This window comes from Thalassophryne amazonica, chromosome 12 (assembly GCF_902500255.1).
Source record: "Thalassophryne amazonica chromosome 12, fThaAma1.1, whole genome shotgun sequence".
NCBI lineage: Eukaryota > Metazoa > Chordata > Actinopteri > Batrachoidiformes > Batrachoididae > Thalassophryne > Thalassophryne amazonica.
In genome coordinates this window covers 68,924,174-69,068,352 of record NC_047114.1, presented here as the reverse complement: position 1 = coordinate 69,068,352, position 144,179 = coordinate 68,924,174, and the positions used below count along the sequence as shown (strand labels likewise).

Sequence of the window (144,179 nt, the reverse complement as noted above, 5' to 3'; positions counted from 1 at the left end):
TAATAGGAGTGAGTGGGTAAAGAAAATGAATGAATGAATCCCTCCTTTTATTGTCTTTGTGGATTTATGCATTAGACTCTAGTCTAAACCTACAAAGTTATCATTTTTTATATTTTTTTCTTACAAATAATCTTTTAATAATGTAGACTCCCATTTGTAGATTTTAAATTGGTTAACCCCCCCCCCCCCACACACACACAGACACACAAAGATCGTGTTTATACTGAACCAATAAGGTGCTTAAGACTTTTGCACATTTTACTTTTGGGGAGGTGATGGCCTAGTGGTTAAGCGTTGAGCTTGAGACCAGAGGATCCTCGGTTCAAATCCCAGCCTGACCGGAAAATCACTAAGGGCCCTTGGGCAAGGTTCGTAATTCCCTAGTTGCACCCAGTGTGTAGTGAGTACCTTGTATGGAAGCACCCTCACATCGTCATGAATGTGAGGCATTATTGTAAAGCGCTTTGAGCGTCTGATGCAGATGGAAAAGTGCTATATAAATGCAGTCCATTTGCCATCGTATTACTGCTTCAAGTGCTTTATGGTGCAATAGGTCTAACACTTCCACCACCACAAAAAAGCAAACCCCCCTGACACCAATGAAATAACAGTGAAAACACACATACACACACACACACACACACAAATCCTTCTCAATAGTATCTGGCAACAAGCCTGAGATGCCTGTCATGTCCTTTGTTGATGTCTCAGCAGTGCACTGTTCTGCTGCTGTTGCTCACTGCTCAAATTCTACATAATCAACTGCAGGGGCACTCAGCAGAGCTCATATCATTGTCAAGATAGTAACCCATCACTGTGCACCCTGTCTTTCTGGTGTAAAATTGTTTTTACCACGTTATTATTATTATTATTGTTGTTGTTGTTATTATTGTTATTATTTTGTTTGAACATTTCACCTTCAAAAATTGAAAAACTAAAAAGGATCAGATTGATAAGGAAAGACAAGAATGATGATGCTGCCAAAGAATTTGGTCTAATGTTGCATTCAAAACCCTCAGAAGGTTGGCAACTCCGACCTCCAGCTTGGAGGGAAAAAGGCCTTGAACGTTCAGTGGGTGGCAGAATTTTTGCTTGGAAACTTGTGAGGAAACTGAGCAACCCGAAGTATCAGAGTTGATGTCACAGGCAAGGCAGCCACGTTCACGACTGGTTAGACAACAATGCTACTAATGTTGAAAATGCATCTTTAAAATGAAATTTTAGCAATTCATTACTGCTGTATGTAATATATTCAGATTCTACGGACAGTTAGTGACGTTAGCAGCACCACACATCAGCAAAAACACTGTGGCAGTTTTAAAAGGTGAACTTCAACTGACACACTCCCTGAATGCAGCAGCAGACTGGTCCCAATCCAAATGCAGTGGAGGGCACAGTTTAGCTTTGTTGCTTTTCAACTAACTTCGAAAACCATCGATCGGTCAATTAGCTTCCAATAAATTTACTTCCTCAAGCTTTAAGTCGGCTAACATATTTTTTGAATAAGGTTTAACTGTCAAAAACATGTGGAAACCCTAAAATCATGCATTTGTTCCTTTTGGTGCTAATACACACTGCACAGGGGAAATCGAAGAGCAGGAGGTCAAGATTATAAGGTTATTAAAGTTGTTTTCCTTGTGCATTTTTATTTCTTAATATTTCTGATTCACTTAATGCTTTTTTTCTAGTGTGAATAAACTATATATTGAATGTAAACACTACTTCATTTCATTTGTTAATTTAGTAATTTATGTACATCTTGATCATCATCTGGTGGCTTAGTGGTTGGCACTGTTACCTCACAGCAAGAAAGTCATGGCCTGTAGCCTTTTGGTGTGGAGTTTGCATATTTCCCCGTGTTTACTCTGGCTTCCTCCCACTTCCAAAGACATGCAAGTTTGGTGGACTGGAAACTTTAAATTGTCCGTAGGTGTGAGTGGGGGGTGTGAATGTGTTTGGTTGTCTATATGTGGCCCTGCGACAGACTGGCGTCCTTTCCAGCGTGTACCCTGCCTCATGCCCTGTGACTGCTGGATAGGTTCCGGCCACCCCATGACCATTAATTGGAGTAAGCTTTTGAAGATTAGTGACTGAGGTATAGAAAATGGATGGATGGAAAATCAGCATTCTGGATCAAAGTTAATGATGTTGATCTGGATCTGCACCAAAATTGAATCCAAGTCCAACAGGTTTTATGCAATACATTCCATATTTTTCACATAATCCTTCAAACAAACAATGAAACAAATTAACCAGTAAACAGTCACATGATCAATAACCTGCTTTGGGGAAGTAATTAGTGCACGTGAGCCCAAAGAAAATGTCATTATCAGATCTGTTGAACTGGTCTGGGTTTCAAGGATAATTACGCTGTGCACTGGTGAAGCAGCAAAGCTGTGTGTGTGTGTGTGTGTGTGTGTGTGTGTGTGTGTGTGTGTGTGTGTGTGTGTGTGTGTGTGTGTGGTGTGTGTGTGTGTGTGTGTGTGTGTGGTGTGTGTGTGTGTGTGTGTGTGAACAACTCAAACACAACTGGAGGGATTTCCTGCAAGTTTGTTGGGAATAGTATTTGTATAGATGCCTAGAGGTGATGAGATTTTGGAGCAGTTTGGTTAAACATCAGGGTCAACAAAACATGGTCCAAATAAATAAATAAAAATCTCCAAACCACCTTTTTTGTATATCTCAGCAAACAAGAAGCCTTTATGAAAAAATATCTCAACAACCAGGAAGCCTATATGGTTCAAACTTGGTGACAATATTGCTTGAATAGGTGTCTGGAAGTGATTAGATTTTAGAGTAGTCTGGTCAAAAGTCAAAGGCATGGAAAACATGGTATGAAAACATTATTTAAAATATCTCAACCAAGAAGCCTAGATGGATTATTTGAAAGGATATACTGATCACCAAATTATTTATGATTGACTGGCGTGAATGACTATTGAAGTCATACATAGCAAAAACACCACTGCAGACATACATATATTTACGTGGACGTAGACATCGTGGTGTGTAGAGTGGGTGTGAATGTGTTTGTCTATATGTGGCCCTGTGACAGACTGGCGTCCTGTCCAGGGTGACCCCGCCTCATGCCCTATGATTGCTGCGATAGGCTTCACCCCACCGTGACCCTTAATAGGATTAAGTGGTTGATGATCATCTGATCTTAGCATGCTAAACCTTTTGTGGGATCCTCCATGTTTACATTTCAACATATTAGAATTTAATTTCATTATGTCTGTTTTTGTTAGGGTTTTAGAGCCCAAAATACTCTGCCAAAGATTTATTATTTCATTTGTACTTTCAGTGAAATGTGTTTGTTTGTCAGTTGAGTGTTATCACAGTTGACCTTTCAGTCAGTGGATTAGCGGTTATCAAAGCTAACTTTTAAGTTAGCTGTGCCCAGCACTGTCCAAATGGAATTAGCCAGTCTTTTACTGTTTAATCACACATGACCCCCCTGCACATCTATGTACCCTCCACGATCCATGGCCTCTCCAGAACTGGTACCCAACATCGCATGAAATCGGTTCAGTGGTTTTCCAGCAATCCTCACAACAGATAAGCAAACAAACAGAGATGTAGATGTAAACATAACCTCCTTGGTGGAGTTACACTCGGAGACAAATATAACACCTTCTCCCGGTGTTTGTAGGACCTCTGGTACTTTCAGCTAGAACAGCTCTCAAATTCAGGGCAGAGACAATTAGAAACTCCATTAAGCACAGTTGATTCCTCTGAGGTACTTGGACCAAAAGCAGCACACACGCTGGGATCTGAAGGACTCGAACATAAAGGATTGTCAGTCCTGCATCTAGGCACACTGGTTAACGGACCTTATGACCTCAATGCAAACTTTTAATTAGATGTTGACACAAAAGCAAAGTGGGAAATCTGTGTTTGCAGAGTGTAAGTATGAGGAATTTAGAATGTTTTGTCCAATTTGCTAAGGTTTATTTTAGTCATTCATTGAATCATTTTCTGAACACACTTGGCCCTTGTTAAGGGTTACAGAGGAGCTGTCGCTTATACTAGTAGTCATTGGGTGAGAGGTGGGTACACCCTGGACAGGCTGCCAATCTACACTGTAAAAAAACAAACTTGTTTTTACAGGGAAAAAACACTCACATTAAAAAACTGTTAAATCTACAAAAAAAGAGAACCTAGTCTGAGTATCGTATCGCATTAAAATGAAAAACAAGGGATGCAAGGATTATGACTGAACAGAAGTACTTAGACTATAGCGATAATAATTTCTTATAGGCCTACTCTACAAGCTGCAAATAGCCTATAGGCCTACCTGAATTTGCATCGTTTCATCAATCATGTTAAAGTTAGGCTACAGCATAAACTTGTAAGTGACTTACATATAATTCTTGTATTTTAAAAACAACTGACTAAAACTATAGGTTTTACAATGTTTACATATCAATTTACCACAATTGTTTTGTAATGAGTATTACAGTATTTCTCAGTTTTTGTTACAAATAGTTGTAGTTTCAACAAATACATTTGATTAGAATCACATATTGTTGTTGTACATCTAACAAAAACATTCTGTTTAATAGTTTACAAAAGTCTACTGCGATTGAAACAAAAAATATTTGTTTTTGGGTTTACAATACTTTTCTGTGTTTCAGCTGATTTTATGTTGTTTTTATGTAAATTTCACTGCATTTTTTTTTTTACAGTGTATTCCCAGGACTAGTAATATATCAAGTGTCCTGTCCACAGAGTCTGTGGACATGAGTCAGACTCCAACCTGTAGGCTGAGATTTGATTCCAGGTCTGCATCTGTGGACAAGACACTTCAGCCGCACAGTCCCACTCCACCCAGGAGTAAATGGAAACTGGCTTTGTTTTTATATATATATATATATATATATATATATATATACTCAACAAAAATATAAATGCAACACTTTTGGTTTTGCTCCCATTTTGTATGAGATGAACTCAAAGATCTAAAACTTTTTCCACATACACAATATCACCATTTCCCTCAAATATTGTTTCACAAACCAGTCTAAATCTGTGATAGTGAGCACTTCTCCTTTGCTGAGATAATCCATCCCACCTCACAGGTGTGCCATACCAAGATGCTGATTAGACACCATGATTAGTGCACAGATGTGCCTTAGACTGCCCACAATAAAAGGCCACTCTGAAAGGTGCAGTTTTGTTTTATTGGGGGGGATACCAGTCAGTATCTGGTGTGACCATTTGCCTCATGCAGTGCAACACATTGCCTTCGCATAGAGTTGATCAGGTTGTCAATTGTGGCCTGTGGAATGTTGGTCCACTCCTCTTCAATGGCTGTGCGAAGTTGCTGGATATTGGCAGGAACTGGTACACGCTGTCGTATACGCCGGTCCAGAGCATCCCAAACATGCTCAATGGGTGACATGTCCGGTGAGTATGCCGGCATTGCAAGAACTGGGACATTTTCAGCTTCCAAGAATTGTGTACAGATCCTTGCAACATGGGGCCGTGCATTATCCTGCTGCAACATGAGGTGATGTTCTTGGATGTATGGCACAACAATGGGCCTCAGGATCTCGTCACGGTATCTCTGTGCATTCAAAATGCCATCAATAAAATGCACCTGTGTTCTTCGTCCATAACAGACGCCTGCCCGTACCATAACCCCCACCGCCACCATGGGCCACTCGATCCACAACATTGACATCAGAAAAACCGCTCACCCACACGACGCCACACACGCTGTCTGCCATCTGCCATGGACAGTGTGAACCAGGATTCTCCGTGAAGAGAACACCTCTCCAACGTGCCAAACGCCAAGCGAATGTGAGCATTTGCCCACTCAAGTCGGTTACGACGACAAACTGGAGTCAGGTCGAGACCCCGATGAGGACAACGAGCATGCAGATGAGCTTCCCCTGAGACGGTTTTCTGACAGTTTGTGCAGAAATTCTTGGTTATGCAAACCGATTGTTTCAGCAGCTGTCCGAGTGGCTGGTCTCAGACGATCTTGGAGGGTGAACATGCTGGATGTGGAGGTCCTGGGCTGGTGTGGTTACACGTGGTCTGCGGTTGTGAGGCTGGTTGGATGTACTGCCAAATTCTCTGAAAACGCCTTTGGAGACGGCTTATGGTAGAGAAATGAACATTCAATACACGAGCTACAACTCTGGTTGACATTCCTGCTGTCAGCATGCCAATTGCACGCTCCCTCAAATCTTGCGACATCTGGGCATTGTGCTGTGTGATAAAACTGCACCTTTCAGAGTGGCCTTTTATTGTGGGCAGTCTAAGGCACACCTGTGCACTAATCATGGTGTCTAATCAGCATCTTGATATGGCACACCTGTGAGGTGGGATGGATTATCTCAGCAAAGGAGAAGTGCTCACTATCTCAGATTTAGACTGGTTTGTGAACAATATTTGAGGGAAATGGTGATATTGTGTATGTGGAAAAACTTTTAGATCTTTGAGTTCATCTCATACAAAATGGGAGCAAAACCAAAAGTGTTGCGTTTATATTTTTGTTGAGTGTATATATATGCATACACACAATGGAGCTCTTAAAATGGGCTTCAGATTTCAAAAAGTTACAAAAAAAAAAATCTCTTTTTCAACATGACAATATAGGTCACTGGGTGTCCCTGACGACCTGTTTCTGTTCCTGCTGCTTTAAATAGAAAAGAGCTGCACTCCTCTCTGAAGTGAACAGGAGGACTGTAATAGATGAAATAATGAAATTTTCTCAATGAGCAGAAATTACATTAAACTGTATACGTATTCTTATGTGACAGCTCAATTGATGAGTTGTCCATACACTGAAGAATTCAGCTCCTTGATTGAACCCTTAATTACATGTCCCTGAGCAAGACACGGAACCTCAGTATGGGTGAACTTTGGTTACAAAAGCTCCACACACTGATGCCGTGTGACTATGGGAGAAAAGAAGAAAAAGACTCCATGACATATCGGGCCCTATCTTGGCCATCAATGGTTGCACAATGTAAAGTGAATATTGTATGTGCATTTGCATTTTGCCTGTGTCCAGCTACACTTTGGTAATTGCAGTATGTGTACTCTGAGTGCAATGTATGTGCGTGGTGCAAAGGCCTTAGTTAGTCATGGGTGTGTTTTGGAAAGAACCTGAAATGTAAGTCAGATTTTCAAATGTCAGTTGGTGTGCACTGGCACACTGCAGTTTTGACATTGGACTCAAATGAGAGTTGATGGAATTACTAATGCAGTGAATTACTAATGTGAGGTTTTGTGTTTTTTCCATTCATGTTTCCATCTATTCATTTAATTATTGTTGATACCTGTTAAGACCTGCCTGTCGAGGCTGTATCTGAATATTGTCATATAAATAGCAGGAAAGCTCTGTGTCAGGGTTAGTATTTATTTATTTGTGCATGATTACAATGGTCATGATAGCAATGCGCCAACAATGCAAGAACACAAGTAACCTTTTCTTGTGAAGCATTTGTAGTTAAATGTATGAAAAGCAATGCACAATGACTTGTAGGCCTATATAGCCCACATAATCAGAAGCTGTGAATCACATGACTCCCCCCCCCCAAACAGCCCCTCCCACCCCAAGCCTAACCCTAACCCTCGGTTTTGAGCGCTCATTGAGAAAGGCGTGTTAGTTGTGCATGGATATTCTGAAGATGATGCATAAAAATACCATGCATAATTTTCCATAAAATGTCAGGAAGTACTTCATGAGAATGCAGTTTTAAGACCAACATGCCCACAGGTGCACACGTGATTACAAGTTCATGAAAAACATGAGTACTGAGCTTGAAAATAGCTGCATCAATTGGAAACTTGCAATGATACTTGCTGTTGCTGCTTGGTTTATGTTGCAAGATAGGGCCCAGGATGTGCAACAAGAAAGTCCAACCACATTTCATTCCGAATGTAGGTTACAACTTTGTGCAAAAAAATGAACCCTTCAATCAGATTGCATGCAATAGGCAACAAAAGTTATTGTGTTTCTTTGGATTCCTGCCTTTTTTTTTTTTTTTTTTCTTCTGACAAGCAAAACACTTGCGATGCCGGAGTGCAGTGAGGTCCTTGTGCTCCTCGCATTTTGCTTCACTATTTTTTTAATTTAAAGGCAATTACTGTGTTTGTCCATATAGCACTGTGCAAACAGTTGTATCTTTCTATCAGGTTTTGTGTATTAAATATTTCACCAGTCGTGGATGCTCGTGACTCAACATGAGCCGTAAGTATGTGATCTGTGGAGGGAAGCAAGTGTGATATTGGAAGCTGTGAGCCACACCGTCATCCTCACTTGCTCACAATTTGTCACCTTTGTCTCCTGCAGTCTTGGCAATGAATTTGATGACATTTTTGAGCTAAAACGTAGTTTCATCTGTTGTGAGTTAACTCTTGTGCCATTGATCTATAGACAGTGAAGTTGCTCCTGTGCTTTGAGCAGCCATACAGGGTTTTTATAGGTTTGAGTGAATGTGTGGAATTGCTGTGTGAAAAATGGATGCGAAATGTGTATGTACACACGCATGCACGCACAGTTTCAGCTGATCAGATTGTTTTTCCACCAGGTGGCAGCAAGCATAAAGGAATAACTGAACAAAATGGGCACATGCAGAAATTAAAAGTGGTGGTCATGGATGTAACTAATGTTCTCTGAAGGTTGGCAAGAAGGTAAATTTTTCAGAGGTAAAACAATTTTTACTGTAACTCTGGAGGTGGTTTGTCACTGGAAGAGGTTTCAGAGATCATCTTTGGAGAATGCATCATCTTTTACTGACCACAATTCGTGTCTGTGTTGGGGATTGTAAAGCTGGAAGTTTCCCCATTTTTTTGAGAACTGTAAAGCAAAAATTGCCCCTTTTTTTCCCTCCCATCAGAGGTGTCATAGCTCTTGGATGATGAATGTCTTGATATTTACTTTTGCCAACAAAGTTGAAGGAGGTTGTTATTGCCCCTGCTTGTTTGTCTTTTTTTCTGTTCAGCCTGAAGCCTACAATTGTTCATATATCGTTAGGATTTTTTTTACTGAAGATTCATATCCTAATAAGAAAGAAGTGATTCAGCTTTCAAGGTCATAGGTCACAGGGCAAAGTCAAGAAAAATCTTGGAAAATTGGAAAAATCCCTCTCTTTAACATTGAATGAATTTTCAAAATTTCATAACACTGACAAAGAAGATCAAATTTCTGTGTTATGTAGGATGGTGTCCTTTATCAACTGACAAACTTTGATCCACATCTCGTCCAGCTTACATATTTTGTGGCCATCTAAATTTAACATTGAAAACAGCATTTAATGTATATTTTACATTAGATCTTAATCAAATGTGTCCCAATCACTCACAAAGTGAGGTGCAGACTGGCACTCACTATCGCCTGACAAAGTTTGATCTGGATTTAATCCGGATTGTGGATTTAGTGGATATTTGAATTTAATATTGAAAAGCCCCTTTGATGTACATTTTGCATTATAGTGCAATCAAAAGTGCCTCAATCACTCATTTGTGATAATGAGGTGCAAACTGGCAGTCTCAATGAATAGACCAAGTTTGAACCACATCTGATCCATATTGTGGATATAGTGGATATTTGATTCTTTTTAACATTGAAAAGCCTATTTTAGCATATGAAAACTCACTTCTAACAGGACTTTGACGTTGAAAATTTCTTCCAAGGTAAAAAATTTGTGGAATTGGAAACTAGTGTTGGCGGAGGTTTGCTCTCTATTAGCGCGGTGCTCTTTCTTTATGCTATAGCTCATTCTGTCACTCAGTATGTTATATGAGCATAGTGTTTGATTCTCACAGATTGTAACAGTTTTTCCACTTCTTTTTTTTTTTTTTTTTTTACTATCTTTATTCTCCCTGTTGCCTTTTTGTATTCTGACAGTACCTGATTTTATCAGCCTCCTTCACTATCTCTGTCTCAGAGTCTGCTATATACATTCCTGTACAACACACACAAAACCGCAACTATAAGAGGAGACAGCTAGTGGCAGTCAACATATCCTCCTTTCTTTATCTTTCTGCAAATACAGCTTGGAATACAAATATAAAATCACTCACTTTGACAAAAAAAGACTTGTCTTTGTTGTGGTACACTCATGTGTAATGTATGCTTATGTCTGATGAAAACTGGGTCAGAACCCCTCCAGAAATGCACCACACACAGTTGTGGCATAAATTAGGATTTTGAAAGCTTGACACAGCAAACCAGTAGCTTTATAACATTATTTTCTCTTAAAAACCCTTTAAAAGACAAAATGATGCAATTGTTTCAGACAGTGATTCACTGTTTTAATCAATCAATCAATCAATCAATCAATTTTTTTTTTTTTATATAGCGCCAAATCACAACAAACAGTTGCCCCAAGGTGCTATATATTGTAAGGCAAGGCCATACAATAATTATGTAAAACCCCAACGGTCAAAACGACCCCCTGTGAGCAAGCACTTGGCTACAGTGGGAAGGAAAAACTCCCTTTTAACAGGAAGAAACCTCCAGCAGAACCAGGCTTAGGGAGGGGCAGTCTTCTGCTGGGACTGGTTGGGGCTGAGGGAGAGAACCAGGAAAAAGACATGCTGTGGAGGGGAGCAGAGATCGATCACTAATGATTAAATGCAGAGTGGTGCATACAGAGCAAAAGGAGAAAGAAACACTCAGTGCATCATGGGAACCCCCCAGCAGTCTAAGTCTATAGCAGAGAGGAGCCTGAAAGCTGAAGGCTCTGCCTCCCATTCTACTCTTACAAACCCTAGGAACTACAAGTAAGCCTGCAGTCTGAGAGTGAAGCGCTCTATTGGGGTGATATGGTACTACGAGGTCCCTAAGATAAGATGGGACCTGATTATTCAAAACCTTATAAGTAAGAAGAAGAATTTTAAATTCTATTCTAGAATTAACAGGAAGCCAATGAAGAGAGGCCAATATGGGTGAGATATGCTCTCTCCTTCTAGTCCCGTTAGTACTCTAGCTGCAGCATTTTGAATTAACTGAAGACTTTTTAGGGAACTTTTAGGACAACCTGATAATAATGAATTACAATAGTCCAGCCTAGAGGAAATGAATGCATGAATTAGTTTTTCAGCATCACTCTGAGACAAGACCTTTCTAATTTTAGAGATATTGCGTAAATGCAAAAAAGCAGTCCTACATATTTGTTTAATATGCGCTTTGAATTACATATCCTGATCAAAAATGACTCCAAGATTTCTCACAGTATTACTAGAGGTCAGGGTAATGCCATCCAGAGTAATGATCTGGTTAGACACCATGTTTCTAAGATTTGTGGGGCCAAGTACAATAACTTCAGTTTTATCTGAGTTTAAAAGCAGGAAATTAGAGGTCATCCATGTCTTTATGTCTGTAAGACAATCCTGCAGTTTAGCTAATTGGTGTGTGTCCTCTGGCTTCATGGATAGATAAAGCTGGGTATCATCTGCGTAACAATGAAAATTTAAGCAATACCGTCTAATAATACTGCCTAAGGGAAGCATGTATAAAGTGAATAAAATTGGTCCTAGCACAGAACCTTGTGGAACTCCATAATTAACTTTAGTCTGTGAAGAAGATTCCCCATTTACATGAACAAATTGTAATCTATTAGACAAATATGATTCAAACCACCGCAGTGCAGTGCCTTTAATACCTATGGCATGCTCTAATCTCTGTAATAAAATTTTATGGTCAACAGTATCAAAAGCAGCACTGAGGTCTAACAGAACAAGCACAGTGATGAGTCCACTGTCCGAGGCCATAAGATCATTTGTAACCTTCACTAATGCTGTTTCTGTACTATGATGAATTCTAAAACCTGACTGAAACTCTTCAAATAGACCATTCCTCTGCAGATGATCAGTTAGCTGTTTTACAACTACCTTTTCAAGAATTTTTGAGAGAAAAGGAAGGTTGGAGATTGGCCTATAATTAGCTAAGATAGCTGGGTCAAGTGATGGCTTTTTAAGTAATGGTTTAATTACTGCCACCTTAAAAGCCTGTGGTACATAGCCAACTAACAAAGATAGATTGATCATATTTAAGATCGAAGCATTAAATAATGGTAGGGCTTCCGTGAGCAGCCTGGTAGGAATGGGGTCTAATAGACATGTTGATGGTTTGGATGAAGTAACTAATGAAAATAACTCAGACAGAACAATCTGAGAGAAAGAGTCTAACCAAATACTGGCATCACTGAAAGCAGCCAAAGATAACGATACGTCTTTGGGATGGTTATGAGTAATTTTTTCTCTAATAGTTAAAATTTTGTTAGCAAAGAAAGTCATGAAGTCATTCCTAGTTAAAGTTAATGGAATACTCAGCTCAATAGAGCTCTGACTCTTTGTCAGCCTGGCTACAGTGCTGAAAAGAAACCTGGGGTTGTTCTTATTTTCTTCAATTAGTGATGAGTAGAAAGATGTCCTAGCTTTATGGAGGGCTTTTTTATAGAGCAACAGACTCTTTTTCCAGGCTAAGTGAAGGTCTTCTAAATTAGTGAGACGCCATTTCCTCTCCAACTTACGGGTTATCTGCTTTAAGCTACGAGTTTGCGAGTTATACCACGGAGTCAGGCACTTCTGATTTAAAGCTCTCTTTTTCAGAGAAGCTACAGCATCCAAAGTTGTCTTCAATGAGGATGTAAAACTATTGACGAGATACTCTATCTCACTTACAGAGTTTAGGTAGCTACTCTGCACTGTGTTGGTATATGGCATTAGAGAACATAAAGAAGGAATCATATCCTTAAACCTAGTTACAGCACTTTCTGAAAGACTTCTAGTGTAATGAAACTTATTCCCCACTGCTGGGTAGTCCATCAGAGTAAATGTAAATGTTATTAAGAAATGATCAGACAGAAGGGAGTTTTCAGGGAATACTGTTAAGTCTTCTATTTCCATACCATAAGTCAGAACAAGATCTAAGATATGATTAAAGTGGTGGGTGGACTCATTTACATTTTGAGCAAAGCCAATAGAGTCTAATAATAGATTAAATGCAGTGTTGAGGCTGTCATTCTCAGCATCTGTGTGGATGTTAAAATCGCCCACTATAATTATCTTATCTAAGCTAAGCACTAAGTCAGACAAAAGGTCTGAAAATTCACAGAGAAACTCACAGTAACGACCAGGTGGACGATAGATAATAACAAATAAAACTGTTTTTTGGGACTTCCAATTTGGATGGACAAGACTAAGAGTCAAGCTTTCAAATGAATTAAAGCTCTGTCTGGGTTTTTGATTAATTAATAAGCTGGAATGGAAGATTGCTGCTAATCCTCCGCCTCGGCCCATGCTACGAGCATTCTGACAGTTAGTGTGACTCGGGGGTGTTGACTCATTTAAACTAACATATTCATCCTGCTGTAACCAGGTTTCTGTAAGGCAAAATAAATCAATATGTTGATCAATTATTATATCATTTACCAACAGGGACTTAGAAGAGAGAGACCTAATGTTTAATAGACCACATTTAACTGTTTTAGTCTGTGGTGCAGTTGAAGGTGCTATATTATTTTTTCTTTTTGAATTTTTATGCTTAAATAGATTTTTGCTGGTTATTGGTGGTCTGGGAGCAGGGACCGTCTCTACGGGGATGGGGTAATGAGGGGATGGCAGGGGGAGTGAAGCTGCATAGAGGTATGTAAGACTACAACTCTGCTTCCTGGTCCCAACCCTGGATAGTCACGGTTTGGAGGATTTAAGAAAATTGGCCAGATTTCTAGAAATGAGAGCTGCTCCATCCAAAGTGGGATGGATGCCGTCTCTCCTAACAAGACCAGGTTTTCCCCAGAAGCTTTGCCAATTATCTATGAAGCCCACCTCATTTTTTGGACACCACTCAGACAGCCAGCAATTCAAGGAGAACATGCGGCTAAACATGTCACTCCCGGTCCGATTGGGGAGGGGCCCAGAGAAAACTACAGAGTCCGACATTGTTTTTTGCAAAGTTACACACCGATTCAATGTTAATTTTAGTGACCTCCGACTGGCGTAACCGGGTGTCATTACTGCCGACGTGAATTACAATCTTACCAAATTTACGCTTAGCCTTAGCCAGCAGTTTCAAATTTCCTTCAATGTCGCCTGCTCTGCCCCCCGGAAGACAATTGACTATGGTTGCTGGTGTCGCTAACTTCACATTTCTCAAAACAGAGTCGCCAATAACCAGAGTTTGATCCTCGGCGGGTGTGTCGCCGAGTGGGGAAAAACGGTTAGAAATGTAAACGGGTTGGCGGTGTACACGGGGCTTCTATTTAGAACTACGCTTCCTCCTCACAGTCACCCAGTCGGCCTGCTTTCCCGGCTGCACGGGATCTGCCAGAGGGGAACTAACGGCGGCTAAGCTACCTTGGTCCGCACCGACTACAGGGGCCTGCTAGCTGTAGAATTTTCCACGGTGCGGAGCCGAGTCTCCAATTCGCCCAGCCTGGCTCCAAAGCTATGAATAAGCTACACTTATTACAAGTACCATTACTGCTAAAGGAGGCCGAGGAATAACTAAACATTTCACACCCAGAGCAGAAAAGTGCGGGAGAGACAGGAGAAGCCGCCATGCTAAATCGGCTAAGAGCTAGTAGCTGCGCTAAGCCAGCGGATTCCTAAAAACACGCAAGTGAATAATGGTGTAAATAATTTAGAGGTGATTCAGCAGAAGGAGTGCTTTAGTTAAGGCACGTGAAGATTACACTGCGAACAAATCGTTATCTAGATAACTAGATCAATCTAACTGCGCAGATTAAACAGCTAACAGATACAGAAAAACACCGCTGTGCTCCGGAACAGGAAGTGATACAATACCGCAGTGAGAGCCAACCACCTCAGGTCACCAATTTCAGGTCAGTTTGGTGTCAGTTTGGTTTCGACACATTAAATTAACCAGTTGCTTCATAAAATGACTCACTGATTCAAAATTCTTGAAGAGTGAGTGAATACCTCCAGAAAATAATTTGTCATTTCAAACTTCAAAATACCAGCTGGTTTTGAAAATTACTCTGTGTTGAAACATTCAGAGCACCAAATTATCAAATTGTTTATAGTGTCACTTTAAAATACTGGAAACATTAAGAACACTGATTGAATCAGAAATTATTAATTATTGGGAAAAGCTTAAAACTCTAAATGAACCAGTTGCTTCATAAATGATGGCTTGTAAAACTTATTTGCTCTTTCAGAATGTTCAAAACTACTTCAGACAGAGGTCTTCTGTTTCACAATGCTTGACATAATAAATGAATCATTTGCTACAGAAAATGATTCTTTTGAAATGCTCAGAATATTAAAATGAACCATTTACTTCATAAATTGATTCACTGTTTTGAGAGCTTTTAAAGACTAAATGGGTTAATGCTTCAGAAAATAAGTTGCCATTTCAGACCCTTCAAAATGCTCAAGACTTATGAAAATGATACAGTTTGGGATCAAATAAAACACTAAATGAATCAATTGCTTCAGAAAATAATTAATTTTTCAGTATTCCTGAAACATTAAAAAAAACTGCTTCAATAAAATCATTCAGTATTTGAAACAGTCAAAACACTAAATGAACAAGTGCTTCATAAAAAACATGAACTGTTTCAAACCCGTGAAGTACCAAATGAACTGGTTTCTTCAGCAAACAATTTAATTCTTCAAACAGTTCAAACAGATAATGACACAAATGCTACTGAACAAAAACAATAACACGGTTTTGAAATACTTGAAGCACAGAATGAAACGCACCAAACAAATTAATTATTTCACTTATTTCATTTCATTAGTTTGAAATGGACTCTGTGACAGACCGCGTCCTTTCCAGGGGTACCCCTCTTCATGCCCTATGAGGCTGAGATAGCTCCAGTCCCCCGTGATTCTTAATTGGAGTAAGCGGTAATGAATGATGGATAGTTTGAAATGGTCAATCACTAAATTAATAAAGTGCTTCATAACGAAATGCTCAAAATAATAATGAACCAATTTCTTTATAGAAGAAGTCACTGTTTTGAAGCGGTTCGTAACAGCCATGAAAAACTTGCCTCGAAAATGTTATAAACAGTTTAAGGGATACTTTTGGTGTTTTAGCCGTGTGGTAGAAGAAACTGCCAGTTAGCTGCAGGTTCGTCCTGAGCATGATGATGAACCTCTTGCTGCTTCCTCTGGGTCGATAACCGCCATGTATTGATGTTGTCAGCACTGGTTTGGGTGAATGGGAGTAAAGCTTTGACCAGCCGATAGTGCAGTCAGACATTAATCATTATTTCTTTTTCAATTAAAAGGACTTCTGTGCTGTTGTTGTTGAGACGCAGTTTATTGCTGAAATCTATAAGACAGGTTTTTCCAGGCAGTAATTGATGGGCTACTTGTTTCCTTTGGATTCAGTGTAGTACTTTACCAAAAGCTTGGTGATTTATTATTTTAAGCAGTAGGGAAGACCTGGGACCATTGTAACACTGGGCAAGTTGTAACTGGACCTGTTCCACCAATCAGGAATAAAGAGTTGTGTGAACACTTTTACTGTTTGTCTTCATACTTGGAGTATAGCTGCCCTGTAATCAGTATTATTATCACTTATTGTGATGTTGGATGCTGATACTCAATGTCAGCTCACCAAAGGTGGGCCAATAACGAAATGCTAATGAAATGTGATGGTGTTCACAAGATCACAAATGCACTGTATCATCACAACCACCTGATGAAAAGTGGTGTAACCAAGAGAGACCCCTTGGTCTCTATAGAACTATGTTTTTTATGTTAACAAGATATCTTAAAGTGTAATCTGATTTTGATCAAACTTGGCAGGTATATTTGGTCTGTAAATGAGAGAAGTGATTGAGGATTGATGAAAGATCAAATCAATTATCAATGGCTGTAGAGTCTCTAACTTCTTTCTTAGTGAATTTTTTTGTTAATCAGGCATGTGTTTGGGCTCCTACTCTGCACTTGTGTGGATTGGCTGTTGGGTAAAGGGTCATGTGCCTTGTCAACGAGAAAAGGTTTACTGAACTTCACTTTGTGGACAATGTTGTGATCTTTGTGGAATCAATTAATGCCCTGATTGCAGCACTTTAGAAGGTGAGTGAAAGGTCCGAATTTCTGGGTTTGTGATGGTCTTGGGATCAAGACAAAGATCCAGGGAAAATTATTTTATGGACTCAGCCATCAGAGTGGTATCTGTATTCTGAATATTTGCTTATGATGGCAAGTCAAGTCCGTGGGGCCATCTGTCTTTGAGGTCCAGAGATACTTGGGATGACTCTATGAGGCCTCTTAGACAAAGGTGTGTGGTGATACTGACATGTTTGCAAAATGTTGAAGTTCCTTGTCTTTATGATCCTCTCTTAGGCTAGTACAGTGGTGTCCAAACTATTCCAGAAAGGGCCGAGAGGGTGCAGGTTTTCCTTGCAGCCACTGGACTCCAGCAGGTGATTTCACTGATTAACATCCCTTTGAACAGGTGGGGTGAGTTCATCAGTGAAATCACCTGCTGGAGTCAGTGGTTGCAAAGAAAACCTGTACCCTCTCGGCCTTTCTGGAATAGTTGGACACCACTGGGCTAGTATCTCATTGGGGTATGACAGCCTGCGAATAGCATATGCGATTAAATTCCTGCAATTTGGAGGTTTGCAGCCGTTCATTATCCCCTCACCTTAGTTTGGGGCGGTGCCCACTTGTCACTTGATTTTTTTTATTTTTATTTGTATTTTTTTTAAACCAAAAAATTCACCACGATGAACTCAAGTGGGCACCTCGTACCCCTCATCATGTCGTCTCTGTGACTCAGAACGTGTGCAGCATGTGAGATAACTTTGGAGGAGGTGACAACACACTTTGGTTTTTTATATGATCGGAGAGGAACAGCGCTTCTGGGAAGTGACTGAGCACTCCAGTAGCCTGCAGCCTGGCCGGCAACCCACTCGGACGTGCATGCATGTGGTGGGTGGATGCACAGCTGCATGAACCAGATTCATTGCATTTATTTATTTATTTATTTATCTGAGGAAAGAAGTGAAAATTAAGTTTAATGCTCCTGGTCAGCCACAACCCGCTGTGCACATGCGGGAATGGGTTGGACACGTCTTCCTCCGGTCATGGATGACCTGCACAAACCAGATTTATTGTGTTTTGTTTATTAATTGTTCTGTGGACAAAAGTGGATTCAAGTTTAATGCTCCTGGACACGTCCTGTTCGGCAATGCACTTGGTTTCAGTGAAGAAGGTTCTCTCTTCAAATCCTACTCCTGCCACATTTCTCCATGTAATGTGCAGTCACGTCAGGAAAGGCATCCGGTGTAAAACTTGTACCAAATGAAATATGCAGGTCCATCTTAGATTTGCTGTGGCAACCTCAAGTGGGGTGCATTTTATCAGACTTATGGCCTTTGATTACAAATCTAGACTCCATCAGTTTCATGAGTGGGTGCTTGCACTCTGGTATCAATTCCTCTCACATTTTTAGGAGGAATTTTGTTAAACTATTCGTGCAGCCCTTGATATAGGTTGGCATTACGCATATAATCATATTGTTCGAGTTGGGCCCATTTTAACCAGAGTTATGGCCTTTGATTAACAAATCTAGACTCTGTCAGTTTCATGAGTGAGTGCCTGCATTTAAAATGAACTCCTCACACATTTTGGGAGGAATTTTGTGAAACTTGGTACAAGTCCTTGTTATAGGTTGGTATTAACGCATATTATCGTATTGTTGAGTTGGGCCATTTTATTAGAGTTATGGCTTTTGATTAACAAATGTAGACTCTGTCAGCTTCATGAGTGGGGTGCCTGCTTTCTGAAATCAACTCCTCACATTTTAGGAGGAATTTCTGGAAATGTGGTTCAACTTCCTTGAAATGTTATCAGAATGTAGCAAGCACTTATGCCAAAACAGCATTTGCCTGCAGGGGATATTGTGGTCTCAGAACACTCTTGTTGGAATGTACAGTATAACTTTACAGTACACTTAATAAACAAATGTGTGTATTTAAAGATAGAACTTGAGCACTCTAAAGCCCCATTTACACATAGACGGTTTTGTTTTGATAATTGGCAAAGCTTCTGGGGAAAACCTGGTCTTGTTAGGAGAGACGGCATCCATCCCACTTTGGATGGAGCAGCTCTCATTTCTAGAAATCTGGCTAATTTTCTTAAATCCTCCAAACCGTGACTATCCAGGGTTGGGACCAGGAAGCAGAGTTGTAGTCTTACACACCTCTCTGCAGCTTCTCTCCCCCTGCCATCCCCTCATTACCCCATCCCCGTAGAGACGGTGCCTGCTCCCAGACTACCAATAACCAGCAAAAATCTATTTAAGCATAAAAATTCAAAAAGAAAAAAATATATAGCACCTTCTACTGCACCACAGACTAAAACAGTTAAATGTGGTCTATTAACATTAGGTCTCTCTCTTCTAGTCCCTGTTGGTAATGATATAATAATTGATCAACATATGATTTATTCTGCCTAACAGAAACCTGGTTACAGCAGGATGAATATGTTAGTTTAAATGAGTCAACACCCCCGAGTCACACTAACTGTCAAATGCTCGTAGCACGGGCCGGGGCGGTGGATTAGCAGCAATCTTCCATTCCACGTATTATTAATCAAAAACCCAGACAGAGCTTTAATTCATTTGAAAGCTTGTCTCTTAGTCTTGTCCATCCAATTGGAAGTCCCAAAAACCAGTTTTATTTGTTATTATCTATCGTCCACCTGGTCGTTACTGTGAGGTTTCTCTGTGAATTTTCAGACCTTTTGTCTGACTTAGTGCTTAGCTCAGATAAGATAATTATAGTGGGCGATTTTAACATCCACACAGATGCTGAGAATGACAGCCTCAACACTGCATTTAATCTATTATTAGACTCTATTGGCTTTGCTCAAAAAGTAAATGAGTCCACCCACCACTTTAATCATATCTTAGATCTTGTTCTGACTTATGGTATGGAAATAGAAGACTTAACAGTATTCCCTGAAAACTCCCTTCTGTCTGATCATTTTTTAATAACATTTACATTTACTCTGATGGACTACCCAGCAGTAGGGAATAAGTTTCATTACACTAGAAGTCTTTCAGAAAGCGCTGTAACTAGGTTTAAGGATATGATTCCTTCTTTATGTTCTCTAATGCCATATAACAACACAGTGCAGAGTAGCTACCTAAACTCTGTAAGGGAGTTAGAGTATCTCGTCAATAGTTTTACATCCTCATTGAAGACAACTTTGGATGCTGTAGCTCCTCTGAAAAAGAGAGCTTTAAATCAGAAGTGTCTGACCTCCATGGTAAACTCTCAAACTCGTAGCTTAAAGCAGATAACCCGTAAGTTGGAGAGGAAATGGCGTCTCACTAATTTAGAAGATCTTCACTTAGCCTGGAAAAAGAGTCTGTTGCTCTATAAAAAAGCCCTCCGTAAAGCTAGGACATCTTTCTACTCATCACTAATTGAAGAAAATAAGAACAACCCCAGGTTTCTTTTCAGCACTGTAGCCAGGCTGACAAAGAGTCAGAGCTCTATTGAGCTGAGTATTCCATTATCTTTAACTAGTAATGAGTTCATGACTTTCTTTGCTAACAAAATTTTAACTATTAGAGAAAAAATTACTCATAACCATCCCAAAGACGTATCGTTATCTTTGGCTGCTTTCAGTGATGCCGGTATTTGGTTAGACTCTTTCTCTCCGATTGTTCTGTCTGAGTTATTTTCATTAGTTACTTCATCCAAACCATCAACATGTTTATTAGACCCCATTCCTACCAGGCTGCTCAAGGAAGCCCTACCATTATTTAATGCTTCGATCTTAAATATGATCAATCTATCTTTGTTAGTTGGCTATGTACCACAGGCTTTTAAGGTGGCAGTAATTAAACCATTACTTAAAAAGCCATCACTTGACCCAGCTATCTTAGCTAATTATAGGCCAATCTCCAACCTTCCTTTTCTCTCAAAAATTCTTGAAAGGGTAGTTGTAAAACAGCTAACTGATCATCTGCAGAGGAATGGTCTATTTGAAGAGTTTCAGTCAGGTTTTAGAATTCATCATAGTACAGAAACAGCATTAGTGAAGGTTACAAATGATCTTCTTATGGCCTCGGACAGTGGACTCATCTCTGTGCTTGTTCTGTTAGACCTCAGTGCTGCTTTTGATACTGTTGACCATAAAATTTTATTACAGAGATTAGAGCATGCCATAGGTATTAAAGGCACTGCGCTGCGGTGGTTTGAATCATATTTGTCTAATAGATTACAATTTGTTCATGTAAATGGGGAATCTTCTTCACAGACTAAAGTTAATTATGGAGTTCCACAAGGTTCTGTGCTAGGACCAATTTTATTCACTTTATATATGCTTCCCTTAGGCAGTATTATTAGACGGTATTGCTTAAATTTTCATTGTTACGCAGATGATACCCAGCTTTATCTATCCATGAAGCCAGAGGACACACACCAATTAGCTAAACTGCAGGATTGTCTTACAGACATAAAGACATGGATGACCTCTAATTTCCTGCTTTTAAACTCAGATAAAACTGAAGTTATTGTTCTTGGCCCCACAAATCTTAGAAACATGGTGTCTAACCAGATCCTTACTCTGGATGGCATTACCCTGACCTCTAGTAATACTGTGAGAAATCTTGGAGTCATTTTTGATCAGGATATGTCATTCAAAGCGCATATTAAACAAATATGTAGGACTGCTTTTTTGCATTTACGCAATATCTCTAAAATCAGAAAGGTCTTGTCTCAGAGTGATGCTGAAAAACTAATTCATGCATTTATTTCCTCTAGGCTGGACTATTGTAATTCATTATTATCAGGTTGTCCTAAAAGTTCCCTAAAAAGCCTTCAGTTAATTCAAAATGCTGCAGCTAGAGTGCTGACGGGGACTAGAAGGAGAGAGCATATCTCACCCATATTGGCCTCTCTTCATTGGCTTCCTGTTAATTCTAGAATAGAATTTAAAATTCTTCTTCTTACTTATAAGGTTTTGAATAATCAGGTCCCATCTTATCTTAGGGACCTCATAGTACCATATCACCCCAATAGAGCGCTTCGCTCTCAGACTGCAGGCTTACTTGTAGTTCCTAGGGTTTGTAAGAGTAGAATGGGAGGCAGAGCCTTCAGCTTTCAGGCTCCTCTCCTGTGGAACCAGCTCCCAATTCAGATCAGGGAGACAGACACCCTCTCTACTTTTAAGATTAGGCTTAAAACTTTCCTTTTTGCTAAAGCTTATAGTTAGGGCTGGATCAGGTGACCCTGAACCATCCCTTAGTTATGCTGCTATAGACGTAGACTGCTGGGGGGTTCCCATGATGCACTGTTTCTTTCTCTTTTTGCTCTGTATGCACCACTCTGCATTTAATCATTAGTGATCGATCTCTGCTCCCCTCCACAGCATGTCTTTTTCCTGGTTCTCTCCCTCAGCCCCAACCAGTCCCAGCAGAAGACTGCCCCTCCCTGAGCCTGGTTCTGCTGGAGGTTTCTTCCTGTTAAAAGGGAGTTTTTCCTTCCCACTGTAGCCAAGTGCTTGCTCACAGGGGGTCGTTTTGACCGTTGGGGTTTTACATCATTATTGTATGGCCTTGCCTTACAATATAAAGCGCCTTGGGGCAACTGTTTGTTGTGATTTGGCGCTATATAAAAAAAAAATTGATTGATTGATTGATTGATTGTCGGCGGGTAGTACGTAGACTGAAGTTTGCGGTAGTTCCGGCTGTTTTCGCGGTCGAAAGGGGTGGAGCATTTCGCCGGCGTTTTGACCGCTGTATTATCCGCAAATAGGTGGATAAAACGCTGCTAAATCCGCCGAATAAAGCGGCGTTTTGATGCCGTAGCATCCGGCACACGTCAGGCAACGGGGGTTAATACTCAGTTCTATCCTTTACAATCGCAGGTTAAGACACGCGTGAGAATGGCGGTGTTCTCCTGCCGCTGATGATGCCCTGTGTACCGCTGGTTAATACCCAGGTTTTTATCCAGGCAAATCCTGCGTTACTCCAGGATCATTTGCATATAGCTGCTTTGCTACTTAGCTGCCCACGGTGTGCTGTGAGTACCTGAGTTGGTGAAGGAGCAGTCTTTGGTGACAAGGAAGTAAGGTGTTTACCAACCAAGAAGTGATAAGGGGTAAGTGGCTGGGGCCATAAATGCCTCACTATGTACATAAGACAGAGCCGGCTCCTGTGTCATGAAGAGCTGGCTCTGGTGTCATTAACACATCAGCTGGCATGGTGTGTCCAGCGCACAGTGATCCGCTGGTGACCGTGTTGGAAATGTGATATGTGTTTTAATTATTACAATGTGGGGAAATCCTGCAGTTATACGTGCCTCATGGTGGCATCCAGTGTTGCGCTGATGCGGCGGTCAGCTGACAGGCGATATGAGTTTTCATTTATTTCCACGTGAGGACAGCATGCCGACGTCCATGCTTCATGGTGAAGTTATGCAAGGTCTTATTCTACAAGCCACTACAGGTGTTCTCCAGCTGTGACTTCTGAGCACAGATATCTGAACAGCTGCGGGTCACAGGGACATGCCCACCTTTGTCTGCGGACCTCGTCAGCTCACAGAAAAAAAGGCTCACTCTGACACAGTGCATGTTATAAGATGTTGCCCTTTCAAAATCCAGTATTGTTATCCGACTTGAATCAGTGTGTCTCTTACATGAGAATGCATCACCCTTTCCTGACATGACTGAAATAATAGCTCAGAATACTTGTGATTAATTGGTAGTACCCAGGGGCAGTGATGCCGGTAACGTGTTTCTCTAATCTGACTGCTTTTTTTCAGTAACGACTAATCTAATGCATTAATATTTCCAAATTAGTAATCAGATTATAGTTGCTTCTCCAAGTCACTGTGCCTTACTATTATTTTTGTATGTTTATACAGTAAAAATCAGGGGTGCCCAATTCGTCAATTGCAGAGATAGTGTGGGGTGATCGCAGCATTTAAACTGGCTTGTGAGCAGGGGGAGATTGGGGGTTCGGCTGAACTGCCCACTTTGCGTTTGATGCTGTTCATCTGCTGTTTTGTTCAGCAGCTCCAGTTACAAAAAACAGTTGTTGTCTCTCATCTCAGTGTGGTGACAGCAGCACACCTGCACTGAGCTTTACAAATACATTTTTATATTTTTTTTTTCTTTAAAATTCTGTGCCGCTCTGTGAGTGTCCTCACTAAAAACAGTTGAAGATCCGCGACATGTTAATAACAAATGCTAAAGCTTTTTTCCACCCATATACACCTAAAGTCTCTTTCTGAGGATTACACGAGGCAAATAGCACAAATAAAACTTTCTTACCTGTCAATCTGATCATGCTTTCTGCATAAATACACATTATCCATTCTTCCTGCTCAGATGGCAAACTAGGGGTGAATCCAGATGGAAAGGGGGTGTGGGGGAGAGGGACACGACCCCCACAACACCCCTAGATTAAAGGTCCACTTTTGAAGACATTTTTTCATACTACTACTTATAATAATAATAATAATAATAATAATAATTTCAACAAGTAAAATGTTAGAAAAATGTTACAAATAATTTGTTACATTTATGAAGACTGTATGTTAGAAATTGTAAGTTTTAGCGTTACAGTGCTGTCAATAGTTAAGAAAGATGTCTATTTTTTTATAAAACAAATATTTGTGTTCATTGAAGTAAAAAAAGACTGACTTTATTTTGTGTTTTACAAAAACTTTTTTATCAGGAAATAGTATTTAAGTTCAACTTAAAATGTCAGTACACATATTGTTTACATTACTATTAAAAATGCACTTTCAAAAAAGTGAGTACTGGCAAAACGGGTTATTTTCTGTTGAGGTGGCAGAGGTGTTGTTGTCGGCAGCTGCTGAAAGTAACTAATGAAGTACCTAAATAATCTAACTTAGTTACTTTTAACTGTGGCAACACTGTCCAGGGTTGCTGCTGTCTGAAACTAAAATCAGAGTTCTGTAGTCTTTGCCAAACACATAGTAGACCATTTTCATCTGGTTTCAAGTCTTTGATTTTAGAGTCTCTTTTCACATTTTGCTTTGACCTTAGCTGGGATATTTCAGAGCTAAAACAACTTTCTTAAGTAGCCTTTACCCAGTACATTTCAGCTGCAATGAGCTCTTCTGCAGTTAACTCTCCCTGAACCTTCTGACAAGACCTTGTGCTAGTTACAAACTGTTTTACCCATGCAGTGGTTCTTAACACAGTCTTAAGCTTGCTGTACCTTTCTTAAGGTGCATTGACACATGCATGACTTTGATTCACGCACTTGCACGACCTGTGTCGTGCAGGAGAGTAAACCCGTCTTTAACGGGTGTAGACTGAACATGAGAGGGGCGCCCGCACGTGCAATTGTGCAAAGAGAATTTTGAAATATTCAACAAATCCTTAACGCATAAATGTCATGCTACATGGCGCGATCTGCTCCTGAACACGATGTGCAGCTTGTCAAGTGGAGTAAAGAAGTGAACAGAGCGATTGATTGCGTCAGCAGGTCGCATCAGAGCGCAGCTCGTCTCAACGATTATAACAAGATGTTACATCTATCATAAACATACTTTAACAGCTGCAGACAAGAAGGAAAGAAAATGCAACTGTTTTACCAAGCCATGACAATGTAAACTTGACAAATAATTACCTTTTTAGATGGCTCCAAATGCTTTCTCCAGCTCATTCATTGCACGCGCATGCACGAACTGCACTGCTGGAGCAGTCCTCTGTGATTCAGAAAGCAATTACAGCCGTTTTCAACAGACAACTTGCAGAGAAAATGATTAATCCACTACAAAATAATTATTTTATATGCGCAGCGTCCAGCGTAGAGCGTGTGGCAGGCAGTGGAACAAAGCACAGCGTCCAGCTGGGTGGAATCATCACGACGACATGCGTGCAAGTGTGTGAATCAAAGTCATGCACGTGTCAGTGCACCATAAGTTTAACCGAGGTTCAGTTTATTCGGTGCTAGGGAGTTGTACAACCATGCGATACTTAGATTTCAGTTCAGTGTTTACCTCATTCACCACATAGTCATTATTGATGTCCAGTTCCTTTTCAGCTGTCGACAGTGCAGTGAGTCTGCTCTACTACAGGTGGCTTTCAGTAAGGCTCTGTACGTGCTGACCTCGTGTGGGCAAGTTAGCAGGGTTCATTTTGCCAGCACAGTGGGACCATGATTCCGGGTTTGTGAGCTCTTTTATTTCAGTCACTGTGTTGGCCATGAATGGCTTCCACTGCTGGGCTGAGCTGCAGCTCCAGTGAAAAGTACGCATCAAGTCCGTCCACATGTTGAGCTGGTTCTTCTCCATGTTCAGTAGTTTAAGAAGACTGTGTCCTAATCTTGCTCCAATAAGTGCACGCATAAGCTCTAAGCGAGGTAATGTAATTTTATTTAGTGGTGCAACTCGAGACTTAGAGGCCACAAAACTAGTAACAGTCTCTCCTTATTTGTTTTGTCCTTGTAGATATGCCACAGCACTGTAAGCCTTTTCACTTGCATCACAGTAGACATGCAACTTTACAGTGTGTGTGACTCTTGGTGAATCTTGATGTGGTACCATCTGGGAATAGCCACCAGGTGGAGCATTGGTAGCTCCGTACACCACTGTTCCCATTTCTCAGTCAAGTCAGTAGGTAATGGTTCATCCCATCTGAGCCCTCTCGCCCACATTTCTTGGAAAAGGCACTTCACTCTGACAGCAAAGTGAGAGAGTCTGTAGTACACTTCTCTATGTGTTCTCTTTGTCCTTTAAAATGTCCATTAGCCCCTTTTCATCAAACACAAAATCATCTCTCTCTAGTCTCCAAATGAGTCCTATCACCTTGAACACATTTTCACAGGACTCGGTATCTTCAGTGAACTCTACTCCAGTCTCTTTCCACATGGCTTTCAGGTCAGGTGAGTTGGTAACCCATTTGCAGAGGTTCATGCCTGCCTAAGAGAGCATGTCCTTTGCTGCTGTTGTCACATGTAGAGTTTCCTGCACAGAAGGTAATCTCGAAATAGTCATCTACATACAAAGAGTATCTGAAAGTCTGTACTTCCTTTGGTGGTTCTGTTTCTAACGGTTTGAGATGTTTTCTAATGGTGGCAGCGAGCGGGAATGGGTTGGGAGACACTCCAAAACAACTCTGTTCATTCTCAAGACACGTACCTCATTTTTGTAGTCCTTAACTAGAGGTCCATGCACCCATGGGAACCTAACAGTGTCTTTGCCCCTTTCTGCAAGGGAAATCTGAAGAACAGCCTTAGTCAGCAGTAAAGGCAATCATGCAATCTGAACTTACTGAGCACATCTAGGTTTGGGTTTAGGTGTGCAAACACTCATTGAGGGATGGGCTGTCTTCATCATGTGAGGATGTATCAAATACCACTCTGAATTTAGTTGTGGCCTTGTCCTCTCTTACAACAGTGTGATGTGGCATGTAATATTTTACAGTCTCTTTGTTCCCTGCCACTGTTTTGCCCTCTAAAACCTCCTCACAGATCCCTTGCTGCAGGTAGTCCTGTATTATGTTGTTGTACCTGGCAAAAAAGATTGTGTAGTGTTCAGTTTTCTCATAAGGTTCTCAAAGCATCTCTTTGCTACCCTGAAATTGTCTGAAAGCTGGTCTTTGTTGCATCACCATGGTAACTCAACTTGGTAGCGTCCATTTTCAAACATTGTAGTCTGAGTCCTCTGGGCTCACTGCCCGCTTGTTTACTGTGCCCAGGGACTCTACCTCCCAGAATGCATGTAACTGCTTAGAGATCTGGGTGTCTTCAGTCAAACTAATGTGCATGCAAGTGGTTAGTGTAACGCTGGAGGTAGACACTGGTCCTTGTAAAACCCATCAAAAATGCTTTCAATTGCCACTGGTGAATTTGTGACCCTTTGGACTTTTCCAGTAACTGCTCTGCGCCTAGTAACACTGCAACTCCTGGTCATTAGCACCCTCTAGTGGAATGTCTGCAAGGTGCAACCCTCTTTTCTTGATATCTGCTTGAATGGGCTCGCTTGGGACTTTAGTCACAGCAGTATGCACCTGAGGAGTCTCTACAGCTTCTATCTCAAGTCTTTGTTTAGTGTTCCACATATTCTCAAGCTCAGCTCTCACAACATTGCATTTCTCTATTACGGGAGTGGTGGAAGCAAAAACATGGAGGTTTAGAGTCTCTTGCCTTACAACTGGCAGTCCTAAGGCTCCGACAGCGCTTCTGTGAATGAAACCACACTGGCTGCCCCATCTAACAGACGACTTATCTTTCTCCCTTTTGGCCCTACAGTCCATGTCTTCACTGTCTGAAGCAGTACTGTGTTCTGAGTATTTGTCTTAACCTTTACAGGGCTTGTCACTGAAGACAAACCAGCATCTGTATTTCTACTATTATTGGTAGTGTCTATATTTGGCTTTGCTTCAGATTGCTCACAAACTGACAAATGGTGTTAACGGTTGCATAAGGTGTACAAAACCTTCACTCTGCAGTATTTTGCTATGTGTTTTGGACCAAAGCAGACGTAACACCAGCCAAGTTTCCACAGTTTATCCTTGCATGTGCTTACTGTAGGTTTGGGACAGTTCACTGTCACAATACACACAGCGCACGGGGCACAGCGCTGGCTGTGTGCAAAAGTGGTCGTGGATGAGCCGCTCCACTTTCTGGGTTTATCTCAGGTGTAGGATGGCTTACCCACATGCGGGCTGGGGTCCGTCGACCTGTGGCTGGTCTGGTAAGCTGAAGCACCGTTCTCTGCTTTGCACCTCATTTTGCAGAAACTGAATCAACTCTGGCTCCATTCGTTGCTTGAGTTTTAGTTGGTGAGTGTAGGAAGTGCTCTGTCCTCCAGAATGAGCCATGTAGCCATGTAACTGGAACTAGCAGGCAGCCATACATGTCACTCTGGAAACTAGTGTTGGTGGTGGTTTGTGCTCTATGAGCGTGGTGCTCTAGTTGAAAGCATGTGCCTTGGCGACTCTCAAAAATGGGTCTTTGAATGAACTCAATTCAATTATGTGCAGGATTTCAATCTAATAAATATATGTAGCCCCCAACTCAAATAAAGCACAGCCGTGTAAGATAATTTAATTTAATTGGAACTACATATTTTTATTACATAGAATCCAATCCAATGAGTCAGTCTTTTTTGTTTTTCACTTAAACAAATGACTCATTGGATGAACTCAATTCAATTATGGGCAGGAGTTCCATCTAATAAATATGTGTAGTGCCAACTAAATTAAATTATCTTGCATGGATGTGCTTTATTTGAGTTAGGGCTACATATATTTATTATGGAAATGGAAATCCTGAATTGAGTTGAGAGTGGTTTGCAACATTTTTGGTTGTACCTGTGTTCAGATGTTCTTGTACCACAGATGTAGCTACACAGTAGTTTGTTTGATCTGAGTTTTACCCATTCACATCTTTCCTCAATCGAAGCAATCTCAAGTGTGTGCCCAGTACTCAAAGCCTTGATTGGTAACGGTGTTATCAATTAAACAGTCCTCTAATGATGCTGCAGCTGCAAGCGGTACAGTGCCTCTGTTCTTCCCTATTTTATGGATTAAGTCTTCATGAAGAAGTCACAGGCGTGGCAGGTGTCTTTTATGTAGTTTATGAAACTATTCCCAGTACAGGAGCAAGATTTCTCTATTTGAATTCTTTGCAGCTATTTTCCTCTCATATCTTGGGGATGATCGATAAAGTGTTCTCTCTCTCTCTCTCTCTCTCACTCTCACTCTCACACACACTCACTCACTCACTCACATACATACACACACACACACACACACACAGATCTTATTGGCTACTTTATCGTTTTGTGTGCACCCAATCTCTCCTGCTCCCCCTCTCCCCCATCTTAAAATTGCATCTCTGCGGCACATGCGCGCAGCTCGCGTATATGCATTTACCCGATGCGTTCGGTCTCACGGACGCAGAGGCGAGCGGACGACGTGTGCACGCGCACTGAAAAAAAGTGAGTAGCGCGTGTGAGAGCGCGCGTTGGATCGCGCTGGATTTCGGTTGATGCAAAGGAAAGGAAGTCTGTGCTCAGTCAGACGCGGTGCCGCGCACTGGAATACCTGATATGCTCTACCCCTCCCCACCCCCTCTCCTCTCTCTCTTTATCTATATCCTCCTCTCTATATTTCTGTCTCTCTCTCTCTCTCTCTCTCTCTCTCTCTCTCTCTCTCTCTCTATCTCTCTCTCTCTCTCCCTCTCTCTCTCTCTCTCTCTCCAGTCATCAACTCACCAGCACTGTTGCATGTTTTTTTTTTCACCCGTGATATTTTTTTGTTCCTTTGAGGGGGTGGGTGGGGAAGGGGGGCGTGTGTGCTTTAAGGTTTGTCGGGGATCATCCGCAGCTCCGAGCGCAAAGACGCGCAGCAGCTGAAGCATCTCGTCCTTCTCTCCTCCAGAGGATGCTGCTGCCTGAAAGCGCAGTGATGCTCGGCGCTCAGAGGATTCTCCAAAACGGGATAATCAGGATGACATTCGGCTGAAACAGAATCGCAGCCCCATTCTTCTTCTTTTTTATATTATTATTTTTTATTTATTTATTTTATTCTAATTTGCGCGCCAAGAAGCTGCGCCAAAGATCCGACCTCTAGCCTGAAGTGGACTCTGGGTTTTTATATTATATCTATTATTATTATTATTGTTATTATTATTGTCAACTCGGTTCGGGGAGATGGCCGCGATCGCCAGCTCCCTGATCCGTCAGAAGCGACAGGCGAGGGAGTCGAACAGTGACCGGGTCTCTACCTCCAAGCGTCGCCCCAGCCCGAGCAAAGACCCGCGCTCTCTGTGCGAGCGGCATTTCCTGGGGGTCTTCAGCAAAGTGCGCTTCTGCAGCGGCAAGAAAAGACCCGTTCGGCGGCGACCAGGTCAGTAAGATAAGATTATTAAAATAAATAATGTCATTTTTAAAAAAATGCATTTTGAGATGTGCACGCGTGGAAGCGCTCGCCCCAGCATCCCCCTCTCTCCTCTCCGCTCCCCGCCCGTTTTTGGAGCTCCGGTCGGTGCTGCTGCAGTCTGAACCGTTTTCACCGCGATGCAAAAAATCCACCTGTTCCAAGCGCGAGCTCTCCTCTTGTCTGTCACAGCAACCTCCCCCCAACCCGAAAATGTCTGTACGTTATGACGTGAGACATCCGATTCCCCCCCCCCCCCCCCCCCCAATATATTGAAACAGCCAAAACTGGCACAGCTTTTGCTCCATTCCAGACTTTGTTGTTGCACTAAATTCCCCCCCTCCTCCTCCAGACTTTAAAGAAGGGTGGTGGTGGTGGTGGTGGGGGGTCTTTAAATTACCTGATTCAATATTAATGTAGATTGGTGCACAGAGGAGAGATTAGTTGCTCTGCAGTGCACCACGAGGCTCTTTTTTTTTTCCAGATTAAACGTTTTAATGGTTTTATGCTGCAGCGGCGGAATGAAGAGCTTTTCTCTGACTGACAGGCTGCGCGCGTGCTGCATCCCGCCGTGCGTTTTACCATCCGGTCTATAAGTCACCCCCCAATTATGCGAGGAACAGCAGCCAGACAGGTCCGCTGGCAGACAGACGGAGGGGGCGACGCGACAGACACGGTGACATCAGTTTAAGGGAGGAGACGCGCAGACAGACGGACAGACAGAAAAAAGAAGAAGCGACACTTGGATCGCAGCTCAGACAGACAAACTGTTCTAGGGAGGATATATGAGCTATTAAATAAGAAGAAAAAAAGAAGATGCAAAAACATGTTGAATAGATACAACGTCAGAATCACACATAGACAACTTTTTAATTTTAAATGGCACAAAGAAAAAATAATAGGAATAATTAAACAAAGTCACAAATATACTGCAAATATGAAAAAAAAAAATCAAATTTATGAAAGTATTAAGTCTTCATATGAGGAATGCAACTGCCAATTCTTTTCATAATTTCTTATTTTCTTTATTAATTCATTAGTTAAGTCCATAAAATGTCTAAAAGTGTTGATCAATGTTTGCAGAGCCCATGATGTCTTTAATGTTGTTCGCAGTCCAAAAGATATTAAGTTAATGAGAAAATAGTCAAATTTAAGAAGCAGAAATCAGATAATTTGGATATGTTAAAAAAAATTACTCAGAAAGATAGCTGATTATCAAAATAGTCACTGATTAATTTAATAGTCGATTAACAACCGATTTATTGATTAATCATAACAGCTTATATATATATATATATATATATATATATATATATATATATAAAAACACATACAGTACATCCGGACAGTATTCACTTTGCTCCACTTTTTCCACTTTTTCTTATGTTACAGCCTTATTCCAAAATGGAGTACATTTTTTTTTCTAAAAATTCTACTGACAGAACCCCGTAATGACTGTTGTGAAAGTGTAGGAACACGGACCCACAACAGGGGGCGCAAATGAACGGACAATGGAGAAGGTGACTAACAAGGTTTTACTGTTGTGAAACGTGCACAACTAATACAACAATTGACAATGTGGGGGTAAGCCGAATTCCACTGGTGTCGTGTGGGCAGGCTCGAAGGTAGGAGACGTCCGTCCAAGTCGAACCGGAACCACCCGGGTTTCCTCTGCCACCGACCCTGGAAGTACTGGAACCGCCAAGTCCCGAATTCCCAGGTGGCCACTGCCTCCGCTCGTCGGATCCGGTACTGCTGGCAAGAAAACAGTAGACACACAGGTGTGGGTGCGGCTGCACCCAGTAACACAGTGGAGGGGGAGAAGTCGCCTCCACCTCACGTCACAATGCTGCAGGAAGGTGAGTACTTATCTGAAGCTACGGCTTCTTGTAAACAGCTGTCCTGCAATGCTCAACAAGAAGACAATATAATAATGTACGAAGTACAGCAGAGAATGTTACCTTTATCTTAAGGCGATATCTCGGCACGGAGGTGGAGACGCCGTCCTACTGATATACCTCCGTGCTGAGTGGAACAGCTGTGTCCAGTGATGGGTGACAGCTGTCACCCAGGCTGCTCCCATAAGGTGGCAGCGCCCTCTGGTGCCTGGAGCCCGCACTCCAGGCAGGGCGCCCTCTGGTGGTGGTGGGCCAGCAGTACCTCCTCTTCAGCGGCCCACACAACAGGACCCCCCCCTCAACGGGCGCCTCCTGGCGCACGACCGGGCTTGTCCGGATGGCGACGATAGAAGTCGGCCAGGAGGGCCGGGTCCAGGATGAAGCCCTTCTTCACCCAGGAGCGCTCCTCGGGACCGTACCCCTCCCAGTCCACCAGGTACTGAAAACCCCGGCCCATCCGACGGACGTCGAGGAGCCGGCGCACAGTCCAAGCCGGTTCCCCGTCGATGATCCGGGCAGGAGGTGGTGCCGGACCCGGGGTGCAGAGGGGTGAGGTGTGATGGGGTTTATCCGGGAAACATGAAATACTGGATGGATCCGCAGCGAGGCCGGAAGCTGGAGCCTCACTGCGGCGGGGTTGATGACTTTGAGGATTTTGAAAGGTCCGATGTATCGTTCCTGGAGTTTTGGGGAGTCCACCTGCAGAGGAATGTCCTTGGTGGACAACCATACCTCCTGCCCAGGACGATACTTGGGGGCCGGGGCCCGCCGCCGGTCTGCATGTTTCTTCGCCCTCGTCCGGGCCTTCAATAAAGCAGAGCGGGGCGGCACGCCACACCCGACGGCACTTCCGTAGGTGGGCCTGGACCGAGGGCACACCGACCTCTCCCTCAACCACCGGAAACAGGGGGGCTGATACCCCAAGCACACCTCAAAAGGGGAGAGGGCCGGTGGCTGACGACACTTGACTGTTGTGGGCGTACTCGATCCAGGCCAGGTGGGTACTCCAGGCCGTCGGGTGCGCGGCTGTCACACAGCGTAGTGTCTGCTCCAGTTCCTGATTGGCCCGCTCTGCCTGCCCGTTGGTCTGGGGGTGGGTACCCGGACGAGAGGCTGACCGTGGCCCCCAGTTCCCGGCAGAAGCTCCTCCAGACGTGCGAGGTGAACTGGGGACCGCGATCGGAGACGATGTCTGATGGTATCCCATGCAGACGGACGACGTGGTGGACCAAGAGGTCCGCAGTCTCCTGGGCCGTTGGTAGCTTCGGGAGGGCCACGAAGTGAGCCGCCTTGGAGAAACGGTCCACTACCGTGAAGACGACGGTGTTTCCCTGGGACGGGGGGGAGGCCCGTGACAAAGTCCAGGCCGATGTGGGACCAGGGGCGATGTGGGACGGGCAGCGGCTGTAGCAACCCTGAGGTCTTTTGGTGGTTGGCCTTGCCCCTGGCGCAGGTGGTACAGGCCTGGACGTAGTCCCGGACATCGGCCTCCAAGGACGCCCACCAGAAGCGCTGCCGGACGACTGCCACGGTCCTTTGCACCCCAGGGTGACAGGAGAGCTTAGAACCGTGACAGAAGTCCAGTACTGCAGCTCTGGCTTCCGGTGGGACGTAGAGTCTGTTCTTTGGTCCGGTTCCGGGGTCCGGGTCACGGGTCAGGGCCTCCCGGACGGTCTTCTCCAACGTCCCAGGTGAGGGCGGCCACGATAGCGGACTCCGGGATGATGGGATCCGGGGGATCCGACGGTTCCGTTTTGACTTCGTCTTCGTGTACCCGGGACAATGCATCCGATCTTTGATTCTTGGTCCCGGGACGGTAGGTAATCCGGAAGTCAAAACGGCCAAAGAACAGTGACCAGCGGGCTTGCCTGGGGTTCAGCCGCTTGGCGGTCCTGATGTACTCCAGGTTCCGATGGTCAGTGAAAACCGTGAATGGCACGGCTGTTCCCTCCAACAGATGTCTCCACTCTTCGAGGGCCTCTTTCACCGCAAGGAGTTCCCGATTGCCGACGTCATAGTTCCGTTCAGCGGGGGTCAACCTGCGGGAAAAATAGGCACACGGGTGAAGGACCTTATCGGTCCTTCCCGCTCTGGGAGAGCACCGCTCCTATCCCTGAGTCCGAGGCATCCACTTCAACCACTAACTGGCGGCTAGGATCGGGCTGCACCAGAACTGGTGCAGACGAAAAGCGCCGTTTCAACTCCTTGAACGCGGCTTCGCACCGATCCGACCAGGTGAAGGGGATTTTTGGTGAGGTCAGGGCTGTCAGGGGGCTAACTACCTGACTGTAGCCCTTAATGACCTCCTGTAGAATTAGCAAAGCCGAGGAACTGTTGCAGCTTCCTACGGCTTGTGGGTTGGGGCCAATCTCTCACCGCCGCAACCTTGGCCGGATCAGGGGCGACGGAGTTAGAGGAGATGATAAACCCCAAGAAGGACAAAGAAGTGCGGTGGAACTCACACTTCTCGCCCTTCACAAACAGGCGGTTCTCCAACAACCGCTGTAGGACCTGACGGACATGCCGGACATGAGTCTCAGGATCCGGGGAAAAGATGAGTATATCGTCTAGATACACGAAGACGAACCGGTGCAGGAAGTCCCGCAAGACATCGTTTACCAATGCTTGGAAAGTCGCGGGAGCATTAGTGAGACCGAACGGCATGACCAGGTACTCGAAATGACCTAACGGGGTGTTAAATGCCGTCTTCCATTCGTCTCCCTTCCGGATCCGAACCAAATGATACGCATTCCTAAGATCAAGCTTGGTGAAGATTTTGGCTCCATGCAAGGGGGTGAACACTGAATCCAACAAGGGCAACGGGTATCGGTTGCGAACCGTGATTTCGTTCAACCCCCTGTAATCAATGCATGGACGAAGCCCGCCATCTTTTTTACCCACAAAAAAGAAACCCGCACCCATCGGAGAGGTGGAATTCCGGATCAACCCGGCAGCTAATGAGTCCCGGATGTAGGTCTCCATTGATTCGCGTTCCGGCCGTGAGAGGTTGTACAGCCTACTGGACGGGAACTCACTGCCTGGAACCAAATCAATGGCACAATCATACGGGCGGTGGGGAGGAAGCGTGAGAGCCAGATCCTTGCTGAACACGTCAGCGAGGTCATGGTACTCCGCCGGCACCGCCTTCAGATTGGGCGGGACTCGGACCTCCTCCTTAGCGTGGGAGCCGGGAGGAACCGAGGAACCTAGACACTCCCGATGGCAGGTCTCGCTCCACTGTACCACTACCCCGGACGGCCAATCGATCCGGGGATTGTGCTTTAGCATCCAGGGAAAACCCAGAACCACACGGGAGGTGGCCTGAGTCACAAAGAACTCGATCACCTCCCGGTGGTTACCTGACACCATCAGAGTTACTGGAGGTGTCTTATGTGTGATCGGTGGGAGTAGGGAGCCATCTAGTGCCCGAACCTGTACAGGCGAGGTAAGAGCCACCAGAGGGAGCCCTATCTCCCTGGCCCATCTGCTGTCTAGCAGATTCGCTTCAGAGCCCGTGTCCACCAGTGCTGGGGCCTTCAGGGTTGAATCCTCATACAGGATTGTGACTGGGAGTCGTGTGGCAATGTGGGTGTGTCCCACGTGAATGTTTTGGCCCACCCCTGGCCCAGTCTCTAGGGGCGGGCGTTGGTAGTTTAACCGCTCGGGGCAGTCGTTTGCAAGATGCTCACTCGAGCCACAAACGAAACAAGCTCCATAGGCCCGCCTCCTTTGTGCTCCAGGTGCCCTAAATGTTGCCCTGCTCGTGTCCATAGCTTCGTCAGCAGGGGGAGCCGTAGGCGCATGGAGCGCAGGAACAGAGGAGCGTGGGGAGGGCGGAGCTCGGTCGGAACCGGAAGGGAGAGGGACGACGCGTGCCTGGCCACGCCCTTCGCCTCGTTCCCGACGGCGTTCTTCTAACCGGTTGTCGAGTCGTATGACCAGATCGATGAGCCCATCTAAGTCCCGCGGTTCGTCCTTCGCCACCAGATGCTCTTTTAGGACCAGTGACAGTCCGTTTACAAAGGCGGCACGGAGGGCAGTGCTATTCCAGCCGGATCTCGCCGCCGCGATGCGGAAGGCGACTGCATAGGCAGCTGCGCTCCGACGCCCGTCTCATTGACAGTAGCGCGGTTGAAGCGGTCTCTCCTCTATTGGGGTGGTCGAACACTGTTCTGAGCTCCCGCACAAACCCATCGTACGTATGAAGGAGCCGTGAGTTCTGCTCCCAGAGCGCTGTAGCCCAAGCGCGTGCCTCCCCGCGAAGCAGGTTTATCACATAAGCTACTTTGCTAGCATCAGTCGCGTACATCACGGGACGCTGTGCGAAGACGAGCGAACACTGCATCAGAAAATCCGCGCACGTCTCCACACAGCCTCCGTACGGTTCTGGAGGGCTTATGTAAGCTTCTGGGGACGGAGGAAGGGACCGTTGAACGACCAGTGGGACGTCACTATCACGCGCAGGGTCCTCGGGAGGGAGAGCCGCAGCGGCGCCCGGAGGGCGCACTTCCACTTGTGCGACGAGAGCCTCCACCCTGCGGTTTAGGAGAACGTGCTGCTCGGTCATTAAATCGATCCGAGTGGTGAAAGCGGTGAGGATCCGCTGCAACTCACCGATTACCCCTCCCGAAGACGCCGACGCGCCCTGTTCTTCCATTGGCCGTTCAACAGCCGGTTGACGCCCCTCGGGATCCATGACGCTGGCCGAGATATCCTGTTGTGAAAGTGTAGGAACACGGACCCACAACAGGGGGCGCAAATGAACGGACAATGGAGAAGGTGACTAACAAGGTTTTACTGTTGTGAAACGTGCACAACTAATACAACAATTGACAATGTGGGGGTAAGCCGAATTCCACTGGTGTCGTGTGGGCAGGCTCGAAGGTAGGAGACGTCCGTCCAAGTCGAACCGGAACCACCCGGGTTTCCTCTGCCACCGAACCCTGGAAGTACTGGAACCGCCAAGTCCCGAATTCCCAGGTGGCCACTGCCTCCGCTCGTCGGATCCGGTACTGCTGGCAAGAAAACAGTAGACACACAGGTGTGGGTGCGGCTGCACCCAGTAACGCAGAGGAGGGGAGAAGTCGCCTCCACCTCACGTCACAATGCTGCAGGAAGGTGAGTACTTATCTGAAGCTACGGCTTCTTGTAAACAGCTGTCCTGCAATGCTCAACAAGAAAGACAATATAATAATGTACGAAGTACAGCAGAGAATGTTACCTTTATCTTAAGGCGATATCTCGGCACTGAGGTGGAGACGCCGTCCTACTGATATACCTCCGTGCTGAGTGGAACAGCTGTGTCCAGTGATGGTGACAGCTGTCACCCAGGCTGCTCCCATAAGGTGGCAGCGCCCTCTGGTGCCTGGAGCCCGCACTCCAGGCAGGGCGCCCTCTGGTGGTGGTGGGCCAGCAGTACCTCCTCTTCAGCGGCCCACACAACAATGACAACATGAAAACTTTTATTTATTTTTGCAAATTTACTAAAAATAAAAAATTGCACCCAGTCTAATCTGTGTAAGCCTGATCCTGTCAGATCTCAGAAGCTAAACAGTGCAGGATCTGGTTAGTACTTGGATGGGAGATCTCTTTGGCGCACCAGTGGCTGTGTGTGTTTCTCCATGTAAATCTGGAGTTGCGCCAGGAAGGGCATCCAGCATAAAATTTCTGCCAAGTACCATTGCGGATATGGCTGTATCCCCCCCCCCGCAAAAAAAAAAAAAACGGGAACAGCCAAATGGACAACAGGTAGAAATAAAAAAAAACTATGAAATCTCATGTACATAAGTATTCACACCTTTTGTTCAGTACTTTGTTGATGTACCTATCTTTGGGCAGTTTTGCCCATTCCTCTTTATAGCACCTCTCAAGCTCCATCAGGTTGGATGGGGAGTGTCAGTGCACAACCATTTTCAGATCTCTCCAGAGATGTTCAGTCAAATTCAGGTCTGGGCTCTGACTGGACCACTCAAGGACATTCACAGAGTTGTCCTGAAGCCACTCCTTTGATATCTTGGCTGTGTGCTTAGAGTCATTGTCCTGCTGAAAGATGAATCATAGCATCAGTCTGAGGTCAAGAGCGCTCTGGAGCAGGTTTTCATCCAGGATGACTCTGTACGTTGCTGCATTCATCTTTCCCTCAATCCTGAGTAGTTTCTCAGTTCCTGCCACTGAAAAACATCCCCAGAGCATGATGCTGCTACCACCATGCTTCACTGTAGGGATGGTGCCTGGTTTCTGCCCAACATGATACCTGGCATTCACACCAACGATTTCATTCTTTGTCCAAGATATATTCAGGGGCAGTTTTACCATCAGAGAGCCTTGTCCACAACTACTGCAAAAGACTCAGAGCTGTCAGTGATGTTAAAGGGTGCAACACACAATATTAAGAACAGGCCTGTGTAAACTTTTGATCAGGGTTATTTGGGTAGTTTCTGTTGCCATTCTGATTTAAAAAGAGGAAACACAGTTGTTTGACAATAAATGGCTTTACCCAACTACTCACCATGAGTGAAAAATGTATTTGTGTTTTCATTCATATTTTCTGAAAAATAGCCAAAAAACCCCAAACAAACAAAAATTCTGCCAGGGTATGTAAACTTTTGAGCACAACTGTATGTACATGTGATTTCTTAGTTCTTTGTTTGTTTTATTTTTAATAAATTTGCAAAAATCTCCAAAAATGTTTTTTACATCTTCATTATGTGTAGAATTTTGAGAACAAAAAAATGAATTTCATCCATTTTGGAAAAAGGCTGTAACATAACAAAATTTGGAACAACTGTGAATACTTTGGGGATGCACTGTGTGTGTGTGTGTGTGGTGTGTGTGTGTGTGTGTGTGTGTGTGTGTGTGTGTGTGTGTGTGTGTGTGTGTGTGTGTGTGTGTGTGTGTGTGTGTGTGTGTGTGTGTGCTCAAAAGTATGTAAACCTTGAGCTGTTGGTTTGAAGTTTCTAAAAAAAAAATAAATAAATAAATAAATAAATAAATATATATATATATATATATATATATATATATATATATATAATATATAACAATTCAGGGTTCTTAATATTAAAATTTCTAAAATAATGTCCTTTAAACTCACTGTGGAAAGTTGCCTCTACAACATGACAGAAATAAAATAAAATTGATAAAGTCAAAATAATAGATTCATGAACATTTCCAAGTCACTGAATATGTCTTGGGCTTCGTGTACATCAATCTTTAAGAAATACACTCAGTATGGTCGTGTATAGCAAATCTGTATAGAGGAGGCAGTTCCTAAAAACTGAGCAACTCTGCGAGGAGACTAGTGAGGGAAGCCACCAAGACGCCACTCATGACTTTGTGTTGCAGTGCAGCAAACAGGATTTTCATACTACAGAACAGATCAAGTCAAGGCTTTCATCTCCCATGTGCCTTCTGGAAAATTGTAGCTGAGATTTCATATCTTCTTTTGAATAATATCATTCTCTGTGACAGGCCATCATGAAGCTGTATAACTGGTGATGCAGCAGTTAAAAATTACATATATATAAAATTCTTATTAAAAATCAGCATTTGGAAATTACACGTTTGCTCATTTACTGACAAATTTATGAAGGCTATCACTTCCCCTGAACCATGCCAAAAAGCTCCAATTCCAGAGAAGTACTGTTGGGTGCCTAAGACTTTTGCACAGTACTGCAGACTATCGGATAGAACGGCCAACACGCTAATGCTATATGTTCCTTCTTATACATTTCACTGTTGCCTTACCATATATTGCATATAAACAGGTGAAATATGAATTCTGCCAGTTAAAAGCTTCTTGTTTTCCTTCTATCCTCAACCCCTTCGTAAGATGCACCCTCCAAACCTCCACAGGTGTCCCATAAGGGCTGCAGGCTAGGTCAGTAGCTCAGCCTCCATCCGTGTGTGCTGTGTTTCTTCTCGTCTTCACCCCATCTCGAGCCCATGTCGAACCCCACTCGGCCAGGGATGGAGGGAGGGGGGAGGGGGAGGACAGGAGGGACTCTGGCCTTCAGCATCTGTCTGATGGCCGAAGCCTTTGTTGATTGATTGGTTTATTATTTTTTCCGTTCATCTTTCTGTTTGGCTTTGTTTAAAGTTTAAACAGTTCCCCCCCTCTTTCTTCCTCTATGTTTTTGGCTCTCTTCATGTTTAGTCAGTCTCAGTTCTCGCACCTATGTCATGTGTTGAGTACTCTTGTGTAAATGTAACTGAGATTCCACTTGGTGTGTCTCCCCCTCCATGGTCATGACATCATCTGTCAGTGTACCTCAGTGTTTTTTGTTCTGTATTGAAGTATATACCGTACGTATGCTGATGTTCTCACGGCTCGTCCAGCCGTCATGCTGCACACAGACGAGATCATGTTCTGTTTGCTGCCACTGACAGGCATGTGTCATGTGCAAACACAGGCTGTAAATCTGTTGTTGTGCCGTATGTGTGTGTGTTTCTGCAGGTGTCTTAATACATGCCAGGTGCACATGCACACTGCAAATAATAAGCCTTTAGCAGTTTATGAAGACCTGAATTTATGGAATTATGACAGTCATCCTGTGTGCTTTCACACACATACAGTGGGGTAAAAAAAAGTATTTAGTCAGTCCCTGATTGTGCAAGTTCTCCTACTTAGAAAGATGAGAGAGGTCTGTAGGCACACTTCAACTATGAGAGACAAAATGAGGGGAAAAAAAAAAATCCAGGAAATCACATTTTAGGATTAAAAAAAAATACAGACCACTCTCATCTTTCTAAGTAGGGGAACTTGCACAATCAGGGACTGACTAAATACTTTTTTTTACCCCACTGTACACACACATACATGCACACATGCGCAGTAATGGATGATGGATGGCCCGTTCCAGAAACTGATGGTCCACACCATAGGTAGGTGAGTTGGAGACTGATTGCCAGTATGAGATTTTTGGGATCATTAAAAGATTCCAAACACTCAAACTTCCTAATTAAAGGGGGTCAGCTGTTTACAGAGTTGGTTTTTATCTACCTCTTACAGATGGCTATGGTAGGGATTTCAAGTCAACCATCTCCAAAGTCCCATGGTTCTACACCTGCTCGGCTATAAGCAAGATTCAGGACTGAAATAATTTGTTTTAGACTTTTGTGACATATGTTGCAGAAGTCCATATATGGACTCGTGCGTGATCTGTGAAATGTCAGCGCGCTCTGTGATACGCCCACACAGCCTTTAATTCCGAGGTATTGGGAAGCCTCCTTGCGAAAGGCAAAAGGGGCATGGCATAGTACAGTCCCTTTGCATTTAAAGCAACAGGCACAATAACAGGTCACTTTTTCAGCGCTTTCTTTTTAGAAACGTTTTGTGCAAATGTAGCATCTGAGTTTGAGAAACTTGGTGAAAATATATGAAATGAACCCTTTAAGATCACTGCTGCACACACTAGTGCTTGTACACTGCTAATTATTACTGTGGATGCTAAAGAACTGGGAAAAACACAAGTGACTTCATTACTGACAGCAAATTGAAATATTTTGGAAACAGATTGAGCTGCAACAGCCTGCAAGGACTCTAACTTTTTTCATGATCTTGGTGGACATTTGAGCTCTCATTCGTTCTTTTTTCATGGACTTAAAATGAAAAGGAATGGCATCAAGAATTTTCTTCTGCAAAAATAACAAAAGCATGGGCAACAAACATCGGTGGCCACAGTGGCCTCCATATTTGGGTTTTGGAAAGGAAATGCACTAAGAAAACCATATTTCAAGGTACACATGACTTCAACCATACCTACTCTTTACATATTCCCATCATGCTTATGATGATCAGATTATTTCCTGCAGTAAGTCCGGAGAAGTCCTGCAAGTGGCAGACTGATATATTGTATGAGATTATTCCTTTGAGCAAGCTCAGACCTGTCCAGCAGGTGGTAGTGTTCGACAGGTGGCAGACAAATCTACATATCACATATTATAAAAGCAAAGCAAATTTGATTTATCTTTTGATCCAATGCATCAAAATTAACCATACTCGAAACAGTTTTTCCTCATTATATGGCCACTGTAATTTGATGAGATAAAAAAATTATAGCTTTTTAAAATTAAGAGTTGTAGTATTAACAGACCTGGAGAGGTTGGACTCAATGATGATTTGGCTATTCAGGTCACTCATTACATTTAACAGGGTTTGGTATTCCTAGGCTTTGGAAAATTAAAGTGTTTTAAACCCTTCAAATCTGAGTGGCCCGTTTCTTTTAGCAACTTAAAATATAGTTTCCTCCAGTCTTGAAGATGGCACTTCTTGGAGGGCTTTACATTTTAAAGTCCTTCACTGTCCTTTAGTAATAAACTATCAGATTGAAGGGCCAGGGTTCCAGTTGGATTTTGTTTTGCCATGGCAACAGGCACAGTTTCCCACATCTAAAATATGCATACAAGGACAGGTCTGTTTGAGGGACAAACATCTGTGTAGAAGTGGAAGCAAAGATGAAGACAAAGAACTTTGTTGCAATGTGCAAATAATGGTGTTAATTTGCACTTGTGCATGTAAACATTTGTTTTGGCACAAAATGGGCATGCCACATGTTTTTATTTTCTTCCAGTTTGCTCAGCAATTATCATTCAAGCTTAAATAGTGACATCAAAAATGTTATTCCAAGGGACCAGCTTGTTGGGTTCTTGAAATAACCCTCTTGCAAAGTTATAACTTGCGTTTTTATTGTAATTTTTCAAACATAGTTTTGAACTTGTTGCCAACTGATTTTCCTGAGATTTTAACAGGTTTTCTGCCACAGAAAATCATTATTTTATTACATGTTGAGTAATAAGCCTTTAACCTTGATACCCAAGGTTCTTTTGGTGGAAATGACTAAAACAACCTCATGGTCTTAAAGGGTCAACCATGTCTGAATGTTGCCACAATATCTGCTGGACTAAACAAAGATCAGTAACACTGTATGTTTGCCATTGAGAAAAAAAAAAAATTATTTTATCACCTTTATCTCAGTTACTGCCAAGAGGTTTTCTTTGTCTTGAAGTAATCTGTCTGTCCACTTGCTCTCCTGGAGTGTTGAACACTACAGCGGCACCCTGGCCAGACACCAGATGTCACAGACTCAGAGTTAAAGGTCAGGTCAAGGTTATTACAGTGACAAACTCTGGGTAACTTTCTATTAGGTCAAGGAACAAGACAAAAATGACCGAGGATAGCTCACTTTCATTTAAACAAGTCAAGTCAATTCTGGGACCATGTGCTGGTACCACGCTTTGCTACATCCACAACACCACAGAATCACCTTAGGTTCTGGATGGCAACCACCCAGGCAGAGATTTAAACACTCCTTATTCATATACAGGAGCATCATACCAAATCAAGAATTCATGCCAGTGTGCCTTACTGTGTGATGTCATTTTGAAAGGCTTAATAATATAAATAAAAGATGAACATCATTGATTTTGAATGACATACAATAATACAACAAATAAATAAATAAAAATATTAGAAGGTTCAGTTTCTTCTGATGCTGTATTGTCAAAAAAGCACTTGAGTCAAAGAGCTTTTTAACCCACTTTTTGGGTTACAGCACTGTACAAAGGCTTTAGAGACATTTAACATCTTTGTGTTGCATTTTGAATTCAAAAAGTGAAGCTTCCAAATTTATAATTGATTAGTTTCTTTATTGAGATAGAAAGCTAAATCTCCCATTTGATTTTTACTGTAATTAGAATGCTTGGGCCATTCATTGAATGGGGGTGGTGGGGGATAAACATACATTTTTTTCTTAAATTCATTGTGTGCCTTTTTGTATAATACTGTAAATGCCCAAAGAAATGGGTCTCTACAAACTGCCCATTGTATTCTTCATTGACAGGGAACAGCTAATATGAAATACATTTTAGTAGGGCAATTCCATGGTCATGGAATCACCATATGTCATTACAATGCTAGCAAAATCTAACCATATTTGAGCTGACCATTATAAATTTGCTCCAATTATAATTTCGGTACCATAGAATTACTCATTACAGCAAGTTCAGCATCTTTTGACTCATTCAAAGAATTATTGCCTTTTTATTTTTAAGTGGATAAATATCTTTATAAATACATTTGAAAACAACAAACACTTCATGAACTGAATCAGTGTTTTTGCAGCACACATGCATACATCGGTTAAAATGTAAATTACTGGCAAAAAAATGTACTTGAAAATTGTCTTTTATTATTAACACTTGACTCATTCTGCTTAAATTATATTTTTTTGTGAGGTATTTTTGTGTTTAGCGATATAATGTTAGCAGATGGATTAATTTGGTTTTCAGAAGAATGTTATTCTGACATGTTCTTCTTGGGTTTGGGGCTGTGGCTTGGCCGGTGGTTGGTGTGTGCGCGTGTGTGGGTTTCAGAGCCGCAGCTGAAAGGCATTGTGACACGACTGTTCAGCCAGCAGGGTTTCTACCTGCAGATGCAGCCGGATGGAACCATTGACGGCAGCAAGGACGAGAACAGTGACAACAGTGAGTGGAGCATCGTGGAATAATACATAAGCACGGACTCACTTGGTTATGTAATGTGTTCACAATATATGCATTCTGTGCATGATCATTTCTTATATAACTTATTGCTGAAAGCACAAACAAGTCCCCATTGTTAAGTTTGTGTGTTTAAAGCAGTGGAGCAATTCTAAAACACCCAATCACCAAGTTCCACCATGCAGAATGGCCTCTTTTCTGCATGTGGTTATGCAATAGATTGCATAAAATATATAGGCATTTGAGATGGTTTCGTAATGCTAGCGTATCTTTATACAGTCAGAAAATTGATATTGATAAAATATTTTCTAGCGCAATTCGTAAATGCAGGAATGACACTATATCCGCTTTTGCTTGACTAGCCACTTTTGTACACAGTATGATTGTAAGTGCCAGATTGTACAATTGATTCTGCTCTGAAGCTTGTATAATTATTACCAAAGAGTTTCCATCCTGCACAAAGCAAGTGCCTGAAACAACTGCACCTTGCAACCTCCCATCCAGATGAAATACTTGTCACAAAGATCTCCCCCCGAGCCACCTTTTTGCAATAATTCACCAACAGTCGACTTTAGGTAGTGGGTCGCTGGTGGATAAATAGTCTCTCCACTGTGTGACCCCCTGAAGCTATCGGGAACAGTGCGGGATGAAAATCTGTAGAGTCTGTAGACAGTCGTCAGTGTTGAACCATAGAGACGTCGTGAGCATTTTCTGAGGAAGTGAATGTCCAAGGAAGAGATATACGTCCGTGAAGAATGGTTGTCAAAGGGATAATGATGGCACTCTCTGTTTGGAATGGATCCAGGCAGGAAACCAATCATGCTCTTTCTTCCCTAAAATACTTTTCCAATCTTAAAGAAGGCTGCAGCCAGTGCTGCAGTGAAAGGAAATTTCTGTCACCGATTAATTTATTGCTTTATAAGGACACAATTCTTCACAGCAAGTATTAAAATTGGACAATGGGCAAGTGAAAAAGGTCAAATGAATAAAATCTGCCTAATGTGTGCACTTTGTTGCTTTCATTGTGCTCCGAGACTATTGGCCGAGCAGGTTTTCATCATATGTGAGGGTTTTCCCACTGTTAGGTAATCCTCGTAACTAGTTCTGCTGGCCCAGGCAGGCAGGAATGCAGTGAATAATTCAGTCTCAGGAAACTAAAAATATTACCGCCTTGGTTTATATCCAATGAATAATTCTCTGTATGAGATGCTTCAAGCTCAGGCTGATGGAAGACCCAGAAAGAAGCAACGCGGTACAGATGCAGGAATGTGAAGTAATCGAAGCGGATGTTAGCGACACAGTAAAAGGAAAATGGAAAATGAGACGTAAAATGGTGCTATGAATCGACCAGACACAAACAGACAAGGAAGATTTTCGATTCAAGTCTTGCACTATTGACTTCCTGGCGGGATTAATAGAATAATAAATTAAGGCCACCCTTGAATCATGCCACAGTCTGACCTGCGGCATCCACAGCAGCAGCACAAGATGGAAAACTGGAATTTTTTTTCAGGGACGCGCTCAGTGCAACAGATGGAATGGAGGATTGTGATGCTGCCTGCAAACGAGCATTGCTTCAATTTCATTTGCAATTTTTTTTTTAGACAATGTTCCTGAGGCCATTGACAGGAGTGGAGACAGAAGTGAACAACATTGTTCTGTTTTAATGAAATCATAGGGTTTTAAATCTCAGTGGTAACATTTTTCATCCTATTAATATTCATCAAGTTGTAGGAGAATAGCATACCAAAAAGGAACACAATGGAAATACAGAAACAGACCAAGAACAGGAAATTAAGTCTGATAATATTGGATGAAGCATGTGAATACAGAATAAAAGTCTAAGAATGAATCAAAGAGGAGTATATAGAATTTAAAATAACATCACATGAAATCTTTTGCACATAATGTAATATGTCATATTTGCATGTCTCATTCTGTATTCTCAAGTCATTTCATGCATTCGTGTTTTTAATGCAGCATCATTGTGAGTCCTTAGAAATTAATGTATTTCAACCCTGCATATTAAGTAAACTTCAGGTCATAGACTCAACTTTCATTCTGTATTCTCATGTTATAATCTGTATGTATTTGTATTTATCTCTATGTTGTCATTTTAAATATCTTTTTTTTTTATCCTGTCAAGATTCAAACCAAATTTGCAAGCTTCAAGTCATATTGTCATGTTTCATGCCACACAGAAAATGCCTACGATATAAATTAAGATGTTTTTAGTGCATATTGTCATACACTTGAAATGCAGTTTTAACATAGAATAATAAACATGAGGCATATTTCTTAGTCAGACATAAATGAAATGGATAAGAATGAGATTTATGTAATATTACAAATAAAACTGGGTTTTCAATACATAATAACCAGGTTTATGTTTTTGTAATAAATAAATGAATACAATTTATTTCAAATTCATACAAATCAATTTATCTAACAGATATACCTCATATTACGTATATTAGTTTGTTTATGCAATTAAAATACACAAATCATAGTCATAAGACTAAGTGTTTTTCTAGTGTATATTTCAAAAGTTAAATGGACTGCATTTATATAGCACTTTTCCATCTGCATCAGATGCTCAAAGCACTTTACAGTAATGCCTCACATTCACCCCAGTGTCAGGGTGCTGCCATACATGGCGCTCACTACACATCGAGAGCAACTCTGGGATTAAGGACCTTGCCCAAGGGCCCTTAGTGATTCTCTGGTCAGGCTGGGATTTGAACCAAGGATCCTCTGATCTCAAGCCCAATGCTTAACCACTAGACCATCGCCTCCCCCATTCATTTCATATTCTCAATATACACAGACATATACATATATTCAGATTCTGTTTTCTCATATACTCAAATTATATTCTGTAGTGTCACATTTGAACTTGTAATTTTTTTTCATTGTTTCTTTCATGTTTTATTCCACATTCCCATGTTTTAGCACATTCATTCAAAATCTCTTGCTTTATCCCATATTCTCGATTCATGCCATATTCTCCACTTTTATTCTATATTCACATACTAAATTCTGTATTATCATGCTGTATTCCATATTTTCAAGCCTCATGTTATATTCCCATATATTCTCATATGCCATTGTCTCACATTTCATGCCATAATACTCATTTTTCTACAGTGTATTCTGAATTGTTATGTCATACAAGTATTTTCTCATTTCTCTCCACATGGTCATTTTTCATTAAATATTATTATGTTTCACCACATATTCTCATTTCTCACTTTGTTCTGAAGATACATGCCATATTCCATGTACTACCTTTTTAATTTTTATTTTTATAGTCTCATGTCTCATTGCATCTTTTCAAGCTTCTACCAAATTTCTCATATTTCAATCTGTAGTGTCATGTGTCATTATTATTAGACTTTGATGTTACGATCTCTTCCTGTTCTCATGTATTAGTGAAACCTCCCAGATTGTCCTTCACGTTCTTGTTGATGACTTAGTGAATGAACTATAATCAGTGGCCTCCCAGCAATAATTTTCCCATACACAACTCCATTGCTGGCTATACAGGACATCCAATCTCAGGAGTTTATAACCCATTGTTTCTCAAATGCCTCAGTTATGGATTAAATTAAAACAGTGATACAGATAAATTATTCACAAGTACTGTCATTAACTGAGGCATGAGTGTGCAAAAGTCAAATTAATGATGCTATTATATGTTGCACATTGTGTGCATATGCACATTGTAACATCATGCAGACTCATTGCAATCTGATGAATTTTGGAAGGTGCCCTTCTGCAGTTGACGTTTTCTAAAACTTGTAAACCTTCCTGCAGGCTTTATTTACCAATGTCCCAGTATTCATCCATCACATGTACTGTGTTAACCCACTTACTGGATTTGCTTGTAGCCAATACCTGCTCCCTTCCTAATAGCCAGTTACTTCCAGATGTCCCTGCAGATGCTTGTAGCATTTGTTTTTTTTTTGTTTTTTTTCCCTGCTCGTTGTCTGATGTGTGAGAATAAATGGCTCTGAAACTCCCTGTATAGGCACCATACCAGTTTTTCATGTCCATGCAATATTGATACTGGAAACTTCGTATCTGCTGATACATGATACTATTTGTTCTGTTGTAAAAACACTACTGCAGTTTTTGGACTATAAATTGTTGATGTCGGATTTTTTTTATATAATTTTGTTTCTCAAAATCTAATCCAGTAAATTGGGCCAAGAGTGGACTAATACTGATCCTAAATATCAGATTATAGAGATAATATTGAGATTATCAATTAGTTCCCAGGTACTCTACCAAAGTCAATGCATCTGTAGATACAGAGACTGTCACCTTCTGAAAATAGTTATTGTCATTCAGAGCGGTCCACTGAATGACAGTTCCTTTCAACTGTTTAACTTCTTTTTTCTTCTTACAGCAAATGAATGCAGTGATGGGAGATGGTAATTAGAGCAAAGTCCAGAAAGTCCAGAATACCTTATGTCTCTGTACCTCTCGGTTTTCAGGAAGGCAATTATACCAGTCTTTTTTAGGATCCTATTCAGGTGTGATGTGGAGGACTGCTCAGTGACAGCCGGAATACTTTTTTCTAGTGGATGTGCTCTGGGCCAAAATACAACTGTTTTTCAGAGATATATGACAGACCTGTGGATGACACCACTGAAAAACACAGTGCCAGTCACTGAAGCAACAGAAACAGCAGGCCTTGAAAGGCAAAGCGAGAAAGGGAACAGACAAAAAAATGTAATTGAAAAACATTAAAATAAGAAAACTGAGAATTGGCCAGTAGTGCAAAAAGGTAACTTATCATCTGCCTTTTACTGGACCTCAAAGGGTATAGAGGTCCAGTAAGCAGCATGAGAGCAGATTTAAACAATTGGCAGGTGAAAGTACCACAATGATATTTATTGAGTGAAATTGAATCCGCCCTGAGGACAGACACATGTTGGCACATCTCCTGTCATCCGTGCCAGCTTTATCTGATAGTCCCTGTTTGACACCTGCAGTACAATCATTCCAGCAATTCAACAAAACCTGCAGTATATGAAAAATACTCCAAATCCAAATCCCATGAAAGTCATAATCTAGTTCTCACCTTCACATAAAGGCATTTCACACCAAATGTGAACTAGAGCATGTACTGTCCTTATGCCAAGGCACAATCTCACATAAATAAAATGTCCTGGCTTTGTTCGTTCATCTGAATGTACCCCTGAAAATCACTCACTCCTACTCACATCACTCACCTTCCAAACCGCTTACTCCAATTAAAGGTCCCTGTGACGCCCTGAAATCAGTGGTATAGATTCCAGCTAAGGTACAACCCTTTCACTATGTCTTAAGAAAACCAGTTAATTACATTTAGGTACCCTTCTACAAAACCAATCAACCAACCCACAAACTAGAGAGTGAATACTCTGAGAGGCAATATTGCACACATGTCTCTGTAACTATTAGAGATAATTGTTAGCAAGATTATGCAAAAACTTGTTAACCAATTTTCTTGATACTTGGCAGTGGTGGTCATTGGGGTTGGGGGTGGTTATGGGCCACGGAAGAACCTATTAACATTTAGGGCAGGTCAAATTAAGGGGACAGTGAATAATTTTATTCCTCACCTTTCCTTACATTACAGGATTTGGACATTTTTCTAAATTTTCATGAATTTCTCAAGATAAATGCACAGAACCTTATTAAAAAAATCAGTAATGATAATGTTGGTGTTTACACGCTACCTGGCCAGATATTTTCCCGACTACTTGTGTATTATATCTTGAGAAATTCATGAAAATTCAGAAAAAAATATGAAAGAAGTTAAAAACAAGAAACTATCTTGGATTGCCCCCTTATTGGAACTGCTCCAAATGGTTAGTGGTTTTTTCCTTGGCCTGTACCCCACCTTTTCACAAAGCTTCAAGAAAATCAGTTTAGTAGTTTTTGCGTAATCTCGCCAAATGTCAAACAAACAACACTGTAAACACAACACCTTGATGGGGGTAACATCAAAATTATTTCAGTGGCAGTGGTAATAATATCTAAAATGATTTATTCTAAAAACCATGTAACTGTTAGAATGGCCTAAGCAGTGGGTCACGCCCTCTGAGTCTGGTCCGCTTGAGGTTTCTTCCTCATATCACTAGAGGGAGTTTTTCTGTACCACTGTCACCTGTGTGCTTGCTCTGGGGGTTGGTAAGGTTAGACATTGCTTGTGTGAAGCGCCTTGAGGCAACTTTATTGTGATTTGGCGCTATATACAATTAAATTGAAATTTTAGTCAATTGATGGCGGAGTTGTGGCTGACAGATTCACAAAGCCTCGAGGATGAGGTGCACTACAGCTCCAGAGAACAAATGGCAGTTTGACTTAGCTGTATAGACATTCTAGGACCTGACAAGAGATGGTCTCCTCCCAGCAAACAGGGTGAGACTTCAAATCCAGTGGCTGGCTGTAGGTGTCAATGTGAGAGTGGCTGGCTGTAGGTGTCATGTGAGAGTGAAAAACTCTGTGTGATCTCTTAGACATGTGATGAGTGAACGCCACCAGTTCCCCTGCACCTCAACAGGATCACTAGATCTCGATAATGGGTAGAGGATCTACTGGATGGACCATCATCATATCCTCTTTTTCAGCAGTATTTCAGCCACAGCTTTGTGATATATAGAGTCTGTTGTTGTCACTGCTCTTTTCCAATCTCTCTCTTGTCTCTTCTTTGTCTGCCTCCCCTTTTCTTCCCCTGCCTGGCTCCCACCACCCTCACCCCTCTCGTCGCCCCCTGCGCTCTGCAGCACTGTTTAATCTTATTCCTGTGGGACTGAGAGTAGTAGCCATTCAAGGGGTGAAGAGCGGCTTCTACATTGCCATGAACGGCGAGGGCATGCTGTACAGCTCGGTAAGATCAAAGTCCCTCCACCACCTTTGTGTGATGCCGTTGCGTTACAGCACGTGTTGTGTTGTGTTCTGTTTGCTGTCTCCTGTAATGCCCACTGCAACAAAGCCTTTTCAAGCCCTTTCATCTTTGCTCTGCTGTGTTCCAGCAGCATTTATTTTCTCTTTCTTGATGCAGCAGCAGAGTACATGTTTTACATTTAATTTGACACCAAGTTCATTGCTCAGCCCTTTTTAAAAGGCTACTAGAGGTGTGTTCTGGAGCAACCACAAGCAGCAGATTAATCCAACTGAATTTTATTATTATTTTTTAATGGTGATGGTGTTCTTGTGTCTATCCTCAGATTTTTTTTAAATTTTTTTTACGGTCATGAAAATATGTATTATTGCAACAAATACTCTGCTTAATTAATAGCATTTGGGTTGTGGATCTAAAAAGTGAAATTACTTTTCAAAGGATATTGCCTAATTTGTGACCGCAACAGCTATCAGAGAACAAGACATTTTCTCCAAAGTTTTTATGTGTTTTCATAGCGAGACCACAATATTCCTTAACTTTGCCCATCTTTAAAAATTAAAGAATGAATGAAAATGTCCAAAGCGTGGAATGCATCAGTATTTTGGCTTCAATGCAATTTTTGCTAAATTGCAATATTTTCTTAAATGAAAAAAATAGCAGTTCCAAATAGGGTGTGTGCGATATGGACAGAAAAGAATATGATAATTAGATGGTATTCTTCAAAAATGTGTTTAAGTATTTGTAGGTATTAATTGGGCAGTGCCGTCTCGTTTGAGAGTCGGTGCTAAAGGATTAAAATATGACACACATGATGCAATAATCCTACATCTGTGGACAGCCCTCGTATGTCCCCATCAGAAACATGGCACTTTCTGAGTTTTTGGCAAATTACATGGCAAACAAAGTGAAAATACAAAGAAAAAGTAACGGTGCAGTGGAATCAGATCAATTTTATTTATATAGCGCCAAATCACAACAAACAGTTGCCCCAAGGCGCTTTATATTGTAAGGCAAAGCCATACAATACAATGGAAAGCGGACATGTGTTGAGGTTTGTTTATGACCCAGAGCTCAAACATGTCGAGGCGGTTGTGCAGGCTAGAGACCGCAGCTACTCTGGCTAGTTGTGTAGACTAACACTTACCAACACGACCTCTCCCATTTGCCTCGTCTTCCCTTTTCCACTTGAAACCGAAAAAACTGCACTTTTTGCAACTGCTTCGGTGATTACATCCAAAAACAAAACAGTACACCATTTTTCCATTAGAAGTGACACTGTGTTTTATTGTACTGCAATATCACGCAGGGGTTCAAACGAGACTGCACTACCCTATTGTTGCTTAAAGGACATTAATGGACACAACGTTTAAGGAAAAAGGCTTTATTTGTTTCCTTAAAACTTAAGCATTAAAGTAAAAACAACAGCAAAACATGAATCAGAAGTGCTAATACAGTACTTACTTAGCTCAAATAGAGTTTGCTGAGTGTGTTGTGCAGGCACCTTTTCTTGGACAGCTGAACTTTTCATATTCTTTATATTCCTTGCTGTGGGTAGTTTGCAGGTGGTGAAACAAGTTCAATGTCAAGCTGATTTTACAGCAACAGGTTATTGACATATTTGCACATTGTTGTCTTTTGTGAAACATCCCTCTTTTTCAAATCCAAACCACCTCCACACTAGTGAGATTGAAGCACATCTAGCAAATAAATCTTCTGAGTTAGGTCGCAAAGTTAGAGGTGCTTGCATGTTGTCTCCTTTTTTTGCTTGTTTTCTGAGACAGTCCTGCTAAGAGCCAACCTGTGTTGCACTGATGCTGCCAGTGAGAGATCATGTGACTATGAAGCTCTGTTCTGCTGCAGTACTGCCAGATACAGCTGATGATTTCCAGTCCAAAGGCCGTTCAATAAAGATGCCGCCTTTTGCTGTGTGTGCTGCTTTGAGTTAGTGAATGTGTAGACTTTCAATGCATGCATTCATTTAAATATTCGATCACGTCAGATTGCACGCCATTACAACAATCGCAATATTATTGTAAGTGATAAACATCGCACACTCCTAGTGCCAAGAGTGCAGACATGTTCTCGATGAGGTGGTAGATCATATAATTGTGACTGCATGATCCAGTGCAAGATTCAAGAGTGGTGCTCACCACTGAATTAGGCTCTGATAAGAAGGAGGAACAAAATTACTGACTTCTTACTGGAATCAGGGATAAACAGTTTTCTGTGGATTGATGACCTACTTCTCTCTCACTATATGTGGTAAAGGATTAAAGCTGACTCTGTACATGAAAGGCTATTATCCCACTGACATTCTTGAATGTGGCATGCAGCAATGCTACAATAGTATAGCCCGTATAGGCTGTGCGGAATATGGGTAACGTCTCTGACTTAATCCCAGTGATTTCAGGTTTCTACTCTGTTCTGTGCTTGCATGGACTGGGTGTTGGGTAGGGTTGTGGACAACAGTAGTGTGGGCGCCTCTGTTGGTGGGAAAGGTTTACTGACCTTAGCTTCATGGATGATGCTATGATCTTTGTGGGATCAATGGATACCATGATTGTAGCACTTAACAAGCTTAATGATGAATAGGAGCATCTGTTTTGAAATTGCCTTGGATGAAGTCCAAGAGCCAGGGTTTCAATGACTTTCTGGTCTTGGCCATCAGGACTCTATCTGCAGTGAAAGTGTTATACTTGTAGGAAGATTCACTTATCATGGCATTGGCATTTATGTCTCTGGGTCCAAGAGCTTATGTCATGACTTGGTGCTTCCTGTGTTATGGCTGTGAGATGTGGATGGCAACCAGTTCTCCAAAGTGATGACTGAATGAATACCTTTGGTGCTAGGTCTCCTTGGCGAATCCTTGGGTACAGATGGAATAACTTTGTGTCATATGAATGCTTGCTTAGTGAGATTCAGCTGAGGCATATCACTTGCACAGTGAAGGAAGGTCAGCTAGGACATGATGTGCATTTTTGTGGGCATGAGCCACCACAGAAGTGTCTTAGTGTTGAGTACCCAACCAACTATCAAAGTGCAATGGCACACCCACATTTCCCCTGGCTGTGACAAATAGTTGGCTACTTTCAAGATGTTGGGATCAAAGTGTCTAGCTGGATGATTGCCTGTGAGGGACAAAGCAAGTTCTATTGTGTGGTGGATGCGGTGCGACCTGCTGACAATTGCTTTCAAGACTGAGTGGGGGTGTAAATAGATTTAGCAGGCAATGAGCTAGAGGAAAATAGTCCTTGTTGACTCATTATATAACTTCTAGTCTCATGATCCCTGTCTGATTGAAGGTATTGCAAAAATGAAAAAAAGTTTTGTGAAGACTCTGTCCCACACAAATGTGTACAGTGGGATTTGGGATGCTCTTATTGGCCTGTCCGTAATGATGCTGACAGCAGTTGGAACTCCCTAAATGCTCGTCAAACTATTTCTCTCCAATGTTAAGCCAATACCTGTTGTATTACATCCCGTTTATTGAGTGGGGAGCAGCTTTACGGTGTGGGAGGACATTTAGAGAGAGGACATTTTGGTATAAACCAGGTAAATGGTGTGCTCGAAGGTAAAATTAGTGGCATTCGTTCAGCCACACAAACATTTCTTGGCATCACGGCGAGCAAACCCAAGCCCAACTCATAACAGCATCCGATGATTGAGCACTCGCACAGAGTCAGAGCAGTGTGTGCGATCCTTGTGCACGCTGCTATGAATAATCCAGGTATATTCATTCATAACTACAGGCTCATAAACAAACCTGCAGTTCACAGTGCTACCACGAGTATATAAAGTAAACCTCCACCCACTTATTGACTTGTAATCGGAGCATAACTGCGCTCAAAGAGAAATCTTTTAATTTATTAAAGTGACTCTGACTCACTCTTTCTGAGATCATCATAATGTTATTATTAAATTTCGCTGGCTCAGATACTCAAAGTCAAAAGACAGCTTCAGTTTGACCGATGTAACAATTGTAATAGCCCGGGGGAGCAAATCTTTGACCTTTACATCTCACAGAGACGGGAATGTGGTTTGTAAGGAGAATTGTTTCAGTAACAGTTCAAAGTCATTTTTAATTAGACGTATAACCTCAGTGTACTTTATGGCCGTATGAAACTGCCCCATCTCTCAAATGTGAAGCAGGGAAGCAAGCAGAATGCAGATGGTGGGTTTATAAGACTCAGAGAGATACGAATGCCCATAAAGTTAACATGAAACTATGGGAAGGAAACAAAACAGATCCCTCACTTCCTCTGATTCACATTATTCAGCAGTTTAAATGACCATCACTGATAATGTGACTGTAAGTTTGTAACTTTGATTTTTTTTTATTCCTGATTCATGAGCCTAATAATAATAATAATAATAATAATAATAATAATAATGCATATTATATACACAACATATTTAATATATATTACAAACACAACCCCCCACATCATATGCTTAAGGGGCTTGTGTGTTTGTTCGGATGGGGGGAGGGGGGTGTTGCTGCATACATATGCTACGGTCATTATCGTGAGATTATTATGACAATTATTATTATTATTACCTCTGTGGAACAGGATTTAGACTACGAACTATAGGTGGGGAAGTGCTTCCAAGTGTTTTTACCTCAGGCTACCTGTCTGCGTCCTGAGACAAAGCCGGTAATCTGCGTCGTCCAAGTCCACTAAAATGGAAATGTGTAGCAGTGTTGCAGACCGAACAGTCCCCACCTAAAAATTAGTCCACCCTGCCTCCATTGCGCATGCGTCATTTCGGAGCTCAGAAGCTTGTCTGAGACGGAGTCTCTTCACCCAAATCGATCAAATGGATTAATGTGATTATTAACCATCAGATGACAAGGTAAAACCTCTGAAATCATCTAAAGTCAGTTTTAAGCAGAAACGAGGCCATTTTAAGCAGAAATGAGGTGATACTAGGTGACACTTTGAAATGACCAATGTGCAGTGAACGCACCAGCTAGCAGCTCGTGTAGCTGCGGTGCTCTGATCGCTTCCTCTATGAAATGAAATAAAATAATGCTGAATTTATGTAGAAATGATTGCTTCAGATATCTGTCTCTGAGATAGATCATGACTGGAGTGCAGTTTTAAGCAGAAATGACTTGATAATCTGCGGCTAATGAGGCATGCGCAATGAAGGCAGGATAGGTCGATTTTTAGGGGGGACCATTGGGTCGGTGAAACCGGCCTTGGCTGGGGAGTAACTTATAATGGAATGGTATCTGATACAGACGGGACTGTGTACTCTCATATGCTTCAAGTTGCTCTATCCCAGCCTAAACACTGGCCCAATGAGCCCCAGGCCTTGTACTTACTATCTCTTACACCTTTTTTATTGGTCTCTTTTTCATCTCTAAATGGTTATGGTTTTGTCTGCTTTGTCTCCATGCTATCTGGGAGCAGATGCACTCTGTTCGCAGCCCACTGGGAGCTAATTACTGAGGGATATCCTCCTATACTGTCTTCCTTTGTTCCTCCTTTCTCCATCTCTGAGCTGCCTTATTAGTGAAGAAATGCAACAAGCTTAATGGAGTGGCTGAAGTTAAAGCAGTGCATTCTTTGTCTCATTATTGACTGCCGGCATCAACCACGAAGGCGTTTATTTACCAGTCAGTGCTGAGACACTTTGTCACGGAGTTCCTACTCCTCGCACATATTAAGAACATGTAACGGGAAACAACACTTCTGTCAGTGCTCTTGCTTGCATTGCAGATTTTGCTTCTTGAGGCTGGTGCTGATTAAAGCATGATGCCGTCACAGGTGAACGGTGCCATAATGTTTGTGTGGGATGTTTAGTGTAGAAGTGTGCGGGGGCTGAACATCTACAATAAGGAGTTTGTCTCCATTATTTATAGCTCTTCTCAAAATGACCTAGTTTACAGCACACTTCTGTATAGCTGTCTGTCTGATTTTTCTTGAGTTACATCATTTCTGTCGGTCTGATTTTTCTTGAGTTACATTGTCTGTCTGATTTTTCTTGAGTTACATTGTCTCTGTCTGATTTTTCTTGAGTTACATTGTCTGTCTCTCTCTCTCTTTCCCATCTCGACCAGACTTGCATATCAGCTCTTTAAAATTTCCTGCTCTTTCTTTCAATCTGCCATTAATGTTACTACGTATTTATGTCACAGTAAAAAGGAAATGCATTGAAGTAAAAGCTTGACAACAGTCCTTGCAGGAAGGAAAGAAGAGAGACAGAAGGAGGACGAGGGTGTCTCAAAGAGTCAGGGAAAACATCCGATGTGCTCTTTCTCTCTCTCTCACTATCTCAAGAAAAGTGGTTATTTTATTTAAATGGTTACTTGACAGTTTCTGCACATGTGTCGGTGTTGTCACAGTTATATGTGTTGACAGAGCTCCTGAAATAAAATAGATTGTCAGTGCTCAGTGGAGAGAACAAAAGAAAGAAGGGAAAAGACAGAGAGAAGGGGAAATAGGTGGATGACAGATTGGGGGAATAGAGTTGTTGTTGTCCATTCGGCTGCTCCTGTTTTGTGTTCGGGGTCGCCAGATCCCCACATCGGTAGATGGCACAAGTTTTATGCCAGATGCCCTTCCTGACACAACTCCAATTTTACCTGGAGAAACACACACAGCCGCTGGTGTTCCAAAGAGGTCTCCTAACCAAGTACTAACCAGGTCCTGCACTGCTTAGCTTCTGAGATCTGATGGGATCAGGCTTACATAGAGCAGGTCGGCTGCATTGGGGGAATCAAGTATAACGATTATTATTTTTTCTACATTAGCACCGTTGCATGTATGTGTTTGTTGTTGTGCTGTTACGACTGAAATATGTTGCTGTGCTATCCTTCCAAAGTCCTTTGAAATAACTGATTTTCAAAGTTGAAGAAGCAAACATTGGGAGGGAGGGACTTTTATCAGGAAATTTTCCAGTTTAAGTCATGTCTAGACTCCCTGACTTGAATCTCTCTTAGAATAGTAATGAGCTTGGAGGGAGTTCCATGGTAGGATTTCCAAACAAGATCTGACAAATACACTCACCAAGGTCTACCTGTAAGAAGAGGTCCTCTGTGTAGCCTTCATATCGTCCTCATCCACTTTTCAAAAGATCCCTGTCTGTCCCTTGGATGAAGCCTGATTTGGATTCAGAATGCGTTCAACCCAGTTTGATATTCATTACGTCTTACTCTCTTTATTTCATTTTTCCACATTGCCAGGTGGAATTTTTGCCATTGTTTGACATTGTCAGTAATGTGATGCCTTCACAGCTCTAGTAAGTAAGTCCTATATACAGTAGTGTTCAGAATAATAGCAGTGCTATGTGACTAAAAAGATTAGTCCAGGTTTTGAGTATATTTCTTATTGTTACATGGGAAACAAGGTACCAGTAGATTCAGTAGAGTCTCACAAATCCAACAAGACCAAGCATTCATGATATGCACACTCTTAAGGCTATGAAATTGGGCTATTAGCAAAAAAAAAAGTAGAAAAGGGGGTGTTCACAATAATAGTAGTGTGGCATTCAGTCAGTGAGTTCGTCAATTTGTGGAACAAACAGGTGTGAATCAGGTGTCCCCTATTTAAGGATGAAGCCAGCACCTGTTGAACATGCTTTTCTCTTTGAAAGCCTGAGGAAAATGGGACGTTCAAAACATTGTTCAGAACATTGTTCAGAACAGTGTAATTTGATTAAAAAGTTGATTGGAAAGGGGAAAACTTATACACAGGTGCAAAAAATTATAGGCTGTTCATCTACAATGGAGATCATTGTAGATGAACAGCCTATAATTTTTTGCTTTAAAATGGACAAAAAAAAAAAAAAAAGAGACGCGTGGAAGAAAATGGGAAAACAACCATCAAAATGGATAGAAGAATAACCAGAATGGCAAAGGCTCACCCATTGATCAGCTCCAGGATGATCAAAGACAGTCTGGAGTTACCTGTAAGTGCTGTGACAGTTAGAAGACGCCTGTGTGAAGCTAATTTATTTGCAAGAATCCCCCACAAAGTCCCTGTGTTAAATAAAAGACGTGCAGAAGAGGTTACAATTTGCCAAAGAACACATCAGCTGGCCTAAAGAGAAATGGAGGAATATTTTGTGGACTGATGAGAGTAAAATTGTTCTTTTTGGGTCCAAGGGCCGCAGACAGTTTGTGAGACGACCCTCAAACTCTGAATTCAAGCCACTGTTCACAGTGAAGACAGTGAAGCATGGTGGTGCAAGCATCATGATATGGGCATGTTTCTTCTACTATGGTGTTGGGCCTATGTATCGCACACCAGGTATCATGGATCGGTTTGGATATGTCAAAATACTTGAAGAGGTCATGTTGCCTTATGCTGAAGAGGACATGCCCTTGAAATGGGTGTTTCAACAAGACAATGACCCCAAGCACACTAGTAAACGAGCAAAATATTGGTTCCAAACCAATAAAATTAATGCCTCGCAGATGTGAAGAAATCATGAAAAACTGTGGTTATACAACTAAATACTAGTTTAGTGATTCACAGGAGTACTAAAAAAGCAGTTTGAACATAATAGTTTTGAGTTTGTAGCATCAACAGCAGATGCTACTATTATTGTGAACACCCCCTTTTCTACTTTTTTTTTTTTTTTTGCTAATAGCCCAATTTCATAGCCTTAAGAGTGTGCATATCATGAATGCTTGGTCTTGTTGGAGTTGTGTGAATCTATTGGTACCTTGTTTCCCATGTAACAATAAAAAATATACTCAAAACCTGAATTAATCTTTTTAGTCACATAGCTCTACCATTATTCTGAACACTACTGTAGGCCCTGAGTGCGTACAGATGATAGAGTGCGACTCACCCTGGACTGGATGCCAATCTATCGCTGATTACGTCCCCAGCTTTTGCGGCAATGTGGACTGGGACAATGCAGATAAAGGATGCTTTCACATGTACCTTTTTTTTTTTTTTTTTTTAACTGGACCGGCAGACATTTCAGTTTGGTCTGAAGTAGAATTTGGTCAGACCAAAAGAGACAGTCTCGGTCTGGATCAAAGTGAACTGTGGGTCCAGAGTGTTTGCAGTGTGAAAACCAGCAAAGTCTCACACCCCCAAGTCCTCACATTGTGATGCAAATGGATTATTTTGACCCAACGTCCATCTGTGACCAGTCAAGTACCTCTGTTAGGCCACTGTGTGATGTACGAGCAAACATTAACCCTAATGAAAACCTTAACTATGACCATAACCAAAACATAGATGAATGATTCCTGATTATGTGGAAGTGCAGCACATAACCATGGACAGTCAGAGAGAAGTGTTGCAGCTGTCAAAAAAAAAAAAGTCTCCCTACAGTCACTAAATAATGCAACATGTCTAGTTAAGTCATCAAATAGTGACAGGAAGGGGCACGGACAAAGCATAAAAATGGGACTAGTTGGTTGTAAGAATGTATTATGAAAAATACTTTTTGGACAGTTGGGGCTTTTGGACTAATTACAGGAAGTTGACGCAGGTCATTGTCACCCACTAACAGTAGAAGAAAATAAAGGGACAATAATTTCACTAATTTTCCTGATTAAAAGCGGGTGACTTTCTGCACTGCTGCCTGTATTTTCTCCTCATTAAAGATAAAACAAGTCGTTTTATTGGCAGATGGGAAAAGTTGAACCTTTACAGTGGCACTGGTAAACATACCATAACAGTAATAGTGCAGTTGCAATAAAAGGAATCCATTCATTTTGCCTCTTGTCCAAAGAAACTACCCACCAAATTGACAACAAGCCAAGGTGATAACAGCAGGAAGTACATCATTAAAGATTTCTGTTGTGCCAACACAACATTGTAATATTAAAATAAACTAACTGGATGCAAACCTATACAAATGTGAACCTTTGTCTGGACCTTGTTCTGTACTTTCCCCTGAGAAAACATCCTTTGCGTGTTGTCCATGGGCACAGACAGCTAGTCTATACAACTCCTAACCCACACAACTCCAAAAAATAAATATTAAATCTCATAAATAGGATTGCAGAGAAGGTGTAACACATGACCTGCCCTTTTAGGATCTGCAGCCACGTCTGGCAAACTTTTTTTTCATACTATGTATCCATCACTTCTCAGGTGAATGTCTATTTATTTAACGTTAGATCCGGATTGAAACCTCTCCTGGGCTCAGTTTTACTAACAATTCATTTCTCCTTCAAGTGGCTTCAGAATATAACTCAGCATCCTTATAACATGTTTACTATCTCTAAGCACAGCCTGTTATCACTGAGACGAGCATGGCATCTTCTTCTTTCTCTGCTTTTTTAATTTACCCTGTTTTGCAGCTAAATTTGCCTGATTATGTGTTCTTTGCAGAAGCAGAAGAAGAATAGACAGAATGTCCCTACTGGTGGGCATGCTAATGCAAAAGATGAGTTTGGACGTGCATGTCTGCATATTGATGTTTGTCAGTATTTTTGTACATTGCCATGCCACACACATGTATGGGTCATGCGTGTCTCCTAAAGCAATCACATTAATCACGAGAGACGTCGACTCTGTCTCGTCACCTTATATTTCCACTCAGGCATCTGCAAACAAGCTGCTCTGTGAGAGACTTCAAAGTCACTTACAGCCCACCTCTATCATTCTCTCCCGTGCACAGTCAAAGTGCTCCAGATCTTTTCACTGACAGTAACTGAATGGTGTGCCCTTGTATCAAAAGTCAGAGGGGATTTTAAAGTGCATTGGTGTCCAGCCCAGCAATGTTGGATAGGATAGCATTGTGCACTTGTGTGTTTTTGTGTGTGTGCCTGTTCTGATTTGCTGAACAGATGAAGTAGGGACAATGCCTGCTGTTATGTAATGCATCACTGTCCTCCCCACCACCCGTTCAAACCCGTGTGCACATAGCGGCCAGACTGTTTACGATGTGACCCCCCCCTCCCCAGTGCCCGGTGTTTGACAGTATGTCGACAGGACTAGATAAACTCCTCCCCACTGCTGACTAGTGAAAAGATTTCAGTGATATGTGACCTCACCTTTCCCAAATACTCTTCACAGCCTGCAGCATTACTGCTACATTTTATAAACAAGCACGATAAGATTTGTTAAGATTTTATCAATATTGTTGCCATTATTGATTTTACTTATTGAGAATACTAGTAAAACAAGATCACATCATCATAATTTATTTATTTATTTTTTTTAAATGTGACTGTGAGCTTACAGTATTCTTAGTGTCTGATATTTGCCATAATGGTGAATGAATCAGTGTGTGTGTGGTGAAATACCTGCTGTGGTGGCTGCCTTTGAAACATTCTTCAATTCGGATGTTAACTTGTCCTTTTCAAGCTTCTACCAGAGGGAGGGATCAGACGTTCAGCCGTTGCTCACTCATCATGTTCCATGCCTGTGCAGTGAGTATAAAGAGGTTCAGGTGGTAGAATCAGTGCTCACAAGCATGAGAGCTAATGCTGCAACCAACACTCTCTCAGTCATCTAAAATGGAAGAAATGAGAGCGTATTTGCATGACATTCATCTTCATTTAGCCTTCCCTAGTCAAAGCACAAACGTGCTACATGAGCATTGTGCTAATCCTACGTGTAAAGCACCATGCACGATTTGTTTATGCTGTATGTATACTGGACAAACCCTGTGTGACGTCACCTAAGGAGACCTGGAAGAGCCGATATGAAGCCCATATCTGGATGTCACCATGTTGGTAGGATAGAGAGGTGGAGCATCAGTGGTTTAGTGTCTGAAGCCTGAACATGCCCCTGCCTTTGAGTCTGAGCCACCTAAGCTAACAGGCTAACCTCCGTCCGGGTGTTTGAGCATTAAAAGTTCTGAGCTGCTTATTTTCTCAGTAACCGTGCATTAACAGATCAGACTACTGATAGCTGCTAAAAGGGCTGTTAGCATCCAACATTGAATAAGATGAGAATTTCACTCAATGCAAATATTGCAGCAGGGTCTACAAACGCAATACTTGATTGCCCCCCCCCCCCCCCCCCCCCCCCAAAAAAAAAGAAACAAAAAACACCACAGTGTCCATGTGGCCTCATCACCCACAGGGAGTGTGTAAATGGTCTGGTGCACTGTTCTACGAGCAATGGACTGGGGAAAATGCACACAGGGACGGATGAATCTCATTTTGAGTTGAAAGATGTTTCAGTATGTTTTTTTCACCCGTACTTGATATTATTTTGCAAACATTACACATAGCACTGTTATCATATTTATTTGTGAATTATAGCCATGCTTTAGAACCCGAGCACATCTTCCCCTCTGAGTCTTTTCTAACCGCATCAATACGTGCACATTGATGATGTCGTCAATTGTGCCAGCGACTGCTAACATTGTTAAGGGCCCCTTCACACATAACACGAAAGCCGCAGAAACCGGAAGAAAATCCGCAAACCAAACACAAAATGGGGAAGCACAAACTATTGTGCACGTGCATGAACACAGTGTGAGCAGCTGCACCACATGGCACCGCTGATGTGGAGAAAAATAAAATAAAAAACAGCTGTATAATTAGTGAATATCACTGGGTTGTTATAAATAATAAATAAAAGGGATGCAATACAGAACCCTGCAGTTAAATAACCCTGGTTAAATAAAAAATAAATGCTACTCACGGGATTCGAATTTGCAATGTACTTCCACTGCACGACAATCACGGTCTTACAAGAGGATCGTAAAACGGCTAAAATCGACAAGAAAATAAACTTTAAAAAAAAAGAGAGAAAAAGAGCACCATAATAACTGACAAAACGGTGTTTGTTACGGCATATTTTTGGTGATACGTGACTGAAACTGGCGTATTTGTTGCACTGTTGGCTTCTCACCTGTGGCACGCCACTCACACAACACGTGTGTTGGGCCAAGCCTGCACGTATGTCCGGCCCGACACGCGTGTCCTGTCAGACAGACGTGACATTCAGATTGCCTGCTGCATGTCCACATGAACTGACGTCCATTTCAGCTGGGACAGCCTGTCAGTATGTGCGTTGTGTGCGCTCTCCAGCCTGTCGCAAAGGGGATATACAGTGAGGAAAATAAGTATTTGAACACCCTGCGATTTTTCAAGTTCTCCCACTTAGAAATCATGGAGGGGTCTGAAATTTTCATCTTAGGTGCATGTCCACTGTGAGCAACATAATCTAAAAAAAAGTCCGGAAATCACAATGTATGATTTTTTTAATAATTTATTTGTATGTTACTGCTGCAAATAAGTATTTGAACCCCTACCAACCAGCAAGAATTCTGGCTCACACAGACCTGTTAATTTTTCTTTAAGAAGCCCTCTTATTCTGCACTCTTTACCTGTATTAATTGCACCTGTTTGAACTTGTTACCTGTATAAAAGACACCTGTTCACACACTCAATCAATCACACTCCAACCTGTCAAGCATAGCCAAGACCAAAGAGCTGTCTAAGGACTCCAGGGACAAAACTGTAGACCTGCACAAGGCTGGGATGGACTACAGGACAATAGGCAAGCAGCTTGGTAGAAGAGAACAATTGTTAGGATTATTTATTAGAAAGTGGAAGAAACACAAGATGACTGTCAATCTCCCTCGATCTGGGAATCCATGCAAGATCTCACTTTGTGGTGTAAGGATGATTCTGAGAAAGCTCAGAACTACACAGGAGAACCTGGTCAATGACCTGAAGAGAGCTGGGACCACAGACACAAAGATTACATTAGTAACACATGATGCTGTCATGGTTTAAAATCCTGCAGGGCAGCAAGGTCCCCCTGCTCAAGCCAGCACATGTCCAGGCCCATTTGAAGTTCACCAGTGACCATCTGGATGATCCAGAGGAGACATGGGAGAAGGTCATGTGGTCAGATGAGACCAGAATAGAGCTTTTTGGAATCAACTCCACTTACCATGTTTAGAGGATGAGAACAACCCCAAGAACAAGCTTGGGACTCCGACGAGGACGGTCGCATCTCCTCCACTCTTCCTTATCTCTGTTCTCTGCTTTTAACCTTCAAGTCCCTACTTCACCAGACTGTGAATTCCTCAAATTATATTGGATTCTGGATCTATTGGACTACTATTGGATTAACCATGGAATTGATCAGCTGGTCTCTGAACGCTATTGACACCATTTTTTCTACAAGAAGGTCAGGACCGGGGGGTCCTACCTGCCCAGATGGAACATATCCTGCGGGCTATGTTCTCGACTCCTGGAGTTCCTGGCGTGTGGAATGCTTGGCGCCTTTCTCCGTTGAGGACATCGAGGATTTATTCATTTTTGGTCTTATGGTAGCAGGGCTGGTACTTTTTGGCTTATGTGCTGCCCTGAACTACCAGAAAATTGGCAACATGGCGGCATCAAGAACCACGGCCCCTCGCTTGTCTGTCATGATTAACGAAGTTGGCAAGGCAGTGCATTCTCAGACTGCAATGACTCTTGAACTCAGACGCAAATTGGATGACATCTTGGAGCAGATGCGTGCCTTGCAGTTGAAGTTGAAGATTTCAGAGGCTGGTGAATATTCTTAATTCATAATTGGGAATATTCTTAATTCATAATTGGTATTTGGTTGTGCAAGTGGAACTGTTAAAAAGTGTTTATCACTGCTCAAACCATAACATTACAGGCTTATCAAGCCTGAAGGTCAAATTGCCTGACTGTTTTCCTCCAGAGGAATTTTTTGGCCTGGGGAACATTGGCTGTTTCTTATCTCAACTCACAAAGATGATAACCTGCTTTTCACAGGACTGAAGCATGCTCCATTCCCTCCCCCCGCCCGCCTCCTATCCCCCATGAACACTCCCCTCTCCAGCGCCTGCTAACGGCACTCCTTTCCCCTTCGGCGGGGGCAGTGCAGTTTTAGCTGCAGCTCCCGTTCTTCCCACCTCGTCCACAATTTCTTGGATAGTCACACGACTGAAAAGCCACCGAAAGCCATCTGAATCTTCCGAATGGTGGAAGAGCTGGGCATGTCCCAGCATGTCCTGTGAGGCTTCAACACGGAGGCGCTTGCTGCGCCATCAGCTTTGTGCCGATTAATTTCGCTGCAGCTCTTTTCATGGCAAAATCTTCTGTCACAGTGGAATGTGCCGAAAAAGTGCTGATGTCCACTTCTTCCGCAATTTCTCAGATAGTCACACGACGGTCCCACATCATCACAGCGTTCACTTTGGAAATGATCCAGTCGTTTCAGCATGTTGATGGCCACCCGGAGCGTGGCGCGCTCTCCACCGTTGTGCGACCGTCTTTAAACCGGTTGTACCGCTCCTTAATCTGTGTGATGCCCATAGGATCGTCACCGAAAGCCGTCTGAATAATCCGAATGGTTTACACCTGGCTGTCGCCCAGTTTCTGACAAACTTTGATGCAGTCGCGCTGCTCCAGTTGTTCCACCATTTCCTTGCAAAGAAAAAATGACGAGAGATTCTACCCATCCTCACACAAAGGCTGCTTACAAGTAAATGACGTAACTGACAGGCGTGAAAAGAATCAGGCATGTGCATGAAGGTTCAAGGTTGGCTCATGCAAGCACACTTGATTCAAATCCATCAGGTTTTTGAAAAAAATAAAAAGGTTGGATACTTTTCTAACAGACCTCGTATATCTCATCTCAAGAAAACCATCCCAACCGTGAAGCATGGGGGTGGAAACATCAAACTCTGGGGGTGCTCTTCTGCAAAGGGGACAGGACGACTGCACCCTATTGAAGGGGGGATGGATGGGGTCATGTATTGCAAGATTTTGGCAAACAACCTCCTTCCCTCAGTAAGAGCATTGAAGATGGGTCATGACTGGGTCTTCCAGCATGACAATGACCCCAAACACACAGCCAGAGCAACTAAGGAGGGGCTCCGTAAGAAGCATTTCAAGGTCCTGGAGTGGCCTGGCCAGTCTCCAGACCTGAACTCAATAGCAAATCTTTGAAGGGAGCTGAAACTCAGACCTGAAAGATTTGGAGAAGATCTGTATAGAGGAGTGGACCAAAATCCCTGCTGCAGTGTGTGCAAACCTGGTGAAAAACTACAGGAAACATTTGACCTCTGTAACTGCAAACAATGGCTACTGTACCAAATATTAACACTGATTTTCACAGGTGTTGAAATACTTATTTGCAGCAGTAACATACAAATAAATTATTAAAAAAATCATACATTGTGATTTCCGGATTTTTATTTTTTAGATTATGTCTCTCACAGTAGACATGCACCTAAGATGAAAATTTCAGACAGATTTCTAAGTGGGAGAACTTGCAAAATCGCAGGGTGTTCAAATACTTATTTTCCTCACTGTATGTTTTTATGTATTTCCATGTGAGGACAGCAAGCATACACACACGGTGGACAGTTGTAAGGTCCTGTCCGTCAAAACACTGTACGTGTTTTGTAGCTGTGACATCCAGGACCAGAGATCTCAACAGATGCTGCTGTTGGCAGCCAGCCATGCCCCCTGCCCGTTCAGTGCACAGACCAAGGTGTCACTCTTTGATCAGATGAGAGGTGCCTCTCCTGTGGGGGCGGTGGGGGCATGACCACGCGCATGCCACATGGTGGGAGAGGGGAGCAAGACGGGGTGCACAAAACACATGCACACGTGTTGTGGGGGGGCCGATAGTCGGGCACGCCACATGTGTACTTGGCAACGGCATAGTCATGGGGACATTTCCACCAATTTCACAGCCAGCTCGAAAGTGGTGGCCTGCTCAGTACTTTTGCGCTGACAGCGTAAATAGCCACAAATTTCCTCAGTGCCCTGCGAGCATGATTAGATGGTCGTGTGTGTCACCTGGAATTTGGCCGACACCTGCTGCAAGAGGGATCGAATGGGCTCTCAACGGGGCACACTCTGTCTTCTGGCTGCTTGTGTGCACAAATAGTTGTAGCAATACGTGTACGAGGCTGTTGGAGGAGCAGCTCAGATTTTTCACGACTGGCATGCAATTCCGCCTTCGTGCGCTAGTCAACTTCAATCGTGTTATCCCAAAAGGATCAATAAGCGCAGAGGCACAAGATTCTAAAGCTTTTGAAAAATTGGAACCAGTTCTCAAGTGGATGGTGTTTTCGATTCCCATCCCTAACTCTAGCGGACTGACTCCTCCTAGTTTCAGATGCGTGGCCGAACTAGAGGTCTTCGTGTTTTAAAAGCTCAGAGCAAAGCAGAAATGGACCAATACGACTTCAATGTGATCTCAAATGTGCATAGATTAATTTAGAAAAACACATACCCTGTCTGAAAGTAACCTGAGGTTAAGACCATGTCTGTAATTGCCAGAAGCTAAATGTACTCAATTTAAAATGCTGTGCACCAGAGCACCACCAGAATGATGGGAGACCTACACACACAGTGCAGGGTACCGAGACAGTCGTAATGATTTTCATGGGTTCATGCAGATAAATGTATATGAAGAAGACATTCACATATGTGCAGTGTCCTGCAGACTGCATTCTTTTATCTCCTCCTCCTCTGACAGAAGCCCACACATAGTATTCCTCGTATCTTCAGACACCGACACAGAGAATTAATACATCCTCTCCATATGGTCTCGATGATCTGACTAAACATTTAATCTTGAAAGTTTTATGCACATATCACAACTTATTGATAGCTGCAAAGGGAGGAATGAGTCACATTTTTAAAAAAAAGGTCTGCTTCATGAGTGATGATTTACTTTACAACATTTGGCAAAGTGAATTAAATACTGGGCTGGGTGGGTGAGGTTTTGTGTGTAGTTGATGCTTCTCCTTTTTTGTTTTTTGTTTTTTGCCCTGTCTGCATATATAGTAATATTAAGTGCCACACTGGCAGAACCATTTATGAACATTAATACACATATATGCAATCTTTTCTTGCCAGACAGAAGGCATGTAGTGCGTGAGTGACTGTGGTGTGTGTGTGTATGTGTGTATGTGGAGACCCCCATCCGTATTCCTGATCAGGAAGGGCCGTCCACCAAAAACAACACGAAGACAGACACGAACGAACGAACGACAAGTGGTGAAGGCAATAACTGTGAAGTGAGACACAGAGGAGACAGGGCCTACAACCTACCAGGACAAACAACCACACATGAACTAACAGTGACAGAAACAGTCTTTGTCTAATTAGTGAGTTTCTATACCCAATCTAGGACACCAGAGTGTTAATCCCCTTGAGAGCACCCAAAAACCGAATTGTGGTGACGGCCACAAACATGCACCCATCCACACACAGAGACACAGATCACAGCTAAAATCCCATCACTACTGTGGCTGGTGTGTTGGGCCAAGACTAAAGTACAGAACCTTACCATATGACATGGACCACTCTGGCGCATCGAAGCCATATGGCCGGCCGCGAGCGATGACGGCAACAGGCCCAGGACGCGGGGCCCCAGGAGAAAAGGCAGCGGAAGGGCACAGGGGCCAGGAAGGGCAGCCCGCAGAGCCACCGGGGCAGATGACGAACCAACAGGGGAGCGGCCTGGCGACGCCGGAACGCACCCCAACAATCCCCCCCATGGAGGCACGGGGAGCAGCCCCATGCCCAAGGGAAGCACACAGGGCGCCCGCAGAGCCCACCAATAGGGGGGGACCCAGAACCATACCTCCAGGGCCACGGCCCCCGATGACGGGAGCAAGCCGTGGCAAGGATGGGGGGGCAAAGGAGCCACCGCAACCGAATCCTAAACACGGGCAAGGACCACCGAGCCATACGAGGGCGGGGCCAGGCCCCCAGACAAGAGGCGAGGCCCAACCCCCTGGGCCAGGAAGAACGCGGCACCCAGGACACCCAAGCCCCCCCAGCACAGCGAGCAGGACCCTCCCACTCCTCCCCCAGCCCCCCAAACCACCCCCCACTCCAGGCCCCACAAAAACCCAAGACCGGGAGACCGCCCGAGCGAAAGCGGGGCACCATCCAATGGAGACCACGGCCCCCAACTCCCCAGCAGCCGTCACCACCCAGCGCATCCCCCATGGGCCTCGGGCCCCACAGCCCCAGAGCAGGACCCGGGGACCACTGCAGACCCCCACCCCCAGAGCCCCAGACATCCCAGCCATTCGGGGCCAATCCACATGCCACAGTCACCATAGTTGCTATAATTAAGTTCCCCTTGCTGTGTTTGACCCCCTAAGTGAGCCAAAGATAAAGTGTTTGCATTAAAAACAGGGCAGGAGACGGCAGGTGGCAGACTGCCGTGGGAGGCCGCGGCACACCACTGCACCACAGCCAGCCCTAGCAAACCCACTACCGTCTAGTGACCCTGACTGTAAGTTAGTGAAGGTGTTTACTAAATGTGTAGAAAGAAAGTGTGTGCATTAAAATTGCAGGGCAGGAGTGGCGGATGGAGATCGCAGTGGAAGGCTGCAGCACACAGCTGCGCCACAGACTGCCCTACATACCCATCCCCAACACCCGCCACAAAATCTATGAACCCTATAATGTGCTACTTACAACCAATATGATGTGCGTGCAGGTACTAACCTGGTGAAGGTGCATTAAAAGGGTATGACATGTGAGGCCCAACCCCAAGCAGCAGGCAGAAGGAGAGGCGCGGCACAGGGAGCGGAGCCACATACACCAGCCCCACCAGGCCCCCAGCCCAACCCCAAGATCCGGCGGAGGTGCCAGGGAAACCACGAGACGGGGGTAGGCGGGGCAGCCCCGGAGGAGCACCGGAGGCCCAGGGGAGGAGCAAACCAACAGGGGGGACAGGGGGCCATGGAGCCGCAGATGGACGGGCCACCCCGCCCGGAGGTCCACGAACCAGGGAAGGCGCGAGATGGGACCCCGGAGCGGCAGGGGGCAGCCAAGTAGCCAAAGGGAGACAGGCGGGCCCCACAAACCCGGAGGGAGAGGCCGGGACAGGGGGGGCCACATACACCCGAGCCCCGGGGAGGCACCCCCCCCTCCCAGGTACTGGACCCCAACCCACCAACGCAGAGCAGACAGACCTCAACTGAAAAGGAACGTTGGCTGCCCGATTCTTCTCCCCCCCTGCCGCCCCCACTGCCAATAGGACCAAAGCCCCACGCGATGGCATCAGGGCTCCCACCGGCGGGCCAGCCATCTGTCCAGTCCTTCCCAGGCACAGAGGTGTGCCCATGCCCCGCAAGGGAGAAGCCGAAGGGAGCGTGGGCCTCAACCGACCCAACCCCTGGAAGCCCGCAGAGCCAACAGGCGCACCAAAGATAAACCCCCAACCCTAAATCCCCCAGCAAATCCAGGACCCCACACCCGGACACCAGACCATCCCCAACACGCCCTGGCCGCACAACCCCGCCATACCCGAAGGGCCAACCACTCTAAAAGACACAACTCTCTCCTCCACCAATTCATCATTTTCAGAGAGAAACACACACACACACAGTATCATGCTTCTCCTTTTGTGAGTTTGAGCCTCATGCCATCAATCCAAATCCACACCTCAACTCTTCGCTATAATCTTTCCCTCTTGCTGCACCCACCACGACTGGAACATATGGGATATTGTTTTCAGTCCCTGTGGTGTGACCAAAATAACTCAGAGTGTCAACTTAATGGTTGACCATTCAGACCAGGTCTCAAATTCTCAGACGCACATGGAATCAGGAAGACCTTTTGGCTGAACAACTGAATCTTTTGACCTTTGTCTTCATGTTTTGAGTTGTGGTGACATGATTATATCATCATTACAGACTTACAAGATTTTGCATGTTTGGGTGCTGTGTTATATGGCCACTTGCATTTGGCAGGTTGTTTGTTTTAGACAGACCTGCTGTTTAGACCTGCTGTTTGTTCTGAGGGTTGGGAAGAATCCTCCATGTGGTTGATCTTTTGCATTTTGTGCTGTGGAACAAACTGTCAGCTGGGATTAGGCATGTTAACCCCCAGAACATGAATCAGCTGCAAATTATGAATTATCTGCAAACCATTAATTGCAAAACGTGAATGCTGGAAAAAATCTCCCAAACGTCAACACGGGTCTCACAAAATGTGAACGCGGGTCTCGCAAAACGTGAATATCATTCATTATGTATATATACTTTTTTTTCAGTTTAAGGAGTTTATGGATTTGTTTACGGGGTCAGTTACTGCTGGCAATCTTGATGCGCAAATCCTATCACCGCAAAACTGAGTGCTGCAGTATGTCACCAAATTCACTGCACACATTAGTGTGCAGTGAATTTATTGAATATTTAATATTGAATATTTAATATTGAATACCTGAATTTATTGAATATTTTTCTTGGGTCTTGTTTTGCACTTTGTAGATGGCCCCTAAGCTGCCATTTCTCAGTCGTCTGCTCGTTCAGATCAATATAATTTTTCCAGCTCAGAAGACGGATAATATGGAGTAATAATAAGGCTGCAGCTCGTTGTCTACCTTCCTGAGGTTAGAAACTAGTATTGTTTGTTTTTTCAACTACGTTTCTCTTGAGATTATTGAGCTATTTACCGGAGGAGGGAGGTTTCTGTCCTCTGTGAGTTTGGAAAGTCCAGTCAAACCCTTCAGGGTGAGGATATATATATATATACACGAGGTCTGTGAGGAAAAGTATCCGACCTTTTTATTTTTTTTAAAAACCATATGGATTTGAATCACGTGTGATTACATCAGCCAAGCTTGAACCCTCGTGGGCATGCGAGAGTTTTTTCATGCCTGTCGGTGATGTCATTCGCCTGTGAGCATGCCTTGTGGAAGGGGTGGTCCAGCCCCCTCGTCAGAATTCCTTGTCTGAGAAGTTGCTGAGAGACTGGCGCTGTGCTTGATCAAATTTTTTTCAAAAACTGTGAGGGCACATCTGAGTGGACACCATTCGAGAAATTCAGCTGGTTTTCGGTGAAAATTTTAATGGCTGATGAGAGATTTTGGATTGTTTCTATCGCTGTAAGGACTTCCCAAGGAGCAGGACGTCGCACAGCGCTCTGACGCGATGTCGTCATCCTGTTTCAAGCTGAAAACCTCCAAATTGAAGCCTCTGTTGACCCAGGACGTCGTGAGAGAACAGAGAACTTTCAGAAGAGGTTGGAATCAGCAGTTTATCCGGACATTCCACTGTTAAAGGAGATTTCTTTTAATGAAGACGTGCGGACAGATTGGGCGCGGCGCGCCCAGCCACAGGAAAAACACCTCCGTGGAAGCCTTAAAGACAAGTTGGAACATGCCCTGCTGTTAAACAATTTCTCAGATACTCACTCAACTGAAAGCCACCAAAGCCACCTGGATGTTACAAATGGTTATCAACACGGCTATCTCGCTTTCAGTGCTTACCAGTCCAGTAAGTATCAGAGAAATTGTGGAGAGCTAGACATGTCCAAACTTGTCCACTGACACGCTGAAACGGAGGCGTTCTTTGTCTCGCTCATCACGCGAATCGGTCGTGTATGCGCCGAAGCCTCCGCGCGGGCGTTCCACGACAAAATCTCTGGTTAAAAGTGAAATCTGCCGGAAAATGGGTGATGTCCAGCTCTTGTGATTACCAGAGAAAGAGCACACGACATCTCGTATCCACAGAGCCATCAGCTTAGAAATTATCCAGTGGTTTTGTGCCGCGTCATTGCAGCTCGGAGCGCGGTGCGCCGACCGTGCCTTAAAGGGGTCCTTAAAGGGGTCCTTAAAGCGACAGTTAACAGTCCTTATTCCTGTGACGCCCCGCAAAAAATTTCACAGAAAGCCAGATAAATTTTAGAATGGTTTCCAGGTGCCAGTTTTCTAACAGCTTCTGAAAAAAAATCTGATGGAAAAAAGTCCTTTTCATTCCGCCATTTCCAGACAATGAAATTCCGACGAGGGTGCGGGACCACTCCTTCCCAAGGCGTGCTCACAGGCGAATGACGTCACCGACAGGCGTGGAAAAGAACTCACGCATGCGCACCAAGGGTTCAAACTTGCCTGACGTAAAACATATGAATGAAATCCATATAGTTTTTAAAAAAAATTAAAAGGACCGATACTTTACGGACAGCCCACGTATGGATTAAATGACGTTCGATTACACCAATCATGCTTGAACTCTCGTGCGCATGCGTGAGTTTTTCACGCGTGTCGGTGACGTCCATTTCCCTGTCACGTCAATTTAGTAGATTTTTGTGATGTATCAAAAAAAATTACACACCCTGTAGTTTTGTGCTAGCATAATGATGATGATGATGATGATGATGATGATTATAATAATATGATTATTATTATTATTATGTGTTTTTCTTCTTCGTTTACATTGCAACTAGGCATACCTCATATTGTGAGACTCTCACCAACATGTACACACCGGTAAACATCACCTTCAGCAGAATGCAGAATTTGCAGTCATGAACAACCTTCAAAGGACATGAAACCCTGCTACAGATTTTAATAAATTAATTGAAGCTTCAGTGCACCCTGCCTATGCTCTCATGCACAGTGCCAAGTCCTGACAGAAGACGGACACCTCAACACCACCCCCTGACCAGTGGTTCCACATCACCAAAGTACATTCTAGAGACACATAACTTCTGTGCCCTTCAAACATCCATTTAGGCTCTGAGTCATAAGAATACAGAAGCAAGAAGGGATGAGCAGTGACTTTGGTATCCTTCTTGTCAGCAGATGGTAGTCGGTTCAGCGACAGTGCATTCACTTTTTCCACATTTTGTTATGTTCCAGCCTTATTCCAAATCACATGTACATAAGTTACTCAGCCTTTAACCAGGAAGCCTAAAATTGAGCTCAGATGGATTCTGTTTCTAGCTGCTCATGCCTTGAGATGATTCTGCAGCTAAATTAGAGTCCACCTTAGTAGAGAAGCTTGAATCTTTGACTGGACTGGGTTGCTTGACGCGAGTCGAAGATTCAAGCTTCTGTACTATGGAAACCACCTGGACAACTGAGAGCCTACACAGAAACAGTCCACCTTAGGTGAATTCAGTGTGATTGGACATGAAATGGAAAAACATACACCTGTCTACATACAGTAGTGTTCAAAATAATAGTAGTGCTATGTGACTAAAAAGATTAATCCAGGTTTTGAGTATATTTCTTATTGTTACATGGGAAACAAGGTACCAGTAGATTCTCACAAATCCAACAAGACCAAGCATTCATGATATGCACACTCTTAAGGCTATGAAATTGGACTATTAGTAAAAAAAAAAAAAAGTAGAAAAGGGGTGTTCACAATAATATTAGTGTGGCATTCAGTCAGTGAGTTTGTCAGTTTTGTGGAACAAACAGATGAAACCAGCACCTGTTGAACATGGTTTTCTCTTTAAAAGCCTGAGGAAAATGGGACGTTCAAGACATTGTTCAGAAGAACAGCGTAGTTTGATTAAAAAGTTGATTGGAGAGGGAGAACTTATACGCAGGTGCAAAAAGTATAGGCTGTTCATCTACAATGATATCCATGCTTTAAAATGGTCAAAAAAACAAACGCGTGGAAGAAAATGGGAAAACAACCATCAAAATGGATAGAAGAATAACTAGAATGGCAAAGGCTCAACCATTGATCAGCTCCAGAATGATCAAAGCCAGTCTGGAGTTACCTGTAAGTGCTGTGACAGTTAGAAGATGCCTGTGTGAAGCTAATTTATTTACAAGAATCCCCCGCAAAGTCCCCTCTGTTAAATAAAGACGTGCAGAAGAGGTTACAATTTGCCAAAGAACACATCAACTGGCCTAAAGAGAAATGGAGGAATATTTTGTGGACTGATGAGAGTAAAATTGTTCTTTTTGGGTCCAAGGGCCGCAGACAGTTTGGTGGTGCAAGCATAATGATATGGGCATGTTTCTCCTACTATGGTGTTGGGCCTATATATCGCATACCAGGTATCATGGATCAGTATGGATATGTCAAAATACTTGAATAGGTCATGTTGCCTTATGCTGAAGAGGACATGCCCTTGAAATGGATGTTTCAACAAGACAATTAACCCAAGCACACTAGTAAATGAGCAAAATCTTGGTTCCAAACCAACAAAATTAATGCCTCACAGATGTGAAGAAATCATGAAAAACTGTGGTTATACAACTACATACTAGTTTAGTGATTCACAGGATTGCTAAAAAAGCAGTTTGAACATAATAGTTTTGAGTTTGTAGCGTCAACAGCAGATGCTACAATTATTGTGAACACCCCCTTTTCTACTTTTTTTTTTTTACTAATAGCCCAATTTCATAGCCTTAAGAGTGTGCATATCATGAATGCTTGGTCTTGTTGGATTTGTGAGAATATACTGAATCTACTGGTACCTTGTTTCCCATGTAACAATAAGAAATATACTCAAAACCTGGATTAATCTTTTTAGTCACATAGCACTACTATTATTCTGAACACTACTGTATAAGGTCCCACAGTTGACAATGCATGTCAGAGAACAAACCAAGCATGAAGTCAAAGGAATTGTCTGTGGACCTTGAGGATTGTCTCGAGGCAGAAATCTGGGGAAGGGTACAGAAACATTTCTGTTACTTTAAAGGTCTCAATGAGCACTGTGGCCTCCATCATCTGTGAATGGAAGAAGTTCAGATTCACCAGAACCCTTCCTAGAGCTGGCCGCCCGTCTATACTGAGCAATCAGGGAGAATGGCCTTAAACCCCTGTCACACCTTGACAATTTAGCCAGAGTATGCCGACAGTATTAAAAACTCTGGCATACGCAAGTGTATGTCTAATAAGCAGGGTTGGGAGGGTTACTTTAAAAATGTATTCCGATACAGTTACTAGTTAGCTGTTGAAAAATGTAATCACGAACGTAATCCAAGTACCATAACATTAAAGTAATGTAATTTGATTACTTTCAGTTACTTCTGGATTACTCCAATATCGAATATGCTAATACAAACAAAAGAAAATAATATAAATAGTCTTGACTTCATAGTACAGTTTATTAAGCAAAAATAAAACTGCTTCTTTTACATGGCATGCTCTGTTATCATATCAGTCAACATATCAGTCCACTTATTGAACTTTCAAAATAAGAACAAAAGCATAATGAAAACCATTAAGTAAATACTGTCAGTAAGGAGGGGTGGTCACTATTTTAATTCCGGGCAAGTTAATGATTTGCTTGCATAGAACTTCAAGAAACAGGTGGAATATGATGGAAAGCTGCACATGTTGCCAAAGCCACAAACGGAGGAACAACAGAGAGCAATATTTCCTTCCATAAGTAAGTGGTTTTGGTTCTTTTTGTCACTTTGTCCGTGATATTTGGATGATAAACAGCTGTATGTCTCCTGCCGTGTTGCATATTAACACGTATTTTGCGAGCATTTTTCTGAGTGTGTTCAGTCACGAATCTCCATTGAAAATGCAATTAACATCTGTGTACTTCATCAATATTTTGCCCAGTTAGGAGACGTCATGTCACTGTTCATGAAGGGACGTTTCATTTCAAAGAAAAAAAAATATTATATACAGATAATATCATAAAATGCATTAAAATTGTAATCCTGCGAACTAATCCCCATTTTACTAAATACCTGTAATCTGAATGTCTTTTTCTGTAACTGTAGCGGAATACAGCTCCTTTTTTTTGTATCCTAATTACGTAACGCCGTTACATGTATTCCGTTACTCCCCAAGCCTGCTAATAAGTTATGGGTAAGTTTTGTATAAGTTAAGAACACATTTAAGCACGCTGATATACATCATAATACAGCGCGTACATCCAAAAAATTTTGGGCATGCACAATATTTTCAGGCTGTATGCCAGCATATGGCTATATGTCTCAAAATCACGGGCCATAAGTTGTAGATAAGTTATGCAATTGTTAACACACGTTTCTTGTAAGTTACTCATAAGTCAAAATATGTCCATTGATTGGCTCAACAACTGAAGCTGCAGTCATGCAAACAGTTCAGACTGTTACAATATTAAAAACCATTCACACATGGAGTAAATATAAAGTCTTAGTCTTATCTGTTCATTTCATCATTGGATGCTTTTGGAAAACAACATCTGGAAAATACTTTAGTTCCTTGTTGTGGCTGAAGAAACGTGGTGCTTTCAAAGATATCTCTGTGTTTGTATGTTTCTCAGCCTGACCAGAGGACGCCGGCGCTTTGTGCCACAAGAAATTTAACTTATTTTAAAAGTTGAAAGAGTCAGAGCATCTCAGTCATTCATGTCTGTGTTTACCACAGGCATCAGTCGATTCTTCAGCATTCTGCACATGATGAAAATAAATCCCCTGATCTACCAAGACAAAAATAAAATAAAAAAAAAATTTAAAAGATGTTAAATTACTCTGTTTTCCCTGAAGGGTTCTGCTGGCAGTGGAAACGCAAACCAAGCCAGAATTAACCTTTCTGACGCGTAACATACGATGCCGTGCTGTATGGTAAACGTTGGCGTGAATGCCAAGCATCATGTTTGGAGGATACCAGGCACCATCCCTACAGTGAAGCGTGGTGGTAGCATCATGCTGTGGGAATGTTTTTCAGTGGCAGGAACAGGGAAACTAGTCTGGATTGAGGGAAAGATGAATCCAGCAATGTACAGAGTCATCCTGAATGAAAACCTGCTCCAGAGTGCTCTTGACCTCAGACTAGGCCGATGGTTCATCTTTTAGCAGGACAATGATCCTAAGCACACAATCAAGATATCAGAGGAGTGGCTTCAGGACAACTCTGTGAATGTCCTTGAGTGGTCCAGCCAGATCCCAGACCTGAATCTGATTGAACATCTCTGGAGAGATCTGAAAATGGCTGTGCACCAACACTCCCCATCCAACCTGATGGAGCTTGAGAGGTGCTGTAAAGAGGAATGGGCAAAACTGCCCAAAGATAGGTGCACCAAGCTTGTGGCATCATATTCAAGAAGACTTGAGTGTGTAATTGCTGCAAAGGTACATCAACAAAGTATTGAACAGAGGGTGTGAATATTTATGTACGTGATTTTTTTTTAATTATTATTATTTTTTTATATTTAATAAATTTGCAAAAAAAATCCCCCCCCCCCCCCAAAAAAAAAAAAAAAACAAAACAAAAAAAACTTTTTCATGTTGTTATTATGGGCTGTTGTGAGTATAATCTTAAGGGGAAAAAAATAATTTACTCCATTTTGGAAGAAGGCTGCATTATAACAAAATGTGGAAAAGGTGAAGCACTGTGAATACTTTCCAAATGCACTGGATTAATCATAGATTTGGCTGGGAAACTTAAGAACTAAAGGTTTTTTGTCTCTTTAAAGGTTAGCGCTATAGTAAATTTCATTACATCTATAGCTTGTCTGAGCAACTGCAGCTTAGATTTATAGATTCGAGAATCAAGGCTGTTATTCTGTGTATTGCATTGTCATCGTAATAATCTGGCACACTATTCTGTATTCTGTCCTAGCAGTGCATCCAGTATCTGATTATTTAATTTGTTTCCTGTCATTCCTCTGCACCTCCAGCATGTCACCTTGACTTTCTGCTTTGATAATGAATCTAGGATTTTGTAATCTTTCATTGTGATTACTATAAAATTATTGTTCAAAATTGGATATCAAGAATGGGTATCTATAGTATGTTTACTGACCAAGGCATCATACTGTACACGTTAGCTGTGAGAAAACACACATTCAGTTTATTCAGTCACCTAATTATCCCTTGTTGTACTTGAAGCAAACACCATCAGTCAACTGACAATTTTCTAGCATTTGCATTCCAAGATGGCACTGGAGAATCCATAAAACCATTTTTCTTTCTACTCACCCCAGATTGAGAGCCATGTATCATATTTTTTATCTACAGCTAAAGTAGTTTAACCGTAGATGATTTTCATATTATCCGACACTGTTACCTAGCAGAGCAACTTGGGAACCCGCTTTCCTGTGGATGGTGTGGAGGCATACCTGGGTTGAGATGAGCTGTGGGAAACATCCTGCTTCAGTGACTGATTTGGCATTGATACGGACACTTATCTATGAAAGCACTCTATTGTGTTGGGACTCTAATCCTCACCTTAGTGTTGTTTTTTTTTTTTTGTTATCCTGTCACTGCGAACACTGGACTATATTATGTGGTTTTACTGAAACAATATTATTCTTGTGTTATGATTTTTGTTAGTATGGCCACAGCAGATGGTCACCCCACTGAGTCTGGTCTGCTTGAGGTTTCTTCCTGTAATCAAAAGACCCCCAACAGCCATATTGCCTCTTTGTTCATTTGCAGGAGATGTTCACACCAGAGTGCAAGTTCAAAGAATCAGTTTTGAGAACTACTACGTGATCTACTCATCAACTGTGTACCGGCAGCAAGAGTCAGGACGGGCGTGGTTTCTAGGTCTCACCAAGGAAGGACAAGTCATGAAGGGAAATAGGGTCAAGAAGACAAAGCCGTCTTCACACTTTGTGCCCAGGCCCATTGAAGGTATGTGAGAGTTGGTAGAAAGAAGGTTGAAGTCATTCTTCACAAAGTTTGGTTACTAAACTTGCTGTGGTTAAACATACTACATTTCATGCTCTTTAAACTGTGCTCATGAAAGCGTCGAAAACACGAGTTGCACGGCCTCATCTCTTACCATGGAACATTCGTGGAAATCTGCACATCAGGTATGAGTCCATATCAAAAACAGTGGGCACTTGTGGTGTAACTTTATATTATTTTATTTAAACATAAGTTTACCCATGCACAAAAGACAGACAAGGCATTTACCAAAAAGTGAGATTTATGAAACTGTGGACAGACTGTGGTGGCTGATATGGGCCACAGCACTTCCAAATTAAGAGCAGCAAAAGTAAAAAACATGCACGCAGGCGTACACACATTCAACAAAAGGTAATTTCATCAAAAAATGTCTTGCAAATTGAAAAAAAAAAAAATTGCAAACAGAGAACACAAATATAACCTACAACACACGTAACAGTTTAATTTCATAGCCTTTGATGCAAATTCACACAACATACCCAAAAGCAGAAATGCTTTGGAAAGCTTCACAACACAATTGAAGTACTAACAACAACCTGGAGGGCTTTAACTGACAGACTGTTAAGTGCATTGCAGTGCTCCACTCTTTATCTCTACCTAGTTAGAAGAGGTGAGTAAATGTGTTTATTTATTTATTTGTTGATTGATTGATTTTCCATTGCTATATTTTCATGTTTTTTATGTTATTTGTAATGCACTGAAGAGCAGAAGTCAGTCAAAGTCCACCGGGCAGGACGGTCTGTTTGTCTTGTGAGTAGTTCTGTTGTGTTGTGAAACTTTGACGTGTTTCTATGTTTTGTGTAGTAGACATGTTATCAAATCCAACTGTTAGACATGTTGTGGGTTATGTTTGTCTTCTCTGGTTTGCAAGTGTTGTGGCCCCTACACTCCACCATAGAAGACTATTTCTCAAAACTTCCATGATTGGCCACGAAATACAGCATTATACCACCTGACGATGTCTTTTGACACCAGATAAACTCCACATCTTAATTTCACTCAAATTAATTGAGACACACAGCCAGGGTGGCTTAGTGGTTAGCACGGTTGCCTCACAGCAAGAAGGTCATGGGATCGATTCCCACCTGTGGCCTTTCTGTGTGGAGTTTGCATGTTCTCCCCATGTATCCATGGGTTCCCCCTGGGTGCTACTGCTTCCTCTCACATCCAAAGACCTACAGGTTAGGTGGATTGGAAACTTTAAATTGTCCATAGGTGTGTGTGAATGTGTTTGTCTGTCTGTATGTGGCCCTGTGACAGACTGGCATCCGTGTCCAGGGTGTACCTGACCCCCACGGCCTATGTCTGCTGGGATAGGCTCCAGCCCCCTCCCCAGTGACCCTTAATTGGAGTAAACTGTTGAAGATGAGTGAGTGAGTGAACTTAGTACAATTTTCTCAGACCATGTTTTTTTCAATATTTAGCATGAATTCTTCAATAAATCAGTCATACTTAAGCTGTGGATCTAAATCTTTGTCACAACGGTAGTGAAATTCAAATTTTTGAGCTATTCTGTAATCGCAAAAAGGTCTATCATTTGACCCAGTGAAATAAATGTTATAAGAAAAGTTTAATACCCCGATTCATTTCACTTTAGCTCTGCAAAGATGATAAACTGTAGCTATGTGACTGAGGTATCTGCAGTTGGCTTGGGAGATTGCGCTGATAAAATGTGCAAACAAATGATTTTCTGTAGGCAAGGATAGGAAATGGTGTCGCCTCTGATCTAGTTCAATTACTTGTTGGCACAAGCTGAGTTTAATTTCCAGACTCAGTTATAGGAAAAGATATCAGGAAAACTCAGCTAACGTATTGCACATAGCACTTAGTATATTGTGAAATATCACTGCTGTCATCAGCAGGGCTAACGTCTGCTTTTTATAAGATATTGCTTCATTGATCCCATGAAAGCACTTCACTCTTTGTCCATGTACTGTACAACAGAATATAGTAAAGTGACAGTTATGACACTGTAATATGTATTGTTTTGTAATTTTGTAAGTTATCTGTAGTTTAGTATTTATTTAAGATCAAATTGTACATATAGTGTACATATGCTGAATGACTACTCTTAGATCCTGCAAGAAGTATAGCAATATTTTGTGTGTGTGTGTGTCCATGTGTGTTTCCATACATACATGGCCTTTGCCGTGTGATTATTCAACAACAAATTGTTGCAGATTCAAGAAATTTGGTATATGAATTCATCTTACAACCCTCTTTTGTGAGTCCAGAAGGACGTCACCACAACCCATTTTGTGTAGGTCAAATCAAGCAGGAATCAAATATCCAATCCTTGTCCCTACTAGGTGGAAGCTACTTGTTCTTCAGGACAGATTTCTTGTATAATATCAGATGTTGTATCATAACTGTGAGAGTTGATGCAATAAACCTGCGTGGAAAGTAATAAAATAGAGAACGGTTATCCAGCTAGCAGTCATTAACCAATGATAAGTTCACAAATATGCTTACAAAATATTGCCACAATTGCCTGGAAATCATATATCAGGAGAGCAGATGTTTTGAAACCAGATTTCAGGCCAGCCTAAGGCACACTTGTGCACTAATCATGGTGTCTAATCAGCATCTTGATATGCCACACCTGTGAGGTGGGATGGATTATCTCGGCAAAGGAGAAGTGCTCACTAACACAGATTTAGACAGATTTGTGAACAATATTTGAGAGAAATAGGTCTTTTGTGTATTTATAAATTGTTTTAATTCATTGAGTTCAGCTCATGAAAAGTGGGAGCAAAACAAAAGTGTTGCATATATTTTTGTTCAGTGCATATATAGTTATTGGCTGGGCTATTGATCAGAAAACTCACTGTTTTGGTAAATTAATAAATAAAAAAAATATTTGTGGCACTGTGTATCATTGGAAGCACCGCTAATATTTCTGAATGTAAATTTGTGGTGTTTTATCGATGAGAATTCTATATGAAATGACAAATAATTAAAAGACAGGAGGCAGAGCTGGACATGGCAGAACTGAAGATGTTGCATTTCTGTTTGGGAGTGACCAGAATGGACACGATTAGGAATGAACACATCAGAGGGACAGCTCCGGTGGTACGGTTTGGAGACAAAGTCAGAGAGGTGAGATTGAGATGGTTTGAACATGTGCAGAGGAGGGACTCAGGGTATATAGGGAGAAGGATGCTGAGGATGCAGCCACCAGACAGGAGGAGAAGAGGGAGGCCAAAGAGGAGGTTTATGGATGTGCTGAGGGAGGACATGCAGGTGGTTGGTGTGACAGAGGAAGATACAGAGGACAGGGTGAGCTGGAAACTGATCTGCTGTGGCGACCCCTAATGGAAGCAGCCGATAGAAGAAGAAGAATTCTATATGAATTAAATGGGTTCTTCAAAGTGAATGCAAAGTTCTTGTGATGGTTTCGCAAATATTTTACAAAGTATTACACTTCCACATCAAAGCTGGTTGTAGTTTAATTTTTAATCAGGTAAAAAAACAAAACAACAAAAAAAAAACTCATTCTGAGAATCTGTGATGTGAGAAACTGCTATGAACATGAACATTAGGTGATCTTGTTGCAGTTAAAGCTCTAACCTTCATCCAGATTTTATTTAAAGAATTTGGCTTCAATGTTTGCTGCCTTTTCCCACAAATATGACCTCAGCCTGTCTGGATACACAAGATTTGATCTCTTTTCTATCATAATCCAGCATCATGAATTATGTAACTGATATTCTGACATGTGGGGAAGTTAATGTAATAAATAAAAAAGTGGTGTTCTCTAAAGTATTTCTGAACCAAAGAGAATGAGCACGACAGCATCTACAGAAATGAGTCTGACTGAAGTGTAACGAAGCAACCTCCAAGTCCACAAAGAAAACACTTCAATCTGTGGATATTTCTGTGAAAATAAATGTTTCACTGGGAAATAAACCCCCCCCAACTTACCTGAAGGTTCTCTGCCTTCATTTTGTGTTTTTCATATTTGTCTAAAAACTAGAAAATTACACAAAATGCTGATACGTTTACTTTTTCCTTCCACCCTTGGCTTCCAATCTCAAAGTACATCCTGTCGTGTACATAAGCACATTGCGATCACTGTATAGGCCATAATTAAGTGAAGGGAGTGTATTTATATGATTAAACATTAAGGACTAGTGACCACCACTTTGGACATGGTTTGACTTATCTTCTTGTCAACTTGTGGCACCTACAGTAAGGCACGTAGTGTAAATAGTGTCCAACAAATTTGTGTACTTACCCCAAATGAGGTGATGCATAATGCAGGGATGTAGTATTGAGAAGGAACGCAGGTCACAGGTTGAGATACAGTCAACGATGTTGTCTGTCCAAGGGACTGTGGGTAATTCAAGGGACCCCTGTTACTGGCTTAGTCTCCATTCATACATCTAATTTGATGGATTTTAGGTACAACTTATTGCACAGAACACACTGGTTGCTCCCTATTGTTAGAGGTGACACATTAACAGCTAAAACATGGAGCAACCCGAGGAAACCATCTGCTCCGATTATTTTAGGACTCAGTGCTCAGCATGTGCGATGTATATGGCTCAAACAGGTATAGTGACAGCACTTTCAGACACTAACTTTGAGAAATTGTGTGCCAAGAGATGAAGGGCCCTATCTTGATGATCTGTAGTGCACAGTCTAAAGCAGGGGTTCACAACCTTTTCTAATTTAGACTCACTTTTTCATACTATTAAAAGAAGAGCCCCAATTATTTTGGCAAATCTATTACTTTCTAATAATCTGTTGTAAAGTGTATTAATGGAATGCAACATCACTCCTTCTTACAGATTGGAGCCCAGGAATTGAATGAATAACACTTTTGCTTTGGTGTGGACATTAAACATTATGACCTGTTTATTTCCTGTGTAATTGTGGATTAACCTGACACAGCATCCTCAAACTGCCAGTAGCTGAGGCCATTAGCATCTCACTGACAAGCTTAGCTAACAGGCTAACTTCAGTTCAGGTTTTTATTAGATTATATTTTTGTGTGGGCTGAGTGGTGGTTCTCACAACAGTTTTGCTTTGGTGTGGACATAACAAATTATGACCCTTTTATTTCCTCAATAATCGTGGGTTAACAGAACCGAATGTCATGAAGCTACCAATAGCTGCAACAAATGCTAACACAGTTAGCATCCAAAATTATAGCACAGGATAGTTTCGTTCTACACAAATACCAGAACAAACATGTCTTAGATTATCTGTTCGGACAATTAACCACACGACAAGTTGTATTAATATAATGTTATCACTGCATCTGTATTTATTTTTTCATCGCTTGCCTTATATGTGATGACCAGCAGGTATTTCTGCTAGTGACATAAAAACATCTGGCCTGGTATAATTGCACACCTGCCTCTTCAGTCATATCTCATTTTCCTTTTTTGAACTCTTCCTTCCTTTGCCCTCTCCCTAACCTTTCTCCTACTTCCTCCCCCCTTTTTCCTCTTCAGTTTGTATGTACAGGGAGCCGTCGCTGCACGAGATAGAGGACAAGCACCGCTCCAGGAAGAGCTCAGGGACTCCCACCATGAATGGAGGGAAAGCAGTCAATCAGGACTCCACATAACAGCGGGGGAGAGGCTTGCAACAAAGGAGGGGAGGCGTGACTTCGGGCTAATTTGGGGAAGTGGGAGGAGAAAAGGGGGCCCAAAGGAAAAACATGCAGCCCTTTTAAATACTCACCACCGTACCCTCGGAAGGAGGCAGGGATTTGTCTTGACAGCTTGGAACTCTGACTGTACGCCAATAAAAACTGAACTCTTGCCTGTGAAAACCTTTTAGATGACTTAATACAAATCAAGAGGATATCTATATCTATATATATATCTATATAAACATTTTCAATCAGAACTTGACCAACATTTTATGCAAAAACAAGAGAAAAAGCTGTGATGAACAGAGAAACGGTGGTCTCTCTTCACACATACACATACATACATACATATATCGACCATTTCTAATTCACGCTGTGAAAACAGAACAAAACAAGCTTTAATACACCTTCACGTTTCATACACTGATCCCCCCTGAAATGCTGTTACACTCTTGTAGGCTTTATTGCGTTACAGTTGCCATTGTTACAAATTAAGTCACTTTATCCCAGTAGTATCAAAGTTCCCAACTCTTTCCAAGTTATTTTTTTTTTCCTCGTAGTTTGAGCTTGATTGCACTGTCACACTACCTGCTCTGGTGTGGCAACAGGACTGAATGTATTTTGGGATTTGTCGAGAAAAACAGAGGGCTGAAAGGTTGGATGTAAGTTACTCAGGTGTTGCACTGTAAGTACAACTCATGTGACCGCAGGCCGGATATGGCTGTTTGAAATGTTCTCTCACGAGCTCTCCTACCTGATAATCTCTGCAAAGTCAAGGAACGATCGAAGCAATATAACAAAGTATTCTATTATGTCTCCAGCTACTTGTGACAAGAACCTGGCAACACACTTCTTTTGTTGTTGTCCAGCAAAGATCGCACATGAAAGTTGAATAAGTTGGGAAACATGTAAGTGAAGGGAAATGTGTCAGCTTTTGGTATTTTCCTGAGCCTCGGAAGTGTAATGAGGTATTTATTTATTAAATTGGGAAGTGAAATTTGTTAAAAAAAAAAAAAAAAAAAGACAAACTCATATTCTCTTCAAAAGCTGAGAGGACGATCGCGACCAGCATGAGCATTATGAGCCGAAAAAGTGGTCACTTCACACTTGCACCTTAAGAAACACAGCCCAGTTATAATAAATATATAAACCCAATATTTTAATATCACCTTATTTGTGCTTTTGAGCTGGTGGGCACATCATAAAAAAAAACTGGATGGAAATCCTGTTGGCAGACCTGGAAGTAATGACGTTTGTTGAATAGTTTCCAGAGATTCATCTGTGTCACTGGCGGACTGGGTACATGACTGTTTAAATAAATAATTTATTTATCACGTTGATATTTTAAATGTGGAAAAAATAAATTTCCATCGTAATAGAAGCAGAATTTCCCATTGAGTAAGCAGATAATGTCTACCCAGATGGATGATACTGATGAGCATTTGTGTTCTCTGACATAATAATATACAATCTGTACCTTTCCTAGTTTTGTAGGCTATAAAATTTACTACAATGTGGTGAGAAACTACGGAGCCCCTAAAGGTACATGGGATAAATTATCCACTACAAAAACAAACTGGTGTGCATGATATTGTGCACTAGGTAATATCTAGTATGCATCATCTGAACTATATTCTCGATAGTGTAGGGTTTCTACAAGATACTATCATGTGTACACTATTGCATAAAAGAATGCTTGCAGAAGATACTAACTGGTGCACACTAGGTGTTTGCACAATATGTAGATAATGTCTGGTGCACATCATGTACTTTCTTCTGTGGACTACACATTGTGTACTGCTAATAGAATGGATAATACTAGGGTGTACCAGATACAGCTTTGAGCAGCAGATAATATCTGGTGTACACTACATGCTGTGAAATGCAGAAGATAATATACGATGGGAAACACAAGTCATCCAGTGCATAGTCGATACAAAACATGTAGTGCACATATGCCTGTATTTGACATCATCAACTGCACTAGCTAATATTTGGTGCACATCCAGTATTCTCTCACAACAGTTTTGCTTTAGTGTGGGCATTAGAAATTATGACCCGCTTATTTTCTCAATAATCATGGAGCAATACAAAAATTAGCAATACAAAATATTTACTGTGCAGAAGATATTATGTGATGTGCCCCCGATATTATCTGGGTAGAAACCAGATGCTATCTTGTGCGCCCTAGATAAAATCTTCTGCATACTTGAAACCATCTGTGGCTCATGCCAGATACTGTCTAGTGTACACTAGAAATAATCTGTTTTATTCTTGATAATACCTGTTAGATTATTCTGTGCACACTAGATATTTTATATTGCTAAGGTACTGGATAATATCTGCTCAACCTCAGTTAGGGCATGTACGGTAATAGCTGGTGCACATCAGATGATGTCTTGTGTATACTAGATAAGATTTGTTGCATTCTCAATGGCTTAAACTGTTTATACATTTTTTTTTTTTTTTATTGCTAGTGCACTGCATATGTGGTGAACTTCAAATTGGGCCTGCTATCTGGTGTACAAGACTGTAGGCTGATGTGCACCAAATGCTATCTTATGTACACCAGACATTTTCAATTGCAAGTGCACTCGGCAATATCTAGTGCATACCACGTGGTATCTTGTGCATACTAGATGAGATATTTTGCATTTTCTGCAGTATATATTGCTTGCACAAATTACTGCCCTGTGCACACTGGGTACTGTAAGATGGCCTACTATCTTGTGCATTTCATAGTAGCTGGTGTACACCAGATAGTATCTGGAGTACAGCACATATTTTCAGTTGTTAGCACACTGGATAATATCCTGTGCACACCAGTTCTTTACTTGTGTACTAGGCAATGTTGACTTCAAACCAAATGCTATTTTATGCACACTAGATATGCTCTGTTGTATAGCACATAGTATCTAATGTGCTCTGGATGACACCCAGTTTGCACTAGATACTATATTGTGTGCACCAGATATTCCTATTGTACACTGTGCATATATAAGAAACATGGACAAAGAAATATTTTGTACTGATGTACTTAGTAGAAAACCCTTTCTTTCTAAACCAACATACTTTTAGGGCTGTTTAAATAAGGTGAATTGCTTCATACATTTTATATGCGCTCCATATCGCACTCATAAACCTTGTGTCTTTGTCTTTCTCAGGAAGTTTTACAATTGTCCATTGAATGGGACAGTATATAAAGGGTGGTCGCTCATTATCAAGCACCGGATGCACACAGTTTTTGTTTAGAATGTGTACAGTGATGTTATTTTTAAAAAGGAAGGGGGAAAAAAAAAAAGAATATTGGATTAGAGATTTTTTTTTGAGGTGAAATGTGATTTTGGGAACAGAAGATCCATAATTTTTTATGCAATGTTTTTCTCCAACTTCTGGTTACGCATCATATGATTAATTGGTGGTGCGACAAACAGAAGGCAACTGTACAGGCGAGAATTTTTTTGAGGCATACACCCAGCCTGTTACAAATGACCTGCAAGGGACAGCAGTAGATTATTTCAACTTGTGGTGTGCAGTGATTCATACATATTGTTTATTAGATAAATCACTGATAGCGGACATGCAAGACCAGCCCGTATATCTTTCATAAAGGTTTATATTGGTGCAAATGAGATACATGTGGTCTTAAAACTGTGCATGAAATTGGATGTACTTACTGGATGTCAAGTATTGACAGCAGAATAAGGATTTGAGGAAAGTACGACGGTAAAAATAGCTGATGTGCAAAAGCGTAAAGTACAGCAGTTTAAGAAGTGAACGTGTGAGCAAATGCTTCGGTTTGTATGTGACATTAGGTATAATTTATTTTATGTTTGCAGATGATTTCACCGCATTGGAACATGCTCATATATGCATTATGAAATGTGAGATGAAACACAAATTGTGCATTAATTATGAAAATCTGAATGAAGTTAGTAATTGTTTAAGAATAAAGAGTATGTTCTACAAAAAACAACTTTCACTTCTTTCACAAGTCCAACAAGACCATGCATTCATGATATGCACACTGTTAAGGCTATGAAATTGGGCTATTAGTAAAAAAAAAAGTAGAAAAGGGGGTGTTCACAATAATAGTAGTGTGGCATTGTCAGTGAGTTTGTCAATTTTGTGGAACAAACAGGTGTGAATCAGGTGTCCCCTATTTAAGGATGAAGCCAGCACCTGTTGAACATGCTTTTCTTTTTGAAAGCCTGAGGAAAATGGGACGTTCAAGACATTGTTCAGAAGAACAGCGTAGTTTGATTAAAAAGTTGATTGGAGAGGGGAAAACTTATACGCAGGTGCAAAACATTATAGGCTGTTATAGTTATAGTAAAATTGTTCTTTTTGGGTCCAAGGGCCGCAGTTTGTGAGACGACCCCCAAACTCTGAATTCAAGCCACAGTTCACACTGAAGACAGTGAAGCATGGTGGCGCAAGCATCATGATATGGGCATGTTTCTCCTGCTATGGTGTTGGGCCTTTATATCACATACCAGGTATCATGGATCAGTTTGGATATGTCAAAATACTTGAAGAGCTCATGCCCTTGAAATGGGTGTTTCAACAAGACAATGACCCCAAGCACACTAGTAAACGAGCAAAATCTTGGTTCCAAACCAACAAAATTAATGCCTCGCAAATGTGAAGAAATCATGAAAAACTGTGGTTATACAACTAAATACTAGTTTGGTGATTCACAGGATTGCTAAAAAAGCAGTTTGAACATAACAGTTTTGAATTTGTAGTGTCAACAGCAGATGCTACTATTATTGTGAACACCCCCCTTTCTACTTTTTTTTTTTACTAATACCCCAATTTCATAGCCTTAAGAGTGTGCATATCATGAATGCTTGGTCTTTTTGGATTTGTGAGAATCTACTGAATCTACTGGTACCTTGTTTCCCATGTAACAATAAGAAATATACTCAAAACCTGGATTAATCTTTTTAATCACATAGCACTACTATTATTCTGAACACTACTGTATGGCTCAAATTCTGAAAATCCAATCCGTTTCCTCTATCAATTCACCAGATGTGATTTATCTCCCACTAGAACCCCTAAATCCAATGTGTCATTTTGGGATGGTGCTCCTTCACCCTTAATTCACTCGTAGTCATGGAAACAGACCTTCCTTGTCATCTGCAAGGCGATAGAGGAGGAAGCGGATAATGAAGGCCCCCCTGACTTTCAGGACGTGGCTTGTCTCCTGCGTGATGGCTGCGGCACGAAGAACGACAGAGCTGCTGGGACGGGAGGACAGGAGAGTGCTTCCCCCCCCCCCCCTGTTTTTGTCTATTTTTGTGAAGACCTGAAATCTGAAAAAAACAATATATAGTATGAGAGAGATCAAAAAGCTGAAAATAAACAAATGTGACAGAATGATGCGGCAAAAATAAAACAACAAAGATTGATGATCATATTTCATAAATGGATTGCATTTATATAGCGCTTTTCCATCTGCATCAGACACACAAAGTGCTATTTCATCTCCCAATAAATTATTTCTCTGTTGGTTTTCATCCTTGTCTGTATAGATTACTCTAGGGGGAGTCACAGCTGGTTCACACCATTAACAATATATGAAATTTAGAATACTGCAACAAATTATTGCAGCTTTTTCATCACCAAAACATCAAACAGTCATGCTTGAGGGAGTTTTTCCTTGCCAGTGTTACTAGTGTGCTTGCTTAGGGGTAGGTAAGTTTAGAGCTGATTATTGTGAAGCACCTTTGTGTGGCAAATGTTATGATTTGGTTTTATACAAATATACTGAATTGAAAAAGTGATCAAAAATGAAATATAAATAAACCCAGTCACAAAATCAGCAAACATATATATATATGTGATAGCCATAGAAGTCTTCGGAGTTTGAAGGTACGTTTAAATATTGTCTGTCCAGGGTAAAGTCAGGCAGCAGCCCAGGGCACCACATAGCCATGCTGTCGAGACAATCAGCTATCTGAAAACCAATTTTGCTTAGAGGGCAGAAGATGCAAGGATGACTGGCTGTGCCTGTGCCCATTACATTGCATAGGGGGATGGGTGCCACAGACCCCTGCTCAAAGACACTCTCCGCCACCCAACCACATCAACATAAGTCTCAGGATTCCTTGTCAAGCCATCATGACCATGGATAGAGCAGAGTACAAATACACCCTACTACACTGCTGCAGACCTCACCCAGTCTAATACAAGTTATTTAGGCATTGATTTTATTGACTAGAGGATCAGTGGGGTATATGCAACAACAAGGGGAAGACCCCCTCCCCATATCCCTCCCTTCATAGCCACAACTCAAAGATTACCCTGTTGATGTGTGACTGTAAATATTTAATTACCTATGAGGTGTTCATCCAAACTATAGCAAAATTGTGATGCAAGTAGAAGCAAAGGCATCTGCGTGGAGAGTTGTGGAATGCTAGACAACACTTGCATCCCCTGGTTTCCCACATATCCGAGCATGCACCTGCATCCCAAGCCCTACGAGTCTCTCATGCAATTAAAATGCAAATAAGTAAAATGTGCCAATACCTATACTCAACAAAATATAACGCAACACTTTTGGTTTTGCTCCCATTTTGTATGAGATGAACTCAAAGATCTAAAACTTTTCCCACATACACACTATCACCATTTCCCTCAAATATTGTTCACAAACCAGTCTAAATCTGTGATAGTGAGCACTTCTCCTTTGCTGAGATAATCCATCCCACCTCACAGGTGTGCCATACCAAGATGCAGATTAGACACCATGATTAGTGCACAGGTGTGCCTTAGACTGCCCACAATAAAAGGCCACTCTGAAAGGTGCAGTTTTGTTTTATTGGGGGGGGGGGGGATACCAGTTAGTATCTGGTGTGACCACCATTTGCCTCATGCAGTGCAACACATCTCCTTCGCATCATCCGTGAAGAGAACACCTCTCCAACGTGCCAAACACCAGCGAATGTGAGCATTTGCCCACTCAAGTCGGTTACGACGACGAACTGGAGTCAGGTCGAGACCCCGATGAGGACGACGAGCATGCAGATGAGCTTCCCCGAGACGGTTTCTGACAGTTTGCACAGAAATTCTTTGGTTATGCAAACCGATTGTTCCAGCAGCTGCCCGAGTGGCTGGTCTCAGACGATCTTGGAGGTGAACATGCTGGATGTGGAGATCCTGGGCTGGTGTGGTTACACGCGGTCTGCCTTTATTAACATTATGGACAGTTCTCTCAGTTCTGAACTTCTTCACAATTCTCCAAACAGTTAATCTATCAGGGGCATTCCTTACATTGAAATGATAACAATATGCCTGTCTCATTTTAAGTTTATTTTGTCTCAATGTAGAATTTCACCAGTTTCCCTCTTTGTTCTGTGGTAAGCGGCATCGTGGTTCAAACCACTTGTAACATGCATCAAACAAATTCCCTGGATCTCTTCTTTAATGCCTAATAAAGAAAAAGTTTCTGTTAAAGATGAAATTTTAGGATTTTTTTTGGCCCTCCTTTGTGTGTGTGTGTGTATACATATATATATATATATATATATATATATATATATATATATATATATATATACACACACACACACACAAGCCAGCCGGCCCCACGCATATGCCCAGCCGACCCCGCATGTCCAGCGAGCAGCGTGCCGAAGGACTCTGCGTCATGTGGACCATAGCTGACGTGGGTGACGTGACATTCGGATTGCTAGCTGAGTGTACACATGATCAGACAGTCATTTTCCCCTGGCTCCAGCCTCTTGCAAAGGTGATATATATTTTATGTATTTCCATGTGAGGACAGCATGCACATGCACACATGTGCCTCACGGTTGAGAGTTGTAAGGTCATGTCCATCATAACATGGTACGTGTTCACACTTGCATGACATATGTGTTGCTTGGTAATGGCACACTCGTGGGGCACTTAGACATTTGCACAGCACAGCTCAAATGTGGTCAGCTGCCCTCTACTCTCGTGCTGGCTGCGGGAGTAGCCCTGCCTTTTCTAAGTGCCCTGTGAGTGGTGTTGGATGTTTGTGGGTGGCACCTGGACTCCGGCCAACAGCTGTCGAGAGGGGGTTGAATGGGTACTCTCAGGGCATTCGCTGTCTTTCGCCCGCTGGTGTGTGTGAATGGTTGTGGTGACAGCTGTACGAGGCATTCCAGGCGGCTCTGATTTTTCACTAGTGGCATGCGATTCCTCCTCCTCCAGTCAGCTTCAATTGTGTTATGTGTGAAAGGGCCCTAACATTGAAAACCACAAAAAAACTGAAAAGAAAAACAATGGAGTAGTGTTTAATTGACAGCAATAATTTGTAAAATGTGGAACAAAACTGAACTGGGAATCTAACAGCACAAATATGTTAAAATAATCATATACCTATCATATACATTAGTTTAATCACAGAAAAATCATAATACTAAAAACTGTACAATACAGTTAAAATTACACCACCATTAAAATGTTTTTTTCTGTTAATTTGAATTTTACTATTGTTTTAGACTTTAAAGATAAGAATTTTCTCAAATAAAGTAAAATACTATCAATTAAGCATTTGATAAAAGAGGTGATGTGTCTGTTTAAATGACATTTTGAGGATATTTAAACATAAGGTGACCCTTTCATCTCTTCTACATAGACAATATCTGTTCCATACATTTGCATTGTAACAATTAGCATGCAAAAATAAGGGCCCCTTCACACATAGTTCGAATAAGTACAAATCAGGGCGAATCACGGCGGAACAGCTCGTATGAGCGAACCACAAAAACACTGAGCCATCGGGCAGGTGTGTATGTGTGTCGTGCGAGCAGGAACACAGTGTGAGCAGCTGGGACGTGTTGCACCACATCGCGCCACTGATGTGGAGAACAATAAAATAAAAAACAGCTGTATAATTAGTGAATATCACTGGGTTGATATAAATAATAAATAAAAGGGGACACAATACAGAACCCTGCGGTTAAATAACCCTGGTTAATTAAAAAAATAAATGACACACAGGATTCGAACCTGCAATTTACAAAAGCTCTGATTACCAGATGGAAACTTTACCACTGTACTACAATCACTGTCTTATAACAGGAGCATGAAATGGCTAAAATCAGCAAGCAGATAAATGTATTTTTTTAAGTAGAAAAAGCGCCATGATAACTGACCAAACGGCGTGTGTTACGACGTACTTCTGCTGATATGTGACTGAAAGTGGTGTATGTGTCACACTGTTGGCTTGTCATATAGTCCTGCGCCACTCACAGGACACGCGTATTCTGCCAGACAGATGTGACATTCAGATCGCCTGCTGCATGTCCACATGAACTGACAGTCTGTTTCTCCAGCCTCATCGCAAAAGCAATATATGTTTTTATGTACGTGTTCTGCAGCTGTGTTGTCGTGGACCACAGATGTCTCAACAGACCAAGGTGCCACTCTGTGATCAGATGAGAGATGCCTCACCTGTGTGTGTGTGTGTGTGTGGGGGGGGGGGGGGGGTGCTTGGCAACTTCACAGTCGTGGGGGCAATTTGTCAAATTTCACCGCCAGCTTGAAAGTGATCGTCTGCTGACTGTTGTGCTAATACCGCGAATGACCACACATTTTCTAAGTGCCAAGTGAAAGTTGTAGATGTTCGTGTGTCTCACCTGGAATTTGGCTGATACCTGCCATGAGAGGGATCAAATGGGCTCTCACAGCACACACTCTGTCTTTCAGCTCCTGGTGTGTGACTTTACACATATTGCATATGATTTCTGCTTCATGCTCAATTCGACCACATTCCTGCGATGTGTGAAGGGGCCCTAAAGAACAAATTAATTTTGCATTGTAGTAATTATTAATCAGTCAGATACAGCCGTTAGTGCACTTGATTTCAGTGCTGAAGGTTCCCTGTTCAACCCCACCTCTGCCACATTTCTCCACGTAATGTGACGTTGCGTCTGGAAGGGCATCTGGTGTAAACTTGTGCCAAATCAACATGCAGACCCACCTTGGTTCTGTTGTGATGACCCTCAGTGAAAACAAGGGAGCAGCTGAAGGGACTTAATATATGTGTAAATATTAAAAAAAAGAAAAAAGTTTGGCAATGATAATTCAATAGGAAATGACCACTAAAATTACAGTTTTTTTTTTTTTTTTTTTTGTAAATTATAGGTTTAAACTGTAAAAATTACATATTTTATGTAAAACCATTTACATATACCCTGTAATATAGGATTCCCCTGGCAACCACAGCTGCCAGATTTTTTCTGTAAAACCAGATTTTTTTTACAGTATATATATATATCAGGTGTCCCCTATTTAAGGATGAAGCCAGCACCTGTTGAACATGCTTTTCTCTTTGAAAGCCTGAGGAAATTGGGATGTTCAAGACATTGTTCAGAAGAACAGCGTAGTTTGATTAAAACGTTGATTGGAGAGGGGAAAACTTATACACAGGTGCAAAAAGTATAGGCTGTTCATCTACAGTGATCTCCAATGCTTTAAAATGGACAAAAAAAAAACAGAGACACGTGGAAGAAAACGGAAAACAACCATCAAAATGGATAGAGGAATAACCAGAATGGCAAAGGCTCACCCATTGATCAGCTCCAGGATGATCAAAGACAGTCTGGAGTTACCTGTAAGTGCTATGACAGTTAGAAGACACCTGTGTGAAGCTAATTTATTTGCAAGAATCCCCCGCAAAGTCCCTCTGTTAAATAAAAGACATGTGCAGAAGAGGTTACAATTTGCCAAAGAACACATCAACTGGCCTAAAGAGAAATGGAGGAATATTTTGTGGATTGATGAGAGTAAAATTGTTCTTTTTGGGTCCAAGGGCCGCAGACAGTTTGTGAGATGACCTCCAAACTCTGAATTCATTGTCATTGTCTTCACTGTGAACCCACAGTTCACAGTGAAGACAATGAATCATGGTGGTGCAAGCATCATGATATGGGCATGTTTCTCCTACTATGGTGTTGGGCCTATATATCACATACCAGGTATCATGGATCAGTTTGGATATGTCAAAACACTTGAAGAGGTCATGTTGCCTTGGTTATACAACTAAATACTAGATTAGTGATTCACAGGATTCCTACAAAAGCAGCTTGAACATAACAGTTTTGAGTTTACAGTGTCAACAGCAGATGCTGCTATTATTGTGAACACCCCTTTTTTTTTTTTTTTTTACTAATAGCCCAATTTCATAGCCTTAAGAGTGTGCATATCATGAATGGTCTTGTTGTCCTGGTGGCATGATGGCACATGGGTGTTTGGCTTGTCCTCTGTTGGCGCAGATTTTGTTTTTGGCAATTATATCAGTTTTTTACAGTAAAAATCAGTCCTTTACTGGTCGATGATCACCAAGCGCTATTGGATCTTCGACCTTTACGACATTTGGCAAATTTTGATTATGGAGGATATAGCAATTCTTGTCCACCTTTCCTGTCAGAAGTGCCAGATTTCCTCTGCCATGTGTTGGCTCCACCTGTGCGCAGCGCGCGCCGAAGGCTCCGCAGAAAACACAGCGGAAGGCTGGTGAAGCTAAATGCCGGTTTACTGCCTGCTACATTTGGCAGCTGTGTTTTTACCTCGGGTCATTGTGTAGAGTTGATCAGTTACCTGGTCCCAGTGGCCGGGTTGGATGCTGGAAGATTTTGGATCCAGCGCATTCCTGTTGCCCATCTCCAACAGTGCAGAGTGAATTTCTAAAATCTACAGCCGGTAGCATGGGAAACCGGCAATGCTCGTGTGAAGGCAACCACTGAGACCCCAGCAAGGATAGCGCTGGTAAACACTCGATCGCTGGCAAATAAAACCTTTGTTACTAAGGACTTTATCCTGTCTCATGGACTGGATTTCCTCTGCATCACTGAGACCTGGGTTGGTGCTGGTGAGTCGAGCGCCTTTTCTGAACTTTTGCCTGCTGGCTTTACTTATTTTTCTGGGTCACAGAAGTGGTGTAGCAACTGTTTACAGAGAAAGTTTTAAGTGTAAACAGTTTGCGTCAACATTTACAGCATCAAGCTTTGAGCTAAACGCATTTGTTTTGACTGCTGATCCTCTCGTGTTGTGTGCTGTTGTTTACAGGCCACCTAAATACAACAAAGACTTCTTAAATGACTTTTCTAACTTCTTGGCCAAAATCATGCCTCAGTCTGATCGTATATTGATTGTGGGTGATTTTAATGTTCATGTATGTTGTGCTGATAATCCTATGGCCAAAGACTTTTTGGAGCTTATTTACTCTTTTAACTTTGTGCAGTGTGTTTCTGGACCCACACAAGTACACGGACATACACTGGACCTTGTTTTAACTTATTGTATTTCCGTGTGTAATTTAGAAGACTGTGATGCTGTGTTTTCTGATCATGCACCAATTCTTTTTAACGTGCCTTATCTATGCAACACTGTCAAACCGTGCGCTCCTGCGCGTCACTGTTGTGTAATTAATTCAACCACTGCTGCCCAGTTCTCTTTGGCTTTTAACGATTCCCCGTTGGTTAGGGACCATTCTTATTTTGATTGTGATGTTGAACAGTTTTTCATACGCTTTGACTCTACCTGTGAGTCTACTCTCGATCGTGTGGCTCCATTTAAAATGAGACACCCCAAACCCAGATCTGAGCCCTGGCTAAATGAATCTACTTGTGCTGCAAGACGAGAGTGCAGGAGAGCTGAGCGAAAATGGAAGGATAAGCTGCAAAGTTCCTTTCAAATGTTAAAGGACTGTTGGTTCAGCTATCAGAAATGTGTAAAATCTGCTAAAGCTCTGTATTTTGCTGATATGGTTACAGCTAATAGACACAATCCTCGTGTTCTTTTTAACATGGTGAATATGGCTCTTAATGTTCCCCAGCCTGAGAGCATTGAAGCCTCACCTGTGGCGTGTGAAAACTTCGTAAAATTTTTTCATCAACAAGGTTATGTCAACTCGGGCCCTTATTAGCCCTCCATCTGTTGATGTGTTTGATTCTGTCACTTGTAAAGCCGTGTTGTATCAGTTTGAGCCTGTGACACTCTCCTGTTTAGAAAAAGTGGTGTGTCAGGTGAAGCCTGCTGGCTCACCCAATGATCCTATTCCTCCGCGTCTTTTCAAAGAAGTGTTTCCCACAATGGCTTCCTCTGTCCTACACTGTGTCAATGGAAGCTTGATAAATGGGGTAGTGCCTGCTTGCCTGAAGCATGCGGTTGTTCAACCGTTAATAAAGAAGGCTGGTCTTGATCCTAGTGATCTATCCAACTTTCGCCCTATTTCTAAATTACCATTTTTGTCAAAGTGTTGGAGAAAATTGCTTTAAATCAGTTGAAAGCTTTTTTAGATGAGCATGAGATCCCCAAGGTCTTTCAATCAGGTTTTAAGAATTTTCACAGTACTGAGTCAGCTTTGATGGGTTTTTAATGACATGTTGGTGTCCACTGATTCTGGTCACACTGTTGTTTTGGTGTTGTTGGATCTGACCGCTGCGTTCGATACAGTGGATCATGAGATCCTCCTGGATCGCCTTAAGAATGTGGTCGGCATTCAGGGCTATGCTTGAGAATGGTTCAGATCCTACTTAATGGATAGGAGTTTTTGTGTAAGACTTGGAGATTTTGTTTCCTCCACAGCTCCTCTGTCATGTGGTGTCCCACAAGGGTCCATTCTTGGGCCACTTCTTTTTTCATTGTATTTGCTTCCGCTGGGATCAGTTTTTCGTAGATTTGGGGTGTCATTTCACCTTTATGCTGATGACAGTCAAATCTATGTGCCCCTAAAGCGTGAGAATGCTCTTGGTGCCAGTCAACTTCTAGAGTGCACTGAGAACATTAAAGACTGGATATCTGCAAACTTCCTACTCTTTAATGAAAAGAAAACTGAAGTTCTTCTGGTCGGGCCAAGTAAAGCAGGTAGTTGTGGTTCAATAAACCTTGGACCATTGACACAATGTATTAAATCTACTGTTTGCAACCTTGGTGTGAGAATGGATGATGATTTTAGGCTTGATAAACAAATTAGTGCTGTTGTGAAGGCAAGTTTCTTTCATTTGAGGCAGCTAGCTAAGATTAAGCCCTCACTTTCAAGGCATCACTTGGAGATTTTAATCCATGCTTTTGTTATGACTCGGCTGGATTATTGTAATGCACTGTATGCTGGTATTAGCCAGGCCTCACTTGCACGGCTGTAGCTGGTCCAGAATGCTGCAGCCCGTCTTTTGACTGGATCCCGAAGGTGTGACCATGTTTCGCCCGTTCTTTTTTCCCCTCACTGGCTGCCTGTTCGCTATCGTATTGATTAAAAAATTTTATTGTTTTTAAATGTCTTAATGATCTTGCTCCACGGTATCTGTCTGACCTGCTCGTGTCTTATTCCCCTTCACGTTCTCTTAGGTCATGAGACCAAGCTCTGCTTGTAGTTCGTCAGACCAAGCTCAAACGTAGAGGTGATAGAGGTTTTTCTGTTGTTGGTTCCAGATTGTGGAATGACCTGTCTCTCTGTATCAGGCAGGCAGAGTCACCTCTAGTTTTTAAATCTCGTCTTAAAACATACTTGTTTTCTTTGGCTTTTGACTAGAGGGTTGATGATTTTACTGTTTTAAAAAACTTTTATTGTTGCCACTGTTATTTATCATGTGATTATTTATTTATTTATTTGTGATTTATTTTTTTTATGTCTTTGTACAGTGCTTTGGTCAACTTTGTTGTTTTTAAATGTGCTCTATAAATAAACTGGATTGGATTGGATTGTGAGAATCTACTGAATCTACTGGTACCTTCTTTCCCATGTAACAATAAGAAATATACTCAAAACCTGGATTAATCGTTTTAGTCGCATAGCACTACTATTATTCTGAACACTACTATATATATATATAATATATACTGCTGGATTTACTCATTTAGAATGTAATTTTTCTGTAAATTACAACATCTTTACACTGTAAAATTTACAGATTCTGTAAAGGTATTTATGTATTTTTACTGTATTTTTAAAAAGAACCATAACTGTTTCTAACTGTAATAACAATCTGCAATGTCAGTATAACTCCTCTGCTGCCCATTTATGGATTTCAAATCAAACTTCACACAATTGTAGGCCACCATATGAAGATCTGCATGAATGAAAATAATTCTGATATGTCTGATGTCTTAATTCTGTCTGACATCTACAAGGGGAAATAGCTGGACTTTTATATATATATATATATATATTACACACGAGAGTAGGCTGAAAAGTTCTAAGGCTCACTATGATACAGTTAATGCATTAACTGCATCAGAGAACTGCATCTTAGAACTGTTCAACCTACCCTCGTATACATATAAAACATAATTATCAACTACAGATTGAATTTGACGATGTCATTAATTCAGATATTTCATCACAAAAGATTTACAGCATTGCTGGTAATGCTGTTTACCTTTACTTGTTTTCCCAAGAATTTGGATACTCCATCTCAGATGTGGGCCATTCTGTTGTACTCATTAAAAATAACTGGTCTCTGTCCAATTAAGACTGACGCTCCTTTGATCTAGCTGGCTTAGTTTTTATTCTTTTAAATGCATATCAGCCATTCCAGATGAGCCAAACTATGTTGGAACCACTTTTAATATGCTTATTTTGAGAAGAGGTCAAAGGTCAGGTGAGCTGCTGAGGAGTTAATCGTGCTTTTGGTTAAACTGCCCTCTGATAGATTCTCAAAGCTCCAAGTTGCTGCTGCAGCACCTTCTGAGACGATGCACCACCCCATTATAACAAGCATTTTGCCTTCGCGATTGCACCTCTTTGCATGCGGGAGGGATGCACATACCGCATAGAAGCACGCTCACTAACACTCAAGAGACAAGCACAAGTTCATACACTGTGCACAAATGCACCCACGCGCACTGTGAATCCACTCAGCCAGCCACCCGCCCACTCACACTTTCTTACTATACTGAAGAAGCTCTGCAGTGTGAGCATGTAAATGTTCTGGCAGTGAGTCGTGTTCCAGCGGAAAGTTGTTCTGTGCCATCCCAACAGCCCAGAGATGGAAGGGATGCTCAGCCAACCCGTGACTGCAGCTACGCCTTAATGCTTTGTCCAGTTTGATAAATGTTACTTAGTCAATTCAAACTTCACATACACTCTGTTTCCATAATTTAATTATTATTTCCATATATGGCGACCTGTTCAAGGTTGATTAATTCACGGTTGCAGGATGAAGAGAAATTTATTTTGCAGGCTGCTTTTTAACTGAAATTGTAGTGTTGTCGAGAAAAAAAATAGGCATATTTAACTGGCCTGAAAATCCTGTGAATATCTAATATTTTACAAATAAATACTGTATATAGAAGCAAGCCACTGTTTACATTAAAAAAAAAATACACACAAATGTAAATATTGTAACTCCCCTGATCATTTCTGTCCTGTTCCAAATAGAGTCTGGATTCAGTCTATTCCTCGGGTTAAATTTATTTAGAGTTGGTGAGATCAACAGGCCTGGGTTCTAGGACATGTATGTCACACAGGAGAACATGTGATCTGAACCACGAACAAAGACAGAGAAGAGTTTTTATAAAATACAGTATTCAATATTTCAGTCTTTAACAGTTATGTTGTAATTTGGAGGGGTGCAATGGTACTTTGTCATCCTTTGCTACACTATAGAATCTATTCTGGATCATCAATTTTTCAAACTAACTGCCGCACAATAATAATAAAAGTACTGAACCCCACCATTGCATCATCACTGTTTATTAGTAAAGAACTGGTGCTACTTTGATGGTAGAATGCTTTATTATGAAGCACATTCCAGAAGAGATGATTTTTCAGCAGTTGTTTTACACATTTCGCTTACTGTCAGCAGCAGTAACGTAGTGAATGGCAGAATGGCAGTCATGACAAAGGAGCAGCACAGAAAAGGAGGTAAAAATACAGTAACGGCTTGCACAGACATAAATACATGACATGAGATTTTTTTTTTTATTCAGACTTTTTTTTATTTAGTTTTAATTTTTGCTTTTCAGTTTATTTAAGGATACAAAATAACTTGCAAAGTTATAGCAATGGAGCATAGTTCCGTCAATTTTGCTGATTTTTCTGCAGGACTCAGTGTGTAACTACAGTTTCAGGGCGAGACAGATTTTTCAACTTTCACCATTCATTTAGCTGATTTCTCTCTATTTTCTTTTATAGCTATGATGATTTTATATACATATTTTCATAACCTTAAATGCTGCACATCTTTATTTTTCCATTTAATTTTACATTTAATTCATCATGAAGTTAACAAGCAGTCCAGGACTTCCAGAAGAAAACCCGACAGCCTGCTTTGCGAATCCGGGAAGCCATTTCTGTATCCAGTCCAGTGTCACTTTGAATCTTCCGCTTAGCATTCTCTTTTGACCCCTGGATGATAATTCTGTTGTGTGACTGGAAGAGTTTGTAAAGCAGTCGTGCTAAGTTCTGCTCCAGTATAAATTCCTGTGAAAGCAAATAATGACAGAAATAATGTTAGGGAGGGGTGTTATTTCAAAAAATTTGGAAATCTATAAATGTTTGCATGGACTATGGAAATATACACAGAATAAACCATAGCAGGATAAATTTTGGGTCATTTGGTTCCAAAAACCCATATGGACGGAGCCAGTGAAGATATCAGGTTCAAAAATCGCCAAAAATATTGACGAAAATGTCATATCTTGAGAACCACTGCACCTAGAGACTTGAAATTTGGCTCCAAATGTTGCTTGACCCCAAGTTTATATTCAACTTCTATAGTAACAATAAGCCTATCTGGTGTTTTTTTAAGAGTAATTGATGAAAAAAACAAAACTAATTTCAATACATATGTTATGATCAATTGTAACAAACAAAATCTATGTAGTTTTTATTTCAGGAACATCAGCTGAGTATAATCATCACATGTAAAGAATGACATGGCCACAGTGAACTAAATATAAGCAACAGAGTAGTTTTCTACATCAACAGCACATATACGACACACACGTTACTTGAAATTTTCAAATGCTCTGTCCATATGGGTTTTTGGAACCAAATGACCCAAAATTGATCCTGCTATGGTTTATTCTGTGTATATTTCCATATTCCATGCAAATATTTATAGATTTCCAAATTTTTTGAAATAACACCCCTCCCTAATATTGTAAGGATGAATGAATAATTAAATGTACAAATGATCTGCAAATGGTGTAGATGTTAAATATTAAATCAAATTTAAGATTCACTTTGACAGAAAATAAATGAATAAATAATTGTGTCATTTAATGCATAATGCAGCAGAAATTCTGCATTTTTTTTTTTTTTTTTTACCCATAATTGTTAAGCAAAATGAGCTAGTACATAAATTTGTAATTTCTGAAAAGTGCAGCTCTGACAAAAATCAAATGACAGATTAACTCTGAGAGCAAGATGGATGGTTTGGTGAATTTGTTATTATTATTATTATTATTATTATTATTCAAAAACATGCATAGAAAAGCACTCATACAGGTGCATTTAATTTTAGAGATGCAAATTAGTTTAAACCAACAGCAATAACACAATGAGTATGGGATGAAACAGACACACATCCTACCTGGTTGTCCTGTAATTTCTCGAGCCATGACAGCGAGTCATAATTGAGTTTCTGCTCTTCAAATTCCTGTGCAGTTTCAGCATTTTGCACCACACAGAATGCAAAACAGATAAGAGGTAAAATGCACGAGATAGGGGCCATTTGTATGGTTCTCTTCTTGGTAACAAGTTACAACATCCACTGCTGATGTGCAACATTAAGGATAAAGCCCAGTGAACGGTGTGTCTGTGTGTTTTTAAAGGAGGAGGAGTGCACAGGATTTCTTCATCAATTCCGTTTGTGCTCACCAGTGCACTGAAGCATGGAGATTAGAATTTACAGCAGTCATTACAAGTGAGACCAAAGGTCTAAATAAGGACATTTTCACTATCACGGTCTTTCTGCTTGACAAAATTTATTTGAAAACTCTAACGTAGGCCGTCCTGATGCTGTCACGACCCTAAATCCTAAAAGTGAAATGTCACCTCTGCTTTAAAGGAAATCCCTGTGAACACAGCTGAGTGCATAAGTATTTGGACAGTGACACAACCTTTCTCATTTTGCCTCTGTATGCCATTGCAATGGACTCAAAGTAAAGCATCAGTATCTGTTAGTGTAGACTTTCAGCTTTAATTCAAGGGGTTCAGCATTTTTTGGGGATAACCATTTAGGAATTACAGTCATTTAAAGATTTATTCAAGGACTGTTAGAGCAACTGGATGTGTTTAGTTCCTTAGAGACGTTTCACCTTTCACCAAGAAAAGAAGCGTTTCTGGTCTCACTCAGTCTGCTTGAATACTGTGAGCTGAACGACTGTGAATCTCCACTGGCATGTTAAGACATAGTGGCTGTGTATTGATTCAGGGGCTGCATCCTTCCAAGGCTGCATGAGGCTGATTAATGCAGCCTTCTTTCCCCTGAAGATGAAGGAAACATCCGGTGAATTGATGGTCCAAACAATCCCAAGAGTCAATATGTGATTTTTTTTTCCATCCAAGACAAAATGGCAAATTAAAAACAAAATGAGGTGGGCTTCATAGATAATTGGCAAAGCTTCTGGGGAAAACCTGGTCTTGTTAGGAGAGACGGCATCCATCCCACTTTGGATGGAGCAGCTCTCATTTCTAGAAATCTGGCCAATTTTCTTAAATCCTCCAAACCGTGACTATCCAGGGTTGGGTCCAGGAAGCAGAGTTGTAGTCTTACACACCTCTCTGCAGCTTCTCCCCCCCTGCCATCCCCTCATTACCCCATCCCCGTAGAGACGGTGCCTGCTCCCAGACCACCAATAACCAGCAAAAATCTATTTAAGCATAAAAATTCAAAAAGAAAAAATAATATAGCACCTTCAACTCCACCACAGACTAAAACAGTTAAATGTGGTCTATTAAACATTAGATCTCTCTCTTCTAAGTCCCTGTTAGTAAATGATATAATAATTGATCAACATATTGATTTATTCTGCCTAACAGAAACCCGGTTACAGCAGGATGAATATGTTAGTTTAAATGAGTCAACACCCCCGAGTCACACTAACTGTCAGAACGCTCGTAGCACGGGCCGAGGCGGAGGATTAGCAGCAATCTTCCATTCCAGCTTATTAATTAATCAAAAACCCAGACAGAGCTTTAATTCATTTGAAAGCTTGACTCTTAGTCTTGTCCATCCAAATTGGAAGTCCCAAAAACCAGTTTTATTTGTTGTTATCTATCGTCCACCTGGTCGTTACTGTGAGTTTCTCTGTGAATTTTCGGACCTTTTGTCTGACTTAGTGCTTAGCTCAGATAAGATAATTATAGTGGGCGATTTTAACATCCACACAGATGCTGAGAATGACAGCCTCAACACTGCATTTAATCTATTGTTAGACTCGATTGACTTTGCTCAAAATGTAAATGAGTCCATCCACCACTTTAATCATACCTTAGATCTTGTTCTGACTTATGGTATGGAAATTGAAGACTTAACAGTATTCCCTGAAAACCCCCTTCTGTCTGATCATTTCTTAATAACATTTACATTTACTCTGATGGACTACCCAGCAGTGGGGAATAAGTTTCATTACAGTAGAAGTCTTTCAGAAAGCGCTGTAACTAGGTTTAAGGATATGATTCCTTTTTTATGTTCTCCAAAGCCATATACCAACACAGTGCAGAGTAGCTACCTAAACTCTGTGAGTGAGATAGATTATCTCGTCAATAGTTTTATATCCTCTTTGAGGACAACTTTGGATGCTGTAGCTCCTCTGAAAAAGACAACCTTAAATCAGAAGTGCCTGACTCCGTGGTATAACTCACAAGCTCGCAGCTTAAAGCGGATAACCCGTAAGTTGGAGAGGAAATGGCGTCTCACTAACTTGCTGAAAATGCTGAAAAACTAATTCATGCATTTATTTCCTCTAGGCTGGACTATTGTAATTCATTATTATCAGGTTGTCCTAAAAGTTCCCTGAAAAGCCTTCAGTTAATTCAAAATGCTGCAGCTAGAGTACTGACAGGGACTGGAAGGAGAGAGCATATTTCACCCATATTGGCTTCTCTTCATTGGCTTCCTGTTAATTCTAGAATAGAATTTAAAATTCTTCTTCTTACTTATAAGGTTTTGAATAATCAGGTCCCATCTTATCTTAGGGACCTCATAGTACCATATCACCCCAATAGAGCGCTTCGCTCTCAGACTGCAGGCTTACTTGTAGTTCCTAGGGTTTGTAAGAGTAGAATGGGAGGCAGAGCCTTCAGCTTTCAGGCTCCTCTCCTGTGGAACCAGCTCCCAATTCAGATCAGGGAGACAGACACCCTCTCTACTTTTAAGATTAGGCTTAAAACTTTCCTTTTTGCTAAAGCTTATAGTTAGGGCTGGATCAGGTGACCCTGAACCATCCCTTAGTTATGCTGCTATAGACTTAGACTGCTGGGGGGTTCCCATGATGCACTGAGTGTTTCTTTCTCTTTTTGCTCTGTATGCACCACTCTGCATTTAATCATTAGTGATTGATCTCTGCTCCCCTCCACAGCATGTCTTTTTCCTGATTCTCTCCCTCAGCCCCAACCAGTCCCAGCAGAAGACTCCCCCTCCCTGAGCCTGGTTCTGCTGGAGGTTTCTTCCTGTTAAAAGGGAGTTTTTCCTTCCCACTGTCGCCAAGTGCTTGCTCACAGGGGGTCATTTTGACCGTTGGGGTTTTTACGTAATTATTGTATGGCTTTGCCTTGCAATATAAAGCGTCTTGGGGCAACTGTTTGTTGTGATTTGGCGCTATATAAATAAAATTGATTTGATTTGATTACATGGAGAAATGTGGCAGCGCGGGAAGGGGGATTTGAACCAGTAACCTTCTGCACTGAAATCAAGCACACTAACCACTTGGGCACCACCACTACCCTCCATATGCAGCATTGCAAATAAGTAATACTTATAAGTGAAGTACATAAATAAGTATTGAAATGATTACTAAAATACAGGTCATGCCCACTATGCTAACTTGTCACGTGGAGCTGTCAAGGTTGCTAGGCAACAAAGGGGTAGGGTTGGGCTAACCTAATGATGCAATCACATCACCAGAGCTTGGTTGAATGCAGCCTTTGAAGGATGCATCCCCTGCAGTGAGATGCAACCAGTGTTTTCGCTTACAGAGGTCAAAAGTAATTGGGCAATTGACTGATAAGCCGTTTTGATGACCCATGATTGCTGTGCCAGATTTGCAACGAATCACATCATCAAATTCGCTGATGACACAACAGTGGCGGGCCTCATCAGAGATGACGACGACTCAGCATACAGAGAGGTACACCAACTCATCAGCTGGTGTGAGAGGAACAACCTGCTACTCAACATCAACAAAACAAAAGAAATAACTGTGGACTTAAGGAAAGAACAACCAACACACATCCCACTCATCATCAATGGCAGTGCTGTGGAGTCTGTGAAAAGCACAAAGTTCCTTGGAGTGCACATCACAGATGACCTCACATGGACCACAAAAACCACCTCCCTGGTCAAAAAAGCACAGACAGGACTCCACTTCCTGCGGAGGATGAGAAGAGCTGACCTCCCTACATCTGCAGTCACCACCTTCTACAGCCTGTCTGTCTGTCACGGCAGCTGTTTAGCTGCAGACAAGAAGGCACTACAGAGGGTGGTGAGGACTGCAGAAAAGATCATCAGATCACCCCTACCAGGCATTCAGGACCTGTACACTTCACACTGTTCCAAGAGAGCAATGAACGTCATCAAAGACCCCACTCACCCAGCACACAAACTGTTCTCTCTACTACCATCAGGGAAGCGTTACCGCAGCATGCGGTGCCACACAAGCAGACTGGGAAACAGCTTCTTTCCACAAGCCATCAGACTCATTAACACACTGAAGAAAACTACATGAACATTTCAAAGACACTGAAGAACATTCCATGAACACATCATTTCACCATGTCACTTGCACTTTACTCTTCGCACCTTACACACTGCATCTACACTATTGCACGTAACCTGTATGTCCGATGATTGTACTTCTGCTGCTGTGTGATTTTGTGTGTGTGTGTGTATTTATTGTACATGTCTATATCAGTATGTGAGTCTTTTTTACTGCACATGTGTGTGTGTGGTTGTGAGTGAAATGTGTCAGAGAGAGAAATATAAATTCATGTATCAGTATGTTAGTTTTTACTGCACATTGTGTGTGTGTGATTATTGTCAATGTCTTATCTATATGTTTAGTTTAACTGCACATTGGATGCTGGTCAAACACAATTTCAATCTTCTGTGCTAACCCTTTAACATGGATTTTTGACAATAAAGTACACTTTGACTTTGTTTTGTGGATGTGTGGTTTGTTCTGTCATTATTCTATGGCAGATTAAGGAGATAAAAGGTTTGGAGTTGACTCTAAGGATTGAAACTGCATTTGGTAGCTGCTCATTGCTCAAAGAGCTGTAGATGAACGTGAAGCAGGCCATAATTAATCTGAAAAATTAAAAAACCCAAGCAATGTGAATTTATGCATAGCGCAAGTAGCTAAATGGCTAACGAGCTGGTCTGCCAATATGTAGACCTGGGTTCAAATCCTGCTCCAGCTACCCATGTCTCTTCTCGAACCAGACCCATAGTCTATGTTGTCTAAGTCCACACAGTTGTACAACCCCAATTCCAATGAAGTTGGGTTGTTGTGTAAAATGTAAATAAAAACAGAATACAATGATTTGCAAATCCTCTTCAACCTATATTCAATTGAATACACCACAAAGACAAGATATTTAAGTGTCAAACTGATAAACTTAATTGTTTTTGTGTAAATATTTGCTCATTTTGAAATGGATGCCTGCAACACATTTCAAAAAAGCTGGGACAGTGGTATGTTTACCACTGTGTTACATCACCTTTCCTTCTAACAACACTCAATAAGTGTTTGGGAACTGAGGACACTAATTGTTGAAGCTTTGTAGGTGGAATTATTTCCCATTCTTGCTTGATGTACGACTTCAGTTGTTCAATAGTCTGGGGTCTCCGTTGTCGTATTTTGTGTTTCATAATGCACCACACATTTTTAGTGGGTGACAGGTCTGGACTGCAGGCAGGCCAGTCTAGTACCTGCACTCTTCTACTATGAAGCCACGCTGTTGTAACACGTGCGGAATGTGGCTTGGCATTGTCTTGCTGAAATAAGCAGGGACGTCCCTGAAAAAGACGTTGCTTGGATGGCAGCATGTGTTGCTCCAAAACTTGGATGTACCTTTCAGCATTGATGGTGCCATCACAGATGTGTAAGTTGCCCATGCCATGGGCACTAACACACCCCCATACCATCACAGATGCTGGCTTTTGAACTTTACGTTGGTAACAATCTGGATGGTCTTTGTCCCCTTTTGTCCTGAGGACACGATGTCCATGATTTCCAAAAACAATTTGAAATATGGACTCTTCAGACCACAGCACGCTTTTCCACTTCGCGTCTGTCCATTTCAAATGAGCTCGTGTGCAGAGAAGACGGTGGCGTTTCTGGATGTTGTTACCTGCGCCAAGGAGATTATGTTTTTGGTCGCGTTTGTTTGTTTGTCTGTCTGTCAGCAGGATAACTCAAAAAGTTTTGAATGGATTTTGATGACATTTTGTGGAGTGGTTGGAAATGACAAGAGGAACAAGTGATTACATTTTAGTGGTGATCTGGATCACGATCTGGATCCAGGAATTTTTTAAAGGATTCTTCACCATTGCAGGATAGGGGGAATTTTGACATAAGTTTCTAACTCCACAAAAACAAGGCAGAAAGGCTTGAAAAAAATTAGGGTGTAACATAGTCAAATGTTCTATCAAACAACAAAGTCTGATGATGATCGGATCCGGATTCCGGATCTGGTGATCCAGAATATGCAAAAATATAGGGAAGAAAAATAGAAAATGTGCCAGTGTGAGGTGACAAATGAAGCTAGAGATGCACAACTAACACCAAATTGTAGCTAAATCTGTACTGATTCAGTAAGGTGTCATCAGATTTGATGTAGCTTCAAATGTTATGGAGCTAGATCCAGATGAAAACCGCCATTACCGAAAAATTGTTTTTATACAATAACTTTTCAACTAATAAAGACATAAAAGTGATTCCAAGTTCTAGTGGTATGTTTTCATGGTCAAGGATGTCAAATATACAGGAAAGAAAAGTGTATGTATCATAGTTTTGGTTGTAACACTGAATTGTTGAATAGATCACTGTGCCAAGGAGGGAATCTCTTTAGGGTCAGTGACCCTATGGCCTTGGCGGAGGTTTGCACTCTCTGAGTGCTTCTAGTTGATGTATGGCTTTCACTTTGCATGGTAGAGTTTTAACTTGTACGTGTAGATGTTGCGACGAACTGTGTTAACTGACAATGGTTTTCTGAAGTGTTCTTGAGCTCACATGATAAGATACTTTACACAATGACGTTGGTTTTTAATGCATTGCTGCCTGAGGAATCAAAGGTCACGGGCATTCAATGTTTGTTTTTGGCCTTGCTACCTACATATAGAAAATTCTCCAGATTCTCTGAATTTTCTGATTATATTATGGACTGTAGATGATAGAATACCTAAATTCCTTCCAACTGAACTTTGAGAAACATTGTTCTGAAGCTGTTGGTCTATTTTTTCACACAGTTGTTCACAAAGTGGTGATCTTCACACCATCTTTGCTTGTGAACAGCTGTTCCTTTTGGGGATGCTCCTTTTATACCCAATCATGACACTCACCTGTTTCAATTAACCTGTTCACCTGTGGAATTTTCCAAACACGTGTTCTTTGAGCATTGTTGCCCCTGTCCCAGCTATTTTGAAATGTGTTGCAGGTGTCCTTTTCAAAATGAGCAAATATTTGCACAAAAACAATAAAGTTGATCAGTTTGAACATTAAATATCTTGTCTTTGTGGTGTATTCAATTGAATATAGGTTGAAGAGAATTTGCAAATCATTGTATTGTTTTTATTTACTTTTCACACAACGTCCCAACTTCATTGGAATTGGGGTTGTAAATGGGCACAGGTGTCAGTTGGGGAAATAACCTCCACCAGATTGGTATCCCATCCAGAAGGACTCGTGGACTCTGTAATCCAGAGATAGTCTAGGGAGAGAGTCCAGAGATGATAATCCAGAGATGATACGTATGAGGTCTGTTAGAATAGTATCCGACCTTATTATTTTTTTCAAAAACCATATGGATTTGAATCACGTGTGATTACATCAGACATGCTTGAACCCTCGTGGGCATGCGAGAGTTTTTTCACACCTGTCAGTTACGTCATTCGCCTGTGGGCGTCTTTGAGTGAGGAGTCGCCCACCCTCTCGTCGATTTTTCATTGTTTAGGAATGGCTCAGAGACTGCTGCTTTGTTTGATAAAAATTTTTTCAAAAACTGTAAGGCACAACTGAGTGGACATCATTCAATAAATTCAGCTGGTTTTCGGTAAAAATTTTAACGGGTGATGAGAGATTTTGGTCTGGTAGTGTCGCTTTAAGGACGGTCCACGGCGCCTGACGGCGATCTGCGCTTCGAGGCGGCAGCATCTCGCCGTTTCAAGTTGAAAACTTCCACATTTCAGGCTCTGTTGACCCAGTAAGTCGCCAGAGAACAGAGAACTTTCAGAAGAAGTCGGCATGAGGAGTTTATTCGGACATTCCATTGTTAATGGACATTTTGTAATGAAAGAACGTGCAGGCAAAGTCGCATGTCGGGCCGGACCCGACCGCGGGGGGTCGCGACAGGAAAAACACCTCCGTTGGAAACCTTAATGGACAAGTTGGAACATGCCCAAGCTGTTAAACAATTTCTCAGTTACTCACTTGTTGAAAGCCATAAAAAGCCGCCTGAATTTTACAAATGGTTTTCAACACGGAGGTGTTTTTCCTGTCGCGGCGCACACAGATTTGCCGAGTCGTCACGGAAACGACTCGGCGAATTTGCGCGCACGTCTTTCATTAAAAAATGTCCTTAAACAGTGGAATGTCCGCATAAAGTCCTCATGCCGGCCTCTTCTGAATCTTCTCTGTTCTCTCACAACGTCCTGGGTGAATTAAGCCTTAAATTAGGATGTTTTCAGCTCGAAACAGGCCGATGACGGCGTCTGGAAGCGCTGCGCGACGTCCCGCTCCGTGGGAAGTCCTTACAGCGACAGAAACACCCCATAATCTCTCAGCAGCTGTTAAACTTTTCACGGAAAACCAGCTTAATTTCTCGAATAGTGTCCACTCGGATATTCCTCACAGGTCCAGAAAAAATTTTAATAAAGCAACGCGCGCCGTCTCGACCAGCGTGTGAAACAAAGGAATTCAGCCGAGAGGGCGGGACCACATCTCATTCAAGGCCTGCCCACAGGGAAATGACGTCACCGACACGCGTGAAAAAACTCACGCATGCGCACGAGGGTTCAAGCATGATTGGTGTAATCGCACGTCATTCAAATCCATATAGTTAAAAAAAATAAATAGAAGTGTTCCGGTTTCTTATCTGATACACCTCGTACAGCATCCATCCGATGGAGCTTCTCAGAGCAGATGGATAATCCCCTAAAACACACTACCAAAAGCCACACACAGGAGCTTCTCAAGGCAGTGAAAGGCACTATTCTTCAATGATCACAAAAGTCACCTGACCTAAACTCAGTAGAAGAGCTTTTCACTTGCTGAAATCAAAACTGAGGGCAGAAAGTCTCAAAAACAAGCAATGAAGGAGTCTGCAGTAAAACTCTGCTGATGCATCTCGTAGTTCCACCACATTACAGATTCAATGACTGCAAAGTATTGTCATCTATGTATTAATACGAAGCCTTAATACGGGCGTCAGTCACAGTCAGTCAGAGCTGCGTGTCGTCAGATCGAGCTGCAAAAAGTTTGTACCTGAGTTTTCAGAGGTGGTGTTTGTAGTTGCCATCTGCCACGCCGGTGTTTGCCAACCCGGACAGTGGGAATACCACCTCAACCGGCAACTTAGCCCCGCGACTGGACAGCAACAACGTCCGAGGCCCGCTCAACGTGGTGAATTCACTGAGGCCGCGCGTTGCGTCATTAGAGCCGCGCGTCACGAGTGCCGCTTCCCCGAGGCCTCGTGCAGCCACCGCGGATCCATCAGCGCGGAAACACCGAGGCCGCGCGGCACCAGCGCAGTGCAGATCCATCCCGGTGACAAACAACGCAGGCTGTTAACATCGGCGATCGACAAGCTGCTCATAAGCCGACCATGGGGCCTAAGAAGGTTCTGACAGCGGAGGAAGGTGACGATATTAAAAAATCTCTGGACTTTCTATCAGAGGAGATTTCTGTTGTGAAGCAGCAACAGAAATCAATCATGGATCTGGTGGAGGAGGTGAAGGCATTACGGCTCCAGAACGCCGAGAAAGACCGGCGTCTGGTGCAGCTGGAAAATAGAGTGGCTGAATTGGAGCAGTACACCAGAATTAACGACGTCATCATCACAGGTCTTCACATCAAACCACGGTCCTACGCACGGGCGGTAACAGATGAGAGCAGAGGGGAGCCCAGTGAACAGGAGGTCAGCTCTGTGGAAAAAACAGGTTGCTGATTTCCTCCTATCTAAAGGTATAGAAATGGATTTAAATAACATTGAAGCGTGCCACCCTCTGCCCCGGAGAAATGACGGTGATAAACGAACCGTCATCATGAGATTCATCAACAGAAAACACAAAACAGCACTGTTAAAAACAAGGAAGAAAACTGAAAGGGACAAACGTATTCATCAATGAACATCTCACCAAACGGAATGCCGACATCGCCAGGAAAGCACGCTTCTTGAAGAAACAGGGAAAAATCCAGCACACATGGACTTCAAACTGTAAATATTCATCAAACTGAACGGATCACCAGAACAAGCAAAAGTCATGGCAATAAGGAACATCGAGGAGCTGGACAAATATGAACAATAGTGTTTCTTAAAGCGAGGATCTGGACAAATATGACCAATAAGGTATGAGGACACAAACACATCACAACACCATGACACAGACCAGAGGAACCTATTCATCTACTACCTATTCATCTACATCTGGAGACAAGAAGGATATAACTCAAAGGATTGCTGATCATGGAAAAGTAGAACTGAGAACATTTAAATACACAGACCACAATGTACTGGACTTGGAGCACGATATAGACCCGTTCAATAATTTCTTCTCAAATATCAATGACAGTTGTTGCTATTATACAGATGAACAGTTTAATCAGATCATTAGAACGGATAACAAATTATCAATAATCCATTTCAACAGCAGAAGTCTATATGCAAACTTTAACAACATTAAAGAATATTTAAGTCAGTTTAAAAAAATATTTAACATAATTGCTATATCAGAAACATGGATCAATGAAGATAAAGGAATGGATTTTGAACTGGATAGATATGAATTTAATTGTGTAAACAGAAAAAATAAGAGTGGAGGAGGAGTGGCTGTGTATGTGGATAAGAACATGGATTATAAAATAGTAGACAATATGACAACTGTGATTGATAACTTATTAGAATGTATAACTATTGAAATATGTGAAGAAAAAAGCAAAATGTATTAGTCAGCTGTATAAATAGAGCACCAGGATCTAGTATTGAAACATTCACTGACTGTATGGGAAAAATGTTCTCAAAAACTAATCAAAAAACTGTGTTCATTTGTGGTGACTTAAATATTGATCTGCTCAATCCAAATAAGCATAAAATAACAGATGAATTTATCAGTATAATGTACAGTATGAGTTTATATCCAAAAATCACCAGGCCAAGCAGAATTACATCCCATAGTGCCACCTTAATTGATAATATATTCAGCAATGATATTGAGAATAACACTGTGAGTGGATTATTAATCAATGACATTAGTGATTATCTACCAGTTTTCATCGTTTATAATAGAAACCATCGGCGGAATCAGCCAGAGGAGAAAATAAAATACAGGCGAGTGCGGACAGAGGAAAACATGAACACACTAAAGAAGGATTTACAGGAGCAAAACTGGGAAACGGTATACAGTGAAAGTGATGTTGATAGTGCATATGAAACTTTTTTACAAATATTGACATCATTATATGATAAAAATTGTCCAATTAAACAAGACTACAGAAAACAAAAAATCCAAGCTCGACCATGGATGACGAAAGGGTTACGAAATGCATGTAATAAGAAAAATACACTGTATAGAGAATTCATAAAACTAAAGAATTCATAAAACTAAAGACTAAAGAGGCAGAAAATAGATATAAGAAATACAAAAATAGATTAACTAATATTATACGGGTATGTAGGAAGGAATATTATAGTAACATATTATATAATAACAAAAACAATATTAAAGGAATATGGGATATATTAAATAGCATTATCAAAAATGGTAATAAAAAACAGAGTTACCCTCAGTATTTCATTGATAATAATGTCAAGAAGGAAAATAAGGATGAGGTAGTCAACGGTTTTAATAATTTTTTTGTAAATATTGGACCAAGCTTGGCAGAAAAAATTCCCGATTCCCAATCTGAGGATTGGGATAATAATCTTATAGAAAGAAATCCCTGTTCAATGTTCCTCACAGCAGTGGATGGAAATGAAATTATAGACATTGTGAATAATTGTAAATATAAAACATCTACCGATTTAAATGAAATTGATATGGTGGTGGTAAAACAGGTCATTGAATGGATTGTAGAACCATTAACATACATCTGTAACTTATCATTTCAAACCGGTAAATTTCCCAATCAAATGAAAATAGCTAAGGTTGTGCCGCTGTATAAGACTGGGGATAGACACCACTTCACAAATTATAGACCTGTTTCTTTGCTTCCACAATTTTCCAAATTATTAGAAAAAGTTATTCAATAATAGATTAGACAAATTCATAAATAAACATAAATTACTTACTGATAGTCAATATGGATTCAGAGCACATAGTTCAACATCACTTGCATTAATAGAATCAGTTGAGGAGATTACAAACGCCATAGACCACAAATTACATTCAGTTGGAATATTTATAGACCTTAAAAAGGCTTTTGATACAATCAATCATGACATATTAATCAATAAACTTGAACAGTATGGGATTAGGGGGTTGGTGTTGCACTGGGTGAGAAGCTACTTAAGTAACAGAAACAGTTTGTGAAGTTGGGGGAATATACATCATCATGCTTGGACAGTGCTTGTGGCGTCCCACAGGGGTCAGTATTGGGTCCAAAACTGTTTCTAATTTATATAAATGATATTGTCAATGTTTCCAAAATATTAAAATTAGTATTATTTGCAGATGACACAAGCATTTTTTGTTCAGGGGGGGATTTGCAGGAGTTACTGAGGAGGATCAGTATAGAAATGGGAAAATTGAAAATATGGTTTGACAGAAACAAATTATCATTAAACTTAAGTAAAACAAAATACATGTTATTTGGCTATTGTAATACAGACATACAGGTTCAGTTACAAGTCGAGGGGGTAGATATTGAAAGGGTACATGAAAATAAGTTTCTGGGGGTGATAATAGATGATAAGATAAACTGGAAGACTCATATAAAACATATACAAAGTAAACTGTCAAGAAGCATTTCAGTTCTAAACAAAGCGAAACACATTCTGGACCACAACTCACTCCGCATTCTTTACTGCTCACTGGTTTTACCATATTTACAGTACTGTGCAGAGGTATGGGGTGATACTTATAAAGGTACAACACAATCACTATCAGTAATGCAGAAAACAGCTATAAGAATTATTCATAATACTGGCTATAGAGATCATACAAATCCACTATTTTTACAATCCAAATTCTTAAAATTCACAGACTTGGTTCATTTTCAAACAGTACAAATTGTGTATAAAGCAATAAACAATTTACTTCCAGCAAATATTAAAAATATGTTTTTTAACAGATCAGGGGATTACAGTCTGAGGGGGAAATTTAATTTAAAGCATCAGTGGGCACGAACAACATTAAAAGGTTTCTGTATTTCTGTCTGTGGGGTGAGGATGTGGAACAGATTGGGAGTGGGGCTCAAGCAATGTCCAAGCATGAACCAGTTCAAACAGCGGTACAAAAATATGTTTTTTTCTGGGTATAGGGAGGAGGAAGGGTAATGAGGGTTAGGGTGTTTTTGTTTTTTGCTTCGGCTTGTAAATATATAGTATTTTGTATGTAAGTAGGTATGTGTAGGTGTATATTTATGTTTGTGTATATATATGTGTATATATGTATATGTGTATATATGTGTATGTATATGTATATATATATATATATATTGATATCGGTTTAGGTGTGTAGGAATCTATGTGTATATGTGGCAAAGGGTATTACTGGTTGTGGGGAAGAAGGGGTAGGGATAAATAAGCTGATGCTTCACCCTACCCCTTTTAGGACATGTTGGGTACACAGTAGGAACTTTTTTGTTGTTGTCTTTACTGATCTATCTTGTAATTGTTGTTGTATCAAATGTTCGAAATAAACAGTTTTCATTCATTCATTCATTCATTCAAAGCCTTATACTTATACAGTTCTTCAATGCTTAATTTAATATTTTTGTTAAATGCTTTGAATTAAAGCTATCATATATTTTGACTGCATCAGTATAATCCCATTGTTGTGGTGGGCACAGTTCCACTAATCCACTAACTGCTAACTGCTAATTAGCAAAGCTAACATTTTCGCTAGCAGATTAGCTTTTCAGCTAACTTCGAAAGCCATCAGTGGATCAATTCGCTTCCGCAAAATTTAGTTCCACTAACTTTCAGTCCACTAAGTAACTTTCAGACCACTCTGGAAAAGTGAGTAAATTTAACAATCAAAAACATTTGTAAACCCTAAAATCATACATGTTAGTTCCTGTTTATGAACGCAGAGAGCTAGTTAACACTTCTGGTTCACAGGTCAAAGCACACAAGCACTGCTATTGTTGCAACATTCATAGCACTGGTACCACAGTCTCTTACAAAGAGACTGGTAGCGTGTTTTTGAAAACATGTCTGTGATTGGTCCATCTGCTATGTCGGCCGCTATTGGCTATCATGCCACGCTCTGTAATTGGCTGTGGCGTAACCGCCTAAAATGTAAATTGGTTCCACTGTGCTGCATTGTAAACAAAGGCTGCAGCCAATCAGCAAGATGTCAGAATCCTGACTAAAAGTCACGTGACCAAATAAACCGATACCGACAATGACAGAGAATGTGGATCGTCAATCATACACAAGGTGACGTGTGGGTAGGCTTGAAGATAGAAGACGTCTGGCAAGAGAAGAGCCGGATCCCACACAGTTTCGACCGCCAACGGATCTGAAGAACACCGGAGCCGCCAAGCCCTGCGCCCCAGGTGGCCACTGTCTTCAGCAGTCAGACCCGGTACTGCTGGCAGAAACAAAAACAGTTAATGGTGGGTGTGTGTATATAGACCCAGCAATCTTACAGAACTTAATTCCTCCAGGAGGGAAAACCTCCACCTCCAGACACAGAATCACCCGTGCAGCTCCTGTCAATCACTTCCCTGGAAGGAGTGAGAGGCGAAGACGTCGCGCTCACACTATCCGTCAATCCAGCTTCAGACTGTCACCACAGGAAAAACGGCTGCACACAGAACAATATTCAGTCTCAGAAAAATCACAGCAGAGAAGGTTACCTGAATGGTAGCTGATTTCTCGGCGGGGAGGTGGAGTTGCAGTCCGGCTTTTATGGACGATGTGGTTGATGAGTGACAGCTGGTGTTGATGATGTGTGACAGCTGTCACTCCCAGTAGGTCCGACGCCCTCTCGTGCTTGGAGCCCGCACTCCAAGCAGGGCGCCATCTGGTGGTGGTGGGCCAGCAGTACCTCCTCTTCAGTGGCCCACACAACAGGACCCCCCCTCAACGGGCGCCTCCTGGCGCCCGACCAGGCTTGTCCAGGTGCCGGGCGTAGAAGTCGGCCAGGAGGGCCGGGTCCAGGATGAAGTTCCTCTTCACCCAGGAGCATTCTTCAGGTCCATACCCCTCCCAGTCCACCAGATACTGGAACCCCCGACCCTTACGACGGACGTCCAGGAGCCGACGCACGGTCCATGCCGGCTCCCCGTCGATGATCCGGGCAGGAGGCGGTGCAGGTCCAGGGGTGCAGAGTGGTGAGGTGTGATGAGGTTTGAGATGTGACACATGAAAAACTGGGTGGATCCGCAGTGAAGCTGGCAGCTTTAGTTTCACTGCGGCCGGACTGAGGACCTTGAGGATGGGAAATGGTCCAATAAACCGGTCCTTGAGTTTTTGTGACTCCACTTGAAGCGGGATGTCCTTGGTCGACAACCACACCTCCTGCCCGGGCTGGTATGCAGGGGCCGGGGAACGCCGGCGGTCTGCATGGGCCTTGGCCCTCGTCCGGGCCTTCAACAGGTCAGAACGGGCGTCCTGAGGTGGGCCTGGACCGAGGGCACACCGACCTCTCCCTCCACGAGCGGGAACAATGGGGGCTGGTACCTCAAACACAACTCAAACGGGGAGAGGCCGGTGGCAGATGACACTTGGCTGTTGTGGGCGTACTCGATCCAGGCCAGATGGTTGCTCCAGGCCGTCGGGTGCGCGGAGGTCACGCAGCGGAGGGCCTGCTCCAGCTCCTGGTTAGCCCGCTCTGCCTGTCCGTTTGTCTGAGGGTGATACCCGGACGAGAGACTCACGGTGGCCCCCCAGTTCCCTGCAGAAACTCCTCCAGACTTGGGAAGAGAACTGAGGACCACGATCCGAGACGATGTCCGATGGTATCCCATCCAGACGCACGACGTGGTGGACCAGGAGGTCTGCCGTCTCCTGGGCCGTCGGGAGCTTTGGGAGGGCCACGAAGTGGGCTGCCTTGGAGAACCGGTCCACTATCGTGAGGATGGTGGTGTTGCCCTGGGACGGCGGGAGGCCCGTGATGAAGTCCAGGCCGATGTGGGACCAGGGGCGATGAGGCACCGGTAGAGGCTGGAGGAGGCCCGAAGTCCTTTTGTAGTCAGCCTTGCCCCTGGTACAGGTGGTACAGGCCTGGACGTAATCCCGGACGTCGGCTTCCATAGATGCCCACCAGAAGTACTGCTGGACCACTGCCACGGTTCTGCGCACCCCCGGATGACAGGAGAGCTTGGAACCATGACAGAAGTCCAAAACCGCAGCTCTGGCCTCTGGTGGGACGTACAGTTTGTTCCTTGGGCCGGTCCCCGGGCCCGGGTTCTGTGCCAGGGCCTCCCCGACGGTCTTCTCCACATCCCAGGTGAGGGTGGCCATGACAGTGGACTCGGGGATGATGGTCTCTGTTGGGTCTGACAACTCGGCCTTGACCTCCTCTTCGTGCACCCAGGACAGGGCATCCGATCGTTGGTTCTTGGTCCCGGGGCGATATGTGATCTGGAAGTCAAAGCGCCCGAAGAACAGTGACCAGCAGGCTTGCCTGGGGTTCAGCCGCTTGGCGGTCCGGATGTACTCCAGGTTCAGATGGTCCGTGAAAACCATGAAGGGCACCGTCGCTCCCTCCAACAGGTGTCTCCACTCCTCAAGAGCCTCCTTCACCGCCAGGAGTTCCCGGTTGCCGACGTCATAATTCCTTTCAGCCGGGGTCAACCTGCGGGAAAAATAGGCACAAGGGTGGACTCCTTGCTCTGGGAAAGCACAGCTCCTATCCCTGAGTCAGAGGCATCCACTTCAACTATGAACTGGCGATTAGGATCAGGCTGCACCAGAACTGGCGCAGTCAAGAACCGGCGTTTCAACTCCCTAAACGCGGCTAAGCACCGATCCGACCAGGTGAAGGGGACTTTAGTGGAGGTCAGGGCAGTCAGAGGGCTAACCACCTGACTGTAGCCCTTAATGAACCTCCAACAGAAATTTGCAAAGCAGAGGAACTGTTGTAGTTTCCTACAGCTTGTTGGTTGGGGCCAATCTCTCACCGCCGCAACCTTGGCCGGGTCAGGGGCGACGGAGTTGGAGGAGATGATGAACCCCAGGAAGGACAAAGAAGTACGGTGGAACTCGCACTTCTCGCCCTTCACAAACAGCCGGTTCTCCAACAACCACTGCAGGACCTGACGTACATGCTGGACATGAGTCTCAGGGTCCGGAGAAAAGATGAGTATATCGTCTAAATATACGAAGACAAACCGATGCAGGAAGTCCCGCAAGACATCATTAACCAATGCTTGGAACATCGCGGGGGCATTTGTGAGGCCGAACGGCATGACCAGGTACTCAAAGTGACCTAAGGGGGTGTTAAATGCCGTCTTCCATTCGTCTGCCTTCCGGATCCGAACCAGGTGGCACGCATTTCTAAGATCCAGTTTTGTGAAAATTTGGGCTCCATGCAGGGGCATGAACACTGAATCTAACAGGGGCAGAGGGTATCGGTTGCGAACCGTGATCTCGTTCAGCCCCCTGTAATCAATGCATGGACGGAGTCCGCCGTCTTTCTTGCCCACAAAAAAGAAACCAGCACCCATCGGGGAGGTGGAGTTCCGGATCAGCCCGGCAGCTAATGAGTCCCGGATGTAGGTCTCCATTGATTCGCGTTCCGGACGTGAGAGGTTGTACAGCCTGCTGGATGGGTACTCAGCGCCCGGGATCAAATCGATGGCGCAATCGTACGGTCGGTGCGGGGGAAGAGTGAGTGCCAGATCTTTGCTGAAGACGTCAGCAAGATCGTGGTACTCCTCCAGCACCGCCGTCAGATTGGGGGGGACTTTGACCTCATTAGCTGTCACACGTGTGGAACCGAGGATCCTAAACATTCCCGGTGGCAGGTTTCGCTCCACTGCATCACAACCCCAGATGGCCAATCAATCCGGGGATTGTGCTTCACCATCCATGGAAACCCTAAAATCACTCGGGAGGTAGAAGGTGTTACATAAAACACAATCTCCTCCCTGTGATTCCCGGACACAACCAATGTCACGGGCTGTGTCTGGTGTGTGATTAATGGAAGAAGGGTGCCATCTAGTGCCTGCACCTTCAAAGGTGAAGGCAGAGCCACCAGAGGGAGCCCTACTTCCTTTGCCCATCTGCTGTCCAGCAGATTCCCTTCTGACCCCGTGTCTACTAGTGCTGGGGCGTGAAGGGTTAAATCCTCACTTAGGATCGTGACTGGGATTCGTGCGGATTTACGGGGCTTCCCCGCGTGCGTGTTATGGCCCACCCTTAGCCCAGTATCTAAGGACGGGCGTTGTAGTTTGACCGTTTGGGGCAGTTCCTCTGTATATGATCACTAGAGCCACAGAAAAAACACTCCCCGCGGGTCAGCCTCCTTTGTCTGTCATTTGATTTCACTTTGGCCCTGCTCGTGTCCATAGCTTCGTCAGCAGGGAGTGTGGCTGCCACACGGAGCCCTCTGGCTGTGGAGCGTGGGGACGATGGCACCCTTTCAGACCCGGAAGGAAGAGGGACGGCTTGTGCCCGGCCACGCCCCCCGCCCTGCTCCTGATGGTGTTCCTCTAAGCGGTTGTCTAAGCGTATAACCAGGTCGACAAGCCCATTAAAAATCCCGCGGTTCCTCCTTAGCCAGCAGATGCTCCTTCAGGACCGGAGACAGTCCGTTTATGAAGGCGGCGTGGAGTGCAACGTTATTCCAGCCGGACCTCGCAGCCGCGATGCGGAAGTCGACTGCATACTCGGCTGCACTCCGGCGCCCCTGTCTCATTGACAGTAGCACGCTCGAAGCAGTCTCGCCTCTGTTGGGATGATCAAAAACCTGTTTGAACTCCCTTACAAACCCATTGTATGACGTTAGGAGCCGGGAGTTCTGCTCCCAGAACGCCATAGCCGAGGCGCGTGCCTCTCCTCGAAGCAAATTGATGACATAAGCCACCCAGCTAGCGTCTGACGCGTACATGATGGGACGCTGTGCAAAGACGAGCAAACACTGCATTAGGAAGTCCGCGCACGTCTCGACACAACCTCCGTACGGCTCCGGAGGGCTTATGTATGCTTCAGGGGACGGTGGGGGGGGGGGGGGGGGTCGTTGAACGACCAGTGGAACGTCTGTGTCGGGCATGGGACCAGCAGGAGGAGGTGCTGCAGCAGCGCTCTGATTGCGCGGCTCCACCCTGGTGGTGAGAGCCTCCATCCTCCGATTGAGAATAACATTCAGCTCGGTTACCAAATCCAACCGAGCAGTGAAAGCGGTTAGAATTTGCTGCAGCTCACCTAACACGCCTCCTGCTGGCGCCTGTGGACCTTGCTCTTCCATTGGCTGTCCAAGCTCTGGTTGACGCCCCTCGGGATCCATGACGCTGGCCGAGAAATCCTGTTGGGAAGGTGTCGTGACACGGACCCACAACAGGGGGCATTAATGAACGGACAATGGATAAGCCAAAAAGTAACAATTTAATGTTGTGAATCGCACAACGAAAAACAGACAATGACAGAGAATGTGGATCATCAATCATACACAAGGTGACGTGTGGGCAGGCTCGAAGATAGAAGATGTCTGGCAAGAGAAGAGCCGGATCCCACACAGTTTCCACCGCCAACGGATCTGAAGAACACCGGAGCCGCCAAGCCCTGCGCCCCAGGTGGCCACTGTCTTCAGCAGTCAGACCCGGTACTGCTGGCAGAAACAAAAACAGTTAATGGTGGGTGTGTGTATATACACCCATCAATCTTACAGAGCTTAATTCCTCCAGGAGGGAAAATCTCCACCTCCAGACACAGAATCACCCGTGCAGCTCCTGTCAGTCACTTCCCTGGAAGGAGTGAGAGGTGAAGACGTTGCGCTCACACTATCCGTCAATCCAGCTTCAGACTGTCACCACAGGAAAAACGGCTGCACACAGAACAATATTCAGTCTCAGAAAAATCACAGCAGAGAAGGTTACCTGAATGGTAGCTGATTTCTCGGCGAGGAGGTGGAGTTGCAGTCCGGCTTTTATGGAGGATGTGGTTGATGAGTGACAGCTGGTGTTGATGATGTGTGACAGCTGTCACTCCCAGTAGGTCCGACGCCCTCTCGTGCTTGGAGCCCTCACTCCAAGCAGGGCGCCATCTGGTGGTGGTGGGCCAGCAGTACCTCCTCTTCAGTGGCCCACACAACACAACACGTGAAAAATGGCTGACGAGGATGTGGATGGCGTTGATCCAGCAAATTCACGGGCAATTATGATGATGACACGTTCTCCCAATTTGAGAAGGTTATCTAGAGGAGGTGTAGCAGCCTGTGATGGACTTCTGCCATGCTGCGATGTTGTCTTGTTGTCCACACTTCAGGACGTTTGTTTACATTGTGCCCTGAACCGGAACTCTGCTGAAACTGATCTCTCGCGTGAGTCAAGGGCCACGAGACGGCACGGGATTCACAACTGCGAAACACCAAATAGAGCTGAAATGTTACACTGTGGACAAAACCGGTATGTAATCAGCTCAAAAGTCAGTATTTTTATTATTTATTTATTTTTCGTAAAAAAAAATTTGTGTTTGTAAATGCAATATGGGTGAGCTGTAGCTCACTTAACTGCTTATAAGTATATAACATAGTGATAAACTCTGACTTCTAATACTTTACTGCTTTTGACAAAGATGATGATAGTGTTTAGGGTTTTATTTTTATGTATTTATTTTTCATGTGTTCGTATTGCCATGCTTAAACTCAAAACTGGCTTATCAGTAGCAGACAGTGTACCGAGTCAATACTAAAAGTTAGTGGTTAGCGGTTGCAGTAACATCCGTTAAATTTTTTAGTGGTGTATTGATTTACCATTATAAAAGTTAACTTTTCACTTAGCGGTTTAATGGTTATTGAAGCTAACATTTTGGTTAGCTGCACCCACTGGGTGTACAGAGGCAAAATACAAAAACTGTGTCACTGTCCAAATAATTATAGGCCTGCCTGGATATTCTTATTTGGACTGATTAATTGCATTAACGACACTAAATTGCCACACAAGAATATCTTTAACCAAAGTTGCCTCAATGGGTACCACAGAGATATTGGACTGTCCAGAGGTCATAAAAGGTCAAAATGTCATTTGTTCCACCCTCATAAGTTTGTCCCATGTGCTTCTTTAATGATATTTCTGCTCTGTTTAACTTTACGGTTTAGTTACATCGACAGAGTAATTGTCACAGGCGATAAAGACTAAATAATGGTCAATGCAACTGCACTGTGACAGAGGATAATTTAATAACCTGTTTACAGTCATTACAAGGTGTAATATTAATCATTTAGAAGACTCACAGGAGTGCAGAATTTATTTGTGTTAAAGCTCGGATAGATGCCAAAGAAATTCCTTTTTATAAACAGTAATTTTATAAATGTACTTTAAACTGCATCACCTCACCAAAGGAAAGCAAGTCAGTATACAGCCATTTTTCTTTCACTGACAAATGTGATATATATATATATATATATATATATATATATATATATATATATATATATATATATAGCAGAGCCAACTTTGAATAACTGGAAAGTATTTTGGGTAAATAATAATAATAACAATAATAATAATAATAATAATAAAACATTTAAAGTATAGTGCAATTATGCATTAGAAAAATTCTGCCTTATCTCATATCGCATATATCATGTCTCAAGACCTGCTTGGCATGTGGATTTAGGTACAGTGTCAGATTATTTGCAAGCTTTTATGGACTTGAAAGAAACATTATGCCAGAAACTGAAGCCTTGCTGCGTTAATGTAAAAATATAACGCAATGCTAAAATACCCTAGACCGTATGAGCATTATGTTCTTTATAAGTTGCAGTTGTTTAATTAATTATTAAGATCCTGTTGTCTTACATACAATTTGTACATGTTCAATAAAGCTCCTTTATCAGTCAATCAATCAAAAACAATATTTACATTTTAATGGCGTCTGCAGGAGGCCTTGCATGTGCACATATATAGATATAAGATAAGTTAAGATAAGATAAGACTTTATTGATCTCACAGTGGACAAATTCACATGTTACATCAACTCTTAAAAACACACACAAGATGAGTGCGAGTAGAGGAAAATGTGCATCAAACAGCGTGTGCAAAGATAAGCAATAATAATACTTGTAACAATACAATAAAATAAGAAAATAAGGTAGAAATAAAATATACACATATATATAAGTATATATGCATATACACTCAACAAAAATATAAACGCAACACTTTTGGTTTTGCTCTCATTTTGTATGAGATGAACTCCAAGATCTAAAACTTTTTCCACATACACACTATCAGCATTTCCCTCAAATATTGTTCACAAACCAGTCTAAATCTGTGATAGTGAGCACTTCTCCTTTGCTGAGATAATCCATCCCACCTCACAGGTGTGCCACACCAAAATGCTGATTAGACACCATGATTAGTGCACAGGTGTGCCTTAGACTGTCCACAATAAAAGGCCACTGGTGGACACCGGAAGTAAGGGATGCCGTCAAGCTGAAGAAGGAGTCCTATTTGTCTTTTTTGGTAAGTGGGACCCCGGAGGCAGCTGACAGGTACCGGCAGGCCAAGCGTGCTGCAGCCCGTGCAGAGGCAAAAATTCGGGTCTGGGAGGAGTTCGGGGAGGCCATGGAGGAGGACTATTGGTTGGCCTCGAAGAAATTCTGGCAAACCGTCCGATGCCTCAGGAGGCGGAAGCAGCTCTCCACCAGGACTGTCTATGGTGCAGGTGGGGAGCTATTGACCCTGACTGGGGATGTTGTCGGGCAGTGGAAGGAATACTTCGAGGATCTCCTCATTCCCATCGTCATGTCTTCTGAAGAGGAAGTGGAGACTGGGAACTCAGAGGCCGACTCATCCATCACCTAGGCCGCAGTCACCGAGGTGGTCAGAAAGCTCCTCGGTGGCAAGGCTCCTGGGGTGGATGAAATCCGTCCTGAGTACCTTAAGTGTCTGGATGTTGTGGGACTGTCTTGGTTGACACACCTCTGCAACATCGCGTGGTGGTCGCCAGTGATGCCGGTAACGCGTTACTCTCATCTGACCACTTTTTTTAGTAACGAGTAATCTAACGCGTTAATCTTTCCAAATCAGTAATCAGATTAAAGTTACTTCTCCAAGTCACTGTGAGTTACTATTATTTTTGCATTGTGGGTCGATAGCAGCATTAAACGTGGTCCGTGGGCAGGAAGCCTGAACTGCCCACTTTAAGTGAGCTGCGAGCTTTTCATCCACGGTTTTTTGCAGCAGCTCCCGGGCAGCAGCTACAACTTGTCCTCACCTCGTAAAGCAGTGACAACAGCACAAATGCACTGAGCTTTACAAAGACATTTTTATGCTTTTTTTTTTTTTTTTTTTTCTCTGAGCCGCTCCGTATCTGCTGCTAAAAATAGCTGGTCCTCCGCCACGCGTCAGGCACGTCAACGACTAACACTATTTTCCACTCAAATACACCTAAACTCTCTTTCTGAGGACCACATGATGTGAAAACACAATAAAACTTTCTTACCTGTAAATCTGGTCATGTTTCCTGCGTAAATAAATGTGATCCATTCTTTGTGCCCAAACGCCAAGGCAGGGGCGAATCCAGGTGGAATGGGGGCGTGGGGCAGGGATGTGCCTCCCCACAACACCCCTAGATTAAAGGTCCAGTTTTGAAGCCTTTTTTTTTTTTTACTACAACTACTACTACTACTACTTAAAATAATAATTTCAACAAGTAAAATGTTTAGAGAGAATTTAAATGTTAGAAAAAATTTAATAGTTACATTTATAAACAATGTAGGTTAGAAATTTCAAGTTTTACTGTTACAGTGATGTCAACAGTTAAATATGAGGTCAAGAAAGAGGTCTTTATTTTACTTTTTAGAAAACAAGTATTTATTTTCATTGAAGTCAAGAAAGCATGACTATAAAGTGAGTTTTGGCAAAACAAGTATTATTGTCATATTGAGATGGCAGGGGGTTGTTGTCGGCAGCTGGGGAAAGTAACTAAAAAAGTAACTAGTAATCTAACTTAGTTACTTTTCCAACTGAGTAATCAGTAAAGTAACTAAGTTACTTTTTCAAGGAGTACTCAGTAATCAGTAATTGGATTACTTTTTCAAAGTAACTGTGGCAACACTGGTGGTCGCAGACAGTGCGTCTGGATTGGCAGACCGGGGTGGTGGTCCCTCTATTTAAGAAGGGGGACCGGAGGGTGTGTTCCAACTACACGGGGATCACACTCCTCAGCCTCCCCGGGAAAGTCTATTTCAGAGTACTGGAAAGGAGAATTCGACCTATAGTCGAACCTCAGATTCAGGAGGAGCAGTGTGGTTTTCATCCTGGTCGCGGCACACTGGACCAGCTCTACACCCTCCATCGGGTGCTCAAGGGTTCATGGGGAGTTCGCCCAACCAGTCAAATCAAATCAAATCAATTTTATTTATATAGCACCAAATCACAACAACAGTTGCCCCAAGGCGCTTTATATTGCAAGGCAAAAGCCATACAATAATCACAGAAAAACCCCAACGGTCAAAACGACCCACTGTGAGCAAGCACTTGGCAACAGTGGGAAGGAAAAACTCCCTTTTAACAGGAAGAAACCTCCAGCAGAACCAGGCTCAGGGAGGGGCAGTCTTCTGCTGGGACTGGTTGGGGCTGAAGGGAGAGAATCAGGAAAAGACATGCTGTGGAAGACAGCAGAGATCAATCACTAATGATTAAATGCAGAGTGGTGCATACAGAGCAAAAAGAGAAAGAAACACTCAGTGCATCATGGGAACCCCCCAGCAGTCCAAGTCTATAGCAGCATAACTAAGGGATGGTTCAGGGTCACCTGTTTTAAGCCTAATCTTAAAAGTAGAGAGGGTGCTGATCCGAATTGGGAGCTGGTTCCACAGGAGAGGAGCCTGAAAGCTGAAGGCTCTGCCTCCCATTCTACTCTTAAAAACCCTAGGAACTACAAGTAAGCCTGCAGTCTGAGAGCGAAGTGCTCTATTGGGGTGATATGGTACTATGAGGTCCCTAAGATAAGATGGGACCTGATTATTCAAAACCTTATAAGTAAGAAAAATAATTTTAAATTCTATTCTAGAATTAACAGGAAGCCAATGAAGAGAGGCCAATATGGTTGAAATATGCTCTCTCCTTCTAGTCCCCGTCAGTACTCTAGCTGCAGCATTTTGAATTAACTGAAGGTTTTTCAGGGAACTTTTAGGACAACCTGATAATAATGAACTACAATAGTCCAGCCTAGAGGAAATAAATGCATGAATTAGTTTTTCAGCATCACTCTGAGACAACACCTTTCTAATTTTAGAGATATTGCGCAAATGTAAAAAAGCAGTCCTACATATTTGATTAATACGCGCATTGAAGGACATATCCTGATCAAAAATGACTCCAACATTTCTCACAGTATTACTAGAGGTCAGGGTAATGCCATCCAGAGTAAGGATCTGGTTAGACACCATGTTTCTAAGATTTGTGGGGCCAAGTACAATAACTTCAGTTTTATCTGAATTTAAAAGCAGGAAATTAGAGGTCATCCGTGTCTTTATGTCTGTAAGACATTCCTGCAGTTTAACTAATTGGTGTGTGTCCTCTGGCTTTATGGATAGATAAAGCTGGGTATCATCTGCGTAACAATGAAAATTTAAGCAATGCTTTCTAATAATACTGCCTAAGGGAAGCATGTATAAAGTGAATAAAATTGGTCCTAGCACAGAACCTTGTGGAACTCCATAATTAACCTTAGTCTGTGAAGAAGACTCCCCATTTACATGAACAAACTGTAATCTATTAGATAAATATGATTCAAACCACCGCAGTGCAGTGCCTTTAATCCCTATGGCATGCTCTAATCTCTGTAATAAAATTTTATGGCCAACAGTATCAAAAGCAGCACTGAGGTCTAACAGGACAAGCACAGAGATGAGTCCACTGTCTGAGGCCATAAGAAGATCATTTGTAACCTTCATTAATGCTGTTTCTGTACTATGTTGAATTCTGAAACCTGACTGAAACTCTTCAAATAGACCATTCCTCTGCAGATGATCAGTTAGCTGTTTTACAACTACCCTTTCAAGAATTTTGAGAGAAAAGGAAGGCTGGAGATTGGCCTATAATTTGCTAAAATAGCTGGGTCAAGTGATGGCTTTTTAAGTAATGGTTTAATTACTGCCACCTTAAAAGCCTGTGGTACATAGCCAACTAATAAAGATAGATTGATCATATTTAAGATCGAAGCATTAATTAATGGTAGGGCTTCCTTGAGCAGCCTGGTAGGAATGGGGTCTAATAGACATGTTGATGGTTTGGAGGAAGTGACTAATGAAAATAACTCAGACAGAACAATTGGAGAGAAAGAGTCTAACCAAATACCAGCATTACTGAAAGCAGCCAAAGATAACGATATGTCTTTGGAATGGTTATGAGTAATTTTTTCTCTAATAGTTAAAATTTTATTAACAAAGAAAGTCATGAAGTCATTACTAGTTAAAGTTAAGGGAATACGCGGCTCAATAGAGCTCTGACACTTTGTCAGCCTGGCTACAGTGCTGAAAAGAAACCTGGGGTTGTTCTTATTTTCTTCAATTAGTGATGAGTAGTAAGATGTCCTAGCTTTATGGAGGGCTTTTTTATAGAGCAACAGACTCTTTTTCCAGGCTAAGTGAAGATCTTCTAAATTAGTGAGATGCCATTTCCTCTCCAACTTACAGGTTATCTGCTTTAAGCTACGAGTTTGTGAGTTATACCACTGAGTCAGGCACTTCTCATTTAAGGCTCTCTTTTTCAGAGGAGCTACAGCATCCACGGTTGTGCTCAATGAGGATGTAAAACTATTGATGAGATATTCTATCTCACTCACAGAGTTTAGGTAGCTACTCTGCACTGTGTTGGTATATGGCATTGGCGAAAATAACAAAGAAGGAATCATATCCTTAAACCTAGTTACAGCGCTTTCCGAAAGACTTCTACTGTAATGAAACTTATTCCCCACTGCTGGGTAGTCCATTAAAGTAAATGTAAATGTTATTAAGAAATGATCAGACAGAAGGGGGTTTTCAGGGAATACTGTTAAGTCTTCAATTTCCATAACATAAGTTAAAACAAGATCTAAAGTATGATTAAAGTGGTGGGTGGACTCATTTACATTTTGAGCAAAGCCAACTGAGTCTAATAATAGATTAAATGCAGTGTTGAGGCTGTCATTCTGAGCATCTGTGTGGATGTTAATATCGCCCACTATAATTATCTTATGTGAACTAAGCACTAAGTCAGACAAAAGGTCCGAAAATTCACAGAGAAACTCACAGTAACGACCAGGAGGACGATAGATAACAATAAAACTGGTTTTTGGGACTTCCAATTTGGATGGACAAGACTAAGAGTGAAGCTTTCAAATGAATTAAAGCTCTGTCTGGGTTTTTGATTAATTAATAAGCTGGAGTGGAAGATTGCTGCTAATCCTCCCCCTCGGCCGTGCTACGAGCATTTGACAGTTAGTGTGACTCGGGGGTGTTAACTCATTTAAACTAACTGTAACCCACATAAACTGTGTGTTAAAAAATAAATAAAACTCTAAATTCCTCTCGTAATGCGTCAGTGAATGCAACACTTTAGTCACGTGATCCCACGTGCATGTGTCCTTCCGCCCTCATGACGTTCAGCCAATCGCGTTGCTTGTAGCGCCTGATATAGACGCCTGTTCCCCCTCTCCGACAGACGTGTGGGAGAGGAGGCTTCAGGACGGCTGCATCAAGGTTTGTCTTCAGTTAAAATGCTTTTTTTTTTTTTTGCATGTTTATTGCATTCGTACTAAAACCCTGTTTTAAATCCGTATGTTTAGGAGTCAATATCCGCTGACGCTGGGGTTCGCGCTATGGGAGCGTTTCCTAAACGGAATTGGTGAGTCTGTTTGTGTTAGCATTAGCATATGCATGAGTGGTCTCTATCATCAGACTACCTGTTGCACTGAAATGCTATTTAAGTATTATTAGCCTTACTGCTCATGTTGTTTGGCTAAAGTTATTTTAATGTCTTCTTTTGGATTTCATATCCTGTTCATTCAATGCACTTTTATACAAAGAGTATTATGAATTGTATTTCAGGAATGTTGTGTACACAGATGAAAGGAAAGAAAGCTAGCTAGTGTTAATGGAAATATTTATTGGTACTAATATTTGGTCCTGTCTGCTTAAAACAGGCCAGGTGATTTCTGTTGGGGTAAAAGAAAAACCACCCGTTTGATGGCGAGCTTAGCCCTGAAAAGTGCCTGAGACCCTACACAACCTCAGCTACTGTATGGTAGGAGGCTGATGCAGCCGTTCCTCTCCAACTTCTGTTCACTCTCTCGGTTCCACCAACTACCTATGAACTTCATGGACAATATCAACCACTCCTGTTTAACTTCATGGACAATTAAACCACATCAATTGTGGGAACTAAACATTTATTTTTGTAATCTTGAGGGATTGTTCCATTTCCACTCTGGACCAGCAAAAGTTGTATTTTCTGTTGAACAGAGCTGTGTGTGTATTTGTTTGGAATATTGGTTTTGACTAGAAAACTGTCTTTTTCCTTGTTGGAAAAAAGTCTACCTCATCTGCAGATTTTATATATTGTAAATATTTTTCTATTCACTATTTGCACTTAATAATAAGGCATCCGCCACATAAACTAAAATCCGTCTATGTATTTGCTGTTCCTATAGCTCCCAGAGCCGTATCTTATCTTCTGATCTAGCCCAACATCTGACAAACTCATAATCCCAAATCCTAAATTTTCTTATAGGTTACATAACATTCATCCTGCTGCAACCAGGTTTCTGTAAGGCAGAATAAATCAATATGTTGATCAATTATTATATCATTTACTAACAGGGACTTAGAGAGAGACCTAATGTTTAATAGACCACATTTAACTGTTTTAGTCTGTGGTGCAGTTGAAGGTGCTATATTTTTTCTTTGAATTTTTATGCTTAAATAGAATTTTACTGGTTATTGGTGGTCTGGGAGCAGTTACCGTCTCTACGGGGATGGGGTATTGGGGGGGATGGCAGGGGGAGAGAAGCTGCAGAGAGGTGTGTAAGACTACAACTCTGCTTCCTGGTCCCAACCCTGTATAGTCACGGTTTGGAGGGTTTAATAAAAGTGGCCAGATTTCTAGAAATGAGAGCTGCTCCATCCAAAGTGGGATGGATGCCATCTCTCCCAACAAGACCAGGGTTTCCCCAGAAGCTTTGCCAATTATTTATGAAGCCCACCTCAGTCCACATGTGCTTTGTGAATCTGGAGAAGGCGTTTGACCGTGTGCCTCGGGGCACCGTGTGTGTGTGTGTGGGGGGGGGGGGGGTGCTGCGGGAGTACGGGATCCGGACTCCTTTGCTAAGGGCTATCCGGTCCCAGTACGACGACAGCAGGAGCTTGGTTCCCATTGCCGGTAGTAAGTCAAACCTGTTTCCAGTGCACGTTGGCCTCCGCCAGGGCTGCCCTTTGTCACTGGTTCTGTTCATTACCATGTCCCTTTGGCAGGAGGCCCCGGGGAAGACCCAGGACACGCTGGTGGGACTACGTCTCTCAGCTGGCTTGGGGAACGCCTTGGGGTTTCCCCGGAGGAGCTGGGGGAGGTGTGTGTGGATCGGGAGGTCTGGGCGGCTTTGCTTGAGCTGCTGCCCCCTCGACCGGATTTCAGATAAAGCGGAAGAAAATGGATGGCTGAAGTTAGCTTTGAGTTAGGGAAGTTAGCATACATGCTAACGTACGCAATTTTGCTCCACAGGTGTTATAGGTCCCAAAAACAGTGTTTTCAGTTTTAGAAATGTTTATAAATAAATAGAAGTGTTTATAAATAAAATAATTACATAATAAATGACAAAGGTTATATTAACACACAAACGAAAGAGTTTTGCAGTTAGCTAAACCATCTTGTGATGTCACCATGCTAACATCTGCAAAATGTCTTCTACATCACTTCAGAGGTGTTATAGGTTCCAAAAACAGCATTTTCAGTTTTAGAAGTGTTTATTTCTCACTAGCGTTTACATAATAAATAACAAAGTAGTTATCCGGTTGTTAAGCGCTGACGTAAAGCATCACGTGATAAATCTGTTTATCCAAAGACCTCCAAGTTTACAATTAAAGTTACATCTGTTTGATCCTTTTAAGGATTTACAGTTTAAGTTTAGTTTTACACTATGCACAAACCTCCGTTCCTCCCTTCTCCGCCTCCTCCTTTAACCGCATTCGTCTGGTTCTATCGTCAGAACCCTTAATAAAACTTTTGTTGTGTGTTGGGGGGGTTTGGCTGGACATTTTGGTTTTCTTTTCTTTGCTGTCCAGGTGGTATGCAAACTGATTTATTGTCTGTGGAGAAGGTGCTGGCAGAAGAGTCCTTCACCCTCAACGTGATATGCAGCACCTGTGGATGATGCTCACGCGCAACCTTAAAGACTTTCAGCTGAAGCAGATAATGAGATGGCGTTCTGCATTTAAGCCATGTGTGATTCAAGCAGAATTGCCGGGAACTCGACCTTGTGATGTTCGTTTGTGAGACGCTGAGGACCATGCCTGGGTTTGACACATCGTGCCTGTGAAGGAGGACGGGTGAGGGACACATGCTGTCAGCACACATCAGAGGTGATTTGATTGTCTGAATAATTGTTAACAGTAATTTGGTATTTTGTTATGCAGTATATGTGAATATTGATGAGAGTTGTGCAGCTTGCTTCTCACGGCCGTGGCGTGCGGACAGATGATCCTCCACCTGTTGTGAGAAGCTGCTCATTTACATAAAGCTTAAATTCAGACCTGAATGTGTTGCTGATAGTGTGTGCCTTTGAAGGATATTAGTTGTAGCTGCTGACTTACCTCACCTTTTCTATCCTTCACAGAGTCGGTTTGTCGTGTTTGGCGGTGAACGTGGGTCCAGAGGCGCCGGGCTTCGATCCCTTTTGGGCGCTGGAGAGCGCGCCGTCCTTCACTCCGCCAGACAGATGCGTTTTATGTTTGTACACCGAGTATTGCACAAAAGGGGGAAAATAAATTGTTTTGTTATTGGAACCGCTTTCTGGTTATTTTAGGGCTGGGTTCAGTCAGACGCAGGTCCGCTCCTCAACCCGCTTCGGCACATAACTTTTTTCTTTTACTTTACATAATTTATTATGCACAGGTAAAATATACATGTCTTTGTTAATAAAATATTTATTAAAATAAACAGGACGTTAAAGTGCAAACTTCACTTTCTCCCCGAACTACATGAACAGGAAGCGCTCGCAGCAACTCCCATTGAAAATAACGGAGAAACAACCTGAGCGTCTGACATGTTTACATAAAACAAACGCAGTAACAACATCTAAAAACCCAGTTAATATATCCAGTAGAGTTTTAGGCACAACATACAAAGTTTTATGTTGTGATGTTAATGTTGTCTGTGTGCAGCGGTGTAAGTGCAGATCGTCTCAGTGCAGTTCTCAATGTTAATGACAGCATGCCTTTTTTGTTTGGAGCCAGAAGTTGAAAATCACATGATGCGTTATGTCACACTTAACAACCGGATATCTCAAATATTAATAGATAACACCTGTAAATAAAGATTTTACAATTTGGACTTTAAAGACATTTCAGTAACTTTACTCAAATATGAATACAGAAAAATTTGATGCAAATTTACACATTATTTAAAGACTTTATCAAATAAAGCAAATTTGTGAAAATATGGCATTTTTTTCCTATAGTGTACACAGGAAAACAAACATGTCCTTCCAGCTGAAAGACAACCTTGAAGCATGTCAGCCTTCCCACAAATTGCAATTCCAACCCAATTATAGAGGTGTGGAAGACAAATACAGCTGCCTAATCAGTTGTTAAGTGCACTGTCTGGAACGGAACAATCCTGTTAAAGGATATGGAAAAGACTTTCAAGCCTGATTGTTTTTATCCTCTGCACCAAACAGGCTGCATGTGGTTAAATTAAAGTGCTGTCTATGAATCTGTTTCTTAATATACAGTTTTGATAAGGATATTGCAAAGAAAATGAAAATATCAGAATAAATGCTTGCAGTTTTTTTCAGCTGTATACGAGGTCTATTAGAAAAGTATCCGACCTTATTATTTTTTTCAAAAACCATATGGATTTGAATCATGTGTGATTACATCAGACATGCTTGAACCCTCGTGGGCATGCGAGAGTTTTTTCACGCCTGTCGGTTACGTCATTCGCCTGTGGGCAGTCTTTGAGTGAGGAGTCGTCCACCCGCTCGTCGATTTTTTTCATTGTTTAGGAATGGCTCAGAGACTGTTGCTTTGTTTGATAAAATTTTTTTCAAAACTGTAAGGCACAACTGAGTGGACACCATTCAATAAATTCAGCTGGTTTTCGGTAAAAATTTTAACGGCTGATGAGAGATTTTGGTCTGGTAGTGTCGCTTTAAGGACGGTCCACGGCGCCTGACGGCGATCTGCGCTTCGAGGCGGCAGCGTCTCGCCGTTTCAAGTTGAAAACTTCCACATTTCAGGCTCTGTTGACACAGTAAGTCGTCAGAGAACAGAGAACTTTCAGAAGAAGTCGGCATGAGGAGTTTATTCGGACATTCCATTGTTAACGGTCATTTTGTAATGAAAGAACGTGCGGGCAGAGTCGCATGTCGGGCTGGACCCGACCGCGGGGGGTCGCGGCAGGAAAAACACCTCCGTTGGAAATCTTAACGGGCAAGTTGGAACATGCCCAAGCTGTTAAACAATTTCTCAGTTACTCACTTGTTGAAAGCCATAAAAAGCCGCCTGAATTCTACAAATGGTTTTCAACACGGAGGTGTTTTTCCTGTCGCGGTGCACACAGATTTGCCGAGTCGTCACGGAAACGACTCGGCGAATTTGTGCGTACGTCTTTCATTAAAAAAATGTCCTTAAACAGTGGAATGTCCGCATAAATTCCTCATGCCGGCCTCTTCTGAATCTCTCTATTCTCTCACGATGTCCTGGGTGAATTAAGCCTTAAATTAGGATGATTTCAGCTCGAAACAGGCCGTCGGCAGCGCCTGGAAGCGCTGCAGGATGTCCCGCTCCGTGGGAAGTCCTTACACCGACAGAAACACCCCATAATCTCTCATCAGCCGTTAAACTTTTCACAGAAAACCAGCTTAATTTCTCGAATAGTGTCCACTCGGATATTCCTCACAGGTCCAGAAAAAATTTTGATAAAGCAACGCGCGCCGTCTCGAGCAGCGTGTGAAACAAAGGAATTCAGCCGAGAGGGCGGGACCACATCTCACTCAAGGCCTGCCCACAGGGAAATGACGTCACCGACACGCGTGAAAAAACTCACGCATGCGCACGAGGGTTCAAGCATGATTGGTGTAATCGCATGTCATTCAAATCCATATAGTTAAAAAAAAAAATAAAAGGGTCGGTTTATTATCTAAGAGACCTCGTATATTTGATGTCTTGCTTACATAATTTTGAGAGTCGATGTGAGTTTAGCAATCAACGTCTGTCCTGGTTTCAAACAAAACTGTATTATGAATTGGTTAAATATTTTCGTTGTTGATCGGATTTTAAAGTCCTGGTACTGGTCTATAAAATTGTTCATGGACTGGCTCCTTCCTACCTGGCGGACGTGGTCAAGCCCTACGTACCGGCGCGGCCTTTGCGTTCACAAGGCGCAGGACTTCTGTGTGTTCCAAGGGTGAATAAAAAGCCTGTGGGGTATAGAGCCTTCTCTTACCGTGGCCCTGATCTCTGGAATGATCTACCTGCATCTATAAGGCAGTCCAGCATGGTGGAAGCTTTTAAATCAAGATTGAAGACCCACTTTTTCAGACTGTTTTATCATTAATTATGTTTTTATGTTTGCTTTGTAATTTCTTTTATTCTACTATTTTTTTTTTTTACTGTGCCCTTTTTGATTTTAATTTTGTGCTGCTATGAATTGTGGTGTTTGAGGTGACTCTGTCATGAGATGGCACTACAGTATATAAATTAATAAAACTGAATTATTAGATACATCATACGGACCAAATCACTGTAAAAAAAAAATCTTGTCAAATTTACAGTGAAAAACTGGCAGCTGTGGTTGCCATTTTTTCACTGTAAAAAAAATAGTGATATTGTATATTAACACTTGTAAAAACAGTTTGAAAATGTTCCAATAAAGATGAGTTACTGTTAAAATAACGGTGAAATTGTCTATAGGCTCATGGTATAGCTGTACAATTCACAATGTAACCCTGTTGCTTTTTAAGTGAAATACTATCCATTCCACAGCATTTATTCTCCTATTTTAGGGTCAGTTTCTATTAAAACAGCACAATTATTTATGCCTTGACGGTATGACTGTTCAATTCACAGTATAAACCCTTTGCTTTTAAGGTGAATTTCTATCCATTCCACATAATTTATTACCCTATTTTATGGTTTATTCCTGCTAAAAACAACAGCACAAATGTATCGAAGTTACAGATAATAAATTCATGTTTTTCTGGTACATTTGCAATTACTAAGAAGCTGAAATTGACTTTTAACATGATCGCTATTGAAAGCATCAAAAGCGACAAGACCCAAAGAATGAGCCAGTATTTCCATGTTTGACCATACTGCTCCCTGTAGGAAGCTGCACAGACAAATCCTGAGAGCACCCACAAAATCAGCTCTCTACTAATCATAATGCTCCGGTCTTGAAAAACAGTCATACTAAAGTAGAGAAGCTTGAATCTTCGACTGGACTGGGTTGCTTGACGTGAGGACGTTTCGCTTCCTCAGCTAAAATTCTTGCTCTGGTAGTCTGACGTCTGTCTTGACTCTTGTAGAGAAGAATAAACCAGAAGCCAACAACTGGGGGGCGGGTCTCGGACACGCTTTGTCCCCTGTTTACAATGGGGGTACTCAGGTCAAAGCAGTTTCAGTCTTTTGCTCATGGTAATGAGTCATTCACATCGTCAGGGGAGGCTTCCATCCCATCATTAGGAGAGTGCTAATTAGAGCTATTGTTTAGTCACTAGCCTATAGCAGTTGGCCTCTCGGTAGGAGGGGTCTGGTTAGGTTTAAAAACTTAGTTGAGGAAGCTTCTGTTATATGGCTGGGGGGGCCTGGCTGCCGGTTTGTTTGTCTTTTTGTTTTCCTCCCAGGTGGCGTGCATTTGGGACTGAGTGGCTGTGTTGCTGAGGCTGTCAGGACCTCACCCTGATCACCTGCGACTCGTCAGGACTCACAGCTGAGGTGCATCTGGATGGATTGGAGCATGTTGGCATTTAAGACTGGAGTGCACAGTGTGTATTTGCCAGAGACTCGACCTTGTGACCAGACGGGTGAGATCGTCGTCTTGGGAGCCATCTCATCAGCAGCGGACGCTGAGAATGTCCAGGTTTGATGCACGGTCTGTGAAAGAGGAGGGGGTGAGGTCTCACGCTCGTCAGCACACTTCCTGAGGTACGTTGGATTTTGTGACTAACAGTTATACCGTCAGTAAATGTGGTGTCCCTCACACCTTATTGTATTGAGCTGTATGTTAGTCATGTACCAGCTTCCACTGCGGTGGAGTTTTGTGAACGGGATGTTCCATGCCTGCAGGTTGGGAAGCTGATCAGTAATCAAGCCAGGAAGTGTTTGCTGTTTGTACACCTTTAAGTGTTCTGTGTGTAGAGTGTGGACTCACATAATGGTTCCTTCTTTCACAGACTCGGTTGTTGCAGCCACCTGGGGGGTGTCGGCGGGGTCCTTGGGTCCGAAACAGCTTCTGGCTCCGGACCGTTAGCGCTGCTGGGAGCGCACCACGCCAGGCCGCACCTTTCTGTTATTACATTTTCACTGTTATGTATTAAATTCAGTTAGCCTTTGTACCGTGCTCTGCTTATTTCATACTGGGTCCTTCAAACGCTGGTCGGTTCTCCGAGCTGCGTCCGACACATAACAGCTTCTGTGATTTGAAGCGAAACGTCCTCACGTCAAGCAGTCCAGTCGAAGATTCATGCTTCTCTACTATGGAAACCACCTGGACAACTGAGAGCCTACACAGAAAAAGTCATACTAACTTATGGTTTTGTGAAAATACTGATAGAATAACTCCATTAATGTCAATTCTGTCATTTGTACAAAGTTAAAATATAACATCTTTTAATGTTGAATAATGCACTAATTCTGAGGTTTTGTAACAAACACAGACCGCAAAGCATTCTGGGTAAAAGTGCCTCTGCTAAACACTGGTTCTTAAAAATTAGCACATTACTTTAAAACAAACATATCTGATATTTTCACTTTATAAAACTTCAGACATGACAGTAATTTTAAATAACTTGTCCCAAATGAGTAGGTTAAAATTTGAACCAAGTTAAAAATGTATGCCTCTGGATGACTTGGGTGATATTCAGTGAATAATACAGTAATGTGCTATTTTTAATATGACTGTCCAATGCTGTCATCATGTCAGCTTTTCACCATATATTTCACATTTTAAAACAATTAAAAAGAACATTTATGGTAATTCAGTGTTTATTCTACAACAATAAGCTTCTTGCTTTATGGTTTATTCCTGTTGCCATTTCAGTTTTTCACTGTAATTTTCACAGACATTTTTTAGTGTAGTTTATGTAAATTAAAACCTAAATCATGCACTTCAAGAACAATCCACTTCATAGAGTGAAATTAATACAAACAAGCACTAAAGCAATCGGCTTAAAGCCTTTTTTTTTTTTTTTGCCTATTTTAAGAACACAGAATAAAAAGTATCAAGGGACTGATGCATATTTAAAGTCAGTAGTGAGCTTTGCAGGTCCAGACAAGAAAGATGCATTGTTCTACTGTATGTCACTTCATATTATGACTTCTTTGAGATTTCATCATGAATTCAATTATATCAATCAATCACAAATAATTACTGATCATTAAAAAAAAAATCTGTAGCCAGACTGATCAAAGAAATATTATGGTAAATGTTTTTTTGGGCGGGGGTATGTTTAACAATGACCTTGACCTTTGACTAGGTAGTTTCACAAGTTAGATACTGGAGATACTAACCCAAGCAATATTTCCACCAGCTTTAGTGTAAATTGGTGCACGCAGGCAAACGAGTGGTTGCTATACCCTGCTTGTGCGAAGACACCCTGTTTTTTTTTTTTTTCCCTCAACCTTGTGGTCCTTACACAATCCCTATTTCAGGAAGCCATAAATTCTTGTGTGTGTGTTTGGCATAATTCCAGTCTGAAACTGCATTCACTTATCTGTGAATAGATGCGTGAAAATTAGTCTCTTAAAACTTAAAGCAACACGTGTTGAAGTTTTTCAGTGTGCAGTAACCAGAGAGGAAATTAAGTTATAAAGTCGTGGTCAAAATTACTGGCATCCTTATATTTTCTATACACCTTTTAAAATATGGGCAGAAATAAATGCAAACTAATCAAAATTTTTGAAAACCTCCAAAGTTATTTGGCATCAAGAACAAAATACTTTCATAAAGTGAAACAAAATTCTGACAAAACATATGCTGGACACAGTTAATAGCACTCTTTGAATTTACAGTAAATTATCACTTTTACATCCCTTTTTCTTTAGACACATCAGGAGATGGATACATGAACATTTACAATTCACTGAATGTCTTGGATGTCATTTACATGAATCTTGATGAAATATAAACACTACAGTACTGTATGGTAAATCTGTCTGCACTGAAAAAAGAAAATATTTGAACCAGTTTAAACTGTTTCAATTGGTAACACCTGAATGAATTAAATTCTTTGAACTTAATTCATTGCTTGAGTTTCTACCTCAGAGGGAGTTTTTCCTTACCACTGTTGCTCTGGAGGTTGGTAAGGTTAGAGCTTGTGTGAAGCACCTTGAGGCAACTTTGTTGTGATTTGGTGATATATAAATGAAAATATACTCAACAAAAAATATAAACGCAACACTTTTGGTTTTGCTCCCATTTTGTATGAGATGAACTCAAAGATCTAAAACTCTTTCCACATACACAATATCACCATTTTCCTCAAATATTGTTCACAAACCAGTCTAAATGTGTGATAGTGAGCACTTCTTTGCTGAGATAATCCATCCCACCTCACAGGTGTGCCATATCAAGATGCTGATTAGACACCATGATTAGTGCACAGGTGTGCCTTAGACTGCCCACAAAAAGTCGTAGTCTTTTCAACACTTAAATATTACATTAAAACAAGAGCAATCCAAGATTTCTGACATCTGCGAAGGGTTGACGAGGGTTCATAATTAAAGGTATGTGATTCAGATCATGAATCACATACCCTTTATTGGATGTGGAATCCATATCCTTTACCTGAATCTGGATTCCACAACACAATGCAATAA

At 42.1% G+C, this 144,179-nt stretch overlaps 2 protein-coding genes and 1 long non-coding RNA gene across 3 annotated transcripts in view; 2 read left to right on the top strand and 1 right to left on the bottom strand.

Moving 5' to 3' along the window:
* Window positions 1-30,496: 30,496 nt before the first annotated feature.
* LOC117522314 (fibroblast growth factor 12-like) lies at window positions 30,497-87,539 on the top strand. The gene is given in 7 exon segments (XM_034183710.1): window positions 30,497-30,801; window positions 40,561-40,608; window positions 45,102-45,212; window positions 52,007-52,110; window positions 81,144-81,177; window positions 81,180-81,341; window positions 86,861-87,539. Coding segments are annotated over 7 exon segments (771 nt in total). The 5' UTR covers window positions 30,497-30,605; the 3' UTR covers window positions 86,977-87,539.
* Window positions 87,540-104,207: 16,668 nt separating this feature from the next.
* On the bottom strand, window positions 104,208-105,680 carry LOC117522315 (somatostatin-1-like). Its single transcript, XM_034183711.1, has 2 exons — window positions 105,540-105,680; window positions 104,208-104,425 (listed from the first exon to the last, which is right to left on the bottom strand). Exons 1-2 carry the CDS (start codon window positions 105,678-105,680, stop codon window positions 104,228-104,230), a joined length of 339 nt encoding a protein of 112 aa, XP_034039602.1. The 3' UTR covers window positions 104,208-104,227.
* Window positions 105,681-138,597: 32,917 nt separating this feature from the next.
* LOC117522316 overlaps window positions 138,598-144,179 on the top strand; it is a 15,370-nt gene continuing 9,788 nt past the window's right edge. Inside the window, exon 1 of the long non-coding RNA XR_004564195.1 lies at window positions 138,598-138,611. This is a non-coding gene — a long non-coding RNA (uncharacterized LOC117522316). The remainder of the gene's footprint in view (window positions 138,612-144,179) is intronic.

What these genes read in the sequence shown, in the direction of transcription:
- LOC117522315 (XM_034183711.1), bottom strand. Translation starts at nt 105,680, where the DNA reads ATGGCCCCTATCTCGTGCATTTTACCTCTTATCTGTTTTGCATTCTGT. An exon ending in AGAAATTACAGGACAACCAG is followed by an intron (nt 104,426 to 105,539) that starts GTAGGATGTGTG and finishes TTGCTTTCACAG; the next exon opens with GAATTTATACTGGAGCAGAA.